The sequence below is a fragment of the Cupressus sempervirens genome, chromosome 2 (assembly GCF_028749045.1).
Source record: "Cupressus sempervirens isolate cs-2001-9-10 chromosome 2, ASM2874904v1, whole genome shotgun sequence".
Lineage (NCBI taxonomy): Eukaryota > Viridiplantae > Streptophyta > Pinopsida > Cupressales > Cupressaceae > Cupressus > Cupressus sempervirens.
In genome coordinates this window covers 316,973,781-317,117,959 of record NC_143119.1, presented here as the reverse complement: position 1 = coordinate 317,117,959, position 144,179 = coordinate 316,973,781, and the positions used below count along the sequence as shown (strand labels likewise).

At 34.8% G+C, this 144,179-nt stretch overlaps 1 protein-coding gene across 1 annotated transcript; it reads left to right on the top strand.

The window, feature by feature from the left end:
• Positions 1 to 47,684: 47,684 nt before the first annotated feature.
• On the top strand, positions 47,685 to 109,625 carry LOC149572378 (serine/threonine-protein phosphatase PP1 isozyme 1-like). The gene is made up of 4 exons (XM_089813553.1): positions 47,685 to 48,392; positions 107,619 to 108,178; positions 108,291 to 108,494; positions 108,915 to 109,625. Exons 1-4 carry the CDS (start codon positions 48,215 to 48,217, stop codon positions 108,936 to 108,938), a joined length of 966 nt encoding a protein of 321 aa, XP_089669679.1. The 5' UTR covers positions 47,685 to 48,214; the 3' UTR covers positions 108,939 to 109,625.
• The last annotated feature ends 34,554 nt before the right edge of the window (positions 109,626 to 144,179 follow it).

Sequence of the window (144,179 nt, the reverse complement as noted above, 5' to 3'; positions counted from 1 at the left end):
ATAGCATTACAAATATCTTCAATCACCCTAGGGTCCAAATCTTTTTGAAGGCATCTTCCAAGATCCTCACAAACCCTCTACAACAAATCTCCAATGAGATCAAACCTAGCTCTGATACCACTTGATGTAGTGTAGAACCAAATGAACCCCCAATGGAGATGTCCTAGCCCCTAGAAAATAACTATACAACGGAAACAAAACACAAGATACAAGATTTGATACTAAAATTAACTCTTTATTCATAAAACAACTTATTAGATGCAATGTGTTGGGCTATAAGGCCTTCTTGATTATGACCAAATACAAAGCAAGTAATAGTTCTACAAGATCTCTCAAGATCAAACCAAATGCTAGCTAGTCTAGATCTGTGCACAACAACAATCTAGTAGAAACCTCCGACAAGATCTAAACTTATTCTCTCAAGCCACCAAGAAATCTCCTTATTTCCCAAGCCAAAACTACAATCTCTTCTCACAAACTTCACTCTCTCAGCAACTTCCTCTTCTCCATGCTAGATTAATAATGATTCTAGACTCCACAAGATCCCCCTACTTATACCCAATTAAGCCAAAAATCAGGCCTAGCAAGTTTAAATTTAAATGAATCCATACATTAAATACATAATTAACCCACAAGTTGACCTACAATAGATGTCAAATTCTAAATTCCTTAGAAGGCTTACAACACCTATTAAATACACCTAGGAAAAATAACCAAGATCTAAATAGGTCCACGCAAACTCCCATGATCACTATACATCATGATCATGCTCCTCATGCATTAAATGCACCAAGTTGGTTGGTGCTCCAAAAAATAGTTTTGCTAAAGATATGATAACAACATGAAATTATATGTCAACCTTTTGACATCAATGAAAAATAATATAAATGATGAAAAATACAAGACATTGTTTTCCTTTCTGCATCAGCAACTTGTAAATCAGTTATGCCAATAGTTCCATTAACTGACATTATAATTAAATGTGTACCAAATCAAGGGATAGTGTTATCCTATATTAAGTTATAAATTAAATTAGCAATAGTAGGAAGAAGAAGAATAGCTTCAACCTATTTAGTGAAGTAATCAATGGAGTTAATAATGAAAACTCATCCCTGTAAAGGAGGAGTTCCCTAATAAGATCCAAACCCCATAAGTTAAAAAAGTCATTACAATACCTGAGAACATTGTTTATGGCTAGTTTCATGGATTAAATTATTGTGTTGTTGACATTGATGATATCTCTTTACAAATTGAAAGGAACCTTGGTACGTAGTTTTCGTCGACCAAGCCTTCAATGACTGAGGCCCTCGGCCAAAACCACACCCAAGAACTACCCAATAAATACTGATCACCACTCCTATAACCAAGTTCTCAAACTGCAAGGTTCAACCACATCACTATGCAGGATTTTCAACTACCCTAGGATGCTTATGCATTAAAAAGGTCTCTACTCAAATTGTAATAAGGAAAGTGAATTTTTCAAATCTAATATACATTGTAGAAGATGTTGTAAAGAATATTATTTCTTTGTACAAAAATTTGTATGATGGTGAATTCTTTACAAAGCATAATCAAGATTTTATTACTAGATAGTTAGTAGATTTGAAAGCATCAGCACATTCTTTGAACATCGACCCAAGTTCTAGCTCAAAATATTTCAATAAAATAACTTTTTCCCAAGGGAGATTAGTTGAACTAGTGGTTAATGATGGAATAATAAGGACTAAACTTGTCTCTATTTAGATAATGTTGTTACCTCATTTAGAGGTTATGCAAAAGGAGATCATATTAGTTGAGGAGGTAGCACAAAGAGATCCAAATCTCTAAATGGTTCAAAGTTTAATTGATCTAGTTGCCATGCTAGAGATCAAGATTCAATTTCTAGAATTAGTCAAAAAATGGTTGGGATCATGCCCTAGCCGTGATGCTCCAACTACACAAACAATTTTTCGACAAGATGTAACGTCCCGCTTGGGAACCCAACAGAATTAACCTAACATGATTCAATGTTTACTAAACTTTTTTTAAAAGTTTAAATAGCACAAGATAACAATGTGGAAGCAATATACACATACGCATCAAGTACACATAAGAAACTACTAAGACAATTTTCCATTCCTCAAGGGTTCCTTCACATTGAGTCATGTTTAAGAAGTTTATAATAATTAGTTTAAGTCTAAAGTATATTCTCATGATCATAAATAAAAAATACATCTTCTCATAAGCAAGTGAATGAATATAACTAATACAATGAGAAGACATCAAATGAATAACATCTAATGACATCAAATGAATAACATCCACTGCACATGTCATAGGGTATGCGAGAATAGATACAAGTACATCATAATACAAGATACATGATAACATGCATGCATCAATTGAATAGAAGTATTTGAGCTGAGAATAAGATTGATAATGGTACAACTACAACCATGAACATCCAAAATCTGTCAAACTGAGGGGGACCCGAATGGTAATAAGACACTACCTCCTAACCGTGTGATTACCTAGTTAGGCTTCCACTCCCATCATGCATGGAAGTTAATTATCGATCCACAAACAAATAATCAAATCATAAAATATTCCTAGGCAAGGAATCTTGATAGCTAAATCTACCTCAAGGGTAATAGAAACTACTCAACAAGAAGAGATAAAAAAAAAATCAAGAGACACTCATTCAAAACCAACATCACATACCAAGTTAACATCCAAATACCATGTATAAATCAAGTCTAAAAATAAAGATATATAACACTAAAATAATATCCATTCCCAAACCCAAGTGTCAAATGGAAAAAGCACAATAACCACTAGATAACCAATTGCCATCAATGAAAGTAAATTGCCAACAATAAATAACATCTTACAATAAAATACCACCCATGAATAGTTGACACTCATCAATAGAAGTCAATTGTCAACAATAAATGACATCCAATCAATAAGAAACGACTCAAAATAAATACACCATCAAAAGTAATATACAAGTATACCACTAGAGGTAAATATTATAAAATTATGAAGGAGACTCGGGCTACATTCTAGGGAGTGTCATCACATGGTCATACTACTAGAATTATCATGGACTGGTCTCTTATTAGTCCCTGGACCCTCAAGCATTGAGTTACCCTGGACTAGTCACTCTGGACTCGAACCCCAAATGTGACACACACAAAACCACAATACCCTCTCATGAAGACAATGAAAACTAGTCATACCTCTCATTAGGTATCATCCCATTCCTATCCTTAGCCTATATGAGTGCTCAAGCTCTCATAAATCCTCAATAGCATAAAGCTCATAAAACATAAGTCTCATTTCAAATCATAAAGTAAATCATGACATCAAGTTAAATAATCATAAAAGAAATCTCAAAATTGTCTCTGGTGCACATCCTAACTTAGACAACTAAACAAACCACAAAGAAAACCATCACACAAAAAAATCATCACAAGACTATAAATAGAATATAAGAAAACACGTAGTTTTTAGTCATATGATTTAATTCCATCAATTTCTCTTGTTTAGTTTGGGTCATAAGGATGTGTTTAGAAATAAAATAAGAATAAATATGTTAATATAAATTGTTATGCTAATATACTTTTTAAATCAATAATTATTTAAATGTCAAATCTCTTTGTTCATATAAAATATCATGCAATTTATTATCATGTTATTAATTTAAATAATCTTAAATCATCAATGATTTAATTAATAACATAAATGTATATTGTTAGATTTAATAATGATATCAATTTCAATTTCTAAAATAATAATATGACTTATCGTTAAGTCTAATATTAATATTTAATTTTCCTTTAATTTATAATGCAACTAGAGATAACTCAAATTTGAAATTTAAATTATAATTAAGTTATATTTACTATTTCTCTCATAATATTAAATATTAATAACTAGATTATTGTATAGCGAACTCCATTATAACTTCTCTTAAAATATAACTAAATCACAATTTTATATATATTTTAATTTGTAACTCAGTAGATTAGGCCTGATACATCATTGCAATGTATTTTTATGTGATTTGTGATATTGGTGAGTTAAGGGTTAGTGGTGAAAGATATCGGTTTGATAATTATTTAGAAGGTTAAAGTTTTACAGATCTCGATTCACTCCCCCCCCTCTCAATAACTCCCTTTCCCAATAGACTTCCAACAATAAGCACCCTCTTGTGCTACTTGGAAGACAACTTCCACATACAACCTCTTTACATAATCCCTTTCAAGGAACCAAATTATAGCAAATGCAAAACCATCATTCACCAATTTGTTTTTTTGGCTCTTGAATGGGAGCTTCTTCTACACCAACTAAGGGTACACTACCTATGGCTAGGCATTAGCATCCTACATGATCCCTCTCTCCACTAATCCTAGATAGTTCATTGGCCTTGCTTCTCGAAGATACACAATGTAGAAAGTCATATAAAACTAAGGGTTTGACTTCACTAAGATGAGATACTCATCTAGGTTGTTGCTAACGATGGTGGCCTAGTCAATTGATAATCCTCTCCTCCTGATAGTTTTTATAAAGTGAACCATTCATGTTTCTAGATGGTTGGTTGTAGAGAATCTCATGACTTTGCTAAGGAGGATGATATTGTAGTCGATGTCATCTATCATATACCCCCAAGATATGTCTATCTATCCAACTCTTTTATTAGTAGGGGGTCTAGCAAAAAGGTCACACTATATCTTGTACCTCTTGTTCATAACCCAGTACCACCAATATGCTATATCATAGGTTATTTTTTGGACCTAATCTACATGAGGTAGGTGAAAACCCTTCTCAATGGTGTCCAAATGTATGTCAAAAGCCATCTCCTCAGTGATGCTTTTTACTATTTTCTCCTCAAACACATAATGATGGATCAATTATGAGGACTAGACAGATATAAGATGTAAATTTTTGCTCACCAAGCCACTCTAAATTAATGATAAAACCATCTTTGATCTCTCTCATGGTTTTTTGTAGAAGACCAAGAATATGTTCCAATCTATGTGGCCTAGTTTGATATCCTAGACTTTTGAGTGTCTCCATTATTCATAAATTCATTGGTGCACCCTAAAACTTGAATGTCACTAGTGTTAGTACAATCTTTTCTACCATGGATGATGATGATAATGCAATTTTAACCTGCACAAAAAATTAACGTTAGCACTATTGTTATTAGACCATAATGACACAAAGTAGCTCATCCAAACTAGTTAGAGATTGACAATAACTAACAAAAATCAAGACCCCACCCCACAATAAAAAAAGAGTTCCTTAGTGCACATGTACACATGTCACACCTTGCACACCTTACAAGGGTACACTATGTGCAACAGCCTACATAATATAGGGGCCAAAGCCTTGGGTACTTAGTGCAACTTTACAAGTGCACACCTATAGGGTGTGCAACTATGATAGGTTTGAATTGCATGGCCTTTGGAAAAGTTGGGTTTCTCAATTAAGCACATGAGCGCACCTAGAACACATAATGCACCTATGGAAGGCGTGCAAGTGCACTAGTGCACTAGAGAGTTACCTCGAAGACACATGGATATAGAGTTAAGGTGAGTTGCAAAGGTATGACGATATGAATATGTGGTGCTAGGGAGAGGAAATGAACAAGTGATATCAAATGAAGGAGAGACCTTTTGTTTAGAAGAAACTAGAGAGGTTCACCTTGTGCACCTTCAAGGTGTGTGCATGTGCACTAGTGGGTGTATGTCTTGATGAGGTTATTAAGGGTGCACATAGAAAACTTTATTAGGGTGCGCATATGTGTAGGCACAGATGTATGCACCCTTTTCTTACTTTTGAAAAATTGACCTTTTGGCTCCCTAACCTTGAATTCCACTGACCAAATAAACTGCCTAGGCTCACCTAGAACCATTAGGGGACCCACCCTCTGAGGCGCATGAGTAGATGCCCTATTCTGGAGAATAAACTCCCTTGTTGTAAAAGTGAAAAAAGGGGGTTTTATTTTCAACTAAAAAATGGGGCATGTGTTGTGAAGCCACAACACCACTCTTTATAAATGTCAAGGAGTGATAAGGTTTAGATAAACTATGGTAAAAACCATCTAACAAGGTTACACTAAAAATGTGTATGTAACCTTTAATGAGGTTTTCCCCTAGCACAACTCACTTTAGAAGAGTGAAATTATTTGAGTTGTTAGTTTTTTGGTTTTTTCCCCCTTTATAGGGTTTCCACATTGAATACTTGTGTCAAATGTGCAAATGCTTATTGTGTTGCAAGTTTATTTAATATTAATTATTTATTGTTGAAACTCAGTATAAGCTAGATGATTACTTTGATACTTAGTGTATTAAGAAATGAAAAGATAACAATTTGATGTGAAGATCATATAAGTTTGAATTTTGATGTTAGATCTAGTTACCAAATTATTGATCTGAAAGTTTAAGTTGGTTCTAAATTGATTTTAAGGCTTGTGGGATAATTGGTTATAATTGATTCAAACCTCCCACCCCCACCCCCACCCCTCGCATATATCTAACATGATATTTGGCATATGCAGATGTGCAAATAGTTGTTAATATAATAGGTTTAGTAGGGAAAGTAAGAATTATGCCAAGAGAGATACAAAAGGGTACTTAGGCTAATAATAAGGTTTTTAAAAAAACATCATATAACACCTTAAAATAAGGACAATGCATCATCAAGAAACTTGTCAATATTTGTTAGGTAGGTAATTGTTCACTCATAAATTATGTTTTGACCCAATATTTTCAATTTCATCAAATTAAAATTTATTGATTTTGTGTTAAATTGTTTACATGGACATTTAAGGATTTGAATTCAAAGCTATTAAGGTGTAAATATTGGTGCTAATATATATTTGACATCTCACATCAATATTATTTTGGTTTTCTTTCGTGATGGGGTGATTCAATTAATACATGTCTATTATAGTTGATCATAAGAGTTAATGGATTATAGAAACCTTCCAATACCAAGATATTGTATAGTAAAAACATCATTTTAAGGAAAAAAATCAAATTTATTGTTTCTAAATTGAGATCATATTTACCATTCATTTTAGAATCAAGATTAATATATCATTAATTGTCTCATTTAAATTGGAGTAGACTATTCATTTTTTTGCCACTCTTTCAATTTGAAGATTCTTATCCATCTTGTAGTTTAACCTTTTTCTCAGTTCTCTTATATCCTTGAGCACTTTACCTATTTTCTATTTTATCTAAATAGGGATCCTAGGATGTGTATATCCTTTCACGATGATGATAAGTGCTCTTTTGATAGAATATTCCCTTAAACCTAAGGTGTCTTCTTGGCTAGGGACTATAAGAATTGTTACTATTGTCAGGCCCTTTGCTCCTTGTTTCTAGATCTAGAACAGACGTCCTATTCTAATCCTGGAAGGGGTTATGGTATTTAGTGATATTTTATGTTTTTTTATTCATAAAACTCGCAAACATGACAATATCCCTAGACACAATTTTTCCTTGGTTGGTTATGTATTTAGATCCCTCAATTCTTGTTCTTTTATTTTAGGGATAAGGTGGTTTAATCACTTGGGGTTTGGTAATATTATCATATAGGTGATAAGGGGGCTAAGATGGTATGATCATATGGCCTTTCATCTTTAGTTACTAGGTAACTTTCATAGTGCATATCTATAAAATGGGGGGGTTTGGCTATTTGTGTTTTCCTCTTAGTAGGTTATCTTTGTTATTTTTCTCTCTAATCCCTATATATCTACAAATCATATTGATCCCTTGGCATGTTATATCTCTCCCATTACTCCTATCAAACCTTTGGTGTTCTCGATCCTCTTTTTATATATAAACATAGTCATCCAGTTGTAGGTTGCTCGATAGGGTTCCGCTGATGAAACTCTTGCTCATCAAGATGAATATTGATAGATCATGTATTTCTTAAGATTTAACACATTCCTCTTTTTTTGGTTTATCCTAATAAAAATATTCTCATAATATACTAAAATGGGGAAGTTTCCTAAACTCTCAAGTAAATGGGCATTGTCTTGCATTTGCAAGATTTCCTTTTTTGAATTATTTATTTTAAATGTAAGAATCAATTAGAATTCTTAGATAATATTAAATCATATTATTTTAAGATATAATAGGTAACAATGAGTCAATAATATCATTCTATGTTTGAAGACACTTCTATAATAATTTAGGTTCTTTTCCTAATGGTCTTGAAGGATACATATTCTTGATCTAGTAGCCAATAATCACCTTTTTGTATTCCTTTTTTAGGTTTTCCTTCACCTATTATATAAGAAAATATCAGTTCTTGTTTAGCATAGGTCCAATTTCTCAAAAGGCCCAAGAATAGAGACAATAATAAAGTTATGAGGGCATATTGCACAAATTGCATTTGATGGGCATGTCACTAGTATGATGACCAAATATATACTAATATCCTTTTATTTTCTAGTTATAAGATCAATATTTATAACTTAACAAAAATAAATCATTATCGATATAGATCATTACAGGGCTCCCTTAGATATTGCATCAATGTTTGTAGCAATCATTCTGAAAAATACATAATAGAGCTATTATGCAAATGATTATTCAAGAGAGCCTATCTAGGAGATCTAGAGAAGGTATTGCTAAATATTAATGAGTGTATGATTTCCAAACCTTATAACTATGACTTAAATTTGATTGGGAGAAAAGATGTTCTCGAAGAGGTTTAGGAAATGGAAACTAGTCATTAGGAGGGATGTAGATTTTACGACATATTTTCTCCATATAATATTCTCATCCTCCTTTAGTTGATGTAATACCCCTCCTTTTTAATCATTTTAGATTTCAATGTTTAAGTCCTACCACGAGTACTTTGAACTCATCAACTCTTAGGAATCATTGAAATGCAATATCTAGATATGCAGAGTAATTGATTTATGTCAAGTAGTAATGATTACCTACTTGCAATGATTGTGTTTTAATTACTTTTAATTAGTTAATAAAATTACTTTCATGATGGTGTTATATTGTCTTTGAAAGATATTTATTATGTCCTCTTGATAATTAGATGATTATGTTAGAATATGATGTTATTATATTCAAGATTTACTATTATACTTACCCCATACTTGCATGTGTATGATGTGTGTGTGTATTTGTTTTACATTTCTATTTGATGTGCATGATATGGTTGAGGGAGGGAGTCATAGTCACCTTCTTGACAAGATCTTCATGATGCACCACTTCTTATCATTGCATGTTTAACTTAGATATATATGCACATGTACATGCTCATATTTTATACAGGTTTGTAGGTATTGGGCATTGACTTCCCTAAATTTCCAGGATGATCATGCCCTATTGTAATAAATCAATGGTAGGAATAGGGAGATAATGTTCAAGTTCAATCTCAACCATTTCCTAGTTACTTGTCCTAAGAAAGAGGACATGTATTTGTCTGCCTGCCCTTTTTAAACCCATGAGTTTTTCTTTTCTGTGTGATGTTTGATTTTGGTTGTTGGTTGGTTTTCTTTATTAAAAAAATTGTGGGGTTGAGTATGTGATTTTCTTGGTAAATTATTTAATTTTGATGCTTGGATTAATCATTGATATTGAAATTATTAAAAATTATTTGATTTAAAAAGAAAATATTTAAATATGTTCTTTAGTTTAAAAGACTTTATAAATTAAAAGTCTAAATTATAAAATTGGATAAAGAGAAATTAAAGATTCACATTAAAAAGATATGTTATAGGCATTGCCTCACCCATGCCTTGAGTTCTTGTATAAGCTAAGGATGGGAGGTGACAACACTAATAATGGAACAATAAGTACAACATTCCTAGGCACTCTTGCAGTCCATACATGAGGTCCTAGATAACAGACAATTACAATGGGAGATGACAACACTGGTAATGGAACAACAACAATCAGATGTTGGTTGTCTTGCATGGATTCTCTTGTTCCTCATAGAGCTTGTTTAAAGGGGGGAGGTGTTAAAGAATATTTTTCAACAATATAGACAAAAAAAATCTCTTTTTCCAACATCACAGTAGTACCACCATTCAGTAGATCCATAAATGTACTCTCCTTAATTTTCATAACCCAAGTTACCTACAATGAGATGTTATGGTGTATGAGTCTTCGTAAAGACCCAATAAGATTCCTAGTAATTCCAACAAATATGTTATCCTTTCTTTCTTTTGAAAGAAGCCATACAATTTTAACTGACATAACTATATTGGAATTACAAATGGGAAACATGTACTTCTGAGAAGTGGGGGGGGGGGGGGGGGGGGGGGTGTGCGCGAAGGGGGTGAATCATAAGTTCAAATTTCAGCAATTAAAACTTTCACCATTCATTAGATGCATTCAGTATATGAACTGAAATAAAATGTAAAGAAAATGCATCTAAAGCATGTAAGCAAACATACACACACTTGACACCATATATGATTACCTAGAAACCCTCCAAATGAGAAAGTAAAACTGGGGTGGGGATGACAACCACAAATATTTACTCCTGCAGCAATAAAGTGTAGCCAATTAAGGTTACAATAGTTTGACCACGAAACATGATCTGCCCTATGAAAGGCTTGCCCTATTAAAAGCTTACAAAGACTGTTAAGTCCCACCTTGTTGGAGGATTTTAACACCCTGTTAGAAGTTTGCCTAGTTAAAGGACTTTAGAACATCAACTTGGAATGTCACCTTGCTAAAGGATTTGGCTCATCCTATTAGGACTACTCCACATAGGAGATTTTACTGAAATCACCTATTAAAATATCCCAGCATAGATCTTATGAATGACACTGGATTGCCTAATCAAAGATCAAATTTGCACATTTTCCTTCTTGATCCTCTCTAATATGATATTGCAATGGTGTATCCTTCTATTCTTTGTTCTCCTCTAACTAATTCTACAATTCACTCTCACTGCTAAGTCACCTTGAATGCTCTCTAAACAATTTGATCATTCACCCCTTGATATCTATTTTCTATTACTACTCTCTCTATCTCAAATGTTTGGGGCTTCATCTTCCTTATAAAGACTTTGGTGGCTTAGGGTTAGGTATGAATCTATGGCTGAGATTCATCCATTTTGCTACTTAACTCTTCCCAATTTCTAATTGGTTGCATGTAACTGCATAGGGAATACGAATAGATACATCCTTATCTCCAAAAGATCGAGATCTATCTATAAGTCAGCATAAAAATGGTTTACATAGTTTTTTGTGCCATTACAAATAAATATGTCCAATTTTTGTTACTCGACACTTGAAGTTACTAATGCTCAACACATGCTATAGTTTTGCTTCTAGCTTGACACTTGAACTGCTTGGCATCAATTGTCTTGCTCGACACTTGAATCACTCAGCATGGTCTAACTACTAGGCACTTGAGTGACTCGGCACATGAGTGACTCGACACTCATTGCAACTCAACATAGTCTATATTCACATGTTGTACTCGACATGTATTACTAATTCGGCATGAACTGAGTAAATGACGTAAGTGTGTTGACACTCAATTGTCAAAACCAATTTGAGATCAACAATCTCCCCCTTTGACATGAGTGTCAAAAATACTTTGAATGAACATAATTAATCTAATATTCAAGTAAAACATATCTAAGACTCAGATTGTATACAAAACTTCAAAATTTTCAAAATTTTGTCATAACCTATATACCTCAAAATTTATAACTCCCCCTGAGTTAATGTGTCTTGTTCTGTATCCAAAATATATTCTCCATTCTTACTAGGTTTGTCTCTAGCTGATACTCTTTGACTTCAAGGTGCTTACTTTTTTATTATTCTCTCCTTGCTTTATCTGCTTCTTTCTTTATCTCCCCCTTTGGTTTTTCTTTATCTCCCCCTTTCTTTATTTTCTTTCTCCCCCACTTTATTTCTTTCTCTCCCCCTTTTTGACACTTATCTCAAATGGGTTATATACTGACTATATATTTGTCCAAAATGTTTTTTGGACTTCCATTATTATTTTTAGAGTTGCATCCCAATTGTCACATGCAACATCCAGTGGCTTGAGTTAGATTGCCAGCTTAGCTGCTAGGTGCACTAGGTCGTCTAATGTAGAAAGATTAGGATCTTTATTCAACAAAGTTTTTGCATATCCTAGCTCTTTGTGGAGTATTTCCATATGGAGGGTAAGGGAGGCTTGGATATTTGTCAATTTGGCTCTTATATTAGCATCTTCTACTATTAACATAGCTAGTTGACTCTGTGATTAAAGCGATGTGTGAAAATGCTTCTCACTCTGAGCTGGATTCTGATGTAGTTGCATACCTAATACATTGAGATTCCTCTCCAGACTCAGAATTCTATGTCTTCTGTCTTCAGTGAAGAGTGTGGGATCACACAATTTAGTGTACAATGAAAATATGTTCTCAAATACCTTCTTCACTCCCTCAACCTTAGTTGCCAGTGCAACTTGTGTAAGTGCTATCTCACTAGATATCTTCTCGTTGACTTTCCCTTAAAACTTTCTCTCAAATCATTCTAATAGTTTAGCATTTGCATTCAGCTCTTCACTATTTACCTTTTCCACAATATTTGTCAACTGTTCCAATAGTGGCTTTGTCTCTTCTGGTTTTGGCAAGCTAAAAGCATCTAAGAAGATGTCTTTAATTTCTTGTAATGCCTTCCTTTGTCTATACTCCTTCCTGAGTATTTCCTAATTTTTCTTTTTCTCTAAGGCTTGTTGCATAATGCCTATCTATTCTAATGTTATGGTTGCATAATCATACTTAGGTATCATTATATCTTCGTCTAAAGTAACATCTCCATAGTGAATTACCTAAGCAACCTTAGAAGAACTGGAGCTTGGTGCTGAGATCTATAGCGGTACATCTTCAATGCTCAGCTTCTGAAGGATCTTTGTAGGAGTGTTTGATGTTGGTAATGTTACCAATGCTTGAATGGCTTCTTGCTCCTTTTCCTTTGGTATATCCTTACTCTCTTCAGATCTACTCTTATCAATCACAATGATTTGAGTTGCACCTTGTTCTTGTGCTTGTTGATCATTTGTTGTTTCTTTCTCTTCTGTTGCAGTCTGTCTCTGTTCAACTATATCAACTCTAACAGTTGTGTCAACCTTTTTAGATGTGTCCACTAATGTTTGAATTAAAGGTTGATCACTAGCAGTTGAAGGGATGGAAGAAGGTGGTTCTTGTGCATTCACCTTATCCCTTGTAATCTTAGCCATTGCCTTTTGAAGTTCATCTACACTGACCAATACTGGATTTTCACACAATCTGGCTTGTAGTGTAGATTGGTCATCTTCTTCAGATCTTCTGCAATCAAAGGATTGATGTTCTGACCTGAACTATCAGGAACATCCTTAACAATTATGGTTTCTATAGGTACATTTGTGTCATGTGGAGGGCTCATGGTTGGCATTTGTGTGTCTTGCATACTTTGTTCTTCCTGTTGCTGATCAATTGTAGTCATGTCATTTGTTTTCTTTTGTGTCTCCTCCATAGTAGTATTATCCTTTTCTTTATCATCCTCTTTGTCATCATCTTCATCTCCATTATTTCTTCCCTCAAAGGGATCTTCCTCTCCTTCTTTAATTGTTGTCAATCCATAAATTAATTTACACATTAGGGTGGATTTCTTTACAACATCTTCAATATTATTTTGTAGAATGTTGAATGCCCTATATTTTGGTGCAAATCTTCCACCATATTTCTTGTTGGCCTTGGTAATCTGCCCTTTTGTCAATTCTGGCATAACCTAGGCTAATGTAGACTCTCTAATTTGCTTCTCTAGGTTTAAACAATAATGCCATTTTTGTTCAACAATGTCATATAAGCTCTTTGGCATAGTATTATCTAATTCAAGTGTGGTATTCTTGAATTTAGACATCATTGCATATATTGATTCTTCAACTGAATTCTTTTCCTCTCTACTAAGTTTTTCAAAATCAATATTTTTCAGTCCAGACAGATTTGTATTGCTCCTAACATTTTCACATATGTTCTCAAGATCAAATTGTGGTGTATGACTTACCACTCTAAATTGACTTGTATCCTCTCATCATCTTTATCTGGTTGTGTAATGTACTTCCTTCTTTGTTTCTTCTATATTAGCCCCTTTTGTTCTATAGCCTTAGTCTTCTCTTTAGCTTTCTCCTTGGTCTTTTGTGTGGTGTCTTGTGTGCTTTCCCTGGTGGTTGGTGCTATTGGCTTTGTTGGGCTTGGCTTGACAACTTTCTTTGCCCTTTTCTTTGCCACAAGTTGTGTCTTGGCCTTTCTCTTCTTTGGCTCTGCTTTTACTGGTGTTTCCTCGGCTTCTTCTTCTTTAGCACCTTCTACCTCTTCTTCATTCTTATCTTCTCCTAATCCTTGGGTTAATGCAAGAGTTTCTTGACCTTGCCATTGGTCTCCTCCTCCTCCTCCTCCTCCTCTTCTTCTTCTTCTTCTACACCTTCACCAAATTTGGCCTTAGGCTTCTTCACTAGCTTATCCTTTTTCTTTGATGTGGAAGCAATCTTTAGTTCCATCTCAACTTTCGATTTCATTACATCATAGTTTCCAAATATTTTAGCACTTTTATCAACTTCTTCAGCTAGAAGTGTTGTTATTGTGTTGTTGTTGTTACAGATACTTCATCAACATTGATTTCATGGCCTAAGGGTCTTAACCATCTCACTCTAGGTGCAGTAGCCTGTATATATGTATAGTCAATATCTACAAGAAAGCATATGTCATTGTAATATTGTTCAACCAAAGAAACTAGTATCCTCATCCTCTATTTCATAGACTTATTGAAGTCTTCAAAATAGTTGGTCATGACAGTTTCAAAGTTCTCTCCCATTTGCTCAATGTATTCATTGATCTGTACAGCCATTAATCTATTTGTCTTCCAACCAACCGTACCAAAGGATGGGAATGTGTTCTGAACATAGAAAAATATGCAAACAAGTATTGATCCAAACTTACACTGTGCACTCTTGGTTTTTTTGACTGCTCCAAGATTTTCAATCAACTGTTGCAATTGAAGCTCGACAACATCATAGGTATGATATTTTTTTACAATTTTATAGCCCACATCAACTGCAATGCATAGTACATTGTTTAACCTGATAGATTGATAGAATTTATGATTACCCTGATAGCAAAGTCAAGTAGTGGGTTTGTGATGATGTCTATAGTCATTCCTCTTTTGTTCCATTTGGCTCTGGTGTTCTTCTCTATAACCTCCTTAGAGTCACTCCATAGAGTCTTGGGGCAATGTAGGGTTGGATGACCAGTTACTCTATGAATTATTCTTTTTGAGATCTTGATCAATCCTCCTTCTAACCATAAGGATCCATCATGAATTTTTCTCAACACTATCCTTATCCATTCTGTTTTGAACAACGTGGGGATATCTAGGGCATCGGTTAAACCCTTTATTTCAACAATCTTATATTCTTCTTTCAAAATTTCATTCTCACATAATCTATCATAGGCTTTTCTTATTTCCATATTGCTTATTCCTCTTATCTTGCAATTATAACACTTTCTGACATCTTGGACCATTATGACATTCGAGGGAATCATGGAAAGTGCGCCTGACGGGTCTTTTTTATATGATATATCTGGGATAGCTTTGAAATTTGGTTGCTTGACCTTGTTACTAACTAGTTGGATATCTAAAACCTCTTTCTCTTTTACATTCTTCGAACTAGAAGCCGTTTCATAAAACTAGGTTTTACACAAATTTCAAACTGTGTAGCTTGGCTTATGAAGAATACCTTGGAAATTCGATGAACTAGTGTCAAATCGTCATTGTGATCTTTTGAAAATGCTTTGAACAAAATTTTGAGTTACCTTCAACTTTTCTTGTTCTCGCTTGAATTTGTTATGACAAAAAATGAGTGAAAATCAATCATATACCCTTCAAAACTCTGAATTTAATGCTTAATTCTTGTATAGTTGTAAACTCAGCGTCAATGTGATTTTTGATTTACTCGACATCCATTAACATTACCCTTACTCGGCAGTTACTATGAACTCAGCAACAACTGATTTAGCCTAGCAGCTCGGCATTAACTAGTATTTCACTTGGCATCTATAGTAGACTTTCCATACTCGACAACAACATGAAAATTTGAAGATTTAACCTTGAACTTTTCACAACATCTTGCATCTTTATTTATGCTAATCTATCCTTTTCAATGCTATTTTCTTTTGGAACTGATGTAAGATATAACTTTTGAGTATCAGTCCCTCATACCTCTTATTTGCTTAGTTTGATGAGGTGTGACCACTTGACCTATTAGGTGAAGTGATCCCTGCTCCATTTGATGTACTGTATCCATCTTTCTTCTTCCATGTCTTGTTTGTTTCTCCTCTACTATTTTCAACATCTACTTTGCCTTTTCCTTTGTCAAACTCACAATTGGGTTCCTTTGACCTAGTTGGACAATGCTTGCTAATATGACCAGTCTTCGAATAGCTAAAGCATGTAGTTTGACTTAACCATCTATTCTAGTTGCCTCTGAAGTGTGTCCTAATGAAATTTTTAGGGATATGTCCATATTCTTGACAATAATGACAGCTTTTTCTTGTGTTGTAATCCCAATCATAAAAGTGACCATGGCTTTTTTCTTTTGCTGACTTATTTGGTGACCACATGGATTTGGATTTGCATTCAAAAGCTTTGTGTCCATATTTCATAGTTGTAGCAATATCCTTCAAATCTTGGTGCATACATGGTTTTGGTTTTGTATTCATGTGCCTGATGACCTTGCTTATTGCACTTATGACAGTGAGTCATGTTCTGACGTTTGACATGTTGATTTGCATTCTTTCTCCTACACACATTAGTAGTATTTCCCTTCTTACCACAATAATGACAAGTGGGTTTTGAATTCTTACCTTTGATGTTATTTTCTTTAGTAGCCTTTGATGATTCTCCTTCTTCAGTGCTTGTGTAGCCTAATCCTGATGTATCATTTTTGGATCTAGGGGATCTTAGTAATTGCTCAAAGTACTTGATGGCTTCATTGGGTTTGTTGAAACTTTCAGCAATCTCTCTTTCTCTTCTTAGATCATTTTGCAGTTGATCATTCTGCAACTTCAATGCAGTTATTTCAATGTCTTTGACATTCAACTCATGATGAGCATTCATCATCCGACTTAGGGTATCCAATTGCATTTTGGAGATTCTAGTTAGCTATGTTGACTTCTCTTCCAATCTATTTGCTAGAGTTCTCTATCTTCTTCAATCATGGCCTTGTCTTCTATGGCTCTCTCCTTTTGTTCAATTACCTCACATAGCATCATGGCTTGAGATTCTTGTTCCAGCTTGAGATTTTTGATCTCCTCAACTTGTACTCTATTCTTTTCCATCAAATCTGCAATTGTTGCATCGAATTCATTAGAGTCTCCATTGGCAAATAACTCAGTGGTGTTGATCTCTTTGTATTGTTATCATTCTCTACAATGGCTATCTATTTCCTTCTCTTTAAGGATTTTCTTAACTCCTCTCTAGCCTCATCAAGTTGATGTAAAATGAGTTGTATCTTGATTCCCTAATTCTCAATAATCTTTCCTAATTTTTAGACTTCCATTTCAAGATCTTTTCTCTAAGCTACAAAGCTTCTTCTTCTGAGAACTCAGCTCTGATACCAATTGTTGGAATTACAAATGGGAAACATGTACTTCTAAGGGGGGGGGGGAATCAAAAGTTCAAACTTCAGCAATTAAAACTTTCACCATTCATTAGATGCATTCAATATATGAATTGAAATAAAATGTAAAGCAAATGCATCTAAAGCATGTAAGCAAACATACACACAATTGACACTAGCTATGATTACCTAGAAACCCTCCAAATGAGAAGGTAAAATTGGGGTGGGGATGACACCCACAAATATTTACTCCTACATCAATAAAGTGTAGCCAATTAAGGTTACAATAGTTTGACCATGAAACATGATCTGCCTTGTGAAAGGCATGCCCTGTTAAAGGCTTACAGAGACTATTAAGTCCCACCTTGTTAGAGGATTTTAACACCCTGTTAGAAGTGTGCCTAGTTAAAGGACTTTAGAACATCCACTTGGATGTCACCCTGTTAAAGGATTTGGCTCAACCTATTAGGGCTATTCTGCCTAGGAGATTTTACTAAAATCACTTGTTAAAATGTCTCAACATAGATCTTATGAATGACACTAGATTTCCTGATCAAAGATCAAATCTAAACATTTTCCTTATTGATCCTCTCTTATATGATATAATAATGGTGTATCCTTTTGTTCTTTGTTCTCCTTTAGCTAATTGTGCAATTCACTCTCACTACTAAGTCACCTTGAATGCTCTCTGAACAATTCAATCATTCACCCCTTGATATCTTCCTTCTATTACTGCTCTCTCTATATCAAATGTTTGGGGCTTCATCTTCCTTATAAAGACTTTGATGGCTTAGGGTTAGGTATGAATCTATGGTCGAGATTCGTCCATTTTGCCACTTAACTCTTCCTAATTTTTGATTGGCTACATGTAACTGCATAGGGAATACAAATAGATTTGTCCTTATCTCAAAAAGATCGAGATCTATCTATATGTTGGCATAAAAATGGTTTACATAGTTGTTTGTGCCATTACAAACAAATATGTCCAATTTGTGTTACTTGGCACTTGAAGTTACTGATGCTCCGCACATACTATAATTCTACTTCTGGCTCGACACTTGAACTACTCAGCATCAACTGTCTTGCTCAGCACTTGAATCACTCAGCATGGTCTAACTGCTCGGCACTTGAGTTACTCGACACTCATTGGAACTCAACATAGTCTATATTCATATGGTGTACTTGGCATCTATTACTGATTCAACATGAACTGACTAAATGACTTCAGTGTATTGACACTTGATTGTCAAAACCAATCCAAGATCAACAAACTAACCGTAAGAAATTACAACTATTCTTCAAATTCAATATTTTTTTTCGAAAATAACATTACTAAAGTTAAGATTTGGTTCAAGATAAAGCCAAAAATAGCCCAAACTTCCTTGGAAATAAATAATCAACGAATATATGAGAGATGGTTTCAGGCTTTCTACAACATAAGCATAAATTAAAGTCTCCATTAGGTTTTAGAGTAGGTAGCTTGTGTAGAAGGAGGCACCAGAAGAAACAAAGCTTCTTAGGTTCTACAAGCCTATTCTAGAGGTCAACAAGAATGGTTTTCCACTCACAAGGGCTCAAGAAAAAGCACCAAACCATATTTAGATGATCAAAGATAGCATTAGTAGAGGCAATCAGACTATAAATTAATTTAACTATAGTAAGGAGCAATGGAGTTTCATCAGATCAAGTCAAGTTCAAAGCACTGCACCTAGATATAGAGATAGTCTTGGGGAGAATCAAAGGTTGACATTCTCTTTCAATCATAATATAGGTCCTTTTTTAAGTCATGGGGAGATCAACTCTAGAAAAAAAGCTACCTCAGTTGATCAACTTTTTACTTTCAAGGATGTTATCAAAATTATTAATGCCTAAATTGGTTCATTTCTTGGCTGAACAACTTTTCAAGAGTGCAAGGTGCTTATCTCTATATCTCAGATTTCATCACAATGACTTCCCCTCCTCCCCACTCCCATATTTTGTTATCATTGTTCACTAGTTAATTATTAGCCACATGTGGTCTTACCGACTCCCAATATTTTCAAATAGCTTTAAACAAAATATATCCTTTAACCTTCATAGTAAATTTACATCATAGGAGATCTCCTAAATGGAGGCCCTTCCAAAAAGAGGCTTTTATTGGATAACCCATTGCAATGTTATTCCTCCCAAGTATTTCCCAAGGTTTAGTGCCCTCTATTTCTTTGGAAATCTATTTCACTACCAAGCAGATACCTTGGGTTCTAAGGTCTTTCAACCCCAATCCATCTAGAGAGTTATCCAAAATACACCACTGCCATTTAACTGCATGTACCTTCTTTTTACCCTTGCCATCACATCAAAGGAAATATCTAATCAGCTTTTGGAAGTGATTAATTTGACTATGATAAAACATCCAAGTTGAAACATAGTAGCTGGTATAAGAGGATATAATCTTTTGATAGACTTGCACTATACCCACTAGGGAATTATATATATTGTTCCATTTGGTGAACTTCTTATCTATGTTTTTCTTAACCCAACTTCACGTATCTACCAAATTTAGACAAACTGAGAAGGGGATCCCTAGGTACTTCACAATATGATTAGGTCCTCCCCATGCAAAGCCAAACTTAATAGACCGCTCCAATGGGGATTCTTGCCAGCCTCACATTATAGATTTAGGGAGGGAGACCTTACTACTTGAGGCATTACAAAATAAATCCAACTTAACCATCAATTTTTTAACATTCTCTTCATCCATGATGATCAGGTAAGAGTGAAAGACATGGATCTAGAGCTATTGACTTTGACACAAGCACTATCATATTTGAAAAAGGTATGAACCATAGTGCAAAAGAACTCATGAAAACCCAACTATTTCAGCATCATCACAATAAATTTTCACTCTATTCTTTCGTATGCCTTTTCATAATCAAGAAACGTTGTACAAGCTTGTTGGTTGGATTTACTTACCCAGTCTAGGGCCTCCCAACATGAAATCAAATTTTATAGTATATATCTTCCCTTCACAAATCATGTTTGGGTATGTATAATAATCTTTGAAAGCACATCTTCTAGTCTAGTAGCTAGGATTTTTTCCAAAATTTTGTATGAAACATTAAGGATAGGTCTCCATTTTTTCATCAAACTCTTACCTCCCTCTTTAGGAATTAACTTGATCACTCTTGCATTTATGTTATTTCCCAATGAGTTCTTAGAGAAGGATTCATTATATAAATCTTAAGCAACTCCTTACCAATCCATTTTTTGTTTTGTTTCTAAAATTCAAATGTAGGCCATCAATGTTCAATGCCTTATCATTGTCAATACTCTTAATGACCTTGAAGATATCTAATTATGAGATTTCCTTACCTAGTTTAATCATGTCTACTAACTCAAGCTTCTTGGTAATTAAGCCTGCATTGGTAGATCTAGCAGCTTCCATAGCACTAACTCCTATATCTTCTGATGAGAGAGTGTTTTGTAGTATTTTGCAAATGCTTGTAAAATATCTTCCTATTTTGGTAGTTATTGGTTTTATTCTCTACTCGAGTCAATTCTAACCTTAGATGCTTTGGACTTTAGAAGGATAAAGAAATATTTTGAGCCCTAACTACCCAATCTTACCAAATCAATTCCCACTTTAGTTCTTTCTCCTTCAATGTGGTGATGTTGAGTCCTTCTAAGGGAACTTCTTACATAAACCACTCTTACATTTGCCTCCCCATCCTCTAGTCTATTCTGTAATATATTTTCTACCTAGAGTAGTTAATTTTGAAGGTCAAATTCATTATTTCTCCTATCCCTAACTTTTTTCCTTCCCATATGAAAAAGAGTAGTTAATTTTGAAGGTCAAATTCATTATTTCTCCTGTCCCTAACTTTTTTCCTTCCCATAATATGAAAAAGAGTTCTTTGAAATATCACTTGATTCTAGATATTTATAGCTAACCGTTAGGGTCTTGCTTTATTATAACACCACCTTATAATATCAATTACAACCTCCACATCTTTATCTCCAAACATGGAGGTGTTGAGATATAAACTATCTCTTACACCCTTACTCCTCTTGGGTTATCCAATTAACATAATATTACCTAAGATTAGGTATTGATCTAACATTGAATAAGGGGTTACCATTATGGGTGCACCATGAGGACCTTGAAACTAAAGACCTTCTTATTGACATAGAAATGATCTAGTCTACAAAAGTTTCTCCTCCCCCCAACTTGGAGATTGGTCCCGATAAAACATATTCCTTTGTGATCTTCTTTAGCTTCTTAAAGGGGGTCTTTGATCTTTAGCCTATTTACCATCATGTTCTATTAGAAATTCTCATTACCTTTCTATTCTAATCTATTTTCTTCTACCTTGTCACTTGTAGACACTACCATATTAAAGTCACCTCCCACTATTCAAGGTATGTTGGGTAATTCAGTTATCTAATCCTAGAGATATTTTCTTTCTTTATGATAATTTTGGGCATGCACATTATATATGCCAAATCCTCTTCCATTCTTTTCACATTTGATCCAAAAATTTCTATTGGAAGGTAAGGATCTGCATTCCAAAATACTTTTGCTCCAATTGGGAAAAAATAGTATCACTTCTCCTCCTTTTCCTTTGGAGTAGAATGTAGAAAATGACTTGGCATCCAAACATATGTATTTGATGGAAATATTAAGGATAATCCCCATATCTTTAACCTTTTGCAACATTAGGATGTCAATATGTTTGTTTTTTAGGAGGAATCTTTTGGCTGTATACTTTTTATTTATCTAGGGACTCTAGGCCCCTAACATTAGAAGATGCAAATTGTAGTTCCATCAAGACATTTCTTTTTTGTTGTGCTCTTCTGGAGCTTTAAATTACTTAAAATAGTTAGGAAGTTGTTTTTTTTATTTTTTTATTTTCCTTGGGTGCATTTGTAGACCCCATGATCTCCCTCTTTTTTTGGCAATTTTTCTTGACATTCATTTTCTAACATTTTGTCCTCTAACTTTTCTTAGAGGCTATTATTCCTAAAAAAAATTCATTCTTTGAGCTTTGAAAATAAATCTCTCCCCTTATTTAGATGAATTCTCACCAATGATCATCTAATCATGTTTGATGTTATTAGTTCCAAATGGGTTAATCATCTCTACTATATTGGTTGGGATAGACATAGGAGTGCGAGGAGTATTTTGTAGGCTAGGAGAAGAATTGGATGGAATGACCACAAGTTTAAGTTCATGGAGTTTATCATTCCCATTGTATGTATCTTACAACTCTACCAGACTATTAGAGATTTCTTGACCATCAACATTAGATTATTTCTCAATGACTTCTCAATATTTCAAGTGTGAAACCATTGACAGGGGGATCAATCTCCACTCCTCTACTCACTACATGTCCTATACAAGAGGGGTTCTCTTCCATATTCTTTTTTCCACAAATGACTAATCTATGTCTTCTTTTAGAGGAGGATAATATCCTAATATTTTGGAGTGCAATTTGGTGGGCATTTAGAATCATGTGTTTGGGCTTAGGCTACTCTAATTCGAAGGGAATAGTCTCAATGTTAGGAAGGCCATAAATAATTTAAGGCAGGGAAGACAAAAGATGATGACCCTTTCTTTTGTCTACCACAAACTTGGCTTAGAGGGCATTAAGTTTAGCTTGAAGACATTGGTTCAAGGTAACAAGGGACACCCTAAATTATTGGGTAGGGGAACCTAGGTGCAATTTTTGAAGGCTTTTGAGTACCTTTTGAATAGGCTAGAGGGGAAATCCTTTTTTAATGCCCCTCCTTTCTGCACAATAAGCATGTGTGAACACCTCCAAGGAAGGTGATAGGGCACAAAAAAAATTTCTAGTTAATAGAAAAAAAAAATTCATCTCAGATATCTATTCCAAGGTTAATAGAGATCAGTATACGAGAATCAATATGAGGAAGAATAGTATTAGATTGATCAACCCTAATAACAAAGCCAATAGGATCGAGAGCCTAGGGGAATAAATTCTATAAAAAAGACAAGATTTTAAATAGTGAAAACCATCTAGGGCATGATAAATCCAAAAATTCATCAAGCACTACATCTTGTGACTAGGGCATGGCACAAAATAAACTGGGGCCTACTCTCCATTACTATTTAAAAAATAAATGCAGTTGGTGGTTAGGGTTAGAGAAAAAAATAGAAATAATCCCTTTTGAATAAGGTGAAAATAGGAAAATTGGAAATCAAATTTTTTGATCCAAATCTTTTGAGCCCAACCATTCATGTATTTCCTTGACATAGTAAAGGACGAAATATCAAAAGTTTGTATGGAGTTCCTATCGAAACTCCATAATAAATTTTTTTGGCATTTCAATTTTTGGAGAATTTCCTTCCTCCAAAAAAGTGCAACCCACTATTGTGGGTTCACCCGATAGTAAGTTTTCCAAGTCTTGAGTTGCCAAAAAAATTGTAGTTTTCTTAAGCCTAATTATCTTGAATGTTCAATTATAATGGATATTGGAATATTTGGTTTGATAACAATGTGGTTAGAATTAGTAATCTTATCGACCCACTCCATTATAGAGGGTTTGTTCAAATTTGCATGGGGAAGCTTGAAGAAACATGTGCCATCTGGAATAAATACTATGGCTTAGACTGCTTCTCTAAATGTCTTAACACTTACATTTAGATTTTTCCCTCCTTCATTTGGTTTGGGAAAACCATTATCAACAGTACTTGCACCCATAGAGGACTAGTGAGATAGTTTGTCTAAGCACATGGACAATGAATGTAAGAGGATCCTTCAATAGATGGGAATGGCTCCTCAAATGACAATAATAACTATAGAGTATTACCCAAAACTAGATATTATAATCCTCTTAACAAATGACTGACACGTTAATCTTTACTGTATAATGTAGTAAATTTATATGATTACTAATTTCTCACTAGTTTTTAACCTCTACCAATATTACTAATAACCATTATGACATTGATAGAAAAATTCTAATTCATTAACAATTAACACATTGTATTTGAAATCAATTTAAAATTATACTATATTATGCAGTTCATATAATTCAACCTATAAAATTTGTTTAATAATATTTATAATCAAGTTATTATTACCAAATATCACACATATAAATAAATTTATTAATTTATTAGAGTAGTCTTAATATTTTGTTACCATTATTTTATTATTTATAATATTTGAAATCTTATTTATCTTTTAATTTATTTCTTATATTTAAACTCATGCTTAGATCATGCGATCTAGAACCTTTAATAATTTAATATCTTTTCCACTTTTAATTTATTTAAGAAACTTTAATTGATAAAATATTTATTAATTCAATTAATAATAATATTTAGCATTTATTTTAAAATCAACTCCAAATATATTATTATTAAATTAAATAAATATTATCACATTCTAAAATTATACTTAAAACTTTTATCTCCAAATTTAATTCTTTTTATTTAATTAATTTCTCAATTGATTAAATATAATTAGATATTAAAAGATCATAATAATTTTCTATTAAATTAAATCATTAATTAATCTTTTTTTAATTAAACTTAATTAATAGAAAATACATCAAGGACTCATAAAGTAGCATACGAAAACCCATCATAGAAAAATACATACTAAATCAAACAAAAAGGGTTATAATCACGAAATTACATCATTTGATGTATTTGGAGGGTACATAACTCAGATACTTGCCCTAATTATCAATTAGGACAATTGGCTAAAGGGTTTAGGAATTGGACTTAAGAGTTTATCTCCCCTCTCCTACCATTGAGATAATGCGATAGGGTACGCTCATCTTAGCAATTCAGGGAAGCCGATACCCGGTACTTGCAATCTGCATAAAATCTACGCATGTACAAACACAATATTCTAAGCTAAACAGACAATGGCAGGAAGTGGTGCATCGTGTAGATCCTGACTAGCAAGTGACTACGACTCCCTTCCTTAACCACATCAGAAACACCATACATAAAGAAAACAAACACGCACACCATACACATGTAGTATGGGGTAAGTATCCATACGAAAGCAAATGTGATAATAAACTATCAATATCTGAAAACATTGTATAATCATCATGCATATATGAAATATAGAGTAAAAATCAACTGAATCTAAGACAATATCTGATAATCACCAAACAATACTACTAATCATTAAACATAAAATTAGCCTAAAAGAGTTTGACAAAAATAACAGAAATGCGAACTAGGGGTAGGCACTACATCTACCCCCCCTTGACTTAGGCTTACTCCTGGAAGCCTACAAGGATGGTAAAGTTAAGAACTCACTGTGTGAGTCCCATTGAACCCTCTCCCCCTATATGAGGATATGGCTCTACTGAGAACATTGCAACACAGTTAGAGCAATATGATTCTGGTTTAATAGTAAATCGAAAACTATATTGATCCAACATTCATTTTAACAAATACTAAAATATATTCCCTAAAACATTCTAAACAAGGATCAACATCCCAAATTCATTGGAAAATATACAAATTATGATGTATAGATAAAAGATACATGTTTTGAAAACAGTAATTTCAGTTTTCAGTTTTGCCTATGATTTTGGTTTCAATTTTGAAGTCTAAGTGTTGAAGTATGAAAAATATGCCACTAACAGTTTGAGTTTTGTTTTAGTTTGACTAGTTCAAGTTTTCAGTTTAAAGGAGATACACATGATAGTTTAAAGTTTTCATTATGTTCAATTAGTTAACACTAGTGGCATTCCAATATACCCAGAGCTCCCAATGTAGAAACTTGGGCTCTGATACCAGATGTAACACCCCGCCAAGGGATCCAAAAGAATTAACCTAAAGTTTCACTAAGTTTGCTAAACATTTTTTTTTAATTTTAAAGTAAGAATGTATAACATACACATCAAACACATAGTAGCGGAAGCAATTACATGTAATCATCAACAAACATACATCACAAGTTACATTCCTTAAGGATCCCAAGACGTTGAGTCACATTTAAATTTAATTAATTCTAAGTCTAACAACTACCACATACATATGAAAGAATAATCAGAAAGTCCAATGTCCATAATATACATTTGCTCCGAATACCTCTTGGCAAATTAATTCGGAATGCTCAATCATCCATTGTACATGTCACAGGGTATGAAAGGCTTAAAAGAATATATATATGTAGAAATAAAGATACATCATCCTCAATTCCATGATACAAAGTACAGTAAAACAAATGAAACTATATACCATACTTGATACATCCATCCATCATAAAAGATATAAACATCCAACATGAAATACAACTATCCATCTATCATAAAACGCAACTAATCTAAGTGTGTGGTTCCTCCCAACCATCAATAACATCATTAGACCATCATGGTCCCTAGCCATCCCCCACGCGTAACATCCCAAGTCACTGAAGAGATCATCGGTAGTATAGTAATAGGGACATCACTCCTAAAACATACTACCTTATATGCATAAAGAAATCTAACATGCTACCACATACGCATAAAGAATTCTAACATGCGAGAATAAAGCATAAGATGATCCTCCAAAGTAGAACACATCACCTAAACATTATGAACAAGCATCCCAAGAAGCTCCAGCCATGGTAGCACCAGACGGATCTCAAATGGTAAGAGTAAAAGCACTACCACCCGACCGCGTGGAACCTAAATGGTCCACTCCCACCGCGCTGAGGAGATAGTCTCAAGTCCCAACAAGGTATCAAAACACAAAACACAAGTACTCTCTAAGTCTAGGAAATCCTAAAAGTATACTAACTCAAAGGTTCCAACATAGATAGACATCTAGACCTAGAGGCACCACAAAGACACGTAGGAAACCTGCTATGCAAGTGGGAAAGTGTCATCACATGAATCACATTGGAAGTTACCCGAGCAATCCCTCAGGAATCTCGGGTCCCCAGTAATCCTGCGGCCATTAATATCCTCTTGTACTGACGAGGCATACTATGGAATGCAAGGTCGCAACCAAGTGTTCTCTCTACCCCATCCTAGCTTGTACTAGCACTCAAGGCATGGGAGAGAACATACAATTACCTTATTAGGTTCATTTAAGTCAGTATTTAGGTGAGATGTTTTCACTTGTTAAAACAACTTACAATGGGTTACTCCAGGCAGCCTCTTAGGGCCCTGATCCCCATTGCAAGCCACTTCCCGACACTACACATAGATAACCTACCCTAGGCTCATGAAATCACGAATCAAAGAATCATAATAAAATCACCTCAGTCCTATACAAGCGACTGAAAAACATCATAAAAGATAAGCCACAAAAATTACATCAGTTCTTCATGAGCAACAGATAAGCATCAAATAATAATCATATGATCACCACAGTTCTCTATCAGCAACTGAAGGCATCAATGATAAATCACAAAATCCAATGGTTCTCCAATGAGCAACCAGAAAGTATCCCAATAATAAATCACAATACTGATCAAAGACTCCAAAATGGTCAAGTCAACACATGAAATCATCAAGAACATAACAAACACCTCAGTCCTCTCAAGCAACCGAAAAGCAATCCAAGTATAACTGATCGAGACTCAAAAATGGTTATCAAATATAACTGATCGATGACTCAAAAATGGTTAAGTCAGGTATCTCAATACATACACCTCAGCTTCACACAAGGAACTAGAAAGCAACAACCAACAGTAAAACATCTGTATCATAGAGCATACCATCACATCACCAGGGTTGGGTTTAAAATATCGAGATCAAAACCAACATAACATCACATTCACATGATCCCCGAGCCTCTGGTAACAACCTGAACTAGTCAAGCTAAAACAAACCTCAAAACCCCAAAACACAAACAACATACATAAAGCAGAACGTAGGTATCAAGTTTGGTTTAATTGATAATATAGTATTGAGTTAAGGTAACATTTTAGTTTTTTTTTGTTTCAATGTATGATTCTAATTCAAAAGATTTCTAGATTACCCTACAAGTTGACCCATTTACTTGTTCGAATGAAACTAGAATTACCCTCCTATCATATTTTAAAAGCAATAATTCCACAATTTAATCACTTAGTATTCATCATTAATTACCTTTAATTAAATTTAATTTTTAATTAAATTAATTAATAATTATAGATCTAAACACTCATATTAATATCTTCGTTAATTATCAATTTATTAATATTAACCAAAAACTTATTAATAAATTAATATTTACAAACTATATTTAAAATGCATTAATAGTTAAATTATTAAGCGTTAATAAAACTATTAATAAAAAATTATTAAATATTAATAAAGTTAATATATTAAAAATGATATATATATATATATATAATAAAAAAAAACTTTTTATTAATCATAAACTAAAACTTTTATTAAATCTATTAATAATTAAATATAAAATAAACTTCATTTAATATATATATAAAACTTTAATATGCTTCACAAAGCATATGCGATTTAATAGAATCGCAGGTCGTCGACTTATGAATATAGCCGTGCGACCACATCATGATTCGCAAGTACTACGCTCTGCGATTTCGCAGGCAGCGCTCTGCCAAGTAAAGAAAGGTAAGTGGGGGGTGGGGGTTGGTGGCCTCGCCCACCCCAAATTTTATATTATAATTTTTATTTTATAATAAAAAAATGTGTTATTTCATTTTTATTTGAAGTTATGAAATATATATATATATATATATATATATATATATATATATAGATTAATAATTCACTTAAGAGTTATCAAATATGTTTTAAAATAATTTATTTAAGAATTATATTATATGTTTTAAAACAATTCTCTCCTAACCAGGATATAATGTATTTAACTTTTATTTTATTAATTATTATTATTATTATTTTATTTTTTTAACATTCACAAATATACTCTGATAGAAAAAATAATATTAACCATTCAAAATTTCAATCTACAATTTTAATTTTTAAATTTAAAATTCAACCCTTCCTCGTTTAAATCTAGATTTCTTTAATCTATCGAACGAGGATTCCTGATCACTCTTTTAATCTCTACGTATGTCGAATATATTGACAAGCATTTAATAATTTACAATATTGAAATATTGAAGCTTTCATCACAGAGAATTCAAATGTACAATCCACAAACACGAAGAAGACAGGAAAGAGAAATTACGTATTTAATCAACAACCAAAGCACAAGACCCTACCTGGTCCTGATGCTAACATGAAATCTCCGAAAACTATGAGAGAATTTGCTCCTCTTCAATTACTTTCCTCTGAAAATCTTTCCTAGAATTCCTCTTCTGAAATTCGCTTCTAAAAGTTGTCTCTCCAAAATTCTCTGTCTCCCAAAATTCCCGGTCCAAATTCGTGTCTCCCAAAAATGAACCCCATCAAAGTTGTGATAAGGAGTTTTCTCCTCAAATCGGGGAACTAATTGAGCATTCACCCAAGATGACTCTTTGCTCAACTGAGTTAACTCCAAATTAACTTTTATTATCTTTTCTTTTATTTTACATTCATCTATTCATGCACATTAAGTTGAATTATTAAATAACTTTATTCAATTTTCACTTAACTTCTATTTTTAATTAACTTATTACTTTTAAACCCATGCGCACTTTATGAAATTAAAACAACATTATAATTTCTACTTATTTTATCTTTTAATTTATTTCTTATATTTAAACTCATGCTTAGATCATGCGATCTAGAACCTTTAATAATTTAATATCTTTTCCACTTTTAATTTATTTAAGAAACTTTAATTGATAAAATATTTATTAATTCAATTAATAATAATATTTAGCATTTATTTTAAAATCAACTCCAAATATATTATTATTAAATTAAATAAATATTATCACATTCTAAAATTATACTTAAAACTTTTATCTCCAAATTTAATTCTTTTTATTTAATTAATTTCTCAATTGATTAAATATAATTAGATATTAAAATATCATAATAATTTTCTATTAAATTAAATCATTAATTAATCTTTTTTTAATTAAACTTAATTAATAGAAAATACATCAAGGACTCATAAAGCAGCATACGAAAACCCATCATAGAAAAATACATACTAAATCAAACAAAAAGGGTTATAATCACGAAATTACATCATTTGATGTATTCGGAGGGTACATCACTCAGATACTTGCCCTAATTATCAATTAGGACAATTGGCTAAAGGGTTTAGGAATTGGACTTAAGAGTTTATCTCCCCTCTCCTACCATTGAGATAATGTGATAGGGTACGCTCATCCTAGCAATTCAGGGAAGCCGATACCGGTACCTGCAATCTGCATAAAATCTACGCATGTACAAACACAATATTCTAAGCTAAACAGACAATGGCAGGAAGTGTTGCATCGTGTAGATCCGGACTAGCAGGTGACTACGACTCCTTTCCTTAACCACATCAGAAACACCATACATAAAGAAAACAAACACGCACACCATGCACATGCAGTATGGGGTAAGTATCCATATGAAAGCACATGTGATAATAAACTATCAATATCTGAAAACATTGTATAATCATCATGCATATATGAAATATAGAGTAAAAATCAACTGAATCTAAGACAATATCTGATAATCACCAAACAATACTACTAATCATTAAACATAAAATTAGCCTAAAAGAGTTCGACAAAAATAACAGAAATGCGAACTAGGGGCAGGCACTACAGTCATGAATTCATCTTGTTGGAATTCTTTAGAATAACTAAGAGGGGGTGAATCAATTATCCAAGGTCTAGATGTACAAATAAAACTTCTCAAAGCTTAGTGAACCCATATCTATAAAACCTTATTATGCATGCATCCATTAGATTATACAATGCTTAAACTTTGTAGGTTATTGTCCTAGGTCAAAACATCTTTGCAAAAATGTAAACATGAAACATAACAGATTCAATAACACATTTGACACATAGATTTTACATGAAAACCCAATTTGGGAAAAAACACTAGTAACATGCTACTAATTCTCACTCTTCTAAAGTGATGTCATGTGAAAGGCCAACCCCATTAAAGGTTATAATACACAATGTTAAATGTGACTTGGTTAGAGGATTTTAATCACCCTATTAGGAGTGAGCCTTGTTAGAGAACTTTAGATCATTCACTTCGAATGTCACCTAGTTAAAGGATTTACAAATGACTGTTAGGTCAACCTTAATCCAAAGGATTTACCCTAGACTGATACAATGATTAGAAAGTAACAGTAAGGCTTGATCTGATAACAAATTACAACTCCATTGTAGATTACATATCTCTATTTTAGTCCTCCATTCTTCTTAGCTTTCACACACTTTAGCTCTGATAGCTTGTTCACCCTTCAAACATTCATACTCTTAAGCATTCTTGCTTTGCTTGCCAATCATAGTCTTTTATGTGTTTAGTCACTGAATAAAGCAATACCCTGACTCCTTATCTTCCTTAGGTTCTCACACATGACAACCTTTGCTTCTGACCAACTCTCTCTATAAATAGAGATTAAAGATCTTTTTTTGTTTTGCCTCAATCATCCATTTTAGGGTTAGGTATAATTAGGTAGGATTTAATTAATCTACTCACTTTTCCATTTGGTTCCTCTATAAACTTCTTCTTTAATCTTCCTTGAATTTGACTCAAAGTAGTTTAGCTTGAATTTTGTGCCACCAACTCATCATAGTTATCTTTCACACACTTCACACAATTCAAGAAAACAAAATAGTCGGCTCAAATTTATCAAATCTATGATTTAACATGAATACTAGCACTCGACATCAATATGTTGTTACTTGGCTTCCATATTGTTCTCCCACTCATCTTCGACTAGTTAACTCGACAAACACTAAAGTTTACTGGTGCTCAAGATCAACTAAACTTTACTCAGCTTACAATAAATTCACTCGACATTTACTGAATCTTCACTTTTCTTGGCTCCAACTAATTTTTTGCTTGGCTTGCATTAACTTTGTTTAGCACCTACTATCCACTTGATCAAGATTGGCAGACTCAATTCTTGTTACTTGCTCTTCTAGACGTAATAAGTGTATCCAACCTTTGTAGCCTTAAGTAGATAAACAATACACTATATCATCATTGTCTTAGCTGATCTTTATACTCCTTTTACATACCATAACTCAACCTTTCCTCTACGTGCTTTTGTTATCTAATGTGATCAAAACCTCCGCATCAATCAAACAAATGATAGTACTCAAATCAACTAAGCAATTGTCTTACCAGCAAGTAGCAGGTTTGACATCAGTGATCCAAAACAATCATTGTTCCATTATAGGTTCTTCTCTTCAAAACAATCTCATATCAACAATCTCCCTCTTGGGCATTGATGGCAAACCATTACCAACAACAATATCGAAAAGAAAATAATTCCTTTGTATTGAAATCTCTCACTCTATCAACAACTTTCATCTTCTATATAGGCTACAAAATTCTGTTATGATCAACGAACAATTAACTCTTCCTTATGACTCCCTCAGTACTTTCTCTTTTTCCCTCTTACTAGGTAGATGTATTTCTTGTAGTCATTTATTCCTCTTTAGTAAAAATTAGGTACACTATCTCCCTCTAAGTAGATATTTCATATTTCTTTCTCCTTCTAGAATATTTATCCCTTACTATTTTCTTCTTTTCTATTTCTTCCTCTTTGACAACAATGCCAAAGACTTGTCATCTCAACACACAGACGTTAGCGATTTCAGTTTCTCCCTCTGTCACCTTACATTTGGACTGGTCTATTGTTCCAGTGTTTTGACTACTTTAGGCAGATCCTAAAGTAAGATCCACTGCATCAAGTTGTAAGATACAATATTCAGGTCCAGTTGATGTAGGACACTACTCATGCTTTTTAAGTAGCTTTGGATAAGGGTATCACCCATAATTTACCTCTTAGATACTCATGATCATCCTTAGATAATGCTTTTGTGAAGATATCAGGTATCTACTCTTTTGTATTCACATGTTCTATATTCACAAGGTAATTGTGAAGCCTTTCATACCATGCTCGTGGGGCTTGCTTTAAACCATATAAAGCTTTGTGTATTCTACATGCCATGTTCTTGTTGTTAACATTAACAAATCCTTTTGATTGTTCTATATAGACTTCTTCTTCTAATATGTCATTCAGAAATGCAAACATCATATCCATTTGATAAACTTTGAAACCTTTGTATGCAGAGTAAGAAAACAAGGTTCTTACTCCTTCCAATCTTGCAATGTGGGCAAATGTTTATACATAGTATATCCCTTCTTCTTATGCATACCCTTTGCAAACTAATCTTGCCTTATTCCTTGTGACTTCACCATTTTCATCTAACTTGTTTCTATACACCCACTTGGTTCCAATCACATTCTTGTCCTCTGGTCTAGGAACTAGCATCCATGTCTTGTTCTTGCCAATTTGCTCAATCTTCTCTTTCATGGTTTTACTCTAGTCTACATTCTCTAAGGCATCTTTTACTGTCTTCAGTTCATGCATGCTTAGAAAAAATGTATCACTTCTCAACCTATTCCTTGTCATTCGTCTAGCATCTTTATCTCCAATAATTTATTCAACAAGATGACATCTTTTGACATACTTTGACAATCTTGGTTCTGTTCTACTTTCCTCATTAGGTCTGTCAACTTCTTAATCACTATGTACTTCTCTATCATGTAATTCAACATTTCTTTGTATACACTAATCTTAGAATAAGAATGTATCTCAGCTTTAGTCTGTAACTCAACACTTGACTGTAACTCAATTCCTGAATGCAACTTGACATTCATTGTATGTAACTCGATAGTCACTGAAACTTGTTGTTGATTTGCAACTTGATTTACAACATCTTCATCAATAGGCATACCTTCATAAAAGTATACCAAAGTTTTGTATTCCTATGGTTCCTTCATAGGTTCAGCCTCATGTACCTCTGCATATTCATCAAACTTCACATTTGCACTTTCCACAACTTTGTTAGTGTTAGTATTTAAAAACTTACAAGATTTATTTCTTGTGGAATTGCCAAGGAATATACCTTCTTCACTTTTAGTATCTAATTTACCATTCTTGAAATCTTTAAGAATATAAAACTTGCTTCCAAATACCTTAAAATATTTTACATTATGTGAGTATCCATACCATAATTCAAAAGGTGTTGAATGAGTACAGTTCTTGAGTTGCACACGGTTCAAGGTATAGACAGTTGTACTTACAACCTCTCTCTAGTATTTCAAATCAATATTCTTCTCCATCATGAGTGTTCTAGCACAGTCCATTACAAATTTGTTCCTCCTTTTAGCAATTCCATTTTGTGGAGGAGTCCTAGGTGCAGATGTTTGTCTTTTGATTCCTCTGTCATTATAGAACATCTCAAGCTCATTTGATGTAAATTCTCCACCTCTACTAGATCTTAAACATTTCAGGCTTTTACCTATCTCCTTCTCAACTCTTGCTAATTACTACTTAAACATTTGAAAATAATCAGATTTCTATATCAGAAACATAACTGTCATCATCCTAGAATAATCAACAACAAATAACATAATGTACTTGTCACCCTTGTAGCTTTTCACTTCAATCGGTCCACACAAGTCAGTATGAACAATCTCCAAAATTTCTTTAGAGGTGTGAATCTTACTTTTAAAACTAGATTTTGTCATCTTGGCTAACTGATATTGTTTGCAAATTATATTGTCAGGTTTCTTCAATTTAGGTAGACCTTTGACTCTTCTCATGTTACTGATACTAATCAAGTTATCAAAATTAATGTGACATAACCTCTTGTGCCATAACCACACATCATAAAATTCTACAACAAGACAAGTGGCATCATTCATATCAAGATAAAATAGATGACCTCTAGTTTGATCACCTATCCTAATTAGTTTCCCATCAATGTCATATATCTTAGCTATCTTGTTCTCAAACTCAACCTTGCAACATGAACTATTCAGTCGTGACACACTCAAAAAAATATAGTTAAGTCCTTCAAAATAATAAGAATTATCGCACAAAATGTTTTATGCGAGTTTGATATATCATTTTCCTTTTATCAAACAAGGTGCATTACTTCCAAAGCTTACACTATTTCCATCACACTAATTTAGGGTAATGCACTTAATTTCATCTCCTATCATGTGATGTGAACATCCACTATCAATGATCCATATGTCAATCTTGTTCACATAAGATACCAATGCAGTTGCCTCATCCTCATTAGATTCATCCTTCATTGCAACATACGCCATTTCATCATGATGATCATCAGATCCATCTTTGGTCTCCACTTCTGCAATGTAACAATACTTCTTGCCTTTGTCTTTGTAATCTTTTTTGTCCTCATCTCTTCTACCTCTGTAGTTGGTACCACTTATATTGTTCTTCTTCTTTGGACATCTAACAATAATACGACCAACCTCATTGCAATTAAAACACATGATAGGTAACTTACCTTTGAATTTGCCTTTTCCTCTATGAAATTTCCTTGTTGGCAATGCTTCAAGATGTTCTACATCCTCCTCATTTGTGTCACTATCACTAGAAACATATTTGACCTTTTTCTTCTTCTCCTTAGGTTCCTTTAATGACAACTTAGCTTTGAAAGTGGATACAACATTGTCAAGTTTGAAATTATCAAACCTAGAAAGCTCAAAGGCAGCGAGCCTACCTACCAAACCTTCTAGAGTCAAATTAGAACCCGGTATACATCTCAGTTCTTGTATGGCAGAAAATCTAATAGCATAGGTGGGTACTAGAGCAATATTGAGCAACATTCTCACCTTCTTGTATCCTCATGTCATCAAAATTATCTGTAAGACTTTCATATTTGGCTCTCAAAACATGTGCGTCTCCTCCATAAATAGTGCACAGAGTATCCCACATCTTCTTTACACAATCACAACCCTTGATATCATCGAATTTAGAATAACTTTGCGTAGAGGCAATCTCCAACATTGTTTGATTATGTTCTTTCTTCTTTTTCAGATCATCAGCAATTGGGGCTCCAATAGGATCAACGTGCTCAGTGATGATGGTAGATTGTGCATGGTCTCCAAGACCTCCTAGGTGTAGCTTCATTAGAATTTTCCATGTAGGGAAGTTTTCCTTTTAAGCTTGGGTACCTCTCTTTTTGAAATCTTGATCTTTTGCTTCTAGTACCTTAATACTAGTCCTCTTAAGTAGATTGCTCTGATACCATTTGTTGGAATTCTTTAGAATAACTATGGGGGGGGGGGGGGGGGGGGGGTTGAATCAATTATCCAAGGTCTAGATGCACAAATAATTTTTTTTATAGCTTAGTGAACCCATATCCATAAAACATTATTATGCATGCATCTATTAGATCATACAATGCTTAAACTCTGTAGGTTATTGTCTTAGGTCAAAACATCTTTGCAAAAATGTAAACATGAAAATAACATATTCAATAACACATTTGACACATGGATTTTACATAGTAACCCAATTTGGGAAAAACCATCAGTAACATGCTACTAATTCTCACTCTTCTGAAGTGATGCCTTGTTAAAGGCCAACCTTGTTAAATGTTACAATACACAATGTTAAATGTGACCTAGTTAAAGGATTTCAATCACCTTGTTAGGAGTGAGCCTTACTAGAGGACTTTAGATCATCCACTTGGAATGTCACCCAATTAAAGGATTTACAAATGTTTGTTAGGTCAACCTTAATCCAAAGGATTTATCCTAGACTGATGCAATAATTAGAAAGTAAGATTAAGGCTTGATTTGATAACAAATTACAACTCACTTGCAGATTACAGATCTCTATTTCAATCCTCCATTCTTCTTGGCTTTCACACACTTTAATTCTGATAGCTTGTTCACCCTTCAAGCATTCATACTCTTAAGCCTTCTTGCTTTGCTTACCAATAACAATCTCTTATGTTCGGCCATTGAATGAAGAAATACCCTAGACTCCTTGTCTTCCTTAGGTTCTCACACATAACAACCTTTGCTTTTGACCAACTCTATCTATAAATAGAGATTAAAGATCTTTTTTCCTTTCACTACAATCATCCATTTTAGGGTTAGGTAGAATTACGCAGGATTTAATAAATCTACCCACTTTTCTATTTGGTTCCTCTAGAAACTTCTTCTTCAATCTTCCTTGAATTTGCCTCAAAATAGTTTACCTTGAATTCTATGCCACCAGCTCATCATAGTTATCTTCCACACACTTCACACAATTCAAGAAAATAAAATGATTGGCTCAGATTTGAAAAATCTATGATTTAACATGAATATTGACACTCGACATCAATATGTTGTTACTCAACTTTCATACTGTTCTTTCGCTCATCTTCAACTAGTTAACTTGGCAAACACTAAAGTTTACTGGTGCTTGGCATCAACTAAACTTTACTCGGCTTACACTAAGTTCACTTGGCATACATTGAATCTTTACTTTTCTCGACTCCAATTGATTTTTTGCTCGGCTTGCACTAACTTTTCTTGACACCTACTGTCCACTCAATCAAGCTTGGTAGACTCAATTCTTCTTACTTGTTCTTCTAGACTTAATCGGTGTATCCGACCTTTGTAGCCTTAAGTAGATAAATAATACACCATATCATCACTGTCTTAATTGATCTTTATACTCCTTTTACATACCACAACTCAACGTTTCCTCTACGTGCTCTTGTTATCTCATTTGATCAAAACCTCCTCATAAGCCAAACAAATGATAGTACTCAAATCAACTAAGTAGTTGTCTTACCATCAAGTAGCAGGTTTGACATCAGTGACATCAATGAGTGACAAAAAAATGATTGTTCCATTATAGGTTATTCTCTTCAAAACAATCTCATATCAACACATTTACGATTAAATAATAAATTGATTATGAAGTGGGCATTTGGTAATGTTATATAATTCATTGTCAACACTCTTTGCTAAAGATAGAAAAAGTTCGGTGCATTATGATGAAATAAATATTTTGTAGATTCCAAATACAAAAGATAGCATTAATAACTATGCACTCATAGTCCTGCAACTACATCCATCTATGCTAAATTATATAACAATGTATGCATTATTTACATGACAAGTACAATAGCAATAATGGGTACTCTCGTAGATAAATAAAGTAAAGACTCTTACTAATTAAGAGACAAGGTAAAATAATAATAATTAATTAATTGAAAGACAAGTAATACTATAGAAAAACATACCTATACATCTTTTAAATAGAAAAACATATATTTAAATACTTGAAAAAACATTTAAAAGCATTTTTTAGGTTTTAAATGTAAAAACTGATAATTAGTTAAAAGTCAAGTGATATGATAGAAAAACATATATTTAAATTCATGTACAAAAAAGTTTATAGTATTTTAAGGTTTTGTCGGTAAACATATTTGTCACTGTGAAATGCTTTCATAAATTGACCATGTTTGCCCCATAAACAGTGATAGTTGTGCCAACAATTGGATAGATTGAAGTTCAATCAAAGTCAAGCTACATTATTCCTCTATGTTTGGGAGGGGCAACTCCCTTGTATGATGTGGGTATTCAGGTTTTTTTAGTACTTTTCACCTGAAAGTACAAAAAGGAAAATAAAGGAAAACTAAAAAGAATTCAACATGAACTCGACTACCAACCAATATTCACAATGAGATGAATATTACAAGAGGGTTTTTAGCACAAACTGTAGTGATGGAAAAATAAGGATAGGGAATCCTAACATTAAAAAAAAAATGATAATCCCAAACATTCAATTCAAGATACCATGATATAGATGTTTAGCTTTTATCAACCATGTAGATTGGAAACACTAATGGATCCCACAAATACACAAAGAGATAACGAATCTGACATACAAAAAGACTAGTAATAATAACTCTTGAATATATTTGATACGTACGACTAAATGCATTCTTGATTATCTCTTTGGAAATATACAAGTTCAAAGAATCCTTTGTATATAATGGAAATCCAAAAATTGTTTTGCAATTTCTCCATAATATCTGCTTTTGCCAAAAGTATCTCCCCTCTTCAACAACCTTGTATTTATAGGGTCTTTCACATAACTAACTTCTTTTTGTGGCTAATAACCAACTCTCTTTTACATGTTGAGAGAAGCTAATTAACCTCAAAATTTTGTACAAAAATAATTAGTTAATTAACTTGCACAAAATCAACCCAAAAGTTAAGTACAAATATGCATTTAATTGTTCATAGTGAAGAACTTGGCCAGTCTCTTCTAGATGCAAAAATCATTCATTTTATAGGAAATTATCTTAATGATGGTGTTCTTTACCTGTGTTTAAGTCATTTGACATCCTTCACTTATTATGGCAAATAATATCCAAATAATATCCACTCGATTCCCTACGTGGCAAAATCTTCAAGAATGCCTTCATTGTTGATGTGTGTATTGTAGTGCCTCTCTCATTTGATTTATGTAACTCATCTTGATGGATGCAACCTTGTTGATCTCTCCTTGAGAAGGGATCATGATTGGGACCATGAGTGGTCTACACCCTTGAGGTGATTGGATTTATGTTACTGTATTAGTTGCTTTGATTATGCTTATGGTTGATTTATGAAATTATGATGTGTTAGATGGTTCACCGAGGTTTGTGCCAATGGTTACTAGGATCAATGTGGTATCATGATGTTTTGTGATTACCCTAAGATGTGTATAGAGATTGCACTATGTACTATTACCTTGCTACACTGGACTAGTTTCCTATAGCAATGGTTAGTCATGTTTATGACCATGTTTGCTTATGTGTTTTAAGTGCCTTTTCATGTTGTTTAAAAAGCCATTATTAAATTATTAAATAATTAGAAATGGATTGTCCATTTTGGATTCATTGGTTTTGTGTTGCAGGTATTTACCTTGTTATATTTTGATCCGAGAGATACTTGTTACTCATGTTATGTTTTACATTTGAGATTACCTGAGGGTCAGATGTTATACTTTGATTTTAGTATCATAGATGTTAGACTACTATGTTGTTTAGTTGATCATATTGCATGATGATGCCATTTTGAGATGACAATATGCTTTATGATAATATTTGGTTATTTGGTATTTGGACATATCTTTGATTATGTTATTTGGTGGATTTAATGTTGTGTGTATTTACTTCATTCCTGCATTGTTATGCTTTATGTGGACGTGAGTGATGTAAATGGATTATTTTAGTATAATTGAATAAATGGTTAGATTAGGTTATTTATTGCATTTATTGCTTCAACTATGTTGTTATATGCAATTACACTTGATCATGTTGTTTAATGTGCATGATTTATATCCCTAGCAGTGGCACATGGAGTTAGTGGTTCAACTATTCATATTTTACCAATGTCATCCCTGTATGGTCGATGTATCCTTATTTTAATTGTTTAATTAATCCTTTCAGTTATTATTAAATCTGAACTCATTTGCATTATGTGATTAGACCAGTGAGTGTGTCTATGCATTTAGAGGTTTGCATTGTCACGAAAGTTGTTAAGGAAATTTATGTGATTTTGGGGTTTTTGAGCTTTATTTTATTTTATTTTAATTTCTAGCAACTTTTCCATAGATGAATTCTTATTACTAGAAATATCCCATTTTCATTTGGGTCGATTCAAGGTTTAACTAGGCTGGCTGATTATTAGCCTTAATCAATTATTCACTCGAAAAGTGAATAAGTATTAAAAGAGGAATTTAATTCCTCGCTTCTCACTTTCAAATTAGAAAGTTTGAGAGTAAAAACTGAAATCCTCTTCATGAGGATTTACTATTTTGTTTGTTGTGGGAGCTACGGGCATGGGATTGTCGCGAGATTGGTCTCGTTGGATCCAGCTTGAGAGGACCCTGGATTGCCGCGATTTTTAGCTGCTTTTGCGAGATTTTTATTTTATGGTTCAAATTCCTATTTTTCCCTTTTGGTTGTGAGGTAGGGCTCTCCCATTTTATTGTTTTGGCTCTGTTTCTACTTCTATCTTTGGTAGTCGTTTGTTAGGAGGCTGAGAACTAGTGTTTCCCTCCATTATTATATGCCAGCTCTACCCGATTGGGCAGGTATGAACATTTCCCTATTTTTTGGAATGAGGGTTTGGGGTTTTGCACTGTTATGCTAGTCATTTTTGCATGCAGACTCCAAACCCATATTTTATTTAATATTTGTGGCTTTTGTGTCCTAAGACCAAATGGGTTTTAATTTTGAGGTTTTTGAGCTTTGAGGTTTTTCACCTCATTTTGTGTGCCGCCTTATTTTCTTAGGTTTTTTTGGCATGATGTTGTTCATGGACTGGATCATCTTTAGATCATTGTTGCACTTTTATGTTGCATTGGGATGTGTGTCACATCCGTACTTCTGACTTTGTGGTTAGTTGAGTGATTTTATACTTGGTGTTATTGTTCTTTTGGGCTCTTGTTATTGTTTTGTGGACACTAGGATTCGTGTAGAATCCATACTCCCAGATTAAGGTTGGTTGAGTGAGTTCATGATGTTTGGTCTTGTTGTATCATTGGGATTCATGTAGAATCCATCCTTTAAGATTGAGGTTGGTTGAGTGAGTTCATGGTGTATGGTTTTATTGTTTCTTGGGATTCTTGTAAAATCTGTCCTCCCGAGTTTGTTTTTGGTTGAGTGATATTTTGCATTGTGTTCTCATCCAGTCCTTGTGTTATGATCTTCGTGATGGTGGTGCGCCACACATGAGTATGTGCACATACATTGTTGGCTGACTTACGAGGCCTGATCTACCATTTTTACTTTGGTGGAGTTATGATCATGTGGAGTTGGGTTGGGAATATGCATACCTATGGGCACTCATCGTTAGATGAGCATGTGTAGGGTAGGGTTGCACATGGAGGGCTTCTATCTCGCAACCTGGTGACTATTTCATATTGGTTGGTAGAGGAAGTTTAATACAAGTGATAACTAAATGAGAATGTGTAAATGGTAATAAAACTTAAGATAATTAAAAAGTTGCGATTGTGTGCCTTCTCTTAGGGAGAGCTGCTGCTTGGAGTGTGTGTTTCCCTGTTGGGGAGTTCAACTACCAATACTGACTTGGGCTTGTCAATGCCAAGCGACTCTCCATGATGTCAGCCCCTACATAGTAGCCCATTGAGTGTCTAACTAGGACCTATACTTTATGTATTGTCTCTGATTTTGGTTTCAGTCATCATATTATCTGGCGTGATTATTAGCCATGGACATTTGCTTTATGTATGTTTGTGGTTGGATCATTATCTCCATTAGCATGACGAGAGTGGACTTACAAGTTTCATGTGGTTGGGAGGCCTAGCTACCTTCACCACTATTGGGGACCGATGTACAAAGATAGTCTATTGTCTTAGTGTGACTGTTGCTGGATGTTTTCACTTGATACTTCAGGTTCTAGAGTATGCTTTCTTGTGATTTATGCTTTCATTGGAATGCTTGGATATCATCTTAGATGATGTTAGTTTATTTGGCTCATTTCTATATTATGATATTTAGCATATGTTAGATGATGAGTTTGATTTGTAGGATTATCTTATGCTTTACTTCTAGCATGTTAGATTTCCATATTCTTAAGTTGTAGCACATTTTAGTAGTGACGCCCTCATAAGATAGCATTGATGATCTGGTCAGTAGTTTGGGATGTTATGCGTGGGGGATGGATAGGATCTACGATGGTCTTATGATGCTATTATGGTTGGGAGGAACTGTGTACTTAGTTTGGTTGTTCAGTTATTGCGATGTTGTTTTAGTACATTGCGATGTTGCTTTTAGTTCTTTCCCTTCACTGCTATGATAGATGGTTAGAAGCAGTTTTTGTCTTATAGCTATTATTTCAAGTGTCTTTGCCTCAACTATGGATCTGGTACTCCCCGATGTGGAGGTTTGATTTCCTATTTTATCCCTTGTTTTGGTCCTTATAGTAATTCTTGCTTTCACTAGGCGACCATGCATCAGCATTGGGTGATACATTAAAGTATCACACACTCAAAGGAGAAGAATCATGTGATACTAGAGAGTATCGCATACCCTTGTAAACTCTATCGTGTGACACTATGTTGTATTACATGCCTCTTGGAGAAAGGTCATACGATACTGGTAAAGTATCGCATGCCTTCTTTAGAAAGGTCGTATGATACTAGAAAGTGTTGTACCGTGTTGATTTAAAGTATTGCTTGGGTTTTGGAAAAACCTATCCAAGCGGATAGTGAAAAGTTTTTGGTTTGGCCGAAAGTTTTCGGGAGCTATTTCAGCTACCCTTTACGGTGTTCTTGAATCCCTTGGTATTGGATTTTGAATTCAGAATGTTTTGGATTCAAAATTGTTAGAGTTCTTCCATGGTTTGTCATTTTTTTTTGGTGGTGGCGGTTGGAGATTTGTTGGTTGCTAGGATTGTTGGTGAAGTCTTCCATTGCAATCTTTGTGATTCCTGTATGATGTTGTCATGTGCATTCATACTTGTAAAAAAAATAAAAAATCTTGGCTTGTATTGAATCCTTGTTCCAAGGATCTCCGGGTAGGGCATTACATGTATTCTTTTTGTAAGTAGATATGAATTCCTTAAATTTAACATGTGTCTTGGATCATGCCATAAGTTTAATCTTCAAGAAACTTTGTGTTGAGACGGCTTGCACTGCAATGTTTATTGCTCAACTTCAAACTTCTTCTGCACATAGGTTGGAATGAAAAGCACGAGCTTTGCATATTGAACTCCCTCATTGAATGCCTTGAAGCTTTCACTCGATCATGGAACAACGATGACAAGTGTATGCTTTGGAAGGGTTGGCTTTCAAAATGTTCTCTACCCATATGGAATGTGTGACCCATTTCAGGAAGACATCAAATTTTTATAATAATGGGCTTGGGCTTCATTCATTGATTGATATTTAATATGTTGCAACTTCTTCTTCAAAACACTAGATTTCATAGGCTTTACCTATGCACGATTGAGATGAACTCATGAGATTTCTCTCAAGCAGATCCTGTATTCAAGATGGTAACGACCCTAAGACTTCTAATTAGATTTGTTTGTTTTTGGATGAGACCCACTATGAGTTTATCCTCATTTCAAACCCTTTGTCTCCTTCCATCTGCATCTTCAAATGCATACCCAGGACTTTGAAAGGTTATACTTCTGTAATGAAATGACATCTCTTTGAGAGTTCTTATCGAACTGTGCACCATATTGATATTAATTTCACTTTTGGTATTGAGGATTTCAAAATTTTCTCAACTAAATCATTGTGTTTTCAGAACTGTATTTGATGAGTGATGAATCTCAATTATGAGGATGACTCTTTGGTAGATAACTAACTCTCAATGAGGTTCATTAACCTCTTAATTCTTAACCTCTAACATTTGGGCAAAGAAGTTAAGAATTATCTCCAAAATAAATGTTTTGGGTGTCACATTTAACCTTTTTGGTTTTTGGAGGCATAGAAATGGAGAATAGGGATGCTATATTGGGAATAGAAATGGCTAGTCCAATAACAACTATTTTTTGGAATGGGTATAAGCTCATTTTAGAGGTAAAATGAGAATATGTATTCCTATTCCCTATTCCATTTGATGAACCAAATAGAGAATAAAAAATGTATTCCAAAATTTCTATTCCTATTCCAAAAACCAAACAAACACTTAATGTTTTAAAGATTAATGTTCCATGTGTTTTGAGAGCTTTCATTAACCTGTCATACCTATCATAACTTGGGACTTGTGTGTGTCATATTTTGAGCGGAGTTGAAAACTAGTTGGAGGCATCAAAGCCATTTTGATATTAATTTCACTTTTGGTATTGAGGATTTCAAAACTCTCTCAACTAAATCATTGTGTTTACATAACTGTATTTGATGATTGATGAATCTTAACTATGAGGATGACCCTTTGGTAGATAACTAACTTTCAATGAGGTTCATTAACTTCTTATTTTTAACCTCCAACATTTGGGAAAGAGGTTAAGAATTATCTCCAAAATACATGTTTTGGGTGTCACGTTTAACCTTTTTGGTTTTTGGAGGCATAGGAATGGAGAATAGGGATGCAATATTGGGAATAAAAATGGCTATTCCAATAATAACTATTTTTTGGAATGGGTATAAGCTCATTTTAGAGGTAAAATGGGAATATGTATTCCTATTCCCTATTCCATTTGACAAACCAAACAAAGAATATAAAACGTATTCCAAAATTTCTATTCCTATTCCAACAACCAAACAAAGCACTTAATGTTTTAAAGATTAATGTTCCACGTGTTTTGAGAGCTTTCATTAATCTATCATACCTGTCATAACTTGGGACTTGTGTGCGTCAGATTTTGGGCGAAGTTGAAGACTAGTTGGAGGCATCAAAGCCATTTTGATATTAATTTCACTTTTGGTATTAAGGATTTCAAAATTTTCTCAACTAAATCATTGTGTTTTCAGAACTGTATTTGATGATTGATGAATCTTAATTATGAGGATGACCCTTTGGTAGATAACTAACTTTCAATGAGGTTCATTAACCTCTTATTTTTAACCTCTAACATTTGGGCAAAGAGGTTAAGAATTATCTCCAAAATACATGTTTCGGGTGTCACATTTAACCTTTTTGGTTTTTGGAGGCATAGGAATGGAGAACAGGGATGCAATATTGGGGATAGAAATGGCTATTCCAATAACAACTATTTGTTGGAATGGGTATAAGCTCATTTTAGAGGTAAAATGAGAATATGTATTCCTATTCCCTATTCCATTTGACAAACCAAATAGAGAATAGAAAACATATTCTAAAATTTCTATTTCTATTCCAACAACCAGATAGGCACTTAATGTTTTAAAGATTAATGTTCCATGTGTTTTGAGAGCTTTCATTAACCTGTCATATCTGTAATAACTTGGGACTTCCGTGTGTCAGATTTTGGGCAGAGCTGAAGACTAGTTGGAGGCATCAAAGCCATTTCTACAATTTGGTAAGTAGAGGAGCCATAGCAATAGGTTTTAAAAGTAAAAACTAAAATTTAAACTTTATTATAGTTATTGAATAATTCATATGCAAATAAAACAACTCTTTTAACGTAAGCATTTTAAAAGTAAAATGTAAATATAATATTTAATTTTGATATCTTGATAAAAAAATAAAAAAATTATTTATAATATCTTAACATAACTTATTGTTAGATTATATTCTTTCTTATAAAATGTTTATTCTAATTTTTTTTAATATACAAATAATTTTTATTTTGAAATAATAATAATTTTCATTATAATAGTAAAGATGAATGTTTTAGTAAAAATAAATAAATAAAGAAAATAGAACAAGTAGTCTAGTACTTCTCTAGGGAATTTTTTTAAACAAGATTTTACATTAAACTTTTTATTTCATATAATTTTTTACTTTGTATCTTATCTAATAATCGAGCAATCTAGAGAAATCCTCATCCCCGTCTTCATCGGTACTCATTTCATTTTCTTTGTAGTTTGTTGTCATAAATTTTTTTGGTCACATAATGCTCTGTTATTTATTTTTTACCATGTTAATGTTCTAGTTTTTGGGTGGCTTTGGCTGAGACTTTGACATGGGATTTGTGTGTAGATGACAAGTTATGGAAAATGTTTTCCCAATGCTCGGGGATGAGGGATCCATTGAGCAACTAAGAAAAATGGAGAAGGACAAGATTGAAATAGAGAAGAAAATTGATAGCATGACATGGCACAAACTTGGAGGGGCCATCATTTGAGAGTTTGCATGCAACTTGGGTCACAATTAATCAAAGGAAGTCCATGAAATGTAAGAAGTAGAGATACAAACAGTTGCACAAGAATTACAAGCCCCGAGTTACTAATTGTTAGAAAAATTAATTAAAATTGAGCAATGGAAAACATTAGTTCCCTCTCTATAAACATACAGATCAATTTAAACATGTGGTTAGATTGACTAATAAATAATGAAAATACATGTAAACAAAGTAGATAAAGATACAAACAAATATATGATAATATATAAGATAAAGATACATAAAAATGATAGAAAGAATGGAGAATAGAAAAGTACCACATGTCATTATATAATTATAATATAATATAATAATTATATTATGGTATTATCTCAAAATAAATTTAAAAAAAATATTAATTGAGAAAAACATATGCTCTCTCCGCCTTTTCAAAATGATTCTTCCAGCCAAATATAGAGAGCACCTTTGCCAAATGCTTGAAAATGATTTTTTCACGGGTTTTTGCTGCAGAGATGCGAGAGGGAGCGGGCAAGCCAGGGGAAGTCAGAGAAAAAGGACAATATTTATTGGCGAATCCATTAACAAAATACTCTCTCTTGGCAACTATGCTCCCCTCTACGCCTCCCTTTCCGAGAAAATATGACGGTTTTCGCGAATTCATCAAGAGAAGATCTCCCTTTTTTAGGCAACTCTGCAATTTAAGCTACCCACCTCCATTCATTTCATTCCCCGCGGAATTCGGAACCGCGTCGTCTGGGCCCAAAAAACAGCCTCCACTGACTCGGAACTTATTATATTCTTCGTAATCGTCTCAGCTAGTGTAGAAATTAGTGATATTTATATGGGCATCATGGTATTCCATCTGGAGATGTCCTCTGTCTGAAGCGGCTTGATCTTCAGAAAGTTAATATACAGGGGAATTCCCGGACGGCGTACGGTTTGGTCTGTTGGTTTATAAGATGGAAGAGCCTTTGGTGGATGATATAATCGAGCGGCTGCTGGAGTGCAAGGATGGCGGATTGGGAAAACAGGTGCAAATATCCGAGGCGGAGATACGCCAGCTGTGCGTGACATCTAAGGAGATATTTCTTAGCCAGCCCAACATCCTGGAGCTCGAGGCTCCCCTCAAGATCTGCGGTTAGCAATTCTTTCTCGGTTTGATAATGTATTTTACTGGCTTAAAAAATTATTTTTTGGATTGTAGGCTTTGGTTGGCAAATGTAAAGGGAGTTTTTGGTAGTAATTTTTAAAGAAAGGTTTAGAGCAGGCTGCTTTTACGATAGAATGAGGTTTAGGAAATGCCATGGAGCCCTGAACCTCAATGCCAGGCCACAATTGACGGAGTAGATAGAATATCAGGGATGCCAAGGTTGCAAGCATCTGAAGAGGTAAACGAAAGTATGGCCAGATCTTTGTATGCCATTTTCCCGTGTTCATGTGGGAAAAATGAAAGAATTGGTCCCTTATATGGCCCTTGCAGATAATGTAGATTGCATACCACTATCCATTACAGACCATATCTGAGGTTGAGCATGTTGGAAGAAAACATGAGACAAACATGGCTGAGGATGGGCTGCTCAGTTTATACGAATGGTTGGACTGATATTGATCGGCTACTTATCAAATTTTCTTATTAGACTTTATGGATACTCTTCTACCTCTGCCTAGGTACAAATACTGCACATGGATAAAATACTCGTGGAGAGGGCATGGATACCATATCTGGACATATCCATATACAAACCCATATTTGGCTATATTGATGTTCCTGGATAGGATATCAATGATTTCTTGATATCTTGTATCATATCCAGTTTAGGGTTGTTCGAAAAGAGAAAAAAATCATAAAATTAATATTTTCACATTATATATTTAAATACTCAAAACACACATATACTAAGAAAATAAATCCATAAACTTTAAAACCAAAATAAACGCAATTAGTATTTTTTGTGTCATGCTTATGCCTTTGAATGAATAAATAATTGCACATAAGTTTATTTTTATCATTACTGTTTTCAATCACGTTTCCAGGGATTTGGTAACATTGTCGAATCGGTATCTGAAATTCCAACCGTATCTGTCTTAGGGTGTCTTGAAAACTGGTTGTATTTGTATCTGATATTAGATCTGTATCTGTCTCTGGGAAATTCTGATTGTTAGATGTAGTTGGCTCATGTTTACTTCAATGCTATTGATATCTGAGTGAAGCACAAGATTGAAGAGTTGTAATTGTTAGGAAAGCTACATGTGGAATGTTAAAGTTTGTAGCTATGATAGAGATCTTTATCTCTCAAAATCAAGATGTTATTACCTTTATTATTATCTTCAGCTGAAAAGGACAGTTAAGTTTAATTTGTAATATTAAATGTAAATGACATGTGTCATTCTCATGCATTGAGGCATGAATATTCGAAGAATAATTATTAATTATAGGAGTAATGGGAATCTCAAGAGAGCTTTCAGTTATAATGTGAAGAGTCTCTCCTATTGTTATATATTTACATCAAGCAAACGATATTGTACACTTGAACATTTCATTATCAATAAAGATATATTTGTGCTGTGTGGCTGGGTTTTTCCCTTCATTCTGGAAGGGTTTTCTTAGGATATTTCTGGTGTCTTTGTTTCAGTTTTTTCTCTTTTATTGTTGGTTATGTTCATGGATTTTTGGGCTCAAGTTTTAAGATGGTATCAGAGCTAGACTGATATCAACAATAAGAAAAAATGTTGTCCGTTTGCTTGCTTTTGCGTCATATTTTGTCTATCAAATGATGTTTGTTTTGGCATCTATTTGTTATCATTGATTATTCTTAGTTTGGTTCAAGAAACTTGAGACACATATTTTTAACAGGATCAAGCAAACTGCAAGTTTTTGTTTGCAGGTCTTATTTTGTAAGCTTCATCAAGCTCATGATGAAGTTTACATTCTTATTGGTGCATCCTTCTTGTAATCTTGTGGAGTGATGGCCCGGTTTTATCTTATCTCGATTGATTCTATGGTCGGAAGTTTGATATTTATTATGCATGTGATAATATGTATTTTTGGAGCATCTTTGCATCCTTGTAACAATGCTTATAACCGTTGGTAGATATCATGGCTTGTACTGTCAGCCTTGGATTGACATTGTCTCAGTAAGTAAAATGGAGGAGCATGAGTCTTTCGTTGTCTTTTGTTGTCTTTTAGAAAGGTTGTTTTGATATTGTTTGTAACTGACGTCTCGTCTATTTACGATCATGCTTCCATCATTTTTAATTTTTTATTTTCTTTGACATGTTGGCTCTATCTTTTCATTCGTTTTGAGACTCCATATGTCGTGTGGATATATGTATCACCTGTGTTTTGCTTTTAATATTTCTTTTAATGTCTTGGCAACGTTCATGTGTCTAGTGATATCATGTGTAAACATCATTCATCTTCCTTTTTCATCAATGAAGAAATGTTCCTCTCTTTATTATTCATGATTTCATTGAAGGAGGTTTTAGGCGTGGTGATTTCGAACATAAAAAACAATATGTTTAGTTTAGGGTAGAATTCAGGGGTAGCAGCAATGAAGATGATTATCACTCTCCCTTATTTTAAAATGTCCAATATTTCACAAGTGATAGGAACATCCCTCCCACAATAGATTCTGGACCTCAGGCACGAGACAAACCTTTTGCGTTCTACTGGTAAGATTGTACCCTGTTCTCCGTCAGGGAAAAAAGATATCATGTGGATTACGAAAATGTTTATAAGTTTTTTTTTGGGTGTCAGGTAGTCATCTGATTTGTTGTATCATGGTCATGCGTACACTTTTAACCTTTTTCATACATTTATGTTGGTGTTATGGAGCTTTTATAATGCGGGTCTCGGTATTTCATCTTCTTAAATGGTATTTTGTTGGCTAACTCAAATTGTTCTGCTTTCATTTTGGAGGATGCTATTGCTTCTTATACTAAGAAGATAACTTTCATGGTACTTCTCTCGTCACTCAATGTCATTGGTGTGTTTTGGTCATTGCTGCTCACATCATTTAGAAAAGGTGAGAGATTAAGGTCAGCTTTTTGGGTTTGGGTCACAAACCTGTCCGTGCAGTTGCTTACCATGTGGAAAGTGGAGATTTTTTCATTTTATCACATATCATTTTCAAGTTTTGGATTCCTTGGCTTTTTGACTGAATGGCCAATTTGAGTGGCGAGTTTTTGTGGATAAGAATCTAAGTAACCTGGTGTTTTACTTCATGTTCTTTGAAAGGAATATATGTTTTTTTTGGCCATTCGATTATAGGATAATTTTAGTTTGAGTACGATGCACGGGGGAACACTACAACCAATATTCAAATTACAAAACTGCAAGGGAAAATAGATCTTGTTGGTTCAGTTGAGAAAGAGCATGTTGATATTTAGGGTGCAGGTTCATGCCCAACATGTAAAGTTGAAATATTGGGCAACGACATATTATCTTGTCATTTTATGAACATCAAAATCTTGAAAAGATAACCTTGAGATAAGCTTTCTTTAATTGGTTGTTGTCATATCATGGGAACTAATGCATATTTTGGATTTACTGTATATTGGTGTCTATGATTGATTTATCTTAACCAATAGATTCCTTTGCTTTTTGACTGAATGGCCAATTTGAGTGACGAGTTTTTTGTGGAGAAGAATCTAAGTAACCTAGTGTTTTACTTCATGTTCTTTGAAAGGAATATATGTTTTTTTTGGCCATTCGATTATAGGATTAATTTAGTTTGAGTACAATGCACAGTGGGACACTACAACCAATATTCAAATTACAAAACTGCAAGGGAAAATAGACCTTGTTGTTGGTTTAGTTGAGAAAGAGCATGTTGGTATTTAGGGTGCAGGTTCATGCCCAACATGCAAAGTTGAAATATTGGGCAATGGCGTAGTATCTTGTCATTTTATGAAGATCAAAATCTTGAAAAGATAACCTTGAGATAAGCTTTCTTTAATTGGTTGTTGTCATATCATGGAAACTAATGCATATTTTGGAATTAATGTATATTGGTGTCTATGATTGATTTATCTTAATCTATTGGCTGCAGGACACAATGAGATTGTGCATTTTGAACGAGAGTGTTCACTTAAAAGGAGATGTTGAGCTCGAGAGGGAGGCTTCATCATAATTAAGAGGGATTGCTTATGGAATCCCTTTCATTCTCATATATGCTTGTGGTATTTATAAAATTTGAGACTTTAATGGAATCAAGTCTTAGTCTGTTATTCCCTATTTTATTCTTGTGTGAATAAATGAGATTGTAAGATCAACTTGATAACTCTTTCACTATGCGATTGTGAACATCATGTTGAGAGAGTCCATGATGTTATCACATTGAGAGAATCCATAATGGGAATTGGATGTCATGGTGAGAGATTCCATGACAGTTCACATTGAGAGAGTCCATGATTAAAGGCTTAACTGTTAGTCTTACAAATCTTTTCATGTTGAGTGATTCCATGAATATGCGTAATTGTTATAGGTTTTTATGTTGAGTGATTTCATGAATATGAGTAATTGTTATAGGTTTTCATGTTGAGTGATTCCATGAATATGAGTAATTGTTATAGGTTTTCATGTTGAGTAACTCCATGAATTATGTTTTGAATTCGTATGATCAGAATTTATCATTGACATTATTTGGTTGCAAATTTGTGTGACTGTCCAGCTAAAGATCTCTCTCTTGCTAAGAGGGAGTGTTAAAGTTTGTAGCTACGATAGAGATCTTTATCTCTCAAAATCTGGACGTTATTACGGTTATTATTATCTTCAGTTGAAAAGGACACTTAAGTTTAAATTGTAATATTAAATGTAAATGACATGTGTCATTCTCATGCATTGAGGCATGAATATTCAAAGAGTAATTTTTAATTGTAGGAGCTATGAGAATCTCAAGAGACCTTTCAGTTATAATGTGAAGAGTCTCTCCTATTGTTATATATTTGCATCAAGCAAAGGATATTGTACACTTGAACATTTCATTATCAATAAAGATATATTTGTGTTGTGTGGCTGGGTTTTTCCCTTCATTCTTGAAGGGTTTTCTCAGGATATTTCTGATGTCTTTGTTTCAGTTTTGTCTCTTTTATTGTTGGTTATCTTCATGGATTTCTGGGCTCAAGTTTTAACACGGAAATGCCTTCCTAATGCCAATTTATAGGGGAAATAAGAAAGATTAAAATCTACTTCAAAACATTGAGATGCGCAGGAAAAACAAGAACATAGAAAAATAACATGCACACAAGATAAACAACAGAGGCCAAATTTAATTTGGTAAACCTTTTGAGAAACCCACCACCGGAGAACCCGAGCAACTTCTACGATTTACAGTAATCAATATTGCATACAATGAACTACGGATTCTTGCATAGGCTCACAGGCTTAGATTGTCTTACAATCAACTTGATATTACACCCTCTAAGTATAACAAAACATGCAACAATTTATACATTGTAATTCGTTATGAAAATTGGTGCATTAACTGTCACAAAACAAAGCTATTATTGGCAGTATTGGTCACTCCTCCAACGGTCCCGATGACACTCCCTTCAGCATCAAACACTCCCTTCGCTTCAGTTACACAGATGCCTTCGGTCACTCGGACGCCTTCAACCACATGGATGCCTCTGGTCACTTGGATGCCTTCAGCCACACGGATGCCTCCGGTCACACGGATGCCTCCAGTCATGTGGATGCCTTTGGTCTCTTTGTCACCACACAGATACTGTACGTGGCAATCACTGTACAAAATGCTTTCTTCATCGTACATCTTGGTAGTTGATACCCAAACTTCTCTCACCGTATGGTGCACCCAAGCTTTCCTCACCATACTGTGAGCATTGTATATTGCGAGTCATTCCTGACAATCTCCCACTTGACGAGGATCTACTCATATCCATAGAGTTACGTAACATGACCGCATGTGTCATTCAAACTTAATTGATCTCACTTTGATACCTCCAAGGTATACAACATGAATTCAAAAGTAACAACTTATACAATTTGTAACTACAATCTCAAGCCTCAAAGCCAATTTGCTACATATACACTAAGAAGCTCCCACTGCACAGGTAATGTTAGTCTGATATGAATCCATTGGACGACATCACCACAGTCTCTTAAGTATTTATGAGCACCTGTAACTAATCAATCCATGCCAACTCCAAATGCAACATTGCAATATCATGAATTATCAAGCAAATGATCAATATGCTCAATATAAAGAAATTAAATCAAGATTAACATGTCAAAGTTCCAACCATGGTCTCAGGAACATAAACATGACAACATGATCTAAAACATTTCACCAAAGAGATTATATGCTCCATTTAAACATATCATAACCTGTTAAATGAAAACATAATCCACATCTATATCAAAGACTCTGTTGAGCCCTCAAGATGTCAACATCTTTTGTCGCAGGAAGATTAACATCTCCAAACAATACTTCAACAAAGGTGAAAAGATCCTTTTTGCAACATCATAATCTCATACCTCTAACATTTGCAATACTAATAAAGGTCATTGACTATGTCAGTGCCAACAACTCCTATTGAACTGCGGTGTTGAGTCACACATGACTTCTATGTTATTGCCAACAACTCACATTGTACGGTGCTATTGAGTTACACATGGCATCGTGACAAACATTTTCTACGCGAAGATTGAATTATTCTAACCAATCATCATCAGATGATCGATTAGCCAAAGCAACATTGCTAGTGTCTTCATCATCACTCTAAGAAGACACAAAATCGGAAGAACTCTCCATTTTCTTCTTCTTCTCTTTGCAATCCTTGTAGATACGACTGGCTTGCCCGCAGTTCCAACACTTCACTTTGGACTTCTTTCTAGAACATCCAGGCTTCATGCCCTTCTTGCTTTTGTCCTTCGCTTTGTCTCGAATGATGAGAGGCTCCTTAGCCACCTCAAAAGATTACCTTTGCATCTCCTTTGATAGAAGTGCAACAATCACTTCATCCATTTTAAACTGGGTGGTAGTACTTCCAATGGCCATCACAACATGATCCCATGAATCAGGCAACGAGCATAGTAGTAACATGCAATGCTCTTCTTCACTAACAGACACACCAACAGATGTCAGTTGTGCAATCACCATATTGAACGTGTTAAAATGATATGCCACAGCCATTCCTCCGTCCATCTTTAGATAGTACAAGTTCTTTCTCAGGAAGAGCTTGTTTACCAAGGATTTTCCCTAATAAATATCTCCCAACTTCTCCCGTAAAGAACATGCGGTTTTCTCTTCATGAACATTCAACAGAACAAAGTCTACAAGACAACCTTAGCAATCCTCTAGCATTTTGATTTGCTAGATCCCAATCTTCCTGCTTCATGCTAGAAGTGTTGTTGCCAGACACATCGATCCACAGATCTCGCTCAACCAATATATCTTCAGCTTCAAGTTTCCACAACTTAAAGTTTGTGCCATTGAACTTTTCAGTGTCTAGTCTACCTATACCCGCCATCTCAATTTCCAGATAAAGACTTTGCAAACTCCACTAGAAGCAAATTGACACAAACACCCAACCCTACCAACAAGGATAACAAGAAACTTGTTTGGCTTTGATACCACCTGTTAGGAAAGCTACGTGCAGAAAGGCCTTTCTAATGCCAATTTACAGGGGACATAAGAAAAATTTAAATATACCTTAAAACATTAAGATGTGCAGGAATAACAAGAAGATAGAAAAATAACATGCACACAAGATAAACAACAAAGACCAAATTTAACATGGGAAACCCTTTTGAGAAACCCACCACCCAAGAACTTGAGCAACTTCTTTGTATTACAGTAAACAATATTACATACAATGAACTCTAGATTCTTGCGTAGGCTCACAAGCTTAGGTTGTCTTACAACCAACCTGATATTACGTCCCTTCAACTCCAAAGAAACATGCAACAATTTATACATTGCAAATAGTTATGAAATTTGGTACATTAACTGTCACAGAACAAAACAATTATTGACAGTATTGGTCACTCCTCCAACGGTTGCAATGGTCACTCCCTTTAGCATCGGGACACTCCCTTCGACATTAGGTCACTCCCTTCGGCATTGGTTACTCCCTTCGCCTCAGTCACGCGGATGCCTTTGGTCACTCGGATGCCTTTTGTCATGTGGATGCCTTTGGTCACTCAGACATCTTCGGTTACTCAGATGCCTTCGGTCACGTGGACGCCTTCGATCACTCGAACATCTTCGAGCACTCAAATGCCTTCGGTCACGCAGATGTCTTCGGTCTCTTCGACACCACACAGGTACTGTACATGGCAATCACTGTACGAAATGCTTGCTTCACCATACGTCTTGGCAACTGACACCCAAACTTCCGTCATCGTTGGTGCACCCTAACTTTCCTCACCGTATTGTGAGCATTGTATAGTCCAAGTCATTCCTAACAATAACTTTGGATTTTGAAGTAGGGTATAGGAGTTTGGGGCCTTTATTGTGATGCTGATTGTGGGTGCTTCAGTTTGTGTTTGTAAATCTCCTAGCAATACATTTTTTTGGAAGTTTTTGTGCTCATACACTAAACAACATAGTGAAAGGCAATGGGAAGATAGATTAAGTAAAGATGATGGTTTCGTAAGCTCGATACGTTAACATTTATTTGCAACTACAACAACACTTTCTTTTTAGAGTGTCCTCTAGCAAGAAATACCTCAAATTAGTGGAGACTAGGTATACAAACTACTTCATTTCACTAGAGAGGATTCTTTAGATGCACGAGGCCCTCTAACTGATGGTGGCTTTTAGCCAGTGGTCAAGGTGGGGAGAGGCTAGGACAATAGAATGGAAGAAGGGGAAGCAAAATGGTTCTTAATGATGACTTGTACTTGTCTGTAAAGTAGAGAACAAGAATGTTTAAATTTCTTTTTTATATTTTAATATTTAATTTATAAGTTAGTTTTCAGTTCTTAATTTTTTCAGTTGTCTCAGTTGATTCATTTGCTGATTGCATAATTAGATATGCTTATACAAACAATTGGAGTGTTGGATAGATTTATGAGACATTTGACAATATACTTAATTAGATGAAGTAGATAATTCATAGTGTTGGCCTATAGACCCATACAAAACAATCATATGTTTGGATAGATTATTGAGACAGTGTCAACATATTTAATTAGATGAAGTAGATAATTCATATTGGTGGCCTTGATTTCTAATTCAAGATTACATCGTTTATTGTTAGATAGAGGTGGAACATGTGATTTGTATGTTTCGTATGATATAAGATGCTTTGAGCCCAAGTGTTATTTCAAATTTGGGTAAAGTGATTCTAAGTTAACAAGTGGATTAACTGTGGATTAACTTAGAATCAATCCCCTTTTATACAGATCATTAGAATAGTTGTGGATGAGCTTTGGCCTAAGTTGCCAATGTGGGTGAAAAGGTTTGGCAAACTTTTTCATTGGGAACAGGTATAGGTGCAGGTGCGTGTGTCTCTGTATGCATGCATGTATGTATATATATATATGTAGACTCTAAACTATAAATTTTAAAGAAAATATTCTATATATATATATTATATATTTTATTTATTTATAATAATATGTATATTTATATTTAACAGTGTATAAATAAATAACTATTAAATATAATAGGTGATATAAATATAGCTATAGAGGCTGAGAAGAGCACTGTTGCGGGCTTTTGGTTGTGCTAGAGGGAGCACCAAAAATAGATTGGATCAAAATAAGACAGTTACTAAGAATTCAAATTCACTAAAGAAAAAGATTGCAGCCATGGCAGTTCCTGCAATGGGTCCCATCTTCTTTGTCACATAGGCTAAAATATTGCATATTGTGAAAAAACCAGCAGAGTCTAGCACAATGATTTTTACTCTGCCCAACCCAACAATGTCCATTTTGACAACCAGGTTGTCATAGAAAGTTTAAATGCTTTTTTTGGGTTGAAAAAATGTTTTTAGGGCACATGAGTCACTGTGCCTGGGTGAATCTGAGGCCACACTGGGAACAGGCCTGAACTTGGCTCTAACCCGGACCCACCCCTAGGTTCCCAGATCCATACACATAAAATAGGTTTTGACTATAGTCCTGGATCTACACCTAATATGTTGGATTGAGGGGTTGTGTGTGATGTGATGTGAATGTATTAAAACTGTGTTAAAGAAGACACTTATGCACAAGATTGATAGAATGCATGAAATTCAGAATAGAAGTGAGAAGAGGATGCCAGATCTGGGATTAGGATGTTCATCATAGTTTATGATTGAAAACTAGGGCAAATGAGGTAGGACAAGTGTGATGGACATTGGAGTCTGGCTATAGGATGATGCAGAATCTACTGTTAGAAATAGGACCAGGAGGTCCTCAAGATGCTGTCCTCAAAATTTAAAATTAAACTGAGAAGACAGCATTTAGCTCTAGCGTTCAAACAATTTCCACTATTCAAAATCTGGAATTCATTGTATCTATTTGCTCTTTTTGCCTTTATTTTCTCTGTTTGCCTTTATTTTCTGATCATTATCAATTGTTAGATTTGAACTTGAACACATGAGAAGAGGGGAAAAATGGTTGTTCTGTATAGGGGCTTGCCTAAGTCAACAACAACATTGATGAGTAATAGACTATCTTGCGCTCCCTCAAGAGCAGAGACAAATGAAAAACGAGAATGCTAAAACAATAATAATTACCTTAGATGTGAGGCCCTTGCTTTGATTCTACTTAAGGCATTGAAGACATCCTGCATATGTTAGCTCCTAGTATAATTACGACAATAGGAAACAAAATTACTTCAATAGCAGATAGTAGCGTTTTTAAAATTGCCCTCTGACTTCTTAGCTCAATACTTGACTGGTGTTGGTCATTAGAGTGCTTGGAAAGATAGGCGGCTCAAATAGACTTTTTAAATGAGAGAGGGATTAACTTACACCTTTTTGTTAACAAATGCTCAAGAGAGATTGACAAGAGGATACAACCATTGAGGGCCCAAAGTCAACATTCACTTGTTTCAATTTGGAGACAAGTTGGAAGGGCTCTAGTGTCCAACTCTTTTTTTCCGAACCAAGGGCTAAGCAACAGTTGGGGTGATCCTCATTGCAGATTTGGTATCAGATTGAGCTTGTTTGCATTGGATCAGGCACAATTTCCATAGTGTTGAACATAGCATGAAATTGTAAAGGGTATACAATTTAGGATGTTACAATTAACCCCCACCTTTAGTGGACTATGGGCTTATTTCCATACACATGGTAAAGTCTAGAGTAATCAAAGCTAAATCACTTGTCATTCACAATATTAAGCATACGCAAAGCAAACATGAGTTGAAAAAATGCAGGCACAAAGCATACGCACAAGACACATAGAAGACATGCATGACACAAAGCAAACACCCAATAGAAAGCAATCGTAGTACCAAAGCAACCAAAGATTCCAAGTTATGCTAGATGACAATGGATGCCAAAACATGTCCATGGATTTCATTTGGTTAAGAAGTTGTGTTATGTTGGGTGATTCATAAACCAGCAACAAAATGATCACAAACTAGCAAACTACATTATGTGAGGTGATCAAGTTGAATCATATGAACTCCAACTAGTTACATTATGTTGAGCGATCCATAGGCCACAAATGCTCAGGGAGTATGGACAACATTGGCGATCGCAAACTAGTAGGTTATGTTATGCTAGGTGATCAAGATGAATCATATGAATGCCATTGCCCAACAAGTTGTATGCTGGGTGATTTGTAGACCACCAAAATTGCAAGAGGTAGATTGATAACCATGCCTTGGGGAGCACAACACTGAAAATAACAAATAAAATGGAGGCTCTGTTGTGTCCCTTTCCAAGTCCTAGCCAGCAGTGATGGGCATCTAGCCTTTTCATTTCCCGAGGCTAGAATAAATAAATAAATAATAAAAAAGGGAATAGTTGAATAATTAAATATTTGGCCCAGCTTATGTTATTATAGCATATTATATCATTCAACTAAAGTAAAGCCCCTATTTTCCAGTCATTGAAGTGGGGCCATATAGGGAAGGTGGTCACCTTATCTACTTGGCTTGTTGGCCTGATGGTGGAAGGCAGAATTGTAAACTTCTGTTTGAGTCGAATGGTGGAAGGAAAGAAGCAGATATCTACTTTCTGGACTGATGAGTCTATGAAGGATCGCTGAGATGAAGAGAGATATCTTTTGAACATTTTGATTATTATCTCTCTCTCTCTCTGCAAGCTACCATTCAGGATGCAACCCCTGGGAAGGAAAAGCTTCTATATGGAAACCCAGAAGTCTATGTTTGAGCCATCACAGGTCAAAACAGAATATTATCCAGTGCAGTTTGTGGCAGGGAAGTCAATATTGAAGGCAGTGATTATCATCTGGGCTGTTTGAAGAGTGTGAATACATTTTGTAGAGGTCCCTGGTTTCAACATGGGGAGAAACCAGCACTCATGCATCAAGATGATAGGAAATAGCTCCTGATTTCAGAATCGTAGCTAGCTGAAGAGCTGTAGTCAGTGTAGAATTGGACCGCTACCAAAGTCTTATCCTTGTATGTGTCTAGTAAATTCTGTTGTCTCCATGTTTAAAGCTATATCAATGTAACTGGTATGTGTTGTTCACATGTTCTAATCATAGATTGATAACTTCAATCAGAAGCTGCCAGTTATTTAATGACAGTCATATTATTGCAAGAAATTTCAAATTTTTGTGTGGATTAGTTTATTAAAGATAAACTCTGGAAAGATTCCTTAGTTCAATTAGTCAGGATATTTCAGTGGCATTAAAGCCACGAACCCTGCCAGCCTATGGTGTTTTTTTTGCAGGATTGCTTTTTGAATACATGACACAATTTCTCCTTTGCATGTCACAATTACAGTTGCTTTTGGCACCTAAGCCAATGCATGCCACTATAAAGTACTTCTATGTATTCCATAGTGTTTGAACCACACAAATGTAACACAAGAAGTAGATCAAGACAACAAAAAGACACTGATATAAACCCAGCTGAAGATGATATGGGAGAAACAAGAGATGGCAGCCGCAAAGGGAATTAAATTAATCAACTTAATGTTCCTAACAGTTTTAATACAACAACAGCAACAGATGACGCAACAGATCCAGGATCATATGATCGCGATGATGGGACAATTGAGAGTGGACATTCGAGGTCAGGAATGTCCAGTAGTTGACATAACAGAAGTGAAGCAGGACATGAGAACCAAGACAGAACAGGCTCTAATGTTGTGAGAACAACAGATACAAGGCCTGATAGACCTTTGCGTCCCACTTTCTTACTCATCCAGTTGAAAGGAAACCAATTCCCAAGGTTGAGGTTGAAGAGACATATATCACAGATGATATCATGGAGGCTCAGAATGAATACCTGCAGCTTCCAGCTGATGTAAGGCAGCTGATAAATTTCAATCAGTTCATGAACCAACATAAGGACAGCAGGATAGATAGGGCTTCCAACCGGTGGAGTACAAGGATGACTTGAATAAATACTATTCCGACTTTCAATGGAACGAAAGAATTATCAGCTAGATCACGGGGTCATAAGTTAGATACCTTTTTGGCACTCAAAACCCATGGAAGAAGAAAAGATGATTCAGTTTGCCACCATGCACTTGGAAGGAGTAGCACGTGATTGGCTGCACCACAGACTTGTTTACTAGGATTATGCCATGATTCATTCTTATGAAGAGTTTGTCAAAAGGCTGATGACTTTCTTTGATCGAAAAGACATAGAAGTCTATTACAGGGAATTGTAACAGATCAAGAAACTAGGACATCTAGAGTCTAACGTTAGCGAATTCTAAAAAAAATATGTAATGGTTCTTGATATACCTCAAAAAAAGGTAACAATGCTCTTCATTGAAGGTCTAAGAGATAAGTTGAAGGGTATGGTTAAGGGTCAGAGGCCTAGTTCATTAGATGATGCTATCGGGTTAGCCATTGACCTAGAAGTTACGCCTTCCTACCAGTCACAGAAGAAAGATTTCAGCCCTTGAAAATTTGATAAGAAAGGTTCAGATCAACTAAGGAAAAGGCAAAGTGCATTCAGAGAGCAACAAAATGAGCAAGAAGACATCATTGACGATGATGTTGCACAAGAGGTTCAACCTCAATAGATTGAGTTGGAAGATATGATGAACAAAGAGATTCCTTGTATTGCCACATTATCTGAAGTAACTTGCAACTGCCCTTTCTAGATAAAAGTTGTTATTAAAGGACAAAGAATGATATGTTTAGTGGATAGTGGAGCTACACACAATTTTAAAGATGTAGGGTTGGTGAGCAAGCATGGAATACAAGTTGAGGAATTTCCTAGATTCAACATTATTGTTACAGATGGATTTCCATTAAGTTGTAACCAAGCTGCGTCAGAACTGAACATAGATGGGAGATTACACACTGATAGGTGATTTTTATGTGCTTGGGTTAATTAATGTAACACTATTTTAGGGGTCCAGTGATTAGAGTCCCTTGAGCATTATGTTCAAGTCTTTAAACAGATGCAATGGGAATTCATGGTTATTGGACGAAAAACAATACTTAAGGCTATGGTTGATGTGGACCTTTGGTGGTTTCCGCAAAGAGGGAGGCTCTTTTCAGACATGACAATGTGGAATGGGCAGCTTAGTGTTTTGTTTCCAACAAATCTTCCACCAGAAGTCAATTACCTTATCATGTGGATATCCAAACTTTGTTGGATAAACATAGTATGGTATTCGGAGATATTCCTCTTGGTCCTCCACTCGATTGGGGTATTGAGCTTGTGATTGAACTGGAAGAGGGCTCATAACCTGTTACCACAACACCTTATAGTCATCCCTACCATTTTAAAGAAGAAATTGGAAAACACAATCATGGAGTTGCTGAAAATGGACCACATATGTCCTAGTTCCAACCTATTTGCTTCTTCATGTTGAATAACTTGGATTGTTTTTTGCAATTGTATAAACATTGCCAATGTGATTGATGTCTTCCAAATGCAGATTTGAAGACTCATAAATATGAGAGAAGACGTGTCTCATGAAGAGACATGTCTCTATAGTTAATCATCATTAGTTAATAAATAACCATATGTATAACTCAGTTTTAAGCATATATGTAATATTAATATATTAACCATATATGTAATAATATATTATTATATAATAATATATATAATATGTATTATATATAAGATATTTATCTTAAAGATAATTTACCATCAACAAGGTATCTCATGATAAAATCAATCTGACGGAAGCTACAATCTTAACACTTAAGTTGTGCTGGTCAACAAGGATGGAACATTGCACACGTGCATAGATTACAAGGCACTAAACAAGAAAAACAACAAGAACATATATTTGATTCCTTGAATTGATGAGCTTTTGGATTAGGTACATGGGGCTATATTTTTCTCTAAAATTAGTTTGCGCTCAAGCTATCACTAGGTTAGTCTACAACAAGAAGATATACAAACGACAACATTCTGTTGTCAGTATGGGAATATCAAGTTCTCGGTCATGCCCTTTGGACTCACAAATGCACTTGCAACTTTCTAAGAGTAGTTACGGAGGTTTGTTGTAGCATTTTTTGGTGACAGTTTAATATACATCAAAACATGAAGTAAACATTTGCAACATTTGGATGAGTGTTGGATATCATGGAAGCACACTCATTATTTGCAAAAGGCTCCCAAATGTGAATTTAGAATGTCAAAGATTCTCTACTTAGGCCATGTGATTGGAGCCAAGGGTGTAAAGGTGTACTAAGAGAAAATTCAAGCAATCCTAGATTGGTCACCGCCAAAAAACAGATATGAGTTGAGAGGATTCTTGGGATTGTACTCCTACAGGAGATTTGTGATTGGATTCTCAAAGTTGGAATCCGCCTTGATTGATCTCACCAAGAAGGTGACACTCCAGTGGTCAAATGAGGCACAAGTTACATTTGACAAAGTCAAGGAAGTCATGACTACATGCCCATTTTTAACAGTTTTTGAATGTGATGCCTCGGGACAGGGGACTGGTGTAGTTTTGATGTAGAACAAGCACCCCATTGCATTTGAGAGTAGAAAACTTAGAGACCTTCCAAAATTGTATTCCACATACGATAAGCAAATATTAGTGCTTTTGTATGCGTTAGCCAAGTTTAGGCAATATTTGGTGGGACCCAAATTTGTAGTCCAAACAAATTTGTAATAATCTTAAATACTTTTTGGAGTAGGAGGACCCAGATGAGAGGCATCAAAAGTGGGTAAGCAAGATTCAAGCTGACAACTTTGGTGTTGAGTATGTAAAGGGTAAGAGAAATGTGGTTGTTAATGTTTTGTCTAGGAAACCTACAATCTTCTCTCTTTCCAAGATTTCAGCTGACTAGAAATTTTAACTCTTGGCTAAATATGCAAAGGATACATTTTCTTTTGATTTGATTGAAGACAAGGTACTAAATGACAAGTATGTTGTGAGAGATGGTATCATTTTCACAAGGACATAATTTATCTTGTAACAAAATTCCAAGTTGAAGGCCAAGATTTTGAGGTCATGTAGAACTGCCATAGTTCTTCAAAACATATCATCAGATTTGTGAAAGGTTTGCCTATAAGGGAATGACAAATGATGTATTGCAACTTGTTAGAGAGTCCTTGACTTGCTAGTAGAACAAATCAAAACACACTTTCTTGCAAGTGTATTGCATCTATTCCAAAACCTGAATTGAAGGAGGAAGGGATATCAATGGACCTTTATCACAATTCTACCTTGAGTGCAAGGGAACTATTGCATCTTCGTAGTTGTGGATAGGTTAACAAAATATTCACATTTCTTTGCCATTGTTATTGACGATTCGACATCACAAATTGTTGAACTACATTTCAGGGAGGTTTCCAAGTTGCATGGTCTACCTACAATCATTGTGAGTAATTGGGACAATAGATTCATCGATATATTTTGGTGGGAGTTGTTCCGATTAGTAGGTACAAAGTTGACTCCAAACATCTACTACCATCCTCAAAATGTTGGGTAGAGAGAAATTGTAAACAAATGGTAGAGGTTTACCTTAGGAACTATGTTTCAAGGAAGCTGTTTGCTTGGTTAAGATGGCTTCATTTGGGTGAATATTGTTACAATACCACCCACCAAATGTATGCCAATTGGCTTGTCTTCATTCAAGGCCTTGTACGGGTATGACATTTTATCATTGATGGACCTCACATTCGATGAAAATAAGGTTCCTAATGCAAAGGAGACTATTTAGAGTTATTAGATATTCTTAGAGTACTAAAGGATAACATCCAACATGCGCAAAATTGTGCTTGGGATTGGGTTTTCCTATGCTCACAATCTTACCAATAGTCATCATTGAAGAGTAGTGGTGCAGACAAATTGAAGCCACGTTTTTATGGTCCTTAAAAGATTCTCAAGAAGATTGGCAAGGCTGCATATGAGTTGGAACCTCTTGAAGGAAGTAAGATTCATAATGTGTTTCATGTTTCTTGCTTGAAGAAGGCATTGGGCCAACATAATGTCCATCTCCCAATTTGTCACCCTTAGATGAAGAAGAGAATTTAGTCCTAGTTCTAGAATGTATTTCTAATTGGAGAGAGTAAGGAACAAAGTTATTGAAGAATACTTGATCAAATGAAAGGACTTACCTGTTGATGATATGACTTGGGAAGGAGACAGAATTCTAAATCACCCCAATTTGAGATTGGTAGAGGACTAGGAATCTTGGGAAAGGAGGATTGTCATTCTATTTCCGAGTTATAGCTAGTAGCAATGGGTGTCTAGCCTTTTCATTCCTCGAGGCTAGAATAATTAATAATTAAAAAGGGAATAGTCAAATAATTAAATATCTAGCCTTTACTCAACTTAAATCAAGCCTCTGCCAATAGTGGCATTTTGTGATGGTTAAGTTGTTGAGTTGTTATCCTTGCCATCAAGGTTCAAATCTAATGGGGATGAGGTCCCCCGTTTGTGGCCTCACTGGTTCATAGTTCCAGGTCAAAGCGTTTACCCCTCTTTAAAAAAAAAAAAAAAAAAAAAAACTTAAATCAAGCCTCTATTTTCTAGTCATCGACATTGGGCCATATTGGGAAAAGGTGGCCATTTGATCTACTTGGCTTCTTGGCTTGATAGGGGAAGACAAAATTAGAAACTTTTGTTTGAGTCGAATGGTGGAAGGAAAGAAGCAAAATTTTTTGTTTTGGACTGATGAGTTTATATGAAGGATCGTTGATGTGAAAATGATATTTGAATATTTTGATTATTATTTCTTTCTCTCTGCAAGTTGCCTTTCATGATGCAAACCTAGGAAGGAAAAGCTTTTGGATGGAAACAAAATATTATCCAATGGAGTTTGTGACAGGGAAGTCAAAATTGGAGGCATCAATAATCATCTGGGCTGTTCAAAGAGTGCAAAGACATTTTGTAGAGGTCCCTGGTTTCAATGTGGAAAGAACATAACACTCCAGCATCAAGAAGACAAGAAATAGCTTCTGGTTTCAAAATCACAGCTAGCTAGAGTTGCAATCAGCATAGTATTGGACCACTAACAAAATCCTATTCTTTCATGCATCTAGTAAATTCTGAAGTCTCCATGTTTAGAGCTATAACAATGTTACTAGTATATGTTATTTGTATGTTATAATCATAGGTTGATAACTTCAATTAGAAGTTGCTAGTTGTTTATTGACAATCATATAATTGCAAGAAATTTTATATTTATCTGCAAATTAGTTTATTGAAGATGAATTGTAGAAAATTTTCTTAGTTCAATTAGTCAAGATATTTCAGGTCCACTTATTCGAAATGAGGATAGAGCATCCTCATTATTGATACACTTTCCAAATAAGGAAAGGGGACCCTCATTAGGGATACATGTCTCTAAACAAAGAGAAGAATTCCTCTTCAAGGATACACCTTCCAATCAATGTGGGGGTTCCTCATTAGGGCCACACACCTCTAGACAAATAGAAGGGGTCCTCTTAGTGATATGCCTTGCAAACATGGAAGGGAATTTCAACGAGGCATACACACCTCTAGACATATAAAAATGACCCTTATCCGGGATACACCTTCAAAATTAGGAGAGAGGATCTTTATTAGGTATGCAACACGTCTAAAAGTGAAGGGTTCATCTTTAGGGATACACCTTTGAAACACGGGGAGGGGATCATTGACAAGGATACAAACCTCTTGAAGACCATTATCTCTTTGCCCCCTAGTGTATCGATAAGAACAATACTGGTATAGACTATTATGTTTCCAACCAAGATGAAGTATGATTGCACATAATATTGTACTAACATGAATGGCCTTGAGCTCCCATAAAGAGCTACAAATGTCACACAGTGAGGGCCATGTAATAGGCAAGGACTTACTCAATTACAATAGGACAAAGAAGATAATGTTACTTGTCATGTGGATCATGCCATCATCAAGAAGCATTCAAACCTATTTCTTCAAGGTTTTCATTCACCAATTATATGACTAGGCATGCAATGATATGAACAAAAAGAGGAATGTGATTATGTTTGTGAGATTGATGATATTTTGGAGTAGGGAGAGTAATCAAGTAGGCTTTTAGGAGCCTCCACAAGGCTTGTTCTTCTATGATTAGAGGATAAAGATTACAAAGCAATTCTTTTGCATGTGAAGGAAGGTTTTTGTGCAATCAAGGGGGTAATGGGGAAGGAGGTAGAGGTAGAGAGGAAGATGGGAATCTTACACCGTCTCTATAATAGTACAATGTAAGATCCCCTAGAACCTTAATTCCTTACTCTGTACGCTCAAGAGCAACTCCATTATTTCCACATTAGAAATTTTAGTAAAACCAACCATAGTTTCTTTCCTTGATGGAGGAGGGTTCACATCACAAACTCCACTTAAGTGAGTTGTATATTCATATTGTGAAGCACAAAAAGGGTGAAGAAGAATCAATCTTTTGATGAGAGTGTAGATCCTTGTTAGCCTTATTCATTCCCAAATTGTTATGCAAATGTGTATGTGGAGTATCATTAGAAACATGATGACATTTTGCAAAAGATCTCCATAAATAGGACCAAGCTTGGGATAGACACATTGTTTTTCACACATCAATGCTTCATCTAATAGGACCAAACTTGGGATAGACACATTGTTCTTTGCACCTCAATGCTCTAGAAACAGGACTAATCTTGGGATACACATTGATTTGATTAATATTACTCTCTAGTAGTATTTTTCTTTTGAAATTGATCTCTTTTGTGGAGAGGGACAATCATCTACTTTAGAATTATTAAAATTGCCACAAGAGACATCTATCAATGACTTGAGAAAGAAAACCTAAAGAGAACATATTTGACAATGCCATTATCTAACCAATGAATGAAACGCAATGAAAACAGAAGTTGTGCAATTTATTTTTTGTTCTAGACAAAAACAAGATATGCTAGTGTAATGTCCCCACTTTATCAGGCTTAGCCAGTCCATAATTGTGACCCTTGTGAGCTGACAACGTGATTTGAGGGTCTTTGTTGATTGATTTGCTAGTTATAGTAATTAAATTGTGGGCGATTACTATTTTTAGTAGTGCTGTTGAGGCACTTGGTGCTTGGCTTCTTGAGTGATTGATTGGGTAATTAATGGAGCTCTATAGCATAAGTTGTTTATTAAGACCATCGTAATAAATGACTTTATCATTTAAGTGTTATAATTTGATAGTGTGTTGAAGAAGCCTTTTATGTGCAAAGTGTCTTCATGAAGTTATGAGTTTGAGAGCAATTTATTTAAAATTATTAGATGGAAGCTTCTATTTAAAAGGTGTCTTGATGAATAATCTTTACTAAAAAGTGTATTGGAGAAGCCAAGTTGCATTTTGTGTTATATAATAGGCTTCATGAAGGAAATGGATTCATTCTTAATATCATTATCTTATCTTGTCTATTGCTTTTAAATTACTTGAGAAGTTCTTGAGGGTTTGATCATGTTTAGTGGGGGGACCGATTCCTCCAAAACTGATTTACACTTTGAGCCATTGAAACACATGGTGAATTGTGCCTAATTTTTGAGGTTGATTTGCACAATTAATCTTGGTGCTGTTGTATGCCAAGATTGTTATTCATTTGCAACAATTTGTTTCAAATCTTTCTACTAAATTGGGCGTCTGATTATCCCAGCCTTCAGGACTCTGGTTGTTGTTTTTTGAGGGTGAATTTTGTGTTGTAAATTGGTGTTAGTATCATCTGCTGTTGACATTCTAGTTGGGTGGCATTCCTGGTCCCGTTTAGCACTCTGATTGGGTCACAAATATCTAACTGATCTACTGCCTCTGGATGCCATTGAAGGGCAATCCCTGCTGTGTATTTTCATGCCATTTGGCATGGGTTTGTGTTATTGCTGTGGGCCTTCTTGACAACCTGTGTATGGCCTAGCGTGGAGTAGTTTGGCGCCACTTTGTTTGGGCACCATTTAACATACATTGGCTGTGATTGGCATAGAGTGGAGGGAGCACACTGCTGTTACATAGTCCCCAAGACTGAGTTAATTCCTACCACAGCCACTTATAGGTTCGAGAATCTTTAATTGTAATTTTCATTGAGATGATGCTCTAAATTGCAACATTATTATTACCAACTTTACTTGATAATTGGCATTTTTAGAAGTTACATTGTTGCTTATCCATTTTAGTATTTCTTATACTCTTGAAAATGCCAAAAAAAATCAAATATTTCGAAAAACACAAAAAATTGCGAAACATATCAAAACCGAAACAAAAACACTATCCAATGTTACAGTAGTGTGAGCCAGTAGGGCTCTTACAATGGTATCAGAGTGGTTTTCTTACTAGCTTGCAGGGAATTTGGGGGTTCAACATGTCACAATGATTCAAACTTGGTATCCACTACACCCGCAGAGGTCGTAGTTTTCCACCTGGTGATCGATGACTTCAAATTCAGTTTGGCATCATAGGTGACAGGGGTGCTGATGGTTCTGAATAATCAAGTGGTACTAGTTATAGAGATGTTCACACTGGTTTTGATATTGACAGAGATGCTAGAGAGACTTTTAGAGACCTTGCAGAAGGTTACTTTCATGTTGTTGATGTGTTGTAGCAGCTATCTGAGATGTTGTAGCACACTGCACTCCCTAGAGGCTGGAGCAGGGAATGAGGTACTAGAAGTGATTCTGTCAGTTCACACAGGTCTAGGACTGATGACAAATCTAGAGTTGGTGACAAGATTAGAGCCAAGGGTCGGATCAAAGTTGATGACGTAATTGACAAGACATAATATATTGGTGTTTATAATAGGCTGCACCGACCTACTTTTTTGAGACCCGAGGTTGATGCGATTAGCACTGAAACTAAGGCTACTCCATGTGTAGATGATGTTGTTTCTCACTACGCAGAGTGAATGCTCTACCACATGCTATCAAGAAAAATCTGAACTTTGATTGATTCCTTACACAGAACTAGACCTGCACCTGAGAGACAAAGGCCTAGAACAAACTGATTTGCGAGAGGCAACCAATAAGATGACCTTGGCCCATTTTGATGATAGTGGCAAGGTTACAACACAAGGTTGGGTTCATAAGCTTGATACTTATCTAGCGTTGCATCCCATGACAGAGGAGGACACCATCTGCTTTTCTGTGCTGCATTTGGACACAGTGGCGTATGATTGGTGGTATAATGGACTGACCACTTTGCATCATGACTAGATTACATCCTACCAGGAGTTTATTACACTGGTAGAGAGATTTGATCGGAAGGATTAAAGACTTACTTCAGAGATCTTGCTCAATGCAGATATACAAGTAACCTAGGGTTTTTAATTAGTTTTTGAGACTCTCTCTCATGGTTCTCAATTTGAGAGAGAAATGCTTGGTTATGCTATTTACAGAGGGGTTACAAGTGCCACTTAGAGGGCGGCTTAAAACATTTGATCTTCCTTTTTTGCAGGGAGACATCAAGAAGGCCGGGAACATGGAGTTTTCAGCTCCTGAAAAGCAAGAACAACTTAAAACTACCTCTCTATCTGCAGATGAGGAAGACCCACCAATTACTGGTGGAAAAGGTGTAATGTCCCCCTCTAGTTCGAAGTAAATTTGAAAATTATGATTAAATGCTCTTTAGCCCTCTTTTCTTGCATTTAATGAATTAGGAATAAAACGTATATGTACTACTTGAAACGCATGCCTAGTCACCACAAAATTCATGTATTAAAGTGGAAACAAATGAAGATTTAACAAAGGACGAAAGAATAAGGGGAACCGTCAGTGTTTGGCAATGTGGCTATGGTAAGCCGTGATTGAATCGAGTGTTTCTTTGACAGAGCTTTTTAAGTGCATGCAAATGCTCAGGGGCAAGACAGAGATTTGGGAATTTTTTAGAAAATTTAGAGATTGACAAGGAATACGATGAAGGTATTCATCAAAAGGGCTATTATTAGGGCTGTAAGATGCTCTCGAAATAGCCCAAGGAGTAAGTGAGGCAAGTTCATTGGTTAGACTTCTATGCATGCAAAGGTCTCATTGATGACATTCACTATCTTTGGCTAGAATTTTCCGCCCAGGATAGATTTTGGAAAGATATTATAGGGGTCGAATGATTGAGCAAATGGTCTATACCTTACCTCTGATATGTTTGGCAACTCATAGTGGAAGTTTGGAGATAGTATTCAAAACCGAGTTGATCTCACCTGCAAATCATGGGATGTGGAAGTCAGATGATTCACATAGGTGGTTTGAGGTGACAACTTTCAAAGTAGAAGCAAGGAGAACAGGCAAGCATTAAGCTCGACACTGGAGCATGCTATAAGGAGAGTTAGTGCCTGTGAGTATTAGAAGAATTGTGGCAAGAGTTTCTGCCGAGGGGTGGAGAGGTAAGTCTGATTAGCATAGAATAGCCAAGGTTGGTGCATTAACTTGATCGTAGTTAGTAAGAAGACTTGGTGGAGTGTTGCTCACACAAATGAGTCAACTAGACTTGGGAAGTCACTGGCTGTAGCAGACAGGAAAGTCATGATTAACTAAGCCAAGGGTTAGGTAAAGATTAGCGTCACAACATAGTAACAAGGGGTGCGGTACTGGGCTTGAACTAAACCATATGCACTCGATCAATTGATATGAGTATGTATCTGTGTTTGAAATTCGAATTTCATGCACTATGAAATGTCTGTCACAACTCCAGTTTTAGTAGTCTATAGCTCATACTACCTCGTATTCGCATTGCCATGTGGTTTTTTTGTTTGATAAGAAGTTAATGGGAAAAAAAGAAAGGAATTCCTTTTTCTTTGGGCTGGTATAAGCCGTTGTTGGATAAGTGTACGTTATAGTGGTATCAGAGCTCAGTTGACCAGCCTATGGATTTGATTTTCATAATTGTTGCAACAATGTTTGGAGGATGGAAATGGCAAACTACAATCTGTGAGACACACCAACACGTCTAATTAGGAGCCAAAGTGACCAAGGGTCTGAAAGTGAGACTTCATTGTAGGTAGAAATAGAACAGTGTATAGCAGATTTTGAGGAAGTTGTATTTGAAAATATGGGTGAAAGGAATGCAAAGAATGAAGAGGCTTGAATACCAAAGAATCTGAGTGATTTAGAGTCATGATAGCTGATGGTTTCACAATCACTTGCACACGTAAGATATCCAACCTTCGTATTCAGCTAGGAGAGTACGAATTGAAGAATGACTTCTATGTGGTCAGCATTGGGGAAATGGATGCGGTGCTTGGCATCCAATGGCTACAGTCACTTGGAGAATTTAGAATGAATTTGCAAACCATGGAGATGAAGTTCGAAGTTGAAGAGAAAAAGTTTCTTCTTAGTGGAATGACAAGTGGCAGCCCAAAAATTGTTTCTTTTAAAAGAATGGAAAGGTTGTTAAGACATGACCAAGTGGAGTGGGTAGTAGAGTGTACTTTCACACCACCTGATTTAGGACAGCAAACTAAGGGGTCTCAGCCTGAAATAAAGGTGTTGTTGGACAAGTACAACAAGGCCTTTAGTGACACTCCCCATGACATTCCACCTGATAGGGGAATTGAACACATCATAGAGCTGGAAGAGGGTGGGAAACCAGTTATAACTACACCTTATAGGCACTCCAAAAGACCTAAAGATGAGATAGAGAAGTCAATCAAAGAGCTGTTGGATATGGGTAATATAAGACCAAGCAAGGACTCTTTTGCTTCTTCCGTGGTTTTGGTGAAGAAGAAAGATGGAACCATACGTATGTGCATAGATTACGGGGCTTTAAACAAGAGAACCATTAAGAATCGCTATCCTATTCCACGCATTGATGAATTACATGGAGCTTGCTTCTTCTCCAAGATATATTTGAGATCTGGGTACCATCAAATCAGAAAAGAAGATGTGGAGAAGACCGCTTTCAGGTGTCATTATTCCTAGTCATGCCCTTTGGGCTGACTAATGCACCAGCTACCTTACAAATTTGCATGAACGAAATCTTCAACCAGCAGCTCCTTAAGTTTGTTTTGATATTTTTTTATGACATTTGGATATATAGAAAAACTTGGAATGAGCATTTGGAACACTTTGAAGAGGTGCTTAGTATTTTGGAAAAGGAGTCCTTGTATGCTAAGGAATCTAAATGTGAGTTTTGGTTGACCAAGTTGGCATACCTTGGCCACATCATTAGTTCTAATGGAGTTAGTGTTGACCTGGAAAAAATTAAGGCAATCATAGATTGGCATCCTCCTACCAATTTATCACAGATAAAAGGTTTCTTTGGGTTGTGCGGATTTTATAGAAGGTTTGTCAAAGGCTTCTCACAATTGGCTGCTCCATTGACTGATTTGACAAAGAAAGGGGCTTTTGCATGGTCAAATGAAGCACATAATTGTTTTGACCAGTTTTAAGGAACTTGTTAGTTCATGTCCAGTGTTAGCAATTCCAGATTTTACTAAGCCATTTGAGCTGGAATGTGATGCATCAGTTGAAGGAATAGGTGCTGTCCTAACATAAAACAAACATCCTAATGCTTTCGAAAGTAGGAAGTTGAGAGGTGCTGAAAAAAGTTATTCAATCTATGACAAGGAGATGTTGGCAATAACGCACGCTCGTGCCAAGTTTAGACAATACTTAGTGGGAAGTAAGTTCACTGTTAAAACAGATCACAATAGTCTCAAGTATTTCCTAAACCAACAAGATTTGTGTGAGAGACAACAAAAATGGGTGAGTGAATTGCAGGCCTATGATTTTGATATTGTCTATGTAAAGGGGAAAAGAAATATTGTGTCTGATGTCTTGTCAAGGAGACCACATATGTGTTCTATAGTGGAGATAACAACTGATTGGAAGAAGAATATTGTAGCGGAATATGCTAAAGATGAGTGGGCCTCAAGCCTACTTGAAGGTAAAACTTATGATGACAGGTATAAGGTGCAATGAACTGACACTTTACAAGGATAGGATCTTCTTATTGCCCAACTCCAAGTTCAGATGTGAGATTCTGAAAGCCTTTCATAATGCCCCTATGGCTGGTCACCCTGGGTTGTTCAAGACATACAAGCAAGTTAGAGAAAGGTTATGCTGGAAAGGCTTAAAATTGGAAGGGTAGAGATTTGTCCAAGAATGCCCTACATGTCAACAAAACAAACATGAGAACACATACCCAACTGGTTTGTTACAGCCCTTGCTAATTCCAAATAAAAAATGGGAGAGTATTTCAATGGATTTCATAACTGGATTATTAGCTACACAAGGTAAAAATTGTATTTATGTTGTGGTTGATAGGTTGACTAAATTTGCACATTTATTTGCCATATCATCTACATATACGGTAGTTCAGGTAGTAGACCATTTCTTCAAAGAAATTTTTAGATTACATGGGCTGCTTTGGAATATAGTAAGCGATAGGGAAAGTAAATTTATGAGTTTATTCTAGCAATAATTGTTCAGATAATGTGGAACTGAACTCATGTCTAGTACTAGTTATCATCCACAAACGGACGGTCAAACTGAAATTGTTAACAAGTGGCCAGAAGGCTATCTTCAAAACTTTGTTTCTGCTCAACAGAAAGCATGGATAAAGTGGTTACACATGAGCGAGTATTGTTACAATTCCATGTATCATATGTCCATCAAGATATCACCATATTTGGCACTCTACGGTTTTGAACCACCAAGCCATTTAGATTTGGTTTTGATAGATAGCAGAGTACCCAGAGCTTCAGACTTATTGCAGTAGAGTACAAATATAGTGAAAACCTTGTAGGAGAATATCCAATAGGCCCTAAACCAACAAAAGCAATATGCGAATCAGCACAGGGTTGAGAGGCATTTTGAAGCTGGTGATTTGGTTTATTTAAGGTTGTAGCCTTACCAACAATCCTCCCTCGAGAAAAGTGGAGCTGAGAAATTGAAGCCAAGGCTTTATGGATTGTACAAGGTGATTCGACGGTAGGAGAATGAGCTTATGAGCTGGAGCTGCTGGCGAACAACAAGGTACATAATGTCTTTCATGTATCTAGGCTCAAAAAGGCAATGGGTCACAAGTAACCCCTTCCAGAGTTTTACCACCATTGGATGATGAGGGAAGGTTAGTTCTAGAACTTGAAACGAGGGAGAGGAACCTTTTTTGGCGTGTCATCAAGGAATATCTAGTGAAATGGAAGGACTTGACCATAGAAGACGCGACCTGGGAAAAAGAGCAGATTTGGTCACACCCAGTCTTGAAATTGCTTGAGGGCAAGTAGTTCTTGGGGAGGGAGTATTGTAATGCCCCCCTCTAGTTCGAATTAAATTTGATTTTTTTATTAAATGCTCTTTTAGTCCTCTTTTCTTGCATTTAATAAATTAGGAATAAAACACTATATGTTTTACTTGAAATACATGCCCAATCACCACAAAATACATGTATAAAAGCGGGAATTATTGAAGATTTAACAAAGGATGAAAGAATAAGGGGAACCGTCAATGTTTGGCAACATGGCTATGGTAAGCCATGATTGAGCTGAGCGTTGCTTTGGCAGAGCTTTTTAAGTGAATGCAAACGCTCAGGGGAAAGACAGAGATTTGGTAAGATTTTTAGAAAATTCAGAGATTGACAGGGAATACAGTGAAGGTATTCGTTGAAAGGGTTGTTATCAGGGTTGTAAGATGCTCTCAGAATAGTCCAAGGATTAATTGAAGCAAATTTATTGGTTAGACTTCTACGCACGAGAAGGTCTCACTGATGACAGTCACTAACTAACTTTGGCTAGAATTTGTCACCTAGGATAGATTATGGAAAGATATTACAAGGGTCAAACGATTGAGCAAACGGTCTATACCTTACATTTGATACGTTTGGAAACTTATAGTGGAAGTTTGGAGATAGTGATTGCAACACTGCAAATCATGGGATGTGGAAGTTGGATTATTAACAGAGGTGGTTTGAGGTGACGACTTTCCAAATAGAAGCAAGGAGAATGAGAAAGCATTAAGCTCGACACTAGAGCATTCTATAAGTAGAGTTAGTGCCCGTGGGTATCAGAAGAATTGTGCCAAGAGTTTTTGCCCTGTGATGAAGCGGTAAGTCTTATTAGCAAAGAATAACCAAGGTTGGTGCCTCAGCCCGACCACAGATAGTAACAATGCTTGGTGGAGTGTTGCTAGCACAAATGAGTCAACTAGATGTGGGAATTCACCGACTGTAACAGATAGGAGGGTTACGATTCACTAGGCCAAGGAATAGTTAAAGATTAGCATTATGCCATAGCAGGAAGGGGTGCCGTTCTGGGCCTGAATTGAACCATCTGCACTTGATCAATTGATATGAGTATGTATCTGTGTTTGAAATTCAAATTTCATGCACTATGAGATGTCTGTCACAACTCCAGTTTAGTAGTCTATAGCTCTTACTACCTTGTATTCGCATTGCCATGTGGTTTTTCTGTTTGATAAGAAGTTGTTAGTGGGAACAAAAGAAAGGAATTTCAATTTTTTTGGGCTGGTATAAACCATTATTGGATAGGGGTGTGTTGTTACAAAAGGATTATCAACTAGGAATAGTGATGAGGCATCCCGCAAGGATTTGAGAAGGAGAAAACTTTGCTATTGGTGCAAAGGACCTTATGATAGAGGACACACCCATTTGTTGAGGCCTAAAGGAGGGGCAAACTATTCTATGTGGGTGTACCATGATGAGGTTAAGGTTGAATCTTCACAACAATCTGCTGGTTTAGATAATGATGATCGGGAGTTCATTGAGGTATATATAATGAGGAGTGCGTACGGTTTCATATTTGACCCTCATTTGTAGGATATTTACAAGGTGCAGACTCTGATTGTGCCCAAACGTGATGTTTGGCATTATAACTTGGTTGGTGCAGAGAAAAGGGGCAAATCTATATTTCCTACTGAGTTGCTTCCTTGTGATATTCTAGTTTCTACATCATCAACATTGGTGTTAAGGATAGTTCTACAAACTATGTTGTTTACACTGATGGTGTTGTATTAATGGGGATTATTTGGTGATGACAGGGACATCACACATTCTTCTATGGGATCCTTGTGGAGGTTGGGGTTCAATGCATTATTGGATTGCGATTGCTTGAGGACAAGCAATCTTGGGGAGGGAGGATTGTAATGTCCCCATTTTAGCGGGCTCATGTAGTTGGGCTTAGTCAATTCATCATCACTACCCTCGCTAGCTAATAGTGTGATTTGAGGGTCTTTATTGATTGACTTGCTATTTATAGTAAGCCAACTATCGGTGATTACTATTTTTAGCAGTGCAGTTGACACACTTGGTGTTTGACTACTACTATGATTGACTGGTTTAATTAATGGAGCTCTATATTCTAAGATGTTTATTAAGACTATCTTAATAATTGACTTTATGGTGTGTTGAAGAAGCCTTTTAAGTGAAAAGTGTCTTCATGAAGCTATGAGCTTGAGAGTTATTTATTTAAAATTATTAGATGGAAGCTTCTAATTAAAAGGTGTATTGATGAAGCATCTTTACTGAAAAGTGTAGTGGAGAAGCCAAGTTGCATTTTGTGTTATAAAAGAGGCTTCATAAAGGAAATAGATTCATTCTTGTCTGTTGCTTTTAAATCACTTGAGAAGTTCTTGAGGGTTTGATCTTGGTTTTTTGAGAGGACCGATTCCTCCAAAACTGATTTGCACTTTGAGCCATTGAAACACATGGTGAATTGTGCCTGATTTCTGAGGTTGAACTGCATAATTAATCTTGGTGCTGTTGTATGCCAATACTGTTATTCATTTGCAGCGCTTTGTTTCAAAGCTTTCTACTGAATTGGGTATCTGATTACTGTGGTTACCGTGATTTGAGGGTGAATTTTGTGCTGCAAATTGGTGTTAGTATCATCTGCTTTGACATTCTAGCTGGGTGGCATTTCTGGTCACCGTATGGCACTCTGATTGGGTCACAATATCCAATTGATCTACTGCCTCTGAATGCCATTGAAAGGCAACCCCTGCTGTGTCTTTTTCAATGCCATTTGGCATGGGTTTGTGCTATTGCTGTGGGCCTTCTTGACAACCCGCGTACGACCTAGCATGGAGGAGTTTGGCGCCACCTTGTTTGGGCACCATTTAACATACATTGGCATAGAGTGGAGGGAGCACACTGCTGGTACATAGTCCCCAGGACTGGCCTGGTGCAAGTTAATTCCTACCACAGCCACATATAGGTTCCAGAATCTTTAATTGTAATTTTCATTGAGATGATGCTCTAAATTGCACCATTATTATTACTAACTTTACTTGATAATTGGCACTGTTAGAAGTTACACTGTTGTCTATCCAGTTCAGTATTTCTTATACCCTTGAAAATATGAATTTTTTTTACATTGTTGTCTATCCATTTCAGTATTTCTCATACCCTTGAAAATATGAAAAAAAATTCATATTTCTTAAAAAACCCAATAAACTGCAAAACATTTCAAAACAAGAAAAAACACTATCCAACGTTACAGTAGTGTGAGCCAGCAGGGTTCTTACAGCCAGGGAATTATAGATTAATGTTTTACTCTTTAAACTAATCAAGATATTTTGTAAATGCAAGTGAGATTTTCAATAAAACATATGCAATTAACTAAGTAGCTAATCCAAAGCAGCAATCTGCAACAAAACCAATAGATATGCAAAACATAAGATGTGTCAGCTTCACCAAAATAAAACATAGAAGTGATCCTAGGTAACATGTGCATTAACCTAGAATCAATCTCCCTCTTCCACACAGATCATTAACATAGGCGTGGAGGGGTTTCGAGTCTTGACTATAGTCCTAGATCTACACCTAATCTGTTGAGGTTTGTATGTAATGTGATGGGACTATATCCAAAGTACACTAAAAAAGGAAAATGCGTGAACTTAAGGAACATAAGTGCAGAAGAGAGTGTTAGGTTTGGGAATGAGATGTTGAGCAAAAATTGTGACTGAAAATTTGGGCAAACTGGGCTGGAAAAGGGTGTTGGACAATGGAATCTTGAGATATGATGATGCAGGAACCATTGTTAGAAACATGATTAGCAGGTCTTCAGGATGCTGCCCTTAGAACCTGAGATTACACTATGAGGACACCAGCACCTAGCTTTTCTATTGTTGGAAATCTAGGATTGTTTGTCTGTTTTTTCTGTATTTGCCTATATCTTTTGATGGGTGCCTGTTGTTAGATTTAACCTGCACACATGAAAAGATAGGAAAAATGGTTGTGTTGTCTAGGGGGCTTCTTAAGTCAAATTTCGTATTGGTGTTCACATTTTCCACAATAACAATGACCAATGACAAATCATGGTGTACTTTCTTAACAAGAGAAAAATGAATAATGATTACCTTAGATGTGAAGACGTTGCTTGGATTCCACACAATTAAAGTAATATTGTTGTTTATATTATTTTATGATCATTTATGTGTTAGTTTAGTGACTTTCTTTTTTAGCTTTTTATTTACAATTGTTTCTTTTAGAAACATAGTCTCTGCAATTCCTTATTTATCGAGCCTTCTGTCTCCATTGCAAATACAACAAATTACCATTTCATGGTATTAGAGGGGGCTAAAATTTTCAGTGTTATTTAAGCAAATAAGTCAAAAGTCTATTCTCAATTTTTTTTAAGGGAAGTTTGAGGGTTTTTGAAGGTATTTGCTCCTAGAATTGTCAACTTGCATTTTGAATGCTTCAGTGTGGGATTTGCAGGTTTTCAATTCTGCCACCATTTTCTCTTAGAACCTTTGAAATTTTTCTGGTTTGTGTGTGATTGACGGGCTCTTTCTCTAGCTTGACGCATCATTCTGTCTTTGCATAAACATGATAATTATTTTTCCACCACTTGCAACAGCATGTTAAGCTTGCATTGTGCTGTTTTCCTCATGTTTTGGAGGATGTAGTCTTTATTTTTTTTATGCCCATGACAATTCTGATATATTTGCACGTTTGTTTAGTTTTTCTGCCACGATTCTTCCCTGCAATTCCCATGATTCTCTTCGCTCATAATTTTTTTTTCCGGTCTGATGGAAGGCAGACAATCGCTATTTGATTTAAAGCCCATTGATTTCTTTCAAGCAATTTGTCATTTGTTTTGTATTTTTTTTCTTGGTTGTGTCAAACTTTGAGGGTTTTTTCTGGGTCTCTTCATGGGTAAGTGCACAAAGATGGTGTGCAAGAAAGTGGCCACCCACCCCAAAAAAAAACACTGAAACGCAATAACCTGATTGGGTTATGGTTTGGTAATTGGCAAGCCTCGATTCAAATAACCCGATTGAGTGTTTATTATAACCAAAATATGATAGGGTTTTTAATATAACCAACATGTGATTGTGCGATCATGTTTTTAGTATATGAAAGTATTTTTCTTATTGTTAGAAATCCATATGGTTTTTAATCTTATAAAATCTATGTATGCTTTTTGTACCTAAAACAAGCCCTAAAAGCGAACAAGGGAAGGTAGGAGATAGAAGGGAGATGGAAGAGAGGGGAGGAAGATGAGGTAGAGAGATGAAAGGGGTTGTGTGTGAGAGAGAGATGCGAAGGGATGGGAAGGTGAAATGAAGGGGGATAGAGTGAGAGATAGGGATAATTAGGGGGAATGAGATGAGATGAAGATAGTCCTAGGATGTCGTAAGGGGTTCTAGGATGTCTTGAGTGGTCCTAGGAAATTCTCATATCTATTAATGGGTCCTTGGGGATCCTAGGGTACAACAATGGGTGTGAATGAGAACCAGGACATATTGATAGGTCAAAAGGCATCCAAGGATACATTAAGGGGTCTTAGGATGTCCTGGGGGGTCCTAGGTATCCTAAGTAGTCCTAAGGGGTCCTAGGATTCCTAAGGTGTCCTAAGATAGATAATTACATTAATCTATCCTAGGATGTTTTAAGGGGTACTAGGTGTCTTAACTAGTCTTAAGGGGTCTTAGGATGTCTTAAGGGGTACTAGGTGTCTTAAATAGTTCTAAGGGGTTCTAGCATGCCTTAAGGGCGTTGTAGTGTCTTAAAGGGTCCCCTTATGTATTAATAGGTCCTAGGATACATTGATGGGTGCTTAGTGGTCCTATGGTACTTTGTAAGTCACAAGGTTTGAATTTAACAAGAATAAAATTTGGATGAAGTTTAGCATGGTAAATTTTTTTTGAAAAAACATTCAATAATAAATTCATTTTAGATAACTTTATTTATTTTTACATATAAGTAAATATATAATTATTAAAAGAGGAAATTTATTTTTAAATATAAGTAAATATATAATTATTGAAAGAGGAAAGATTTTAAATTTACATTTATTAAAAGTGAATATTAATGCTATTTAAAAAGTAAGAGGAATAAAATAATACTGAATTTTTTCTTGACATGTGATAACTTTATTTATTTTTAAATATAAGTAAATATATAATTATTGAAAGAGGAAATTTATTTTTAAATATAAGCAAATATATAATTATTGAAAGAGGAAATATTTTAAATTTATATTTATTAAAATTGAATATTAATGTTTATTAAAAAGGAGAGGAATAAAATAATATTGAATTTTTTCTTGACATGTGATATCCCTATCAAAATAAGATCCATATAATTAAATAAATAATAAATAAATAAAATAATAATAATATAATATATTATTTTGATAAATAATAAGCTAGAACCTTATTTTTATTAATAAGCTGAATTTAAACAACACCCTCCATTCATCGTGGGTGCACCATAGGAAAAGAACAGAGGCAAGAATGACCTCTAGTAGAGATTTTATCTTGACACTGTTACAAAATTTTAATGAGGCATACCTCATTTTACATTATTTTTAAAGAGGTATTTCCCGTTATAAAATATTGCATTTCCATATTAATTTCATGAAATGTTATACATAGCGAACCTTTTCCCAACGATCCCCTTTTGCAACGATATATTCCTGCACATCCTTTTTATGAGAAATGGCTAGATCAAGTTTTAATAGTTTAGGATTAACTTATATATAAATTTAAAGTATAAAAACTACCTTAAAAATGGAAGTGTTTTTTTAATCTAATCAAGTTCTTAGTAGTTTAGGACATAGTTGCTCGGACTTGGAAACAACTCGCCAAGCCGCCCAAAAGTTTAATTGGGAAAAACTCGGCAATGGCTAGATCAAGTTTTACTAGTTTAGGATAACTTATATATAAATTTAAAGTATAAAAACTACCTTACAAATGGAAGTGTTTTTTAATCTATTCAAGTTCTTAGTAGTTTAGGACATAGTTGGAAAACTTGGACTCAACAACAACTTGCCAAGCCGCCCAACAGTTTAATTGGGAAAAACCCTGCAATTTAAAAAAAAAACTTGGCAAAACTTGGAAACTTAAAAAAAAAATTGAAATTTAATTAAAAATACATTTTATTTTGCAAAATTTAATGAGAAGATGTATCTAATAAGTTAATTAAAGAGAACACAAAATAAACAAGCAAACTTTAGATATATATAAATGCATAGTGGATACAAAATCGCATTCTCATGCGGAATGTTGATGGTGGGAAGCAAAATAGTAAATAGTTTCAATCTGTCAAACTAGAAGTAAATATTAAATACATCAATACAATCACATCTTCCTCTTTCCAGTTGCACTAGTAGGAAAGCGAGGGGGTCTAGTCCTCGAAGAAGTGCCCTGCATTGGGATTGGGCGTGAGTTGCGTGATTGTGAAGTCTGTGGTTGTGCCTCCTCACTCGACATCCCTACTAATTGGTTCGACATCTTGGAAGAGGATGTATCTCCTCCTATATGTGGCACTTGTAATCCCTCCTCCTTTGAGCTTGAATCATCATCGTCTTCATCCTCAATGTCATCCATTGTGAAATGAAAATTTGTTCCAACACCCCCTTCCATGGCCTACCTCTCCAAAGTAGTGATCTCATCCGCTGAAAACAATGGACCTGGCTCCTGTGCTGTCCAATCAAAATAATGATCTATCTCTTCCAGATCAAGTGGACCAGGTAGTGCTGAACTCTGTGCCCTTTTTATATGCAACTTAAGATTATAGTGCACATTAACAAGGTCATTAAGTCGTCTTCGAGTCATTCTATTTCTTTTCTTTGTGTGGATGGACTCAAATAAGCTCCAATTGTGCTCACAATGGGATGGGCTACAAGGTTGGCATAGGACTCTATGAGCAAAATTCTTTAAGTTGGGGGAATTGCCACCACAACTTGCCCACCAACCATCTACAAAACAAAATATAATAAGTTATAAAGTAATGAAAAAATATAATCAGAAAGCACAACATATCAATTTGCAAAAGTTTTAAAGTTTGATGCTTTACCTGGCGCTTGAGTAGCTCTTTCTTTCTTTGTTAGCATAGAAGAGAACAAATTACCCCTTGATTCCACACAGACTTATTTTTCGGTCACAACTAGGTCTCTCTCCACTTCATTAGATATCATTCTCTCAATGCATTTAGAGAGACTTTCCATGACCTCTTCTTTAGGATCTGAGTAGGAATCATTAGCCCTAAAACAAATAGAAAATGTTATCAAGTCTTACTACACTACCTTAAAAAGTAAAGTTAAATGAAGTCTTTGTAAAATCTCAAGGACAATCATAGTACCTGAATTTGGGGTTCAAGAAGTAGCCTGCTGCATTAATGAGTTGGTGGAGTATATTGTTCCACCTCCTATCAATTATTTCCCAAATGGGGTCAAATCTGAGTTTGTTTGCATGATAGTAGTTTCTAATAGACTCTTTGGCCATTTTCATGGCCTTATAAAGACCTCTCTTTGGGGATTGTTGCCCATCACATACGCGTAAGACTCTAACCAGGGGCATAGACATCTACATTTGAAATTTGAAAAATACAAATTAGTTCATAACATAGTAAGTTATGAATTAATAATGAAACTTGAGTCAACTAAAAATATAATGTTTTGATTCTTGAAGTTACCTCCACAATCTCCATAGCCTTTGCAAAAATAACCTTTGCAAAAAAACTATCATCAAAGACTATTTGTGCCACAATCTCTTCTTCAGGCTTCTTTGAGTAAGGTGAAGCAACTCAATCAGCACACACAAACATTTGTTTTAGAGTCAAATATGTGGTCGAGAATACTTTGCAATGTCAAGAACACCGTTGTAAACCTTGTCAAAGCAGGTCTCACCAAATCTTTGCCTTTAGTGGTCTTTCTCATCAAACTGAGAACCCATGGGTGATCATAGATATATTTGGTGACTCGCCTAGCATCTTCCACAATTGTACTCACCCAATCAAGTTTTCCTATGTCCTTCAAAAAAAGGTCAAGGACATGTGCTGCACAAGGTGACCAAAAAAATGTGGGATGCCTCTCTTGGAGGATTCTACCTAAAATATTAGTAAAAAACCAATAATTTGTTACAAACTTTCCATATTTACGTCAAGTCTAAATTGAATAATACTTTAGCATTACATTCATGATTCATATTGAACATAAAAAATTAAATTTACCTGCTGCCACATGCTGCTGCATTATTTGTGATGATTAGCACCACATTCTCTACTCCCACCTCCATGACAACATTCTCCAACATTAAAGCCAATGTGTGTGCATTTTTCACTTTGTTGGAGGCCTCAATAGATTTCGAAAACACCACATCATCTTTGCAAGCAACCAAGAAATTAATAATGGTTCTACTTCTTCCATCTGTTCATCCATCAAATAAAATGGTGCAGCCATATTTCTTCCACTCTTTCTTCTGGTCTTCTATCAATACTCTTGCGCTATCAACCGCATGGTCAAGCAACCTACAAAATTTAGGTGTAATAAAGTGTTAGTAAAAAATAGGAAATAACAATTAAGATTTAAAATATAACAATGAACTGAATTGAATCACAATTATTTACAATTACTAAATTTTAAAATACTAACCTTCCACTCAAATCCTTGCGAGAAGGCGACTTATACCCTTTGCCCAATAATGAAATTGCATCCACCAAATTCAACCAATAGAGACTATTAGCCACATACATTGAGATATTGTTGAAAAACCAAAAATCAGCTGCTGTAATATTAGTTTGCTCATGCACCTCCTTGTACCATCCAGTAATGATGGCTGTGACCCAGCTGTGTTCTTGGACACAAAATAACTCCCTATCCTTGATATAGATGGTGATGAAGAACTAGGAAATGTAGAAGAAGTGGAACTGGCAAAAGAGGCATTTTGTTTGCAGATTCGTGGGCCATGAAGAGATCTCAATATGTTATCAAGTGCTTCTTCTTCTTCTTGCATATCAAAAAGAGCTATGGCTGCCCTCATAGCTAATTTCGTCCTCTCCCTATTCAATTTTTTCTCTTCAGCAGTTGCAAGTAGGGCATTGATGAATCTTTTTTCTTATTCAGTGACCTTGAGACAAGGATTTGAATCATGTTTCTTTATGTCTTCAAGGTGGTATTTGAAGTGGTTTATGCATATCAAAAAGAGCTCCTTGAGATTTAGCTATGGCTGCCCTCATAGCTAATTTCGTCCTCTCCCTATTCAATTTTTTCTCTTCAACAGTTGCAAGTAGGGCATTGATGAATCTTTTTTCTTCTTCAGTGACCTTGAGACAAGGATTTGAATCATGTTTCTTTATGTCTTCAAGGTGGTATTTGAAGTGGTTTATGCCTCCAGAAATAAGTTTTTCACATGGAATGCATATAACCTTCCCAACATCATTTGGAGCTTCCTTCTCTCTTGCATTTCTAAGCTGAGTGCCTATATATCCAGATAGGCATGGTGTTTGTTGCCACTCTCCTGCGGATTTGTCATGCTTAACCGCTGCCCGACGCATAAATTTATAGAAAAATGAATAAACAAAGTTAGAACTTAGAAGTTAGATGACAGATCTATGAGCATGAACTACTTACTAAACAAAATAAATGAACAACTAGGGTTTGTTTTTATAAAATTTTACATATTCTTAAAAAAAGATTGTCGAACATAGAGCTGAATGACTTTCAAATGATTCGAACATAGAGTTAGATTGCTTTTAAATGATTTGAATTCATTTACAAGCAACAACAAAAACAATAGAACATTTTTTAAAACTATAAAAAGTTTTCCAACTATGATAAAAAGAACATACCTGGAAAGAGATTTGTCTTCTAAAACCGGTTAGAATCTTCTACAAACACACTCAAACCCGACTTGAATCACTTGCAATCACCTAAGAATGCCTCCAAGCCTTCTTCTCTCCACACCTCAAGCTTCTAGAATGCACAAATGCAACTGATGTTGCAAAAAAATGGGCTTTTTGCCCTATATCGCACCGGTTACTGTCACCGCAAGTTTTTAATTAAAACTCGCCGATTACTCGCTGATTTTTTTGCCCCAGTCGAGTATTTGCAAACCGTGAGTTTTTTCGGGAATAGCTCGGCGAATGTTTGAAACTCGTCGAGTATTTGGCGAGTTTTCCAACTATGGTTTAGGATGACTTATATATAAATTAAAGTATAAAAATCACCTTAAAAATGGAAGTTTTTAATGTCTAATTAAAATTTATATAATGTTCAAGATCTTCTAAACATTACTGAATTTGATAATGTATTCTGGTAGTCTTTTATTTAAACTAACATTTATTCAAGTTTTATCCCTCGTTAGTTTCTTTTGAAGATGATTTTTTGATTTTAAAGTATTGGAAAATGAGTTATTGATTATTTGAAATTATTTGTTTATTTTATTAAATTCATATATTTCAGTGCCATCTAGTCCTAAGTTAGCTAACCTGTCCACCTCAATATTTCCTTCACTATAAATATGTTTGATGCTAATATTGTTGAAGAATTTTGCTTTGGAGTTTTGAACTTAATTCACAATTGAGCTAGTACAAATCCAATCAAATGGTTGTTCTGAGATGGGTAAGGATCAGCGCCCCAAAGATGCCTCGAGGAAATGTCCTAGATAGGATTAAGGGTTTGGATTCACAAAAACCTTGAGGGTGACTGTTCAGTTTGGTGCTTAAGCAATCTGTTTACATTTTAAGTATTATTCTCGGCTAAGAATGATAATAAAAGCAAAACAAAATAAGCATTCCGCTGAGTAGGCCACCTCGTGTGGATGCATAAACACCACTACTAAGGCCAAGGGGGCCAAAGTTTAGCTCTTGGGACTTAGTATAGGATGGCTTGGAATAAATTATCATGACTCACAATTTCTTGAAACTTATATATACATGTACATATGTACTAATGATTACTTGTAGTTGCAAGATTCTATTGACGAAGTAAAAAGTTGAACTTTTTCTTAACCCTAGCTCCTTGCAAATTGTAAGGCATTAATTAGGAATGCATGCACTATATGTTTGCATCGTGTCTACTTCGAATTTTTATGTATTCATGTGTTTGCTTTGTGTTCTCATGCTTTCATGTGTCGGCTTCATGTTCTCATGCATTCATTTGTCTACTTCACTTATGCTTTGTGCTTTCATGCATTATGTTGTCTACTTCTAAAATCTATTACATCTTCTTGCATCCGATTCTATGCTTCGTGTGATGGTTCTACAAGAAATGTTATGCATAGATGATTTTTGCTCGAGGACAAGCAAAATCTGAGAGGGGAGGATTGTGATATCTCCATCAAAATAAGATCCATATAATTGAACAAATAAATAATAAAATAAAATAATAATAATATAATATCAATAATGAAATAATTATAATTTATTATTATATTATAATATGAGAAAAAGTGAAACAAAAATAAGAACTTCAGAAAAATTGACTCATTTTTTGAATGCATATTTATTAGCGAATTTGAACGATTTTTTTACTACTAAATATTCAATGAATTTTGAATTTCATGTTTGAAGTTTGTTGAACCTTGTGACTTAAGCTACATTATTGGGCATTGAGATACATTCATGGGTCTTAGGACATTCTAGGATACATTAATGAGTCTTAGGGGCTTAAGAGGTCCCAAGGGGTTCTAATATACATTGATGGGTCCTACAGTGTCTTAAGGGGTCCTAGGTCTCTTAAGTGGTCGTAAGGTGTACAGACCCTAGGTTATCATAAGATGTCCAGTATGTCTTAAGTGGTTCAAAGGGGTGTTAGGATACGATATTGGGTCCTAGGATGTTTTAAGGGGTCCAAAAGAGGTCAAAGATACGTTATTGGGTTTGAAGGCATCCTAGGATACATTAATGGTACATAGGAGTCTTAAGGGGTGCTAAAGATTTATAGGTATCTTAAGAGGTCCCAAGGGGTCCTGGGATGTGTTAAGTGGTTGTAAAGGGTCGTAAGATGCATTAGTGGGTCTTAGGACGCCTTAAGAGGTTCTAGATCTCTTAAGGGATCCTAAGGTCTCCTCATATATGTATAAATGTGTCCTAGGATACATTAATGTGTTTTGGTATACATTAATGCATCCTAAGGGGTCCTAGGATACATAAATGGTTTGTAGGAGTAAAAGGGGTCCTAGGACACACTAATGGAGCCTAGGATGTTTTCAATGGTCCTAAAGGGGCCTAAGATATATAATGGGTCCTAGGATGCCGTAAGGGGACCTAGGTATCTTAAGGAATCCTAAGGTCTCCTCATACATGTATTAATGTGTAGTAGGATACATCGACGGGTTTTGGGATACATGAATGGGTTCTAAGGGTCCTATGATACATTAATTGTTGTAGGAGTCTTAAGGGGGCCTTGGTGGTTTAAGAGGTTCTAAGGGATCCTAGGATACACTAATGGGTCCTAGGATGTCTTAAGTTATCCTTAAAGGGGTTTAATACATTATTGGGTCTTAGGTTGTGTTATTGGATCTTAGATCTCTTAAGGGATCCGAAAGGTCTCCTTGTATATGTATAAATGCATCTTAGGATACATTAATGTGTTTTGGGATATATTAATGGGTCCTAAGGGGTCATAGAATACATTAATGGTTCTTAGGTTGTGTTAAGGAGTGCTATGGGGTCCTAGGTGTCTAAAGAGGTTGTAAGGGGTCCTAGAGAAAAGATGTCTTAGGTGGTATGCTTGGATAATGACCTTGAGGCTTGGGAGCTTCATTTCCCTCCCTTTTCTTTTTCATTCCTTTCGTTCTTCCAATTTGGTTTCTAAACTGTTGTCAGTAAAATTATAAAATAGCCGGCGGGTAGATTAGCATGTAGTCGGTAATTATTATGTAGCCGACGAGTAGAATTAATCATATCTGAATGGGCATGATGGTTGAGTCACCCCTTCGGAATGGTATATGTACACCGTCCGGAATGGACTTTGGGTCATTGTGGTAATCATCATTGGAAGCACTATGTAATCTCTGCGGCATATATGCGAATAATAAAAGGAGTACTACTATGTTACATGTTCTTGTCTATTGTCTGTATGCATTAAACTATTTACCCCATACGGTAAACATAAACTTCCCCATCATTAGGATTGCATGTCATCAATTGGGTATTTATAAAATTATGACCGCAATTTCACACATCTTCTTAAGCTTTATAAACATTATTTATTTTTATTTTTGGACAACATTAACATATTAAAGTTTAATTTTCTTTACCAATGTCTCCATAGTTCTTAGAGACCATTTTCTTAGTAACTTTTGATCTACCTTGACCAAATTGAAAACAAATTACGTAATTTTGTTGTTCGCTTGATTTTTTACACTTAAATTTTTTTTGCATTTTTATTATTTTGATGCAAGTTATGTATCATGCACGAATAAGTTCTGATTCTCAAGATGTGTCCACTTCAAAAAAGCAAAAAAAAAAAAAAAAATTGTCAAAAAATTACCAAAAAAATACAATTTCTAGCTCACTTTTAAATACATTTCTACCAAAGGGTTTTTGAAAATATTAAATCTAACTACATCTTTTTTGATGCGCACACTAGACACTATGTCATGTTTTAACTTTTCCTAAAAAATTAAGACCAATTTTTCTTGCACAAAGGGTTTGACCTGCTTAATATTATCCATTTTTAGAAAACTTTAGAAGTTGAGAAACTAGAATTAGAGCATTACAATTCTTGTTCTTTGGACAACTCTTAATTTTGAGTGCATGTCTCAAATTTCTTTTCCAGCTTCAGGGTTACCTATTTTTAGAAAAAAGTGGTCACTTAACCCCCCTCCCTCCAGGTTTTGGCAGACCATCTTGGTGCACTTACCCCTCATCAATGTCTAGGATTTCTACAAATAGCAACCTAGGGTTCTTGAAAAGTTTGACCTATGGTTTTTGCATATTCCAACCTAGGGTTTGAGAGGTTTTTCTTTAAGAATGGAGTCACAATGTTGTTAACTAACATTAGGCTGGAAAACAATCAGTGCTTCAATGACAAGAACTACAACATGTGGAAACAACACATGCTCACAATTTTCAAGTACTAGTGCATGAATTAGATTTGTACTTGGTAGATCTAGACAAGTTCAATGAGCACAATCAGGAAATTGCTATGCTCCTCAAGTTATCAGTCATTGACAATATGCTTCCAAAAGTGTTGTTTGGCATATAGCTGTGAAGATTTTGACACAATGAAGAATCTCCATGAACATTCAGACAAGGGTAGAACATTCTTTCTGAAGAATATGCTGTTCTCCATTATGTTGGATGACAAACTATTTTTGCAAGAGCATCTTTTGAAGATTTAGGACATTCGTGATCCATTGGAGGCCTTTAGTCACAAGATGGATGAAAAGAATATGGTGATCATCATGCTTAACAACTTATCGCAATCCTAGAAGCACTTCATGGAAACTCTCAACATTACATCCACCAATGTTGATATTAAGTTTGAATTGTGCAATAAGCTCTTGCAATAGGATTTACTGCCAACTCCAAAGACAAGGCAAAGGCAAAGACAAGTCCAGGCAATAGGATTTACTGTTTGAGAGTAGCAACCAGTCAACCACTGTGGAATGAGCATTTACTGCCAACTCCAAAGGCAAAGGCAAAGACAAGTCCTTTCAGAAAAAAAAGACAAGGCAAAGGCAAAGACAAGTCCTTTCAGAGAAAAAGATGAGGCAAACTTGAGGAGATTTCCAAGAAGGTTACTACCTGTTATTATTGTGGTAAGCTTGGTCATATGAAGAACAAATGCATGAAATGGTTCACTAGTGGAAAATCCAACCTAGGAGGATCTCAACAATAGGCACATGCAGAGCATAGTAAGCAAAAGAAGTCCACCTTTTATGCATTTATTGCCAATAGATCAGCAGATCATGTCAAATCATCTTCTTGGTACATTGATTCTAGAGCTTGGCATTGTACACACGAGGGATTGGTTCGTGGTATACACAACTTGCCGCATTTCAGTGATTTTTGGTGGAGGTGAAGAGTATACTTTTACATCCCTTCCTAGTGACATTAATTTATAACTATTATAATTGATTCCTCTTAAATATGATTATGGTTAAATGAATTTTAATTAATTCCGGTTATATAAATTCTCCAAGGAGAGTAGAAATGTAAGTTTTGTTGATTTGGTTATGTGGATTCTAACGTGTCGTTTGTTATAGAAGGAATTGAATCATTTTTGGAAAATAGGAAAATAGCTTGTTGATGTAAATTTAGGATTAGTTTGGAAATTGAGATTATTACAGTGACACCAATTTCTAATTCATCCTTGTCAATGGATGTAGAAGGAGTCATCCTGTGAGTGGGGAAAGAGTATCATCAACGTAGGAGTGCACCGCATATGTTAAACGTCAGGAATGCCATCTGAGCTAGAACCCCATTCGTTGTTAGTTGTTTAGTTTTGGGGTATAGTTATTCCAATATTTGGTTGGTCTAGTTAGTCTCTACGCCTAAGGTACCTTGTCAATTTTAATTAACAACCTAAGTAATTTAATATTTATTTTTCTGTTGTATGTTTTTCTTATCATCCGAACTATGTATCATGTTTTATCTTTGATGGATACACACACACACGAAGAATGCAAATACACACAGACATGCACACACTCACACATAAATGTATATATATTAAAATATAAGTATCTCTGATTTATATATATTTTTGAATGGCATTATTTTATGTTGAATATTATTGCTTGGGCTCACTCATTTGATTGGGGGGCATGTTTTCATCTTTTCTTATGATCAAGAGTTATATTGCCGACAATTTTGGAAGGTGGCAAGAGTAACTCTTGCGACAAGAAATACTCCTTGTCGCCTGTCTTATGGAGAGGAGCTTGACTTTTGAGAGGATACGATTTTTGTTTGGTTTTGGTTCTTTTTCTCTAGATGGAGGATGTTTTATTTTGGATTTTCTGTTCTCTGCTTATGATGAGTTTTGGCTTCATTTTGTGATCGATGTGTTGGGGAAAGTTCTGTCCAGCAATTCTCTCTACTCCGTGATCTTTGTGCATGGTTGTGCATTACTTTAGTTCTGTTCTGTAGTATACATATGTTTGGAGCTTGTTCTTAAAACTTTGTGAAGGTTGACACCTTCTATCTTGTATTGAATTAAACTGTAGGCACATGTTTTCTTTTCTTGCTCAATCTCTGAGTAAGTTTTTACTTGGAATGATTTAATCCCGTACATAAAATGTTTGATTTATTTATGACGAGAATAGCCATTCGGGTCAGCAAGAATGAATGCAAATGGTGACAAACATTCATGATCCTCTAGATGGATATATTAAAAAATAAACCACTTGATGCATGTATTATTACATGATTTTTGAATAAAAAGGAGCATAGTAGTTGGATATATATTCTTGCACTTCATGAGTGAACGTGGAAAGATTGATATGGATCTGCATTCTCATTTTTTGAAATAGAATAAGCCATGCACTTTTTATGCACCAGACACACATTGATCTCTGATATGTTCACACAATATGAAAATAATTTTTTGCATCATCATAGTTTTTGTAAATGCACTATGAAGGCAAGACAAAGAGGACTGAGAAAAGTAGCATGTGACAGATTTAATTCCTTTATCTGTATTGAATGGTATGGGTTATGGGAGCCTGTCAAAATCCTTGGTTTTGACAAGTGGCTTCATTCTTGTGTTGTTACAGCTTGGGCTATTCTTGTTTTACCTTCTTTAAGCTGTTATTGTTTAGCTGATTGTTGGGCTGCTATTGGTATTTGTTCCATCTTTTGCAACATTTTGTTATAGGGTTTTAGATTGCATCAAAATGCGTCTGTACAGGGTTTCTGGGCCCCTTTAGTTTTACCTTTAATAAACACCAAGAGTATGAAAGGCGTCAATAACATAATTTAATTTCAATAGCGTTGTCTTTCTTGTGTATGAGTTTCATTACCATGTGTCCCGAATCCAATATCTTGGTGAGAAGAAGTTATAGATTTATCGCTTCCCAAGGTTCAAACAGTAAGGTCATCGAACCTAAGGTGGCTAACTTATTCCTGATGAGCTTTGGATGAATCCTCTTCTCTTGATCCAGCACATACCATGCCTAACATTCTTGAGAATCCTTGCCATAATACTTCATGATGAGGACGACTCTTCTACTGAAGTCTCTAGTCAACAATTGGTGAAGATTGTTAAACATTGCAAAGTTCTTAATAATTTGTGAGGCAAGAACTCGTGTGTGGAGACAATCCCCTTGATTGAAGGTTTAAGGAGGTTGATTCAAAACGATGAACATGGTATGGATGTTTTACTTGGCTTTTCTTACATAGTGGATGAAAATGCTACGAAGATGGTTAGTTGTGACGAACAGCTTGGATAATCCAATCCTCCAAATCAAATTGAGATGCCTACCTATACCTACAATCTCTACGTAATGTGCCTACAGATACATCTTCCATCATGGCTACGTCTGCACAAAAAGTTAATCCTACACATTCGTAGTGGATGGAATCATATCAATCAATATGCTTATGTGTTAACTTCGACAATTCATCCACTTGTTTCTCAATCATGTTCTTTACCTACATATCACAATGGTGTACCTTCATATCCTCCATCAAAATCACACACTTCTCAATCCAATTCATAATTTGAAGCCACTAGTCATTTGTTGCAAAATATCTCGTCTTTACAAAACATTTGGTGACCATAACCCAAACCAAATCCTCTATTCCTACATATCTAGGCGCTAACCTACTTTCCATGACATCGTTCATGCTCTTTTCCACAACACATTTGAGGTTCTTTGTTTGGAGATTTATGATGGGCAAGGTGATCCCATCACTCATGTGAAAACATTTTAAACTTTGTGTAGTGACTTTCACTATGACTAAGGACAACTAGTAAAGTTTTTTTGTCGTTTCATAAAAGATAAAGCTTTGGAATGCCTTTGCAATAAAACTTTTTAACAATTAGCTGATGCTTTTCCACGAGTTACTTTGATTGATTTAGTGCATTGTAGACAAGGTGTTGAAGAAAAAGCAACTGATTTTATTGGTATATATAAACATTTGTATGAGCAAATTTGCATATCTTATTGCCGAGGGTGATGTTCAAAGGATTTTTATTAACAAATTGCAAAAGGACATTATAGAAGCTTTTTTTGGCATCTTTCACACAATTGTGCACAATAGAGTCAACATGAACCTCTTCATCTTTGACTATGTTCATCAAAAATTTAGAAAAGAAAAATAAAACTTTATAAAGATTAGTAACAACTATTTTCCCAATCATATTGATGCCCAAGTGGCAGCCACGACAACTCCCATTGTAAGAAATTTCACCTCTAAATTCAAACATTACAATTTCACCCCTCTTTCCAAATATTTACATAGCATCATGATTCAATTGATTAATAATAATACAAGGAACCCTTCCAAAACTTTGCCACCTTTTGATTCAAAAGCTTTTTGCCAATACCATCATCAACTTGAGCATGATTTAGAGAAATGCATTTGTTGAAACATGAAATCGAAGACCTTATTGATTCCAATGCTATAGTGGTAGATGGTGTAGTTGAAAAAGGAAATGAGTGGCACCTCCTAAACAAAATTTGCAAATCCTTACCAATTCTTTGCCTTCCCATTCTACCAATGGTGTTAAACATAATGAGTCTTTATATCTATAGATGATATATCTAATGAAGCCAACAATATGTGAGCGTGATTGAACAACCTATGTCTAACTGTGAACCTTGCATTTACCTTTGATTCAAAGGATATCATAAATGCACCTAATGGACCATTATATGTTATCCTGAAAATTAACAATAAGCTTTCATGTGTAGTGCTCATTGATCTAGCGTGTATAGTAAATGATATAATAGAAGAGCATCTCAATACACTAAAAACTTATTTAAGATTCATATGATAAGTCTGATTTTATGATTAAGTTGCACAATGATTTCATTTGTCCCACTATATGTTCTACCATGCTTCCAATTGAAGTTGGCACTAAAACTTTAGATGTTACCTTTGCCTTTATGCCTACCTTAGGCCAATTTCATGTGAACTTAGGGTATCCTTGGCTCACTTCTACGAGAGTTGTCCCTTCTACTAATACATGCCTGAAGTTTCCCTACAATGGGAAAGTTATAACGATCATCATAGTCTTTACCAGCCCTTAGCTAATTGTGGAAACTTTACTCTTGATTACTTTTGGACTAAAAAATGTCAACCTTTGAAACCTCGTCAAGATATTCTGTGCTTATCCTATCAAAAGTTTAAAGTTGATGGGATCAATGCCTTAAGTAGATCTTTGTGGTCTTCTTCAATTACCATTCTTAATAATTCTTCATCTATGGATATGGATATATTTGTCTCGACTACACATCTTGGACCAAAACATCTTCCTACTACTATGCCTCCTATATATGTTGCGGTCCCACCTCTCAAATCTTATAATGGACAAAGAGAATAACGCTCAACATCTTCCATCTCTCAACTCAGTATGGATTCTTCCATTCCTCCTATTCCTATAGCAAAGGAAGCAAATGAGCCGATGTTGAGTGATCCTTGATGTGCATCCACACAAATTTTGAGTCATAACAAATGAAATTGTAGTCTAAGAGAATGGCAATGAAGATGTCATACTGAAGCTTGTGAGCTTGTTTCTCAAAATGATTCCTCTTCTAAGCAGTTAAATGTTGATCTAATCCTATTTTCCCTACTTTTACCTAATCTTAGGGAGGAGCCTTATCTTGATCAATCCCCTCAAAGATTGAAGTTGTATATGCACAATGATTCTTCCTTTTGCATCTCCTCCTCACATGATATCTTATATCGTGATTAGTTTGGATGATGATGATGATAGTCCTAATGATTCTATTGATATGTTTGAAGCTGCTTAGATTAATTATGAATTATCATCAATGTTTTTAGAAACTTTATTGGTAGCTCCTAGTGACACACATTGATTCATTATCAAAGCATGGTCCTTGTTTGGCACTAGTGATAGTTCCGTGATTTGGTAGACTAGCTCACTTGTGCAGTAATCTCTCGTGTGTTTGCTTGCATATAATGTCATCTTGTAATGTGACACTTGGTGTGTCTGAGTGTTTTGTTAAGCTCTCTTTGGATGACTCTTGTTGCTCCATTGGCACAAGGTAATGAAGGGACCGCACCTTTTGTGACAATCTTGTATTTTTATCATCATTCTTCTATATGTTGCATACATGTTATGCCATAAATGTGCTTTTGTGTTTGTGGACGATGCAAAGCATTGAGATCTTTTTGGCCTCTTCCTCATTGACCAAAAAAGATTTTGTGTTCATCTTATGTGCTCTTCTTCCATTGTGCTTGTAATTCCACTCGGGGGATGAGGTCAATTCATACAATCTTACTTGATATACATTATTTATTTGATGTATATACCAAGCCCATTTTGTGTATCCTTTATGTGCTCTTTATTTTTTGTGATCATCGCCTTTGATTTGCCTATGTTTGGGGGGCTTCTTACTGTTGGAATGTTTGTCTTGGATGCGTATATGCTATCTTAAAGAAATTGCTCCTGATAAGCCCTGCATAATCACTTTAATGTAAGGGCATAGTCATACACTCTGTTATATGTCACACTATATGCACACACCACAATTCTGGAGTTATTTTGGCTTTGTACACACTAGAATACCCATCTTGTAGTTGCATTTTCAGATTGCTTTGCAAGCCAAGGCTTTGTTTTGTAATCTTTGTGTTTGGTGCACACTACAACACCCAAATTGACAATCACTTTTGTTTTTAGATTATTTGGCAAGTCAAGGTTTCGTTTTGTAATCTTTGGAGTTGACTAGCATAACACACTTTGCTAGACCGGTTTGACTCTTCTTTTGCTAATATGACTAGTAGTAAGCAACCCTCACTATACCAAGAAGTTATGTCTCTTCTCCTCTTTCCATATGGTTCATAGTAAGTAGCCCTCAGTATACCAAGAAGTCATGTCTTCTCTTTTCATATTGCTCATAGTAATCAATTCCTTACTAAACATATAAGCCATACTCTTCTTTTTTCTCTCAAGCTTTGTTTGTGACATATGTTGATAATTTTGCTTCTTTTATCTTCATATTTTAGATAAACGAGGTCCTAATTCCTTGGGGGCTTGGTATTTTCTTGTCTCTCTAGTGTCTTGGTGAAAGTTTTGATTTTATATTGTACTTTACTGAGAGAATTCTTTCTTCTTGCTTGCTCCATTTGCATGACATGTGTTGATCATGTCGCTCCTTTTTTCTTCACATTTTAAATAGATGAGGTCTTAAGTCCTTGGGGGCTTGGTGTTTTCTTGTATCTCTAGTGTCTTGGTAAAGTCTTTTGAATTTATTATGTACTTTATTGAGAGAATGAGCGTAAGGTCATACTTCGCTAAAGTGGGGCTTAAATGAAGTGTCATAAATTGTATCCTCATACAATTTCATACTCATTTGGGGCCCACATTGGTGCTTGTCCTTCCATGCTTCTGAAACTAATTGCTTCAACTCAAAATAGTGCTTGATTTTGGAGGTAGTTTCATTTGTGATTGCTAGGCATTCTCATTTGAGAATCCTTAAGAGTATTAGAGTTAGATCTCTATATTTTTGTCTCTCTTCCGTAGATTTACTTCTATTTCTAATGGTCACTCTTTAATGTTTCCATATTCCCTCTGTGTTCAATATGGAAACTTTCTTGTTCTCTCTTTAGAATGTTTCTATTTTCACTCTTAACAGTTAAATCTCTCTATTTTTGTTTCTCTTTTGTAGATTTACTTCTATTTCTAATGGTCACTCCTCTTCTATGTTTTCATATTCTCTCTATGTTCAATATGGAAGTTTTCTTTTTCTTTCTTCAGAATGATTCTATTGTTGGAATAAGTATATGGGAAACACGATACTTGTGGGGGGGCGGGGGGGAGGGGGGGAGGTCGGGGGGTGAATCAGGATCTTAAACTTTTAACTTCAAAATCAATTTCCTAAATAGATTTATCGTTAAAACTGTAATGCTGAAACATAAATGAAATACATAACATCCATAAAGAGTTCAACACATAACACAATGATTTGGTTACCTAGAAACAGTTCAAGATGAAGGTAAAACTGGGGTGGGGATGAAACCTACAAATCTTCACTGTTACAACAATAAAGTTAACCTGTTAGGGTTACAATGTTTGATCATAATATATGATCTACCCTATGAGGTGTCTGCCCGGTTAAAAGCTTAAGAGACTATTAGGTCTCACTTTGTTAAATTTTTTTTACACTCACAATGAAGTAAGGACTCTTTTAGGAGGTTTACATAGATTTGTGAAGACCACTCTGTTAAGAGATTTACTTTGTCTCAATTAATAATAATTGATTCAGTACCTGACCCTCGGTTTCCTCTGTAAGTTGATCTTGGGTCTCCTCTTTGCTGTATCTTTGATTTGATCTCCTAATCTGATAACTCTGTTCAATCCTTAACTGCTCTGATTGCTCTTTCTTTGATTTGCTTTCAAACTTCGTCTTTACTCCTTCACATGTGCATACATTCATACACATCCCACACACACGATTCTAGGATAAGAATCCTCCTTAAATAGATGTTCTTTGAGGGTTCTAGATCTTGATCGACTTCTCATAGTTTATCATCTTTTGCCGTTTCTATCCCATTTTCTTATTGGTTGAATTCCACGCCTTGGGATCGTTACCTTATGAAATGACATGTGATCATTCTTCTTAGTTGGTTCTACAAATATTAAATATCATAGAAAAGTCAGCCAAAACGATTTACATGTTTGTGCCATTACAAACTTATATGTCAAAACTGAACTACTCGGCACTTATATGTCAAAATGCTTTGACACTCAGTCATGCATACTTATTCATGTTGTTACTTTGCTTATATATTCCTACTTGCTTGGCAATCAATGATGTGTCAATATCCTCAGTCTAAACCATATTGCTTGGTTCCAATTATATTGCTCAGTGCTTGCTATGTTCAATATGGAAGTTTTCTTTATCTCTCTTCAGAATGATTCTATTTTCTCTCTTTATTCATTATAGAACATTCTTGTTTATACTTGTATATATAGATCATTTATGATCTCTGTTTAATAACACATTTACTATTTTACTATAATATGATATCAAAGTTATTTTTATTTTTGAAATAGGTTTTGAAAATCTTTAGTTTCTTCATAGAATTTTAGACTCATCAGATTTTCAAAAACCTTTGCTAGGGTGTGTTCAATTTCTTTTTGTAGGGTTGTGAATCTTTTAAAAAAACTTGACAAGGGTTTCTTAGCAGTGTTTGTTATCTCTACAAATTGTATTTTTCTTTTTTGCAGTAAAGTTTTTCTTGGGCACAAGTTTTTTTGGTATTTTTTGTCGCTTTGACTCTGTTCGTATTTTCCTTGGGTGCAAGTCTCCTTCTCAACTATTTTTTCAGTCGGTTTAATTGCAGATGATTGTAAAAAAAGACTACTATTTTTTTTTTTTTTTTGGCCCATTTCTTAGCATTTTTTGAGCTTTCAACCTTGTCTTTTTGTATCATCACAACCCTCAGTGATTTGCAACCTTTATATAAGTTGCGCAACTCTGCAACTCGTTTTCTTTTCCTTTGCAACCCCATGATTTGGAAAATGCGTTATTTGTGTTTTTTTGACCCTTTCTTTGGATGATTTCTGCTGCTTGCATGTCATCTAGGGCTTCTAAACACCATTTGCTTCTATTTCCTGGCAAGCCTTGTAGCTTCCACTATTTTTTGCCGATTATTTAGTCAGCCATGACTACCAATTAGTTTTTTCTTTGTTGGTGAGCTTTTCAAACCTTCATTTGGGTTGCCTTCATTTTTTTGGGCGCATCATTTTCCATGCCTCAATTTTTGAGCTAGTAGATTCACAATTTGACTTTAGATTCCTTCTGGGTTTCTCAAGCTCTCTTCCAAGTGTCTTCATTTTTTTTGGGTCTTATGAGGTTTTCACACCATTGCCCCATTGCAAATGGGGACCCTCTTTTTTTTAGCAAGGAGTCTTTGCCTTAGGCAGCTTTAGTTAGCAACACATTTTCAAGTCTCCAAGTCAGGGGTAAGTTTGAGCAGTTTTGGCTCATTGGGAAGCAATTCTTGCTCAGGGTTTTTGTGACCATTTTGCCATCATTTTTCGAAAATTTTCAGCCTAAGTCCAAGTGTGTAACATCCCGTTTTCCCCGGTCTTAATTAACAACTAACATATTGTTATTACTTCATTTTCATAGGAAGACAGTTAAATCAGTTTCGTTCATATGAAAGGGATTCACGGTTAAAATCAGTTAAACAAAATTTCTTAACGAAGAGCTGAAAATACCATCAATGAAAATTACTATAGAAGTTAAAAACCACATACCTTGAAATTTGAGATCGAAATTAAAACTAGGGATGCATCTGCAACCACCTGGGTTAGTCCACAAATACCACTATAACAATATCACATGATGACTACCAATTAAAAACTACTATCTCCAAATCAAATGATTACGATTAAATACCATCATATTTAAAATTAGGGCATCACATGCCATTGTATCAATTAGGGCATCAATTACCTTTAGATCATTTAGGGCTTCCAATACCAGTGATTCAAATAGGGCTTCCGATACCACTGATTCAATTAGGGCTTTCGATACCACTATATCATTTAGGGTTTTAGTTACCATTGAATCAATTAGGGCTTCATATTCCTTTTCTTTCAATTTCTTAACTCTGGCAGTAACTCAAGATTATAAAATATGCTCATATTCAATATTTCGATATATATATATATATATATTGGTAAATGGCCAAGGCCTTGATTAATTGTATTAAAATTAATAAAAAGATTACAATAGCTTTGCTCCGTTCAAATGGGCACAGGTAGGAAAGAACGGAGAAGAAAACCTCTAGTCTAGCTCGGGACAAATATCCTATGTTATTACATCTTGAAAGGGGCATACCCCAGTAATTGCAAGAAATATATATAGTTTAAAATTACAACATGTGAGGGAACAAACCCCTTAAGAAATTTACATCATATAATCTACATTGTTTATAAATAAGTTGAGCTCTGTCTGATTTAGAAATGAACACCTCCTTTGCGCAAGTATACCTTCCGCACCGAACAATCCTTCCTCTAATTGAGCTTGTCAATTAACAAGGTTAGAAAACAAACTAAACAAAAATAAAATAAATCTGCCATCCCGGCTTTCCACAGGAAACTGATTCTCAGTCTTTGGAAATCAATATTTATCAATAATATAAAAGCCTATCTATACTAATCCAGATGGATAATCAAAAAGTGAAGACCATTGAAATAGCTCCTACAAAAATGCATTAACAAAACATCTCTGTAACCTTCGGAATCTAACCACATTAAATATAGAACTATGCGTAAAGTACCAACCTACAAATTAACCATGTAAACTAACCAACCATAATCTTGGTTCGGAATAAGCATAAATAAATAAGATAAGGTCAATCATATGGAAACAGAGCCATACTCTGTCCAGGCTAAATCCTTAACATACTCTCAACCATAACATTCTTAGAGGATGAAAGAAAAAGATCCAGAGAACACAGCCTACCATCTATTATTAACTCTATCTAACGCACCAAGAATGACAATATCCTCTAAAATCAAATGAAGTAAAACTACAGCTACAAGATCGAAACCATAAGAAACAAAATGAAAATTTCACAATTGCAGAATTTTCCCTCCTAGGGAAATTTCCCATCTTCAAAAATTTCCCTACCTCTTCATTTCTCCCAAAAATCTCAAGATTTCCCCCTTTGGGCAAAATGAAATGCAAACTTTTTAGGAGGCTTTTATTCGATGATAACTTAAGCATTCGAATAGTAGCATGATATGGGGAAGAAATTGAGAATTTTCCAAAGAATTTTCCTCTTGGGGGAATATTAATGAGTTAGTTCAATCGGATAAAAAAATATTATTGAATCTATAAATATATGTTTGTGTAATATATATTTCAATATATTGAATATTATTATCACTTTATAATATATATATAAATAAAATTACTTCATATTAAATATCATACAATAGTGATAATAATATAGATAGACCGATTAAATATATTCATGTTTGACCGTATGCTTAAATGAGTTGATCAACTCGATAATAGTTGACGGGCATATTGTTTAGTGGTTGTTTTAAGTTTTATCCAACTGAGAGTCACGTACCTGATGGGACGTGACTCCACGGCGGAGTCACTCCCCATCGGAGACTGACTCCCCTTTCAATATTTATTCACCATTGCAATCTGTAGTTGTAGATCATCTAACACAATTAACTCAAGTCTTTTAAGTACATAAATCATAGAAAACTCTGACATCTCTTTGGCATCTTTTCATTGCTATATGCTGTGCAGATAGAATCGAATCAATAACAGTTAACAAATAAAGTTTTCTGTCTTTTACAGACCACTAGTTTCATCACTTGTCAAGGATTTACAAATGGGGTTGCAAGCTTTGGGTTTAACCATGGAGGAAACTCCATAGTTAAGCGCGCTTAGGCTAGAGTAGTACTAGGATGGGTGACCTCCTGAGAAGTCCCGATGCTTCACCCCTGTGAGCATCACCTAGATCCAGTGAGTGCTAAGTGTTCCATTTATTCTCATGAGATATGGATTCATGTTGAATCACTACTCATGAAATATGGGTCAATGAGTTTGACTCAAAAATCACACAGTTAAATCCTGATAGCAATATCACAAGGATTTACAAATCAGATGTACCTTCAGTGTGGCGACAGGGAATTGGGCAATTAACTTGTGGATGCGTAAATCTGTGAACACAATTTATTTAACTTTAGCAATATTTTCTATTCTCATTGGTGATAAAAGCTAAAACGTCTTGTGCAATAAAACTAACATTATATATGATAATAGCAAAGATATCTTATTTATACAAGATTGTATAAAGGAGATATACTTTCTAAATTGCCAGATGAGTTTGATAGAACTCTACAGGAAATTCCCCATCTTCGTAAATTTCCCTCTTGGGGAAATTTTGCATCTTCGGAAATTTCCCCACTTTGAGTCTCCCAAGTTTTGCAATCCTTTAAGTTATTATTAGTAGATCGATTTATGGCATAAGGGCAGCACCATGAACAAGAATAGAACAAGGAATCGCCAAAGAATACTCAAATGAGGAAATTTTAAGGATACCGTGTCTCGCATCTTCAAAAATTTACCCAGCCAACTGTCATTCTTTGTTAATCGCCAAAACCATTAGTAGATCGATTTATGGCATGAGGGCAGCACCATGAACAAGAATAGAACAAGGAATCACCAAGGAATGCTTAAATGAGGAAGTTTTAAGGATACCATGTCTTGTATCTTCAAAAATTTACCCAGCCAACTATCATTCTTTGTTAATCACCAAAACCATCCTGCACCTCTCCTCACCCACCCACCCCCCCCAACAAAAATAAAATAAAATTTGAGAATAACGAAAATTAGAAATAAAAAATAAATTTAATGGTTTTGGATTGTGATGAGATTAAAATTTCCCTCAACTTTGCAAATGGTTGGTGGGATGAATTTTGTTTATAATTGGTATGATTTTATTTCCATACTTTCTTCATGAACTTAATGCTTTTCTCCTTTGTTTTGCAAGGTGAATTCAAGGAGGGCTGAATTGAAAGAATATTCCGGGAAAATCTTGGAAAATTAGAGCATTGTTGGTGCGCATACCCTCCATCGTCATGCCATCAAAAATTGGCAAGGTGAATTCAAGGAGAAGCTAGAGGGAAAGGTGATGATCAAGGCCTCAAAACTTCAAGTGGATACTACAAGGAGATGGCTCAAGCTTGAGGAGGGATTCACGCTCAAGCTATCAACCTGCAAACTCAAGTTAGAAGTAGGAGGGAAAGTACAGTGGATCCAGCTACATGAAGGAATGTTCAAGTAGAATCAAGATAGATCAAGGTCACAGGCTCACGAAGATGCAATTGGTTCAAGTCAATTCCATGAGGAAATTTCAAAGGATGGAGAAAATTTCAGTTTCAAGCATAGTCAATCAAATCATGCGATGTGTCCTATTTTCTCATTGGCTATCAAAACCATTATAATTTTTGTTTTGGCCAATAAATTGGTGCCTTCATGTAATTGGTTGTAAATTGGGCAACTTTAATTAGAGTTTGTGGGAAGAAATCTCGGCCCTTGATCTTGGCCCTTCGTTGTAATGAAACTATTATAAAAGGCCAAGGCATTCTCATTTGTAATTCATTAGATGAGAGGAGATTAGTTTAGAGATTGGAGGAATTATCTTAGAGTTAGGAGGGGAAAATAGAGAGCTAGAGCTAGAGTAGGATCAAATTGTTGCTATGATGCTTTCAAAGTAATGGATAATTCATTGTTATTTCTTCATGGTGAATTACTTGTTATTGCTTTGGAGTGTTCCATGGTTTCCTCAATCTTTCACCTGGAGTAGATTTCCTTTCATGTTGAAGTAGTTTAGTTGAATGGAAGTTCTTGTTGATGTTTTCTTGTTTGACTATAACAAATTTGGGCCACTAGCCTCTTGCCGATGGTAAGGGTACCTTGTGTGGTTTGCATCTAGACGATGGGATTAGAGAGAGGATATTGATGTGAAAATCATTTGTGTATTCCTTGGAAGCTTGCACTAGGTGGGTGAGTTGTTGGGTTTAATTTGAAGTGAAAACTGGAAAATCAAAACTTATGTCTTCATTGCACATTGTAGAGCCAAATCTTTTGAAGTGCAAGATTTAATACCCATTGAATGAATAGTGAAAGCCCCTTTGTGATAACCAACAAATCACATTATTTCATTGAGCAAGTATCCACGATCGAAGGAACCTTAAAGTCATTTCATGATCTTACTTTGCAAGCTTAGAATGAGATATGACCTTATATCAAGAGAGGATTGAGTGTTTGGTGTTTCTCGTTGAAACATTAAGTATTTGATTCTGTATGTTGTAGTGGAACAAAACTCACACCAATAGGTCTTCTATCAATCTGCCTTAGAGTTTGTATCTTTTTTTGCTATTCACGTTTTTTTGCATTGCAAAATGTGTCATTGGCATCTCTCACTAATCTTCTATTGAAAGACGGTCAACAATTCATCGGAAATAACTACAACACCTGGTAGCAGAGAGTGATGATGATCTTTGGGTACCGTCACCTTGAGACGATTGCTTTGAGTACCGAGTCTTGTCCTATCGCAGTTGATCTACTCAAGAAAAGTTTGATGAGGGTAACTGTGAAGCTGTTATGCTCATTAAGCATTCAGTTACCGACGATAACTGCTGCAAGTGTTGTTCAGCAAGACAGGTGCAGAGATCTGGACTACATTGAAGGATCGATGAGACATAAGACAAAAGCAGAGCTTTCTTTTTTAAGAATGAGCAATTCTCTATTATTATGGATGGGAGGATATCCTTACAAGAACATCTTCTAAAGATCAAGGACATTAGAGATCAGCTTGAGACCATTGGCCATACAATGGAGGAAGAGGATATGGTAGTCATTGCTTTAAAAAGTCTACCATAATTCTATGAGCACTTTATTGAGATGCTCAATATAATTGCAACTAATGTTGATCTCAAATTTTCAAATTTGTGCACTGAACTTCTACAATAGGACCATTGGAAACAACAGTAGCAGTGCTCCTTCTCCTCTGAACAAACATTTACAGCACAATCCTTTCAAAATCGGTTTAATAACATATTCATTATTTTACCATAATAAAGAGCACTAACAGCATGGTCTAGGAATTTCACATTCTCTTTTATGATGATGTTTTAGATAATGTTAGTGCAATTTGTTCTTATCAAAAATTATAGGTGCATAATATATTTTGCAATTTTTACTTACATTTTTTGGATTATTTAATGAAGAAAATCTAGTTTCCAAATGAAGTTTGAAACTGCAATTTGTGTATTTTCACTTACAAAACAAGATCGACAGGTTTAAAGAGAAGTTGAAATTCAAAAGCATCTAATATCTGGATACAACTGTTGGAGTTTGCACATGGATATAAGATTTCAATATACATACTAGATTTGTGCATTGGAGAACCTCATCTATTTTGAGAAACTTGGGGAGTAAACTTATGTTAGCATTTGAATTTCTTTTAGGTATTTCTGGTCATTTTCATCAGAATAATAGATGAATTTTACAAACTTGGCATATAAATTTGATCACAATTCAATTTGTAATTTCACTGGTTACATAATTACATTCGTGTCTTGGCATAGAAACAATAAATTGTTTAAATTTTCTGTGTACCTGGTTTCAAGGGAAGGTATTTTCAAGACATGGTTTCATAATTACATTTGTGTCTTGGCATAGAAACAATAAATTGTTTAAATTTGCCATGTACCTCGTTTCGGGGGAGGTATTTTCAAGACATGGTTTCATTTTTTCGGTGCATTCATTGATCAAATTTGTTATTGGCTTTACAGGGATCTTCTTGTCAATCTTATTTCCTAGTGTTTATGATGATCCTCTAGCTGTCTGAATATCATTATGTCAATTAACAAAAAATTGCTATTCTGCATTATTGACTTGAATAATATGGAGAAAGTCCAGAGAATTATGCTAAAGAGAGCACATTTCTTGAGTATTTATTTTGTTTATACATTTTCTTGATGGTAGGTTTGTTCTTTAATACGAGTTATCTGCACACAGGTGATATACATGGACAATATTCTGACCTGTTAAGGCTGTTCGATCATGGTGGCTTTCCACCAGATGCAAATTACTTGTTTTTGGGTGATTATGTTGATCGTGGTAAGCAGAGTTTAGAGACAATGTGCCTTCTTCTTGCCTACAAGATCAAGTACCCAGAAAACTTCTTTCTTTTAAGGGGAAACCATGAATGTGCTTCCATTAACAGAATATATGGGTTTTATGATGAATGTAAGCGGCGGTTCAATGTTCGCTTGTGGAAGACTTTTACAGATTGTTTCAACTGTTTACCTGCTGCTGCAGTTATTGATGATAAAATTCTATGCATGCATGGAGGCCTTTCGCCTGATTTGAAAAGTTTGGATCAGATTCGTAGGATTTCAAGGCCTACAGATGTCCCAGATATGGGTCTCCTATGTGATCTCCTGTGGGCAGATCCTGATAAGGATATTGAAGGTTGGGGTGAGAATGATAGAGGTGTATCATACACCTTTGGACCCGATGTAGTCTCAGAATTTCTACAGAAACACGATCTCGATCTTATTTGTCGAGCACATCAGGTTTGCAGTTGATGTTCTTTCTTATTAATCTGATTTTATTTTATGTTGATTAACAAATTGATAGAATGAAATTTGAAGATTTGGGTTCTCTCCTATTTATAAACTGACTTAGGTGGTGGAGGATGGATATGAGTTTTTTGCTAAAAGGAAGTTGGTCACCATATTTTCTGCTTCCAATTATTGTGGAGAATTCGACAATGCTGGGGCTCTGATGAGTGTTGATGACATGTTGATGTGCTCCTTCCAAATTATAATGCCACTTGAAAAAAAGGGAAAACTTGGATTTGGATCTAGAGCTGGCACACCACCTAAGAGGGTGGGTGAATTTTTTTGCTCTTAGTTTGCATTGTATAACTGGATTTGCATAGAAGCTATCTTTGCTTTTGTTAGAAGCCTGTCTCCACATCATATCATATTTTTCCTAGTTTTGGTTTGCGTTTTTCCTTGACTTAAATACAGGTTCAGTCTTTTGTCATTTGTTTTTAACTCAGCTAAGAAAGGCTAAAAGGGGTCTGTGATTCATGAGAAATTCCTAGTCCTTGTGTTTAGTTTTCCATCAGTTTCTTATGTGCATAGATTTTATGCATTTGGCAACTGAGATTAAAGGATTAAATGTAAGGGGTTTATTGGAGAAGGGAGAGCAAAAATTTGGCTTCTGATTTGGGTGAGATGTTGATGTCTTGGATTACGATATCATGATCTGATACTGATACAGATACATGTTTTATATGTTCAGGCGCCTCAGGGATCTAAGAGTTAGGAAATTCACTGCCTCGGATATTCTGTTGAGGGAACTTTGTTTGCATTTGGCAATTCAGCAGCCAGGCCTGGCAAGGAAAGAGTTTTCTATTTGATGTCTTTGTGACCTATTAATGTAGAACTGGTTAACTGACCCATAATTTGTGTGGCAATTTCTTTTCAGTGGTCTGCTATGAAATTCAGCTCATAGAAAGCAGGAATTTGTGTAATGAGAGGATTGGCTGGAAGGCTTGGATCTCAAATATTGGGTAGACTAAGCCTTTCAAGGCTTAAGGGACAGTTGAAATAATTGATTTCACATGTACAGTGCTAACCAGAGGATTAGTTCTCCAAGAAGGCATCTTTTTTAGTTACAATGTAGAAGAGCTGGTTTTTAGCATGCTCAGTATCAAATTTCTTTACCCATCTAACCTGTTTTATCGTAGAATTTGTTGTAAATTGTAATGATCTTGGAAATTTTGGTGAGCTCTGCATTTGAGGGGTCTAACTTTTTAGTAGGATTTTCCAAGCTTAATGCAATCAGAACACTTCCTATGCATTTGGAAACCTCTGATAGCTAAACCTTGTTTCCTTATTGTGTCTGGGTTCTTTCCTCAACACTTGAACAGCATACTAAGCTTTCTCAAGAACATGCAGTTGTATTTGGAAGATTGTTGTTTTTTTAGTACCTTAATCTTGCTTTCCTTAATATTTGAGCAAAGATTGCTTTGTCAAGCATGTTGCGGTTACATGGGATTGAGAGGGAGTGTCACCTCCATCTTAATAATCCAAGTCCTGTGAAAACACAAAATATAATTTGATAACACTGTAGGTTTCTCAATTGCCTAAATTAATCTAGGATCTGTGGTGATTAGTAGAAAATGAGCATTAGTGGAAGTATATGTAAGTTATGCACGGTGTAGAATAATGTGTATCGTTTCTTGAGACTTCTAATGCTGGATAAACATGTTTTGGACAGCTTATTTTGCAATTTCTTCCACAAAATCTTTGCATTAGCATGTAATCAATGTCCAATGGCAAGAGGTTTGAGTTGTACAGATTTGGCACCTTTAATTTAGGCATCTGGCTTTTGCAAGCATAGTGCAGAAATTTGCACGACTGGTAATAGATGGGAGTGTTGGACTTGCAAATGAATGACAATTGTCACAGTGCTAGTCTTACAGTTTCTGCCCTTTTATTTATTTGGGTTACTGTCTTGTTTCCATTTGTCTGCTCAATTTTTGTTGCCATTCAGGCCTGCGGTACATTCTTAGGTTTTCTGCTTTATTTGTATTTCTGTTAAATTTAAGCTTCTGAGTAATTTTGTTGCTATCAACTTTCTGATGAGATTGTGGAATTTGTAAGTGGATGTGGCATTTGAAACTGTATTGATTGACCAATGCTAGTAGCTGACTATTGGGTCTCATAGGAGTTCATGGTAGCCATGAATCTTCTGTGCTTTTGAGAGCTTATGCCATCATGGTCAATTCAACTTTTGCCTCACAACTGTCCTGTGTGTTCAGTAAATAAATTGCCCTAAGATGCCACAAAGTGCATATCTTTGGGAGGAATGAAGACAACAACTACATCCTCTCGAGAGAATTGGGAGACCATGGGTGTGTTTCATGCCAAAAAAATTTGAAGGATCATATCTAGTAGTCAGAGATTTTTAGCTTACCACTAACAATGTACAGCCCTCTTTGTAACTGATTAAAGGTTCCGCACATATAGGAAGCTTCCTGCACACAATTGATGCAAAAGTGGGAGAGAATAACTAAGGTGCTAACCATGTAAAAATTTGAAGGATCATATTTAGTAGTCAGAGATTTTTAGCTTGCCACTAAAAATGTACAGCCCTCTTTGTAACTGATTAAAGGTTCCACACATAGGAAGCTTCCTGCGCACATTTGATGCAAAAGTGGGAGTGAACAACTAAGGTGCTAACCATGATTATCGACAACTATGCCATGTCAGGTTTTTGTTCTACGATGCTCTGACATTGTGGAATTCAATGTAGAGGAGCTAGAAGAGATCTATGCTGGTATGCTTTCATAAATCAAATTTTGGTATTTAAAAACATGAAAGTCCCGCCACTAGTGAAATGACAAACACAATAGGATAATCTATCATATTATATAAGTTAAGTGCATATAAAGTGTATATAGAAGCCTTGCGTATACAAGGAACGATGAGGAGGTGAGAAGGCTGGATCAAAACTTTTTCTATGTCTCCAAAGATCCAATACTTAGCTCACTTTAAGGGCTTAACTAGGGCTACTAATGATTTCTTCAAAATAGTTAAGTTGTTTAGGAGATTAAACATGTGTATTGTTCTTGTGCCCAAGGTTCTAAACCTGAAGGCCTTAATTGATTTTAGATCAATTAGTCTGTGCAACACTATCTATAAAGCTTTCTCTAAGATTCTTGTGAATAGATAAAACCCTTCTTGGGAAGGTTTATTGGCATGTCTTGGGCCGACAATTTCTTGATGCAGTGGTTACCACTCATGAGGTTATCCACTCTATGGGCAAAACCATAAATCTTGGTATGGCTCTGAAATTAGATATTTTTGAAGTGTATGATAAAATTGACTACGCTTTTTGTTATGAGGTTCTTGATAGGATTGGGTTCAACAATAAAGTCATTGGAATGACCGTGGTTAAGACTGTCAATTTTTTAGTTTAGGTGAATGGTACTCCTTGGCGTTCTTTTGGAGCTGGGAGGGGTTTAAGGCAAAGGGATCCTATCATCCCTTAACCTTTTTATTATGGTTGTTGAGGTGATTAGTAGATCTTTCTCTAGATTGGTGAGCTCTATGGTGATTTTGGGGGTTAAGCCGCCACTTCCTTACCTCTTGAAGTTATTCAACAGTTCATTAATGAAACTTTTCTATATGGTTGCTCCACGGCGGTTGAAGCTAGGGCATGGCCCAACCTCCTAGATGATTATGTAGACAATTACTAAGTCGAATAACTAATATATTGTGTATCAGTCTACTAGTCTCCTTGATACTTACTTGGGCCTCCCTCTAATGGTGAAGGAAGTCTCCAACCAATTTGGGAACACCATTTTGGAAAGAATGCAAAAGAAATTGGCAGGATGGAAGGGAAAGCTATCAAGTAGTACATGAAAACTTCAATAATCAACTACTCTCCAAGGGGTACCAATGCACTTTCTATCACTCTTTAGAATCTCTCAAGGTATGCCAGGCAAGTTGGAGAAGAGGAAGTTTTTATAGAAAGGGAGTGAAGAAAGGAATATGCTAAGCCTTGTTAATTGGGAGACTGTGTCCAAACCCAAGAGCTCGAAGGATATCTGATCTCAACAAGACACTTCTTACTAAAGTTGGGTAGAGGCTGATTGAAAATTAGGCTAGCTAGTGTGGTTTAATGAAGACCACGTACCTCATAACAACCCATTTGTGTATTGCCTTGAGGATAATGATTGGCTTTTAGGATCTAAAATTTGGAACAACTTGATGAAAAGTACAAATCTCCTCAGAGGAGGACTTCACCGATTGGTGGGGCAAGGAAGTAGTGTTAGATTTTGGGAGCACAAATGGCTCAAAGGGAAACCTTTAACCCAAAGAAAATTTGGTCAGTTGGAGGAAATCCTTAAACACTTATATGGGGAAAAGGTGAGTGATTACATTATTGGGCAAATAAAATGGAAAAGAATTCAGGAGGTGATCCCAATTAACCTTAGACCACTGGTGAGAGAGTTGATTGAGATTATTGACTCTTATAGGATTAAACAATTCCTCGAGGAAGATAGGTTCATTTGAGATAAAACAACTTGAGGGAACTTCTCTACGAGGATCGCCTACTTCATTCTTTTCTTAAAAGATCAAGCTCCCTTGCTTTAGTGGAGGGAAGGTTGGAAAAATCAACTCATTCCTAAGGTGGTTTTTTAAAAAGTGGACAACGTTACATGGAAACATACATACAGTCGATAATCTAAGAAAAATAGGCTTTCAAATTCCCAATAGATGGTATCTTTGCAAAGCTAAGGAAGAGAGCATAGAGCATATTTTCCTTTAAAGCCCTTTTGCTTCAAGAGTCTGGTCTCTAGCCCTTAAGGAGTTTCCTTTGGAGTGGGTCTTTTAGAATGACTTACACCAGATTGTCTTAAATTGGGATTTCCCTTTTTATTATCCGTTGCTCAGATTATTATGGAAAATCACCCCCCTCATGTCTTTCGAGAAATTTGGAAGGAGAGCAACAATCAAATATTGAGGGAGGCTGAGTACCTCGAGGAAGCGGTGGCCAATATCATATTCAAGTTGTTGAAGGAGAATTCAGAGTGTAACAAGTGGTAGACCTTAAAGAGACCCCCCTCAATTGGGGAACATAAAGTGGCTATAAATTGGAAGCTCCTATAGTCTTTTCAGGTTTATGATAGCTTGAAGTCATTCGTTAGAAAGAATACTAAATGAATACCTCCCATTCTTCATGTGGTAAAGCTTAATTTTGACAGGGATGCGAGAAGTGGTTGTGCTGCTAGTGGAGGTGTGTTGGGGGATTCAATTGGTCACCGACTAATGGCTTATGCTGGTAATCTAGGTAATGCTTCTAGTAATGTGGTGGAAGCTATGACACTCTATTGTGGATTGAAATTAGTTGTTAACATTGAATGGAAACACATCTGCATTAAGGGTGGTTCCAAGGTGATCATAAATACGATGAAAAAATATATGGCCCTAGGTTGGTCTATAGCTGGCATAATGAGGGACATCTGGAACCTCCTCGCTAAACTTGAAAGTTATGACTTACAACACACCTACATTGAAGAAAATGTTGTGGATTCTACGGCAAGCATGGGGCTCCAAGTCCAAGGATTAAGGTGTTGGATGTAGATGTATTATCTACTAACAAACATCCGTGACCTTATGGTAGGGGAACATATTAACACACATAAGGAATGATAAATACTTATTATGGGTGGCTAACTTATTGGTTAGCTTTGGTGGTAAGCTTTTTAAAGGGGATAATTAATATGATTTCAAATGCAATGTTATATTCGAGGATTGATTAAAGGGAGGATACAATAATAATTTTAATTTTAAATCAATTAAAGGAAATATGCATGATTTAAATGTTATTAATTGGATTGGGTGTGATGAAATAATTATAAGAAATGGTAAGGTTACGAAAAAGATTAGAGGAGATCGTATCAAAAATTAATTAATTAGAAAGGCTAGATTTTTCAACAAAAGATTGTTACACGTTTTTTGGAGGCCAATCAAATTCTTGATCAATTGCAAGGGTGGAAGTACAGATGTGTTGCCTTTGTGGAGATGGGGTTGACATTTAACCTCTAGTCCAAGTTATAATTACGACATCTCATATCTTTTTTTAAAACAAGGATTTAAGCTCTTCCCGCGAAAGAGTTAAAATGCAAGCTTGACTTTTAGAGTAATTTTAAGTCTATCAATTTGGAGTGTTCAAAGAATTATGACTAGGAGGCTTAACTGGGTGGAGACATGGTTAGAGTGGAGCCCTCAAGCATTGAAGAATATGTGAGGAAGCTCCGCACTTGGTTGTTATTGAAGGAGGGAGAGCTAGTTCTATTCATGGAAGCCATGATGAAATACAATATTGAATAATTGCTCCTTGCAATTCATGAATTCATAGACTGCTAGAAAGGTGAAGATTAATGACATTTCATTTCAAGTTAATGAGGAAATTAGAGATATGGCTACAAGGCTTTACATGGAGGGAAGGAAATGGTGGAAGTGACGAAGATTTCAGATGAATTGAGCCTGGAGAGATTCTTCAAGATAAAGAACCTATTAGGCACAATGGGGGTTTTAGTAGGGACAAGCTTCAACCCTGGAACGAGGTATGTTTGGTCATAATGAAGTATATTACTCTCGAGGGAAGGTTTGAGGTTTGCTATTTTTTACCATTTCCCTTTACTGAATCACTTTCGTAACCATGATATTATATCTATTTCCTTTTTTCTCCTCCAAGACTTGGAAGTTACTGTTATAGAAGTTAGGGAGAGAAAGAAGAAAGGTAATTTTTTTTACCACACTCCATCAAAGGCTCATTCTTTGATTGTACAACTTTCAGCTAGCACTTTGTCCACCTAGATGTGTTGTTTTAGCTAATAATCAAAGGCCCACATAATCTCTAGAATCCGCCTAGATTTGGTGGTGTGAGTAGTTCTAGGGCCCCCACCCCTTAGCCTTCTCCGTCATCTACCCTCTCTGGTAATTCCAAAATTTATTGGGAGGAACCCAAGTTGCTAGTGAAAAACCAAAAAATGAAAAATCTGTTGAGATAGATTTGGTGGAGTGTTAAGAAGAGATTGAGGGAGGCTGTAGAAGGATGGGAAGGCTTTCGAGGAGCCAAGCTAGGAAAAAATAAATGACAAATAGAAATTTGGATACAAATAAGGAAGTGTCTGGTTCTGGAGAGAGTGAAAAGCTAATGAAGGAGAAATCTAGGAGGGCATATATGGTAGAAAAGAGGAAGAGGAGGAAGCAGATTATGAGGAAGACACCTTAGAATCGAAGGAGGATAATGCTAAAAAGAAAGAGGAGGTGAGCAATGACTCCACCCATGTCTTTACAAGCTTTATTATGAACACCTTTGATTTTACCCTGGCTCCTCATTGGGGAACCCAGTCTTCCATTGATATCTCCCCAGTGATTGTCACCTCTACTAGAGGACTGATAAAAATGAAAAAGCCAAGGTTTTTCGCAACCCCATTGTGTTGTAGGTTTTGGACAAGGATGTTCTTAAGGGAGATACGTGGATTGCCAAGGGGCTAACTAGTATTGTGGAGGCGACCGACTGTGAGATGGAAGAGCTAGAAGCCCACTACTTTGCCCTTGATGAATGTTTTAGTTGGTATGGCTACTCTCTAGGCTCCGGTTTTAAAAAACAATTATAAGTTGGTTAATGATACTTTAGATTTGATTGTTACGATGAACTTGTCTTGTTTGGTCTTGATATTAAAGTATTTGGATGTGATGTGTTGTTAATCTAATTGTTGGTATATGTTGTTTGGGACTACCATTGTTTTGTTTTATGGGCCAACCCCTTAGTTTTGGCTTCTTTAATAAATAAGAAAATGTGAGCAAGTCATAAATATGTATGCAATAGATGTTTGTAATCATGATAATATGTTTCGATGCTATGAAGTTATTAAAAAATACAAAAACAATCTAAGTAAACTCAAGCTAAGTGAGAACATATTTCTCATTAGAAAAGTGATTAGCTAAATAGTTTGACATTGCATTGCAAGCAACTAAAAATGCCCTCAATTAATAAAATATTTATTCATTTCATTAGTTTATGATAATTCTTCTATTAGTTATAAAAATATATATTATCAATTTAGATAATTTATTAACCTCTTCTATTATTTAAATCAATATATATTCTTAATTATTTATTTAATTTGTTAGATTTTTCCCATAAATAAACAAGTGAATATCTATTTAATCATATAAATTTTCACCTCTTTTTTTTTTCTTTTCTTCTGTTAATTAATTAATTAAATATTTTATAACTAATTCATTATCTCATTCTTTATAATGTCACGCCTTCAACTATTTCACATGGAATCAAAATCTAAATTTGTAGGCTTGGGAAAATGTCACCTCTCTTAATTTACTTATTTCTTCTCATTTCCCAACATGCCTAGGTAGATGTGTTACTGAAATAAACACCTATAACTAACTCTTCACTGGTTTTCTGGGATCGCTGCAAATGTACTAGGCATTGCCATGAATTTTGTATGTGTGTTGGAGCTAACAATGATCTCTTTCTTATATTGAGAACAAACCATGAAGAGACATGCCTATTGGTTAATCAGAGAATTAGTATAATAATAATTTTGATCAAACACATACACACACATAAATTTCTATCATACACTTATATCTCATATGATTATATATAGGTTTATCTGACATAAGCTATCAAACATCAACACTCCCTCTTAACTAGGGAGGATAAACACATGACATTTATTACACCATTGGTAATATTACAAATGCCAAATTTTAAGGATATCTTTGATCAAAATATATCCACCATTTTGATATCACATTTGATATTAAGGGTATTGATCTCCCAGAATATCAACACATGATATGCACCAAGTACTCAAATAAAGTTTGATATCACATATGATATCATGAGTATTGGACACCCACAATATTGAAATTTGATATTCACCAAGCACCCAAAAGTTTTGATATTACATCTAATATCACGAGTAGTGGTCTCCTAGAATACATGCTATTCACCAATTACTCAATAATGTTTGATATCACATTTGATATCATGAGTATTGGTCTCCCAGAATATCCATGATATTCATCAAATTCTCTTTGAGTAATGACCTTCTATAATGTTGAGATGCAAGATATTCACCAAGTACTGTGAGTAATGGCTTATCTACTATGACATTCACCATGTACTCTATGTAATGGCCTTCCGAAACATCAATTTGCAAAAGATTCACCATGTACTAAAAAAATGTTTATAAGCTATGTGCAAACATATTCTCATAATGCTTACCATATAAACATCCATCATGCAAAGTGTAATCTATCATGATTTGCATAGACATTTTAAGATTTTCATCATAATAAAAAATTTAGTTATTGTAAGATCGTCACCTTTCAATGACTTCCAAAAATAGAAGTGGCATCATTTGGAAGTCGCCACTTTCTCACGATGTACATAGGGGGTAGGCTCATTAAATCATGCATATATTACAAATGCCAAATTTTACAAAAAGTTTACATGAAGTCAAAACTTCCCCTTCTAATATGATCAAGATCTTCAAAAATCAATTGAACCCTTCTAATATGACCAAGATCTTCAAAAATCAATTGAAATATTCTCTATTAACTCATTCAGCCAGATGTGTCACACACCCTTTGAACATCAATCTTCTAAACTCTTACCTTTGAAGAAGTGTCAAACTCTCTCTGAATTTGAAGTGAATGTTCATTTTCCTGCAAGTACATTCTTAGAAGAAAAGATCAAGAAAATAACACTTATAAAACTAAAACTAAAAGAGAGAGATGCTACAGTAATACTCGAGGATAATAAATGATTATGCATAACAAGATCATTCTAATAAAATATATTTTGAACATATATACATATATTCAAACTTCTATATATATACATTAATCTACATTTTAAACATATTATTTCCTTATTAATACCACATATATGAAAATGTTATAGTATATATATATATATATATCATTTAATAATAATAACCATATTAACCATATTTATATTAATTAAAATATACCTACATACTTTACCATGAAGGGACCCATCTCTTACTGGCTTTTCACTGCATGTATGCATTGGCCTTCATTCACGTCACAGCACGGGTCTAAACCTTTTACTTGATCGAGGTTCCTTAGTTATTCTGCTACTAAATAATCCCTGTGGCGGGGGCTTTCTTTAATCCAGCCAGTAATCCACCTGCTACATTATTCTCCTCTGTCAACTGTTCTTTCCTTCACGCGTTTAATCTCTCCATGTTTACGATGGCTTATCTACTATAGTTTACGCTTAGCTGTGGGCTTTTCTACGTGGTGGCAATGTTATGTTCTTACATTTATTTCGCCTCTCCTAAGATTTTATAGTAAACATTGGTCAATTTTATTATATATTCGCATAGTTGTATCACCTCCTGAAACCCATACATGTGTATGTTGACCTGTCTACTAGAGATGCACATACATTGACCACCATATGTGTGTTCTTACAATTTGCATTTTGCTCAACAATTTCAGGGCACGAGGGACTGGTCTTTGAATGTTTGTGGTTAGTTCATTTGATTTTCCCCTCATTCCCATGGGTTCGCCGCTATATTCCTTCTGAACTTTTTGTATATCCAAGCATTTGGTACTAGCGACCTCCATGTTCAAAGTGATAGTCTCCCCCAAAGATTAGATCCTATACTCATGCCTTTCTGAGTATGGGTTTCTAAACTTCCCTTTTCTTACCGGTTCTGTGTGTAACCAAAGGTTCTTCCCCCATTCCCACAAACATCCTTCTCTAACACTTGTTAGAAATGTTCCAATACGTGGTTGAATACCATCGATTCACTCTCACTACATTATAAAACGATTCCTATGAGATCCCTTCTTTATTCTATTGAAATTCTTGTTGTAAATACAACATATCGAATAGTCTCAGCACCAATCTGATTTAATATGGATCACATTACTTAACATCACTCCAACATTTTCTTATTCAGTGCAAACCATTTTTTCTTTCTTTCACTTCCCAGTGCCCTTTTATTCTTCACGCCATACTGTAGACGTTACATGTTCTAAGAAACCCTACCAGTCGCCTTATGTGACATTTAAAATATGGTTCTACCGTTAGAAGTCATCAAGCCTGCATACGATTGAATGGAGAGAAATATTTCTATGAACGTAGTCAATGATGTTATATTTCACTGCATGCTTGCAATTGTCAGTATTCTTATCTATTAATTATTGAAGTTGATGAACTTCATAACTCTCAAGAATCACTTGCATGTAAACACTTGTTACATAAAGGGAAAAACAAAAATTATGTAGGCTGAAATTTTCAAATCCATAGATGAGACATTCTTGATTAGAAAAAAAGAGATTGCTTTAATAAAAAGTGAATTAATAATTTACAAAGAGATCAATCTTTATAAAAAGAAATGAAAACCCTAATAAGTAACTAACCTAAGTTGCATGCCAATAATTAATTGTTATATGTCCAAAGTTTACTTTAAGTAAACTAGAAATAATAAGTGACTTAATAATTAAATCAATATGATTTAATTAATAAGAAAATAATTTATTACTCTAACATTAATTACAATTGCAACCTTTCTCTAATGCTATGTTCATTTTTAGGATTGGTGCAAATGTACCAAGCACTACCATGAATTTGGTATGTGTGTTCCAAATAACAATGATCTCTTATATGTATTGAAATTGAACTATCAAGAGATGTGTATTCGTTAATCATATAATTAATATAATAATATAATAATGTATATATCATTATAATACTTATATCTCAATTACATCCCATCTGATTATATATAAGTTTATTTGATAGAAACTATCAAACATCAACACTCTTGCCTACCATTTAATCTCATCCCTTTATTTGAATCAACCTCTTAATCATATAGACTCCCACCCCCTCTTATCTTAGCTATTCATTTTTTAACAAATTAATCTCAACACTTGATTCTTTAGAGGTATTTTATGAAGGAACATCCTTACTCATTAGGATAATGTGATCAACATCTATTCATCAATATGAATATGAAGTTGGAGAACTCTTGTTTACTTGTGGTCTTGCTATCATTTTCATCACCTTCTACATAAACACACCCCATTTCTTTTATGCCGTCTTATATCTTATACACGAGCTAAATAATTTTTCTAATTTTATGTCTTGGATTTCATGAAGAAATCAATTAGTTGTTTGTTGAATTGGTTTATAGATCTAGACTACTGGCTAAATGATTTGAGCAATACAAATCCACAAAACTCAAAGAACACCTGCATGTAAGAACCTGTCACAAAGAAGAAAAGACAAAGAAGAGGCAAGGGTTTTGCTTTAAAAATATAGAAAATTATATTATCAGACTAAAAGATGAGAGATCTTTATAAAAGATTAATCCTTATAGAAGGCGATCAAAAAACCTAAAAGGGAAACCCTAAGAGGTAAATGACATTTAATAATTACTAATTAATTATTACATAGAAATGCAAGTGCATAAAGAGAAATCTTAAGAAGGGAGTAAAGATAATTTAATAAATGAAACTAAAGTAACCTTTTACTTTAACAACCCCCCTTAAGATGAGCAACAATGCAACTACAAACAATGTAAGCCAAAGTAAGGAAACTACAATGTTGAAAGTTAACTTGGGTCCCGACAACAAGGCCTGATGAGGTACCCAATCACAACCAAATCTCTATAAAATAGAAAAATAGGAGAAACCACATGGGAAAAACCCTACTCCAAAAAGAGATAGCAAAGAAAAAAGTACAAATGATATGTCTTAAGAGACTCTCTCAAGACCATAAGTACAATGAAACCCCCCATGATAGAGGCTTGAGACTCCATAGCCCCCCAGAATGGAAAAAATCACATGTCAATGAACATACCAATGTGGCTCCAATCTGAAAGAAACAAAGGCAATGGGCAAGGAGGGTGAAACCCTTGAATGTAAGGTGAAGTTGGAAGTCCTAGCTAATGCTCAAAAGAAAATGCATGAGAACCCTGAAATTGAATCTCCAATGGAGATGGGATAACAGATGTACTAAATCTGTCATCTAAGAGGAGATATGTGTCCTCTGATATATCCTTAAGAACTATAATAGGTGGCTCAATGACTAGAGCTGCAATGGTAAGTAATGCTAAAGAGTAATCCTGTACAAGAGATGAAATCTGAATAGGAGGTGGAGGTTTAGAAGTCATAAAACTAGTCCCAGGAACAACACATAAGTTCAAGTGAGCTGGCTTCACTTCAGTAGTCTTCCATTAAGGATAGAGAATCTTCAATAGTGGACCAAAATGAGAGAAAGAGTATAGGTGGGAAGAATGATAAAAAAATCCCTATATCAACAATATTGCCTGTCTCACTATCTTTGATGTGCACTAAATCTTTTGCGAACTCAAGTGTCTTTCCTGTCCCACTGTGTGTAATCTAATAGATAGAGAGAAGGATAGAGGACAAAGATGGAACACAAAGTACATCATGAAATGTACCATCATCAATACAAATAGAACCTTTCCCACAAACAGTCATAACAATGTGTTCCCCAACAAAATGTGTGGAGTAGGATAACTGGCCTCAAAAGAGGAGAACAAATCCAGAGAAGGTGCCATATGGTGTGAAGCACCTGAATCCTATAACCATCTAGAAGAGTGTGGAGTAGTAGTTGCAATAGTGCATGACCCTTTCCTATATCTTTACCATCTGACTGAAATGATGATGATGAAGAAGATCTATGAGAAGTAGAAGGAATATCAATGTTTCTCTTCAAAAGGAGAGTTGTCAAATCTGAAACTTGTTTGGCATAGCCATCTAAAATCTTCTCATAGCAACGTGACTCATCATGATTGGGCTTATTAAAATAAGCACACTTTGGGTTTTCTGGCTTTGGTTTATCTCCCGTAGGAGGAGGTGTACCTAATGTGATGCGATGTCTAAAATCAATCTGGGACTTTGTAGGATGTGACTTTTGTTTCTTCTCCTTCATCCCAAAATATGGCCGAGCTACCAATGCATAAGTCTTTAAGCCTGTGAGAGAATCCAACTGAGAGATCTTAGCTTGCTCTCGAGTCAAACGATCATAAAAAACATCAAAGGATGGCATGGTAAATCTAGTACCTAAAGCATCCTTGGTGAAATAGAAGGTAGAAGCAAAAATTTGAAAGTTTCCACAAAGCTTAGAAAGAATCAAGTAAATGCACTCAGTGTTAGTCTTGGTTTTCCCATAACCCTGCACTAAAGATCTCTGTTGTTTGAAATTCATGAAGAAGTCCTTAATGAAAGGAAAATAATTTGGTACAAGAGATTTAAGCTCTGCCTCAATCTGAAGTGCCTTGAACTCATTCATTATACCAAAAAAAACTTTCAAGCTTGGTCCACATAGCTAGAGGGGTATTGCAATTATCAAGATAAAACTGTAGATTATCTTATACCTGTAAAGTAATCAACTCCATTGCCTCATCCATCTTGTTCCTATGCTACATGACCTCAAAAGGCCTCTGCAAAACTGGTTGCATTGCGTCTAAATAAGATTACAACCCTTTTGACCTGAGAAGTCATGTCATCAGGGACTTCTATGTGTGATAGTTATGAAGGGTTAGAAGTTCTAGACAAGAAGAGGTCTCAACCATTATTTTAGAATTTTTTGTTTGTTGAAAAAGTTCTAGTTTACTTATGTAAATAATAGAAACAATAATACAAAACACCCCTTATAATGCAAAAATTAAACCTTGACTGCTAGAAGGAATGCGTATAGAAGAAAAGAGAAAAAAAACTTTAGTTTGAGAATCTCATGTACCTTTGAGAAATATTGATGAAAATTTTAGAGAATCTGGATGGGGCTTGACAAGATCTTTCCAATGCTTCTTTTGAATAAAAAAATGGAGCTAAAACGAGCAATGTACACCACCGGAAGATAGAAAGCATTATCTGAATTTGAGAAAAAAAGGTACCTAATTGGACATTTTTTATAGAAAAATACCTTCACCATCATCTCCATTTTTGAATCATCTTTCTGATGCTTCTTTTCGATCTAAAAAATACCTCCATATGCTCAAGTTAGAGCGAAAAAACTACTAGGGCCTCTAGAAGGCTTTGTTTTTTTTTTTTTGAAAAAAAATAAAAAAGGAGCGTTAGCCCCTAGCCCGCCCACGTGACCATGGACTGGAGGCCAAATAGAGCGGTGGTGGTGGGTGGGTTTCTCTTCCAATGAGAGATGTGATTGGTTGGCATAGAGCTGGTGGCAGACAGGGCTGTGACAACATGAAGGAGTAGAGGCTGTTGCAACGAGTGAACCAACCGCTAGTGGTGTCGTTGCGGTTAGTTGACCACAATAATTTTTTAACATTCCTTTTTATTTTTTAAAAAGAAAATTGCATGTGCATGCATTGATTTGTGTGCCAGAGGCCGTACAACCATGGTATGCAATTGTTTTTGGCCTCCCTAATCAACGTTATCCAAAATCAACAAATTTTATATGAAAATAGGAGTTTTGATGTCTTCTGAATCTAACCGCGAAGTTTGTTTGACCTCAAAGTGCTCTAGATTTTAGAGACCCCCTTATTTTCACAAAAAAAACTCGAGAAAAGTGAGATCTATTTTGTAAAACTCTCGTTTCTCTTTTTCTCCAAATAAGAATAAGCTACAACAAGTTAGGCTCTAATAGCATGAAGGATTTGAAAAATAAAAATCCACAAAACATGAAGAACACTTGCATGTAAGAACCTATCACTAAGAAGAAAAGACAAAGAAGAGACAAGAGTTTTTCTCTGAAAATATAGAAAATTATATTATTAGGCTAAAAAGATGAGAGATATTTACAAAAGATCAATCCTTATAGAAGAAGATTGAAAAACCTAAAAGGGAAACCCTAAGAGGTAAATGATATTTAATAATTACTAATTAATTATTAAAAAGACATGCAAGTCCATAAAGAAAAATATTAAGAAGGAAGTAAATGTAATTTAATAAATGAAATTAAATTAACCTTTTACTCTAATACTTACTGAGTTGTTAGAGCTTACAAAAAGGATTTTCAAAATTGACATGCATCATGCACAATCAAAAGTCTTGATTATTAAGCTATGTTTAGTGCCAACGTATAAATTTTATTTTTGTCAAATAAAGATTATGAGAAAACCTAGCAAGAAAAAAATTCCAATATGAAAGATAAATGATACACGAAGTGAATGCACAATTGAAGACGACATGTGATAGAAGTGGGGAGTGATGTTGGCTCCCCAATAACTACTACATAATGTACAATTAAAAATTCTCCTATAATAGATAAAGGAAAGGTGTCCATGTGATCCTTTCAACACGTGAGAAGGAAATAGCTCCATGTGAATATATTCTTCCTTCCATAGTTGATAAGAGGAGGGAAATCATGTAGCATCCCATCAAGATGATGCTTGTAGTGTTTCCAAGTGCTCAACATTGGATTTTGAAGATGATTTTATGAATGCTAAACAACATTTATCCTCTTGGAAAGAAACAATTATTGAGGTCCTATATTATTCATTGTAGATTGAGGAGCCTTAAGGCTAACTCAATTAGTTTTTTTAGGACTTAGTGTACCATCTTAAATTGGAAGCACTCCAATATAATGAAGGTTTAGCACTTATTTAATGTGAGATCATCAATCTCCTCTCCTTCATCTCTTCTTACCTTTTTCCTCCTTCCTCCTAGATATAATTGGGGTAAAACCTAAAAGATCCTCTTTAAAGTTCCCATTTTCAAGATGTTAAGCTCAAGGTAGGATCTATTTCCCATAGGTCCTCCCTTTATATCCTTCTATCCACTTGGAATCTACTCTTTACACTGAAATGAGATCTCCCTAGAATCTAGATTAGATTTTTGAATTCCAAGACCTCTTTTGGAGCCTTGAGATAGCTATGGGGGTTTGTGCACATGGTCATTAGAGGAAAAGTGCACCCTTTATGAGGTCCTATTTTAGGTCTCCTCTTTGGGTCATGTGTTCCAAGATGTTTGGGTTTTAACTTCTAGGTTGGTTGGCTGATGTGAGTTAGTTAATTCTGAGTTCTATACAAACCCTTCCATTTTCTCCATTTCTCATCCAAAAATAATCCATTCACAAGAAAACATCCAAGTTCTCAAGAGTTCTGCAAGCATTCAAGCAATCTTTTCACCAAAGATCAATGATTTATGCATTCAAGCTATTGAAGGAGTTTATGCTAGATCTTCTATTGTATTTTCATCATTCAAGATATCCCTTCATACATTTAAGATCCTTTTCTATGTCTTCTGTATCCATCCTTTCAAGATCTATAAAGACAAGTTTTAAGAATATACATTCAAGAAGGTTTTGGTTTCACTTTGATTTGGAAGTTGACTCAAAGCTATTGCATCCACATACTTGATTACATCATTAACTCAAGAGCATATCATAGATTCACATTTATTCATGTTACATATATTACTACTACTTGCTAACATTCCATTTCAATTATTTCAATTCAAGGTTAATTCCTAAACTGGGGTTTCACCGAGGCAAATCCCCCAACAAAAAAAAAAATCCCTTTGTTTTGTAGGTTTTGGATCTCGGATTGAAGAATAGGTTACAAATCTAGATACCCTTCTCAAATTTTTATAGAACTGCAAAATCAAAATTAACATCTTACACCATCATTAGGGGCACACTGTACAACAGAAGATTCCATTTCGCCCCTAAAGATCTAGCTTTCCCCTGAAAAATTTGAAGGATTTCTGGGTTTTGTCTGCCTCACAAATTTCAGCCTAGATCTTGGGTATCAACAACTATTTACATCATCCAACATCAAATTTATAGGTTTTTATTCTACAAGAATTGTCTTCTCCTTTCTATTTCCATAGTTTTTGTTTCAACATTATTCTATTTATATATTTTTACCTAATTCCTTTTAAGATGGGGGTGAGAGGGAAGTAAATCTGTGTTATTCATTCTTTTTTTCTACTAGGTTTTGTATTGATACTTCCTTTTGTATCAATCAAATCTAATCAAAAGGGGTGGATCTCAATTCTCCCCCTTTCATTTATGCAGGGTTGGTTTGCTTCCATTTTCCTACCCTACATAAATTAGCGAGCCTAACTTGTGTCTTCTTTCCTTGCATTTAGATCCTTTTATCTTTCTTGGTCATTTTCCTCCTTGTTAGTGCGTTAGATTTAGATTCTCTTGTTGGTTTGCATACATCTTGCATTATGAAGATCTTTTGTTGTATGGTTGTCTTTTCCAATATTTAATTTTTTTCATCTCTTTATAGAACTTATGATATTTCTTAGAGTTTTATGCATTTTATAGTGTTTATGGCTCTTCATACTCTCCTTGTTTATGCTATTATGATGTTGACAAATACACATTTTCATTCTCTTAAGATTATGGTTAGATCTTTATGTGGTTGGCTTATTACCTCTTTGAATTATGTGAGAACCTTAGTTGAGGATGCTCCTCATCCTCCTCTTAACCCTCCTAACCCTTTGTTCAATCCTCCTTCTCCTTCCTCTTCTCCTAGCACTTCTTCTACATATGTTTATGCTCAAACTTTTTTTCATGATAAGGATGTTTTTGCCTTCCTCGAGGAGCCTATTTCTCCTTCTGTTACTCATAATAGGAGAAAATATAAGACCCCCTTTGTTCCTCCTCTTATTATCATTCCTTATACTACTTCTCATCCCGTTGAAGATTTGACAAATACCTATCCTAAAGGTTATCACATGGTTATTAAATAGGGTTACACTAGTTTAGTACTTGGTATTAATGAACAAGGTCTTAAAAATCCTATTCATGCTTCTCCTAAGCTGAATAAAAATGATCTTAGATATTCTCCTTTTGATATAGTGCAAAAAAATTCCAAATGATCACCTATTCATCTTGTATTACCTACTCCTAATATTGATTATCCCTACACTCATCGAGATTTGGATTTAAAGGTGTACATTCAAGTATTTGTTGCTGAACCAAATAAATCTTCTATACCTCTTGAAGATTGTCCTTTTCATTTTTTTTTGTCCCTTTTATTATAATGATGATCACAACATTGTCAGTTGTTTTTCATTTCATTTGTCTGTTAAAGAAAAGGATTCAATGGGTATTATTCCTTAAACACTTGAGGTTATAATTTTTTTGCATGATTTCACTTAGTCTTTGTTCTTATCTATTGGAGCATATTCTCTATTATCTTGTATAACATGTCCTTGGAATTTTCCAATAGGTTTCTTTCAGTTGTCCTTCATTAGGGGACAAGGTTTCTTTCTTTCCTTCAAGATCCTTTCTTCTTTCTCTACATGGGCATTTCTTCAAAGTCTTATAAAGAATAAAACTTTTCCATCTCTTCTAGATTCATTTTTTTTTCTCTTTACGCATGATGCCTTATCTCTATTATCTACATTTCTGGTTTATGAGATGTTCTCTAGAGGTTATAATGGCCATTTTTCTTTATCTTCCTATAGATTGATATTTTTTATGGAACATTATCATCTATAAGTATGTTTTCTTTTCTATATGCATAGCTATGTGTTTTTTCTTATCAAAATATAATTCATATCTGTGATCTTAATGCTTCTCATACTATAATCCTGTATAGTTTTTTTTTTCAATTCTTCTTTTCTAAGTATTCTTATATCGTTTAGAATTGAGTGCTCCCTTTATAATATGATATTATATTCTTCTTGTTAGATAATGTTGTATTTTATGCATGGCTATCAGTTTTTGCTTATGACTCAACCTTATGTTTTTTTAAGATATGGTTATATAATCTACTATGGATCTCCTTTCTTGTCTCATGCTTGGGGGTTAAGAGACTTTGTATATTCTTTGTCTTTTTTCTATGGATCTACTTTCTTTAAGCTTATGAAAAATTTATTCATTATGTGACATTGTTCTTTTCTTTATGAATAATTGTGTCTTGACTATGGATTCTCTCTTTTGCAAGAGGTGCATATCCTAGGTCATCACCTCTTCTTTCTCAAGTAAACCTATATCCATTATGCACATCTTCTCTTATTTGGAGATTGTTATCCTTTGTCTAAGGGTCCCTATATATATATAGGGACTGAATAGGTGCATTCTTGTTCTTCTCTCCTTCTTCTTGGAGATTTTATCTTAATTAAGCACTTCTCTTAGGTGGATGTCTTGTTATTAAGATTTATTACTTTTGAGGATCCTCTTTCCATAAGAGATATATCTTTTTAAACCATTATCTATGTTCTGAGATTGTAAGAGTCATGGCTTTTCACTATGAACATTGTCCACATTGTTGCTAAAAGGATATCTCCTTGTTGTGTAAGTATGTATCTTATTTATCTTCCTTCTCATTCCTATTTGACATAGGCATGATAAGGAGTGTGACATATATTACACCCTCCTTGTACATAATTTTTCTTTCATGGGGTAGAAAATATGGATTCTGAGCATGACTTGGAATACTTTATCCCTAGATGTTAGGTATGATTTCTAAGTCATTCTCAAATTTATTCAATGGTACTTCATCCCTCTTTGACACACACAAACACATATGCTAAATATCATAATGGGTAACACTAAAAAACTTTCTAAACTTCATTCATGGGTAATGGATCCATATACATATATGTTAAATATTATATTTGGGTAACACATAAAAACTTTCCAAGTCCAAATATAGGTAACACATTCAAACACAACATGCTAAGTCCCATACACAGGTAACATATCTTTTATACAAGAATCTGCCATGGTGATACGATAGATGTTTTTCTATGGATGGAACTTTGGTAGATTGACTAGCAAGTTACCACCTCATTAGACTATTTCAAGACCATTTTTTGCAACAAATCTCTTGGTGATTCATAGTTTGGTGGGCACTCCACTGGGTGAGGTAATCGCTTTCTCTATTTTTTTTTTCATTCACCTTCATGTTAGTAGAGATAGATCCAGAAGATATATTGATTAATGATATTTATCTTGTATTTCTTATGTCATCACTTATGCTCTTGTAATGGATTCCCAAATATGATATTAGTGGAGATGTTCTTTAGTTGAGATTTCTCTCACTAGTTGATTTGAGCTTGTTTTTAGTACTAACCTCTTTGTTGTGTCTTTTTCTTTTTGGCCTTTTGTTTTCTTTTGTTTTCCTTTGCATCCTCATGCAAGTATCTAGAGTTAGGACCCTTGGTCTTAGGGAATATTTTCTTTTACTAGGTGATGTCATATCTTGTTGAGATTTGGCAAAATATACTTCGTTTCTTCTTCTTCTCTCTACTTTACTGCAAGCATCGGTTGATACACACTTTTTCTAAAGTGGGTGCTAAATATACCATCTTAAATTAGAATCAATCTAATTTAATGATGGTTTAGAACCTATTTAATGCAAGATAATCAATCTCCTTGTCTCTTTCATCTCTTCTTCCCTTTTTTGTTCTTCCTCCTAGGTGGAAATGGGGTAAAATCTAATAGATCCTTTTTAAAGCTCCTATTTTCATGGTGTTAATATCAAGGTAGGATATATTTCCCTTAGGTTATCCCTTTTTTTTCCATCTACCCACTTGGAATCTACTCTTTGCACCAAAATGGGATCTAGGGCTACCGCTTGAGTTTTGGCATGAAGACATTTTTAAAGGGATGGTTCATTTGGAGAACTTATAACCATTGATAATATGATGGCTTCTAGATCTAAACTTCATTGTGCTAGAATCTATGTTAAAGTTTCTCATCTAAAGGACCTTCCCCAGAAGGTGAAAATAAATTCAAAATTAGGAAAATGGATGCAAGAGTTAGCTTTTGAAGATCTTCCTAATGTCTATTTTGTCTACAAAAAATAGGGTCAATAGGAAAAAAATTGTCCAATGAAAATTTAAAATAAATAGAAGTTGGTGAATGTGGAAAAAAAGGTTTAAAAAAAGGTTTGGAAACCTAAAGCTATCCCTAATAAGGCAGTTGAAATGAAAGATTACCAAGTTAATCAAAATAAGGAGAAGCTGAAGGAAGAAGAGGAGAAAATCCAGAACAATAAGGATATTAGTATCAAGGATAATGAGGATGTTGAAATTCCAATGAACCAGATGGTCATATATCAAAATAAAGATGTAGATTTGGAAGAAATTTAAGATTTAGAGGAGGCTGAGGAAGGAGAAATTCTTGAGGAAAGTAGTGGTCAATTGGATGAGATTGAAAATTTAGAGGAATCACAAGATGGAGAAACCCTTTCCCTATTGAGTCCTCTACGTCAAGAGTTTTTTCTTATTGAAAGTATATTAGACTCTAAATGTATGGATGTGATAATTGAAAAGAAAAAACCTAAACAGAAACAGGGTCAAAGGAAGAAAATAGATTAAAAAACTAACCCTATGCCCATAGGAGTTGAGACCCATAGAAGTAAATTAAAAATTGGCTCTCTTAAATTGAAACCAAATTTTGGGAGTCTAGAGAAACTTGATAGAAAATTAACAAGGAAGACAAGAAAAAAGTGAAATTTTGTAGAATATTGCTGATGGGAAACAAACATCTATTCTAGATTTTACCCCAAAAAAGTTATAATGAAATTTATCACTTGGAATATTAGGGGGATGAACAGTATTCATAAAATTGATGTTGTTCAAAATTTTGTTAGAGAGCACAAACCTGATATCTTGGTGCTCCAGGAAACTAAAATGGATAAAGATAAAGCTGAAAATTTGAAATCTTTCAATAATTACTGTATCATGGCTAGTAAAACTGAAGGTGCTTCTAGGGGAATGATGATTATGTGGAAGTAGTCTTTATTATCTGGTACCCTGATGGATGCTAATAAACATTTTATTTTGGTCAAGTTTTAAAGTTTATCCCAGGATAATTATTGGTATGTTGTTAAAGTGTATGCACTTAATAATAAGAATACTAGAAAAATGTTTTGGGATTATCTATCTAAGATTAAGAGTGTTGATTATTATGGTAGATGGTTATTTCTATGGGATTTTAATGTGCCTCTTTATGAACATGAAAAAAAAGGTGGAAATGCTAGTCAACTAGAAGGAAGGTTAGACTTCATCAAAATTTATTAATAATGAAGGCTTAATGGATTTAGATCTTCGAGAGATTGATTTCACTTGGAGTAATTAAAGAGTTGGAAATCATTGTATCCAAGCTCATTTGGATAGAGTCCTTATATCTCTGGGTTCGACTTAAGATTTTTTGTGTAATCTAAATGCTATACAGAAGATTGCCTTTGACCATTTTCCTCTTTTTTTTATGGCAGAGGCTATTCAAGCTAGGAAGAATTTCCCATTCAGATTTGAAAAAATGTGGATGCAACACCCATAATTTGAGGATCAGTTGGAAGCATGGTGGAACATTAATATTGAAGGAATGAATTTATTTCATGTTGCTTCTAAACTTAGAAATGCTAAAAAGAAAGTTAGAGAATGGGATAAAAGATCCTTTGGGAATATTTTTGAAAGAAAATCAAATATTAAAGATGATCTTAAATCTATCCAAGATATAATTCAACAGGAGGGATACTCGATGGAATTGGTAAAGGAAGAAAATGAAAAGTTGGTGAATTACCATAACATCATTTCTAAAGAGGAGATCTATTGGAGATAGAGGTCTAGATCCATTTGGCTAGAAGAAGGAGACAAAAATACAAATTTTATTTGTTTGTCAACTATGAAACACAGAGCCAGAAATTTTATATCTAGCCTTACTAAAGGAAGACAAAAAAATACTAATGAAAATGATATTTCTAATAAAATGGTCTCCTTTTTTTCTTCTCCACTATCTTCAGACATTGATACTGATGAAACTAAACACATTGAGTTGCTTGAAGCAATCCCCCCCCCCTCGAGTTTCTTATGAGCAGAATAAAATGCTGAACAATATTCTTGAGGGAGAGGAAATTTTCAAAACTATGTGCTCATTTGAAGGAGATAAGTCCCTAGGATCAGATGGTTTCTCCATGTTTTTCTTTTAGAAAGAGTGGAAACTAGTTGGTAAAGATGTGTGTGATGCTGTCAAAGAATTCTTTGGAGCTAAAAGAGTGCTAAAAAAAATTAATTCTACCTTTCTTTGTATTATCTCAAAGAAGATTGGAGCCAACTCCCCTAAATAGTTTAGACCTATTACCCTCTAAAACTCGATGTATATTTCAAAAGTCCTTACTTTGATATTTTTGAGCATTCTTCCTAATCTAATTTTTGAGAAACATAATGGTTTTATTCCTAGAAGAAAAATCCTTAACTCTATTATTTCAGTTCATGAAAATATCCATTCTTTATCTCTTTCTAACAATCAAGGGTGTATTATGAAAGCTAATATCGTTAAAGCTTATGGTAGAGTCAAATGGACTTTTCTTCATAAGATTTTACTTTCTTTTGGATTTAGTGTTAATGTTATTAAGTTAATTATGTAGATGGTTTTGACCACTTCTCTTTCTATTTTAGTCAATAGGAGGTCCACAAATTTTTTAAAACCTTCTACGGGTTTAAGGTAGGGTGATCCTTTATCTTTGATTCTCTTTACTATTATGGTTGATAGTTTGGGTAGATATATTGGGAAGCTAGTTTCAAGAGGGGAAATTCAAGGTTTGAGACCTTCTTCTCTTCCTCTTATATGTTCTCATGAAAAATTTGTGGATGATACTATTTTTTTAGGTAAAGATGATGTTAGGGAGGCTAGAAGCCTGAAAAAGTCTCTCAATGTTTATTCCTCTACTTTTGGACAATTGATTAATTGGAACAAGAGTTCTTTATTTTTTATTAGCACTCCTAAATTTAGAAAGAGAAAGATTGCTAATATTCTTGGATTTTCTATAGGATCTTTTCTGTGTACCTATCTTGGTCTCCCTCTAGGCCTTATTCCTTTGGATACATTTTGGGAGGATCTTGTTAAGAAATTCAATAAGAAACTTGATAGCTAGAAAGGTAATATGCCGATTCAAGCTGGTAAAGTTACTCTTCTCAAAGCTTGTCTTCAAAATATTCCTACTTATGCTTTGAGCCTCTTTAGGATCCTAGCTAAATTTGCAGATGCAATTGATAAAATTCAAAGGAACTTTTTATGGTCTGGAATCAAGGAAAAGAAGATAATGACTTTGATTGCTTGGGAAAAGATTTGTAAACCTAAGATGGAGGGTGGTTTGGGTATTAGATCTATAAGAAGTACGAATAAAGCTTTATTAGCTAAACAAGGATGGAGATTTTATCATGAAAATAAGGAATGGAGTTCCATTTGGAAACATAAGTAACTTTATGAGGTCCAACTATTTTAGATTTTATTTCCTACCCTATTATTCCTACTTCTGCTAGTTGGAGTGTGGCCCAAGGAGCTATACATATCTTGAATAAAGGGTGTAAATGGAAAATTAGTAATGGCAGTAAAGTTAGATTTTGGGACGATGAGTGGCTTTTGGATCACCCTTTAATTGAGGATTTTGAGAATATGAATTCTATAAAAATTTGCAAACAAACTTATGGTAAATTTGTGGATAATTATTGGATTAACAATGAGTGGGTTAATATTGATGAGATTAATCAATATTTTCCCAGTATCTAGCTTGCTCTGAATGCTTACAACCTTTATCCACAAATGGAGGATCTTATGGTTTGGGGGATTGAACCTAGAGGATGCTTCAAGGTCTTTTCTATGTTTAGATCTAAGGACAATGGTAATTCTTCAATGTGGGATAAAGCATGGATCAAAGGACTTATTCCTAAAATCTATATCTTTTTTTGGACAATGCTTCAAAATAAAATTTGAACTCTGGATAATTTGCAAAAAAAAGGGTTTATTTGGTTAACAAATGCTGCCTTTGCAAATTGGATGTAGAAGATAGGAATCACCTTTTTAAAAATTGCTTCTTCACTATTGGAACATCGCTTGGGTTCAACATAATAACATCACATTTTTCAAAGTTGGATATGTCCTATAAAGGATGCTGATATTGGTTTTCTCTAGAAGATATCTCTTCCTCATCTTCGGTGGGGTATTTGGAAAGAGAGGAACAATATAATTTATAGAAACAAGGAAAATCCTGATTGGATTTTGGGTCAAAATATTATCAGATCTATCAAAGAGAATTTCAAATCTCATAATTTTTTTTGATGAAACCCAAATAAGTAATCCTATGAATGGTAAAGGTACTAAAATTAAACAGGATGACCAGAGACAATATGCGAAGTGGAGATCTCCACCTTTGGGATGGGTTAAAGGTGATTTTGATGTTTCGGCTAAAGGGAATCCTATAAAAGTAGGGTGTGTTGAAAACATATTGATACAAGTTGGATAAATGTGTTTCAATCATTGTTTTGTCACTGATGTCAAACCTACTACTTGCTGGTAAGATAATTTCTTATATGATTTAAGTACTATCATTTTTTTGATTGATGAAGAGGATTTGATCAAATGAGGTAACAATAGCACCTAGAGGAAAGGTTGAGTTATGATATGGAAAAAGAGTACAACGATTAGTTAAGATAGTGATATTATAATGCATTGATAATTTACTTAAGGTTGCAAAGGATGGTTACACTGACTAAGTTTAGATGAACAAGTTAAACAAAATATGTTTGCCAAGCTTAACAATATGCATAGTAGGTGTTGAGAAAAGTTAGTGTCAGCTGAGAAAAAAATTAATTAGAGTTGAGCAAGTCAATTTTCAGTGTAAGATGAGTGACATAGTGTAAGCTGAGTAAATTTTAGTTGATGCCAAGCACTAGTAAACTTTAGTTAGTGTCAAGTGATTTTGCTGTTGAGGAACGTAGTAGTGTCAAGCACCAGAAGCCAATTCATGCCAAGTGACAACATTATGAGAAAGATCAAGAGTTTGATGAATATGAGCTGACAAGTTTGATTTCTTGGATTATGTAAATCATGTGGAAGATAAGGTTAATAATCTGGTGGCATAGAATTCATGGTGAACCATTTTGAGGCAAATTCAAAGAGGATTGAAGGAGAAGTTTCTAGAAAGGGATGAAATGAAATAACGGGTAGATTCATTGAATCCTACCTAATCTAACCTAACCCTAAAATGGACTATGGAGGATGGACAAAAAAGATCTTAATTCTCTATTTATAGAGATGGTTGGTTAGAAGAAAAGGTTGTCATGTGTGAAAACCTAAGGAAGACAAGGAGTTTAGGGTATTGCTTCATTTGGTGACCTAAGAGGAGACTGCATTGGAAACAAAAGCAAGAAGGCTTAAGGATATGGATGCTTGAAGGGCGAACAAGATATCAAAGCTGAAGTGTGTGAAAGCCAAGTAGAATGGAGAACTGAAACAAAGATATGTAATTTGCAAGTCTGTTGTAAGTTGTTATCAGATTGAGCCTTACTGTTACCTTCTAATCACTGTACTAGTCCAGGGTCAATCGTTTGGATTAAGGTTGACCTAATAGTCATTTGTAAATCCTTTAACTGGGTGACATTTTAGGTGAATGATCTAACATCCTCTAAAAAGGCTCACTCCTAATAGGGTGATTGAAATCCTTTAACTGAGTCACATTTAACAGTGTGCATTATAACCTTTAACAGGGTTAGCCTTTCATAGGGCATCACTTCAGAAGAGTGAGAATTAGTAGCATATTAATGGTGGTTTTTCCCAAATTGGGTTTCCACATTAAATCATTTTTAAAAATGTGTTATTGGATCTATTATGTTTCATTTTTACATTTATGCAAAGTTAATTTGACAGTAATCTACAAGTTTAAGTATATACATAATTTAATGGATGGATGCATGGTGAAAATGTTTTACGGATATGGGTTCACCAAGCTATGAAAAGTTTTAATTGTACATCTAGACCTTGGATAACTAATTCAACCCCCTCTCAGTTATTCTAGAGAATTCTAACAATTGGTATCAGAGCCATCTACTTAAGAGAACTAGTTTGAAGGTAGTAGAAGCAAAAAGATCAAGATGTCAAAAAGAGAAGTAACCAAGCTTAATAGAGATAACTTTCCTGCATGGAAACATTTGATGAAGTTACACCTAGGAGGTCTTAGAGATCATGTACAATCTACCATTACCAATGAGCATGTTGATCCTGCTGGAGCCTTAACTGCTGAAGATTTGAAAAATAAGAAAAAACACAATCAGGCAATGTTGGAGATTGCCTCTGCCTTAAGTTATGCCAAGTTTGATAATATCAAGGGTTGTGATAGTGTAAAGAAAATGTGGGATGCTCTACACACTATCTATGGAGGTGACAAAAATGTTCTAAGAGCTAAAGCTAAAAGTCTTAGAGATAAGTTTGATGATATGAGAATGCAAGAGGGTGAGAATCTTGCTCAATATTGCTTTAGGATAAAAGATGTTGTTAATGCAATAAGAGGAGCTACTGGTAAAATAGATAATGATACTATACTAAGAAAATTTTTGAGAACACTATTACCCATCTATACTATAAGAGTTTCTACAATACGAGAGTTGAGATGTATGCCAGGGAATGATCTAACTCTTGAAGGTCTAGTAGGTAGGCTCACTACTTTTGAGCTATCTAATTTTGATAATTACAAACCTAAAAATGTTGAATCTGCTTTCAACATTGAAGAAACCTAATGCAAAAAAAAGGAAAAAGTAAAATATGTGTCCAGTAATAGTGATACAGATGAGGAAGATATAGATAAACTTGAAGCACTAATAGCAAGGAGATTTCATAGAGGTAAAGGAAAGTTCAAAGGTAAGTTACCTATCATGTGTTTCAATTGTAATGAGGTTGGTCATATTGCTACTAGATGTCTAGAGAAGAAAAATTATAGAGGTGGTGATAAGTACAAAAGTAGAAGAGATGAAGACATAAAAGATTACAAAGACAAAGGCAAGAAGTCTTGCTACATTTCCAAAGAAGAAACTAAAGATGGATCTGACAATCATGATGATGAAGTGATGTATGTTGATATGAAGGATGAATCTAATGAGGATGAGGCACCTATACTAGTGTCTTGCATGAACAAGAATGACAGATGGATCATTGATAGTGGGTGTTCATATCACATGACTAGAGATAAAAGTAAGTTCATTAGCTTGAATTATTATGATGGAAATAGTGTAAGGTTTGGTAATGATGCACCTTGAATGATAAAAGGAAAAGGTTCTATCAAACTCATAGAAAAGATTTAATGTGACAATGCTTATTATGTTGAAGGACTTAACTATAATTTGTTGAATGTGTCACAATTGGACAATCTAGGTTGTAAGGTTGAGTTTGAAAACAAGATTGCTAATATATATGATACTAATGGAAAAATAATTGGAAAAGGTGATCAAACTAGAGGTAATCTATTCTATCTTGATATGGAGGATGCTACTTTTTTAATTATAGGATTTGATGATGCGTGACTATGGCACAAGAGTTTATGTCATATTAATTTTGATAACGTGGTTAGTATCAATAACATGAGAAGAGTTAGAGGTTTGCCTAAGTTGAAGAAGCCTAAAAATATAATTTGTAAACAATGTCAGCTAGGCAAAATGATAATGTCAAGTTTTAGAAGTAAGATTCATACCTCTAAAGGAATAATAGAGATTATTCATACTAACTTGTGTGGAACAATTAAAGTGAAAAGCTACAAAGGAGATAAGTACATTATGCTACTTGTTGATGATTATTCTAGAATGATGACTGTTATGTTTTTGAAGTAAAAATTTGATGCTTTCCAAATGTTTAAGTGGTACTTAGCAAGAGTTGAGAAGGAAATAGGTAAAAGTATGAAATGTTTGAGATCTAACAAAGGAGGAGAATTTATATCAAATGAGATTGAGATGTTCTATAATGATAGAGGAATCAAAAGACATACATCTGCTCCTAAAACCCCTCCACAAAATGGAATTGCTAAAAGGAGTAATAGATCTATAATGGACTATGCTAGGACACTCATATGGAGAAATATGTTGCTTTGAAATATTGGAGAGAAGCTCTAAGTACAACTATCTATACCTTGAACCATGTGCAAGTCAAGAAAGGTACTCATTCAACACCTTTTGAATTATGGTATAGATACTCAACAATGTAAAATACTTTAAGGTATTTGGAAGCAAGTGTTATATTCTTAAAGATTTCAGGAATGGTAAAATTGATGCAAAAAGTGAAGAAGGTATATTTCTAGGTTATTCCACAAAAAGTAAAGCTTATAAGTGTTTAAATACTAACACTAATGAAGTTGTGGAAAGTGCAAATGTGAAATTTGATGAATATACAGAAGTATATGAGGCTGAACCTATGAAGGAACCAATAGAATACAAATCATTTGTATAATTTATGAAGGTATGGCTACTGACAAAGATGCTGTAATTCAAGTTCTAAAGCAACAACAAGTTTCAGTGATAGTTAAGTCACATACTATGAATGTTGAGTTACATCAAGAACTAAGTTACACTTAGGTGCTGAGTTATAGAATGAAGTTGGGGTACATTCTGATTTAGAGATTAGTGTACATGAAAGAGATGTTGAACTATGTAACAGAGATGTACATAGTCATTCAGAAGTTGAAAAATCAAATGAAGAAAATAGAGCTGAACCAAGATTGTCTAAGTATGTCAACAAACATCATCCTGATGCACAAATTATTGGAGATAAAGATGCTAGACCAATGACAAGAAGAAAGTTGAGAAACAATACATATTTATTGAGTATTCAAGAACCTAAAACAATGAAAGATGCCTTAGAAGATGTGGACTAGAGTAAAGCCATGAAAGAAGAGATTGAACAAATTGAAGAAAAGGTTTCATGTGTGAGAACCTAATGAAGACAAGGAATCTAGGGTATTGCTTTATTCAATGACTTAAGAGAAGAGACTGCATTGGTAAGAAAAGAAAGAAGGCTTAAGGATATGGATGCTTGAAGGGTGAACAAGATATTAGAGTTGAAGTGTGAGAAAGCCAAGTAGAATGGAGGACTGAAATAGAGATTTGTAATTTGCAAGTGTGTTGTAAGTTTTTATCAGGTCAAGCCTTACAGTTACCTTCCAATCGTTGTACTAGTCTAGGGTAAATCCAATTAAGGTTGAACTAATAGTCATTTGTAAATCCCTTAACCAGGTGATATTCCAAGTGAACAATCTAAAGTCCTCTAACAAGGCTTAATCCTAACAAGATGATTGAAATCCTTCAACCAAGTCACATTTAACAGTGTGCACTGTAACCTTTAATAGGACATCACTTTAGAAGAGTGAGAATGAGTAGCATGTTACTGATGATTTTTCCCTAATTGGGTTTCCACATTAAATCATTGTGTCAAATGTGTTATTGAATCTATTATGTTTCATGTTTACATTTTTGCAAAGTTGATTTGATAGTAACCTACAAGTTTAAGTATATGCATAATCTAATAGATGTATGCATGATGAAAATATTTTATGGATATGGGTTCACTATGCTATGAAAATTTTTAATTGTACATTTGGACCTTGGAGAACTGATGCACCCCCCCTCTTAGTTATTCTAAAGAATTCCAATATGGTGTGGTGGAGTATTCAGAGACCACTACAATAGAGTAGTGGATGCTATTTCAATACCTATAAGTTAGTCTACTAGTCATAAAGCTGTTCCATTCATGATGAAGATGGTTATGGAATTTGGATTCCAAAATTTATGGCTAGAAGGGGATTCTCTTAATATTGTCAACATGCTGAATTATAAGAGTCTGATAACTTGGAGTATTGAGGGCAACATTATGGAAATAGAAGACCTTATGAATTTTTTTGATAATGTTTTTATTACTCATATTTTTTGTCAAGGTAACAAAGCCACTGACTGGATAGCGAATCAAGTAGTCTACAGGGAAGCAAAGATGACTTGGCAATATTACCTAAGAAAGGAATGTGAGTTGATGACAATTGTTAATTATGATATGACACATGCTATCAAAGAAAAGATCACTCAAGATTGAGAAATTTATGATGAGAAGTGATGGGTTTATGGTGGATTATTTGCACACGCTAAAAAGGTACCATTGTACAATTATGGAAAGTACTTGGCATGTTTTTAGGGTTAAAAGTTTCTTGGAAATAAAATACACTTTACTCTCTTTTTTGGTTACCATTTCTTTGATTAGTTGCAGGTGTAGGAATGACTACATGATGGGAGGAGAGATGAGGAAATATGAGTCAAAGACCTACAAGGAATGGAAGGTGAATTTGGCTATGTGGGATATTCTACAAAAAGGAAAAATTATGACATATATTGAGAAGCTTCATGATTGAGAGCCCAACATTATGGAGGTTTTTTTAAGGAATTGGATTGAAGATAGGGTTAAGATACATGGGGTTATTGTGAAATTGTCTGAGGAATTTCTTGCAAAGGTTATGGGTCTTCCCATGGAGGGACTAAAATTTAGCAAGGAGACCAACATGCCACCTTCAAGAAATTTCCAAAACATGATGAAGAGGAGAAAAAGGTGGAGAAGAGTGGAAACTTCTACAACATGAGCCAAATTTAGGTTATATGGAGGGATGTTTTATCCTAGATTCATGATTATTTCATCCTTGATGGTAGATATAAGAGGGTATACACGTTTCATTTTATGTCTTTAAATCAATTTTAGTATAAAGATAGATTATCTTTCCTATTTTATTTGAGATATTCTTTGATTCAAAGTCTCCAAGCCCATAGGAAGAAGGAGTCATGACCCATGCTCCATGAGGGGCTAATTTTACTTATTACAACTTAATGTAAAAATAAAGTTGTTAAACCCTCTCCTATTGTGGAGAAGAAGCATAAATTTACTGGTAATTACCTTTATTCAAAGAAAACTAAGGTTAAAAGTGAGGAAGGAGTTATCAACAATAAGGGTGCCAAGATGGGTAACAAAAGGGAGATAAAAAAGAAAAATGTGGAGGAAGTTACAGAGTCTAATAATACTGTTGAAGATGATGATAAAACAGAAATGGGGGACCTCAGTTCAAATTTGGATTATTACTCTAGAAGTAGAGGAATTTATACCAACAAGGATAATGTGGATAATAGTAAAGAAAGGAAAACATAGTGTAATGCTAGGTCAGAAGCTTCAGGGTACAAAGAGGGGAAACAAAGTGCTCACCCTAATTCCACTAAAAGGGACTCCAGTGAGGATAAAATAGACATGCAAACCAAAAAGAATAATGATGGTAAATACCTTATCATGAAAGAGAACAACTTGAGCAAGGAGAATAAAGAGGAGCTTAATGAGAAGAATGACTTAAACACTAAGAACTAGGTCAATATCAAGGATAACAAGGAAACTACCATTGACTCTATGAATAGGTATGCTGATGGGATTAGGGATGATTCTCATCAGGTGAATTTTTCTTTCCTTAATAGAGCCAAGCTTAAAGCTAATGCATCTCTACAAGGTGATTTGTGGCTCTACAATGAGATTATGGTGCTTAAGAAACAAGCTAGGGATATGCAGAAAGAGTTGGATCATGAACAAATTCTGAGAGCTCATTTGGAAAGCCCTTTTGGAAATATTGCTAAAAAAATTAAGGAGTATGAATTGGAACTCTGTTAATTAATCAAGGATAGTGGGTAGAGGATGGAGCTTGTTACCTCCAACTTATGTGTTGTAGTAGCCAGTTTAGGAAAGAAAAGCAATGAAGAGATTATGTCTCTAGATACTATTGGGGTGAAGAATCTAGGAGGTCCAAGTAAGAAAACAAGGAAAAGTATGAATAAAAAGGTTATTGAGGCTCCTAAGGTTCATGGGTCTACCACAGTGGATATCATCTAGAGTACTTCTGAGGTAGGCATGGAGGTAGCGAAGATAATTAAAGAGCTTCTATAGAAGTTGGTCGAGTTCACTATTGTGTTGGTTTGCTGGTTCTATTTTTTTTTTTTGTTTCCATCTTTTTGTTTAAACTCTAGGTTATAGGTCATTGTAAAACCTGGGTTTGCTTCTACTAGTTTACTCTAGTGGTTTTAGGTCCCTATAAAACCTGGTTTTTTGATGTTTTGTGGTGAACTTTAGGTTTTAGGTCCTTGTAAAACCTAATGATGTGTCCTATTTACCTTTATATTTTCTAAAGGGTTTTAGGTCCCTTCAAAACCTTTTTTTTCATTAATCTAAAACTTTGCAAAAGAATACACATAAAAATAAGCTTCTAGGGAATAACCCACACTTTATCCATCACAAATATTCACAAAATGATCATCAGATTCTGCTACCTTAAACACATTACCATAAACATGTGTCTAACCAAAATATAATAATTTTGAACGAGATTCAACCTCACTAAAGTGATGAAAATAAAAAATATTGGTACTTTGTTCCTTGCACACTATCCTCCAACTAGTCTCTAACCAAGCTGCCATAACTCACACAAATATTCAAATTACTTCTCACAAACATAGGTACACCATCAAGATATATCAAACAATACTCAACCAACCCCTCATAATAAAACTCTACATCCTATTGGAGTTGGAAATTGCAAGCCCATTTTGAGTACTTATTTGAAAAAGTTGCTAAAAGTGAACTCCTATAGATGCTTTTCATGCATATGTACGTGACTAATATTTTGAGTCATAGGATGTGTTCCAAATGCTCATAAATTTTCATTTAGTATATGCATACATCTCATGATGATAATTTTCTATTCTGAGTCATTCTATGAATTGTCATTCTGAGCATTTGAGAAATCTACATTTTTGCTCGAGTGTCAAACAGTGATCAACATCCTAGTTTGCATATGAATATATTGCACCTGAAAGGGTTTTATGGTTCACCACTTTGGGAGTGTCTAGTATGCATATCAAAAAACCTTTATTTCAGATTTCAAGTCATTTTAATATGTTTTGTCAAGGTTTTTAATTCCTCAAAGTTGGTTATTCATTCTTGTCATGCTAATGCACATTGTTCAGAATCTCAAGAAGCCTTGTTTGATAGTGAATATTTTATGACTCATTAAGAATTTGAAGAAATGGTCATAGAACAACATTATAGAATAAATGACATCCTACATTATCAATTTGAATCCCTGATGAATTTGTTTGATAAGTTTCCCAAGCTGATTCCATTTGCAAAACTTAAAACTGCCCAATTATCCCTTTTGATAGTTTATAAGTAGCCCTATTTGACCTATTATAACTTTGAACCAATTGATTGAAATGTAAAATCTCCTTCACCATTGCATTATATGAGTTAGAGACATGTGTTTCAAATATGAGCTTATGACAGATCCGTTTGACTAATTTTCAAATGCAATTCTAAATGCAAATTTCAAAGTTTTGCTAGTAGCTTGATTTGTAGATTGATTGGTAGCACTGTTCAGGATGTTATCAATTTAAAACTATGATAGATGAATCCAAATGGATTCCATGACTATTATTTACTCTAAAAATACTTCCAGTATGCCATTTTCAAATCTTGACGAATCCACATGATTACTTTCCTAGGCTCATTTTGTTTTCAAAAATCCCTATTTTGACAAGTTGTCTAACTCTACAAATCCCAGAAGCTAACTTCACACATTTGCCAAATATTCCTAGTTATTTTGCATGAACCCAAATTATACATTCACACTCTCCATATGATAGTCTACTAATGTTCTATATTTTATGTTGCCAAATGATCATTTGATTGTTCTCAAAGTCAAAACCAAATGTATTTTTTTGTTTCTGATATCTTGTTTACAAGATCAAATTAAAATGTACAACTTTAGGGACTAATATCTTATGACTGGGAGTTTTTTCTTATGAAATGAGGTTTTGAAGACTGAGAGTATGTATACTAGAGCACATAATTGGGTAGTTTTAGGACCTGATTATTTGATTCTACCAATTTTTAAAGCCGATTTAAAGGTCTCCTCAGTGAAAAGAAGACTCTTGTTATAAATTTTGAAAATGGGTTTTGAGTAATGAATCAGTGATCCAATTTGAACTTAAATTAGAGTAGCGAAGATGGTTAGATCCTTATTCAAGGTTCAATTATTTGAGTTTGAATTTCTTTTTAGTTGGGCCACTTTGTGACCCAACTACCCTCATCAAGATTTTTCTTTTAAAATGAATGGATTCATCCTAAATTCTAAGATTTATATAGTCATATATCATTAGTGAATTTTTACATGTGAGAGGTTTGAATTCC

Excerpts from the sequence above, each read along its gene's own strand:
- LOC149572378 (XM_089813553.1), top strand. The coding sequence starts at position 48,215 with ATGGAAGAGCCTTTGGTGGATGATATAATCGAGCGGCTGCTGGAGTGC. Across the intron at positions 48,393-107,618 it reads GGCTCCCCTCAAGATCTGCG|GTGATATACATGGACAATAT; the intron begins GTTAGCAATTCT and ends ATCTGCACACAG. Across the intron at positions 108,179-108,290 it reads TTATTTGTCGAGCACATCAG|GTGGTGGAGGATGGATATGA; the intron begins GTTTGCAGTTGA and ends AAACTGACTTAG.